The sequence below is a fragment of the Somniosus microcephalus genome, chromosome 4 (assembly GCF_052327205.1).
Source record: "Somniosus microcephalus isolate GS21.2 chromosome 4, FLI_Smic_1.0, whole genome shotgun sequence".
In the NCBI taxonomy this organism is placed as follows: domain Eukaryota; kingdom Metazoa; phylum Chordata; class Chondrichthyes; order Squaliformes; family Somniosidae; genus Somniosus; species Somniosus microcephalus.
In genome coordinates this window covers 189,301,571-189,445,749 of record NC_140990.1, presented here as the reverse complement: position 1 = coordinate 189,445,749, position 144,179 = coordinate 189,301,571, and the positions used below count along the sequence as shown (strand labels likewise).

At 45.4% G+C, this 144,179-nt stretch overlaps 1 protein-coding gene across 1 annotated transcript; it reads right to left on the bottom strand.

The window, feature by feature from the left end:
* Positions 1–63,443: 63,443 nt before the first annotated feature.
* ndufa10 (NADH:ubiquinone oxidoreductase subunit A10) lies at positions 63,444–141,995 on the bottom strand. Its single transcript, XM_085985643.1, has 10 exons — positions 141,860–141,995; positions 137,995–138,163; positions 132,104–132,319; positions 127,907–127,993; positions 125,452–125,573; positions 105,663–105,742; positions 90,882–90,936; positions 82,621–82,706; positions 71,767–71,875; positions 63,444–63,717 (listed from the first exon to the last, which is right to left on the bottom strand). Exons 3-10 carry the CDS (start codon positions 132,315–132,317, stop codon positions 63,649–63,651), a joined length of 822 nt encoding a protein of 273 aa, XP_085841769.1. The 5' UTR covers positions 132,318–132,319; positions 137,995–138,163; positions 141,860–141,995; the 3' UTR covers positions 63,444–63,648.
* Positions 141,996–144,179: the final 2,184 nt, after the last annotated feature.

Here is a 144,179-nt window from a genome sequence, read left to right as displayed (position 1 = left end):
GAATTATAGACCAGTAAGCCTTACATCGGTTGTGGGCAGAATGCTAGAGTCCATTATTAAGGATAAAATAGCGGAGCACTTGACAAATGGGGAAAGGATCGGACAGAGTCAACATGGATTTACAAAGGGTAAATCGTGTTTGACTAATCTGCTGGAATTTTTTGAGGAAGTAACTGGTAAAATAGATGGGGGAGAGCCAGTGGATGTGGTGTACCTTGACTTCCAGAAAGCCTTCGATAAGGTTCCACACAAAAGATTATCATGCAAAATTAAGGCTCATGGGATTGGGGGCAAAGTATTAACGTGGATAGAGAACTGGCTGGCGGATAGAAAACAGAGAGTTGGAATAAACGGCTCGTTTTCGGAGTGGCAGGCAGTGACCAGCGGGGTGCCGCAAGGATCTGTCCTGGGACCCCAGCTGTTCACAATATATATAAATGATCTGGATCAGGGAATTGGATGCAATATTTCCAAATTCGCTGACGACACTAAACTAGGAGGAGGGGTGGGCTCTGATGAGGATGTCAGGAGGCTACAGTGCGATTTGGACAGGTTGGGGGAATGGGCGGATACGTGGCAGATGCACTATAATGTGGATAAATGCGAGGTTATCCACTTTGGGGGTAAAAACAGGAGGGTAGATTATTATCTAAACGGCAATAGATTGGGAGATGGGGAAGTGCAGAGGGACCTGGGTGTTCTTGTGCACCAGTCACTGAAGGAGAGCATGCAGGTGCAACAGGCGATTAAGAAGGCAAATGGTATGTTGGCCTTCATATCAAGGGGGTTCGAGTATAGGAATAGGGATACCTTACTACAGCTGTACAAGGTGCTGGTGAGACCGCATCTGGAGTATTGTGTACAGTTTTGGTCGCCCCATCTGCGGAAGGATGTTCTTGCCATGGAAAGAGTGCAACGGCGATTCACCAGGCTGATACCTGGAATGGCGGGAATGACCTACGAAGAGAGATTAAATGGTTTGGGCTTGTACTCACTGGAGTTTAGAAGATTGAGAGGGGATCTCATCGAAACATATAAAATTATGGCAGGCCTGGACAGGCTGAATTCAGAGAGAATGTTTCCAATGGCCGGGGAGCACAGAACCAGGGGCCACAGTCTAAAAATAGCGGGCAAATCATTTAAAACAGAGATGAGGAAGAATTTCTTCACTCAAAGAGTGGTGAGCCTGTGGAATTCCCTGCCACAGAGGGCTGCGAAGGCTAATTCAATAAATATTTTCAAGAGAGAATTGGATATATTTCTGAAGGCTAAGGGGATTAAGGGTTACGGAGAAAAGGCGGGGACGGGGTACTGAACTGGTAAGATCAGCTATGATCTCAGACGAAGATCAGCCATGATCTCATTGAATGGCGGAGCAGGCTCGAAGGGCCGAATGGCCTACTCCTGTTCCTATCTCTATGTTTCTATGTTTCTATGAATCTTCCCCAGGTGGATTGGAATCAAAGATTGGCAGGTAAAACAGTAAATGAGCAATGGGAGGCCTTCAAAGAGGAGATGGTTTGAGTACAGACCGGACACATTCCCAAGAACGGGAAAGGAAGGGTATCCAAAGCTAGAGCACCCTGATGACTAAAGATAGAGGGGGAGAAATTTGGTATCGCCCCATTTGGGGCGCAATTATCGGCTGGGCAAAAAAGTTTAGTGCCTGGCACTAATAATCGCCTTCGATTGCAAATTTGGCTTCTATCACCCCCGGAGTTCATTGGAGCGCTAAATCAGGTGCTACACACCTCTCTTAAGGCGCAAAGGCCAAGGAGCGAGGCGCTACCTCAGAGCACTGGCGAAGCTCAGGTGATGTCAGTCAGCAAAGGAACACAGACACACTGGTGCCGACCAGTTCTTAAAGAGGAGGGTCGATCTTGCTCTCCATCCACACCCTGCTCATTGCCGCCTTGAATCTCAGCCTGGAGAGACCTGTACATCAATTCTGCTGGAAAGAACAATGGAGAGGCCCAGGGAAAGAGCTCAGAGAGCAGCCCCCATAGTCTTCTAAATCGATGCAAGGAAGGTCAAATCAAAATGAACTTGCAAAGTGCTGCTCAGTACCCAAAACTCCTCAACACAGCGTTGAATCTCTCCAGAATTATCTCTCTCTCTCAGAATGCGTGGTGCAAAAAGTCACTGACAAAAAAAGGCAGGTAGCTGCCACCTTTAAATAGCACTCCCCCAGTCCCTTCCTGACTGCAAAATGTACCCCTCAACCTGTCGTTGCTAGCGGCAGGCGGTAAGGCAGGGGGCGGCACTCAATATCCAGTCCGGGGCTTTGCACACTCAACTGACGTCACGATCTGTGGGTGCAGGAGATCGTGGCGGTAGTGTTTAGTGCCGCCGCAAAATGTCTGGTCAATTTCGCGAGCGGCGCAAACATCGTCGTGCCCGGGCGCTAGTTGCTTTGCGCCCCATTAGCGCCCTCTTAGGGTTAGGGTTAGGGCACTAACGGGAGGCGCAAAGCAACCGAATTTTTCCCCCAGAGAGATTAAAATGAAACAGAAAAGGGAGGCTGATGATAAATGTCAGGCTCATAATACAATAGAGAACCAAGCTGAATACAGGAAGTATGGGGGAGAACTGATACGGAAATAAGAGAGACAAAGAGAGTTATAAGAATAGATTCGCGAGTAATACAAAAGGGAACTCAAAGTTTTTTTATAAACATATAAATAGTAAAAGGGTAGTCAAAGGAAGGTGGGGCCGATTAGGGACCAAAAAGATCTTCTTGTGGCGGCAGAGGGCATGGCTGAGGTACTAAATGAGCACTTTGCATCTGTCTTCACTAGAGAAGAGGATGCTGCCAATGTCATAGTAAAGGAGAAGGTAGTAGAGAAATTCGATGGGATAAAAATAGATAAAGAAGAGGAACTTAAAGGGTTGGCTGCGCTCAAAGTAGAAAAGTCATCCGGTCCAGATGGGATGCATCCTAGGTTGCTGAGGGAAGTAAGTGTGGAAATAGCAGAGGCTCTGGCCACAATCTTTCAATCCTCCTTAGATATGTGAGTGGTGCCAGAGCACTGGAGGATTGCAAATATTACACCACTGTTCAAAATAGGGGAGAGGGATAAACTCGGCAACTACAGGCCAGTCATTCTAATGTCTGTGGTGGTGAAAGCTTTTAGAGACAATAATCAGAGATTTTGGGGGAGAAATTGGCCTCCTTTGCGCCTCCCATTTGCGCCTCAGGGGGGACGTTAACAGGGCGCTACCGGCTTTGCGACCGGGCATGGCGAGAGTATCGACGCCCACGAACTTCCCCTGCAGGTTAGCGGTGGCGGTAAACCCTAACGCCATGATCTCCTGCGCCCTGGAGATCGTGATGTCATCCGGTGCGCAGCACCCCGGTACAGCCCCGGATGTGAACTTGGCTTCCACCCCCTGCAGCATCACCGGGCGTCAACACTGGCAGCGTTGTCACCGCGGATAGCCGCTTAGGGAATGGTAGTTAAAGGGATTGCCGGTGAGGTAGGTGAAAAATATTACATCAAGACCCTGTGCTTTTTTTTCTCTTTTTCAGGTGCCACGCTTGATCGGCCCTGTACTCTGTTAGAGTGCTTGCGGCTGATGGGCGCCGATCAGCGGTGCCGGCGGCGATCAGAAGATTTATTTCCTTGCAGAGCCTGCAACAATGGCCCTTCCCTTTAAGGCAGGGAAGGAGCCTCTGATTCCGGCAGGGCTGCACTGGACATTGTGCAACGCTCTGCCGCTACCGCCCCTCTTGCCTGGTTTAGTACTCCAAGGAAAGTGGTAGCGCTTGATTTAGTGCTCCACTTCCCTCCTGGAGCACTGAGCCGGAAGTTCGCGTCCGTTAGAATTGGGTAGCGCCCAGTGATACTTTTGCGCTCCCACAAAAGTTATCGCCCCAAACATGGCACTACGCAATTTCTAGCCCCAAATTAATTGTCACTTGTAGAAATATGGGTCAATAACTGAAACCCAGCATGGATTTGTTAAAGGCAAATCATGTTTGACTAACTTGATTAAGTTCTTTGATGAAGTAATGGAGAGGGTTGATGAGGGTAGTGCAGTTGATGTTGTGTATATGGACTTTCAAAAGGTGTTTGATAAAATACCACATAACAATAACAACAACTGGTATTTATATAGTGCCTTTGATGTCGTAAAATGTCCCATGGCGCTTCAATGGAGCATTATAAAACAAAATTTGACACCAAGCCACATAAAGAGATATATGGGGAGACTTGGTCAAAGAGGTAGGTTTTAAGGAGCGCCTTAAAGGAAGAAAGTGAGGTAGAGAGGTGGAAAGGTTTAGGGAGGGAATTCCAGAGCTTAGGGTCTAGGCATCAGAAGGCACGGCCACTAATGGTTGAGCGATTATAATCAGGGATGCTCAAGAGGGCAGAATTAGAGGAGCGCAGATATCTCGGGGGTGGGGGTGGGGGCGGTTGTGTGGCTGGAGGAGATTACAGAGATAAGGATGGGCGAGGCCATGGAGGGATTTGAAAACAAGGATGAGAATTTTGAAATCGAGGCGTTGCTTAACCGAGAGCCAATGTAGGTCAACGAGCACAGTGGTGAAGGATGAACAGAACTTGGTGCGAGTTAGGACATGGGCAGCAGAGTTTTGGATGACCTCAAGTTTACATAGGGTAGATCGTGGAAGGGCAGCCAGGAGTGCGTTAGAATAGTCAAGTCTAGAGGTAACAGAGCAGAGGCAGGGGCAGAGACAAGCAATGTTACGGAGGTTGAAATAGGCGGACTTAATTATGGCGTGGATATGTGGTCAGAAGCTCATCTCGGGGTCAAATATGACACCAAGGTTGCGAACTGTCTGGTCCCGCCTCAGACAGATGCTCGGTAGATGGATGAAGTCGATGGCTAGGGAACAGAGTTTGTGGCAGGGACCGAAGACAATTGCCAGAATTTTCTGGGGTCCATGCAGAGGCAATTGGAGGCGAGTCAGGTGGGAAATTTGAAATACCTTGCAGCGGGTCGGGAACCCACCATCATCACCTTTCCCTTGGGCGCGTTTGTCGGTGCGGCAGCGACCCGACCAGCAGAGGCGGGTGTCCTAATTCAAATCATTAACAGGTAGTTGTCAGACCCTTAAGTGCCTTTTTCAGCCTACCTTTCAAATTTCCCTGGCTGCCCACGGGATTCACGCAGCTCAGGAACCATGTCTGTCAGCCTGAGGCGGGAGTTGAGTGGCCATTGCTCCAGCTGATTAGTTGACAGCATGAAATGTACTTTCAAAGCTCCCACCTCACAGCTGATCACTTTCCTCAGGCAGAAGCTGTTGCTGACTGCATTCCCAGCACACATTTAGCTTTCTAGAGGCTGCAAGTGTTTGCAGCAAAGTTGCCATCCAGTCTCATTGTTACAACCTATCACACCATTGACAGCTTGCTCCTCTGATCTTTATTTGACCTGCCCTCTATTACATAAGCATGGGTGCCATTTACACTGTCTCACCTTGGTCCTCAGAATCGGACCACGATGAGCTCCAACACCAGCAGCACCAGGCACACCATCAGCACCAACAACAACAACACCAACAACCTTCACCTGATGCTGCACAGGACAGAGGGTGTCAGCACAGGGCTGCACTGTGCCAGAGGTGATATCCCCAACACCTGAGTACATTGCTGCCCGGGAGGCCAGGGATGGCCTCATCATGGCCAGATTTATTTAACTTTACGCACTATACCCATATGGCTGCCACATGATACACCAGGTTCCCTACACCCCACAGCAACACCATAAAGCATCCCTACAATGACCAGGCCATTCCTTTCACACTGACCACTATTGCGGGGGGTACTGTTATATCTCACCATTCACTGCAACTCACTAAGCCACTTCCAAAAGTGCACACAAATTTGTACAAGACGGGAAAGTGGTGAAAATAAAGATTTTTATGGTTGACAATACATTAATGGAAACTTGACATTAACATTGAATAAAACACACAAGTGGCTACCCTTGTGAATCTACTTGTGTGTCATCTTTCTCTTCCACATGCTTCTATGAGGTGCTACCCCTGTGGCTTCAGCAGAGGTAGAGGCAGCCTGCTCACTTCCCTGCTGTGACACCTTAGACACTCTTGCCGGACGACCTCTGGGTTTTGGAGCCTATCATGGCCCCGCCAAAGTCTGCTCCTCCTGCGAACGTGCAGGGCAGACTCGGCCATCGCTGTCCGAGGAGCTAACTGGGGCTCTAACTGAGGGGGTGACAACAGGAAAGAAGTGTAAGCGCTTTGAGAGGAGCCCACACTTCCATGTCCCCTCTCACCATCATCCCACTCATGGGCCACCCGCACTTCCCTGCTAGCAAGGAGCTGGTGAGCACCTTGCTGCACATCAGTGGGGCCATGAGGACCCGCATCTACGCTGACATCCCTCCTAGACAGGAGCTCTATGAGCCTCTGCCATCCATGCTCCTTAGATAGCCATCTATTCTCCATAGACAGCCATCTATTCTCCATAGAGACTATGTGCTGCTGTGAGTGGTGCATTAGCTGCTCCATGCAGGTGGCCATCCTATCGATGGAAGAGCCTACAGTCGCCATCGCCTGCGACACAGTGGTGCACATGTTGGAGATGGACTCCTCCATTCTCTGAACACTTGCAGACATCACGGTCGCAAAACCTATCAGAGCCCCCTGCACTTCTTCCTGCACCTCCAGGATCGCCTTCTTTCTGGATGGCCTCCAAGGTTCAGTGTCTGCATGCAACTTAGCAGAGCTGGGAGCGTCCTGCGCCCTCCAGCGAGGAGTCTCCACTGCTGTCCCTGGCTCCACCATCTGCTCTTGCTCACTTGTGACTTGTGACACACCAGGTGACAACACGACTCTATCTCAGGTGGGACGTATTATGTCCATGTGTAATTGAGACACGGACGGCAGGAGTTGGTTATAACAGGTCTTTACTGAGTGGAGACAAACGGGAACTAACTATGCAAAGTTACTACACAGGTTTATATACAGGGGTGGTCACTACTGGTACTGCAGTATACAGGGGCTGCAGAATATAGTTCCTTCTGCAAAGTACATACACTACACTTCCTCCCCTTTTAGCTAAACAGTACATAACATTCGATTAATAATTAAATAACATAGTTACAATTACAGTTGCTAGATACATTAGCTGAAGTTAAGCAATTATAAGTTCAGTCTTTGAGGAGGCTTCCTGATTCTGTCTGGATAACGCCTCTTTGGGGTATCAGGTTCTTCTGGCAGAGTTGATTCGGAATCAACGTCGTTGTTGGGTTCGTCTGCTTCCAATATTCCCGATTCTGAGGTAGATGCAATTGGTACTTCGGTTTCATCACCAGGTGTATCGGATCGTGGTGTGGAATTGACGTTTTCCAGTGACTCTAGAATCTGGTCAGCATGGCGTCTTACAATGCTCTCTCCAACGTCCACGGTATACATTAGAGGTCCTTGCCGTGTGCAGATCGTTCCTGGCTGCCATTTCTCTGTGCGGTAGTCCCGGGCCAAAACTGGTTGACCTATCTTGAAACTCCTGGTCGGCCTTTCATTCATTTTCTGAAACTGCCTGTTCTCCACATCTCTTCTGATGTCTGGCTTAACCAAATCCAAGCGGCATCGTAGTCTTCGATTGAAGAACATCATGGCTGGAGTTTGGTTGGTAACCGCATGTGTCGCATTCCGGTAGGCAAACAAGAAGTTATCCACCTTGTGTTGTAGGGGTATATCTTCATTTGCCTTGATAGCCTTCTTGAATGTTTGAACGAACCTCTCAGCCAATCCATTGGTGGCTGGATGATATGGGGTGGATGTGTAATGCTTAACACCATTGTTCTTTAAGAACCTCCGGAACTCTTCAGACACAAACTGTGGTCCGTTGTCGGAGCAAATCTGTTCGGGCAGCCCATTTCTGGCGAATATGGTTCGTAAGACTGTGATAGTTTTTTCTGTGGTGGTTGAGGACATTTTTATTACCTCTGGCCACTTTGAATGTGCATCCACCGCAATTAAAAACATCGAGTCCATAAATGGACCAGCAAAATCAATGTGCACCCTTTGCCATGCAGATCAGGGCCACTCCCATGGATGTAGAGGGGCTTGTGGTGGGGCGTTTTGGACCTTCTGGCATCCTGTACAGCTCTTGGTCATCTCTTCGATTTCTCTATCGATTCCCGGCCACCACACAAACGCTCTGGCTAAGTTCTTCATTTTTACCCCTCCCAGATGACCCTCATGAAGCTCATTGAGCACTCTATCCTTCAATTTGGGTAGAATTACTACTCTGGATCCACACATCAAGGTTCCTCTGCACACTGACAGCTGTTCTCTTCTCGGCGAGAATGCTGGCAACAGTGGTTCGCCATGTGCTGGCCATCCCTTCACCGTTAGATCATAGACCCAGGAGAGTGTCGGGTCATTTCGTGTTTCCTTTTCTATGTTTGCATTCGTCACAGGTAGACATTCGACTATGGTCGAGTGGAATATCTCCACTGGATCCACTGCAGGTGCTTCTTCCACCGTCGGCAACGGTAGGCGCGACAATCCATCAGCATTCCCATGCTGTTTAGTTCCTTTGTACTCGATGTCATATTGGTGTGCCCCTAGGAAAAGGGACCACCTCTGTAGCCGTTGTGCTGTCATTATCGGGACGCCCTTCTGAGGGTTGAAAATGGAGACAAGAGGTTGATGATCAGTTAGTAGAGTAAATTTCTGACCGTGCAGGTAGTGATTGAACATCTTCACCCCCCACACCAGGCTGAGGGCCTCTCTGTCAATCTGGGCGTAGTTACGCTCGGCTGAAGTTAACGAGCGTGACGCAAAAGCTATCGGCCTCTCTGAACCATCAAGGAATTTATGTGACAGTACCGCTCCAATGCCGTAGGGAGATGCATCACACACCAGTCTTATCGGTAGTGATGGGTTGTAGTGAGCCAATACTTCTCTTGAAGTGATTAGGTCTTTACTCTTCTGAAAGGCCCGCTTACATTCATCGCTCCATTTCCATGCTACTCCAGTTTGTAGTAGGGCGTTCAGTGGGTGCAGAATTGTGGACAAATTCGGCAAAAACTTATGGTAGTAATTCACCAATCCGAGGAATGACCTCAGTTGCGACACATTTTCAGGCGCTGGAGCCTTAACTACCGCTTCAATTTTGTCAGGGGACTTATGTAACCCCTCTTCATCAATCACGTGGCCACAATACTGTGGTGATTATTCCTTGATTAGTAAAAGTATTGTGATTCGTTGTTTGTTAACTGCCTTGGGATATGTGTTGTAATCTCATTGGTAGTTGATGATCACATGATGTGTTGTGGCTACCTTAAATTCAGTCCTTTCCTAGCTTTAGTTGGGACTGGATGTAGAAAGATATGCTGCCAATTTTAAAGTAAATAAAGCCTAACTTTGGAAGGCAAATCTATTCTTTATTTCAATTTATTAACTTTATGTTAGAATGGAGCGATATCTTCAACCAGAACGATTCAAGGCTGACCCCAATTCTGCTGGAGTGGATGATAAATGGAAACATTGGTATTGTACATTTAAAAACTTTTTGGGCGTGTTGGATCAAGAGGCTCTAAATAAGCTGAATATGCTGATCAACTACATTGACCCGGATGTATATAAATATATTTTGCACTGTAAAACTTATGAAGAGGCTACTTCTACATTGGAAAAGATTTTTGTTAAACCAAAGAATGAGGTATTTGCACGTCATCTTCTATCTGCCCGTAGGCAGCAGGTGGGAGAATCTTTGGATACTTATTTACAAGCACTTCGGTGCCTTAGTGTTGACTGTAATTATAAGGCTGTGACGGCTGAAGAATATAAGGACGAATCGGTACAGGATGCTTTTATTAATGGATTACTGTCTAGATCAATTCGTCAGCGGTTGTTAGAAAATAAGACTCTGGATCTTAAAAATGCTTTTGAGCAAGCTTCTACATTGGATATGGCTCAGAAAAGTTCGGATTCTTATGCTCTTTTTAATCGGCCTGCGACTATGGTTTCGGCAGTTTCGGATGAAAAGGAATTATGTGGACTTAATGGGAGTGGTTTACTAGATTTTGAAACAGTTTCTACTTCGGCGGCCGTTGCCTCTAGGATTCAGAAGTGTTATTTTTGTGGGAATATCCGGCACCCTCGTCTGAAGTTTCCTGCTCGGGAGGCTGTGTGTAGTAAATGCAGCAAGAGAGGTCATTATGCACGTGTGTGCAAATCATCAGGTTCAATTACCTTCCCTTCTCCTGGTGTGGGAGGGTCTTCCTCCACTACCTCTTCTGTGACTATTCAGCCTTTAGATAGGGCGTTTATTGCATCAATTTCTGCTGCATTTGCTCATGGCCTAAACAAAGCTATAGTTACGGCTCAAGTTAATGGGTTGGAAGTGAAGGCCCTTATAGATACGGGCAGTACTGAGAGTTTTATAAGTCTTCAGTTTGCGAAGGAGAAGCATTTGAAAATTTCGCCTGTTACGTATCAGGTGTGTATGGCTCAGACGACCCTTATTTCACAAATAGCTGGTTGTTGCTTTGTGAAAATGGTTCTTCTGGGTAATACGTATACTGATATACGCCTATCTGTTTTGCCTAATCTCTGTGCGGATATTTTGATTGGACATGATGTGCTTCAGTTACACGAGTCTCTTAGTCTTTCATTTGGAGGGACTAAGCCACCTTTATCTATTTGTGGATTAACCTCTTTATCTATTCCTCCATTATCACTTTTTTCCAATTTGATGTCGGATTGTAAGCCAATTGCTACCAAGTCAAGAAGATACAGTAGTCAGGATAGAGAATTTATTAATTCTGAAGTTCAACGTCTCTTATTGGAAGGAATCATTGAACCTAGTTGTTCGCCTTGGCGAGCACAGGTAGTTGTCACGACTAATGAGAGACACAAGAAACGAATGGTGATAGACTATTCCCAAACTATTAATAGGTATACTCAATTAGATGCGTACCCTTTGCCTAAGATTGATGAGCTTATCAATAAAGTATCTCAGTATAAAGTTTTTAGCACTATTGATTTAAAGAGTGCTTATCATCAGATTCCTATTGTTAAGAAGGATCAACCATATATGGCCTTTGAGGCTGGTGGAAAGCTGTATCAGTTTTGCCGAATACCATTTGGTGTTACTAATGGTGTTGCTTGTTTTCAACAGGCAATGGATGCTTTTATAAGTGATAACTCCCTCTCTGACACCTTTTCATACTTAGATGACATCACAGTGTGTGGCAAATCAAGGGTGGAGCATGATTCTAATTTAAAAAGATTCCTTCAAGCTGCGGAAAAAGTTGGTTTAACTTTTAACAAAGAGAAATGTGTCTTTTCGACTACTGAGGTAAATCTATTGGGGTATATTATTTCGGGAAATAAGATTAAACCAGATCCAGAACGTCTGCGACCATTGATCGATTTACCTTGTCCTACTAATTCTAAGGCTTTGCAACGAGTTGTTGGACTGTTTTCTTATTATTCTAATTGGATTGCAAATTTTTCACGGAAGATCCGGCCTCTTATTCGGGTTACGACATATCCTCTATCATGGGAGGCCAGGACATGTTTTGAGAATTTTAAAAAGGATATTTTAGGAGCAGTTGTGCATTCCATTGATGAGCAGGTTCCCTTTGTGATTGAGACGGATGCTTCGGATTTTGCAATTGGGGCTACTTTGAACCAAAATGGAAGACCTGTGGCCTTTTTCTCACGTACTTTGAATAATAGTGAAAAAAGACATTCCTCAATAGAAAAAGAGGCATACGCAATAGTAGAAGCATTGCGTAAATGGAGACATTATTTATCGGGGCGACATTTCACGTTGGTAACTGACCAAAAATCTGTGTCCTTTATGTTTGATGTTAAACATTTTGGAAAGATTAAAAATGATAAAATAATGAGATGGAGGATTGAGTTGGCATGTTACCATTTTGACATAGTTTATCGTCCGGGGAAGGATAATGTTGCTGCTGATGCACTGTCGAGGGCTTATTGTTCGGTGATTCACGGAGATACGCTTATTAATCTTCACAATGCCTTATGTCATCCTGGGGTTACGAGGATGATACACTTTGTACGCAGTAAGAACTTGCCTTTTTCAGTTGAAGACGTCAAGTGGATGACTTCATCATGTTCTATCTGTGCTCGGTGTAAACCGAATTTCTTTAAGCCTCAACGAGCTCATCTTATAAAGGCTACTTCTCCTTTTGAACGTTTGAGTGTTGATTTTAAGGGACCTCTTCCTTCAACTACTCAAAACCGATATATATTTACTGTTGTGGATGAGTTTTCAAGGTTCCCTTTTGCTTTTCCTTGTGCAGATGTATCAGCTGCTACAGTTATTAAATGTTTGACTCAACTTTTTGTCATCTTTGGGATGCCTGCGTATATCCATTCGGATCAGGGAAGTTCTTTTATGTCTTCCCAGTTGAAGGAATACCTTCAGAGTCGGGGAATTTCTACAAGTCGAACTATCCCGTATAATCCCCAGGGTAATGGACAGTGCGAACGATACAATGGGGTGATCTGGAAGGCAGTTATGTTGGCTTTGACATCCCGGAACCTTAAGAATACACAGTGGGAAATGGTACTGCCTGATGCCCTGCATTCCATTAGATAATTGCTTTCAACGGCTACTAATGTGACCCCCCATGAAAGGCTCTTTAACTATCCGCGGAGATCTACTACGGGATATTCGGTACCTTCATGGCTTACTATGCAGGGACCTGTGTTGCTTCGACGCCATGTTAGATTGTCAAAATATGACCCCTTGGTGGAGGAGGTGGAGCTGTTGGAGGCAAATTCCCAATATGCTCATATTCGATTCCAAGATGGGAAAGAAAGTACTGTTTCAATTAAAGACTTGGCTCCTTGTGGGGGCCAGCCCTCTTCTGAGGATAATAATAATGGTCATGATTCGGATAATGTGGATGCTGTTACAGATACTACGAATATTTCCAATCCGATTGCAGATAATCATACTTCTATTAGTCAGCCTTTGCTGGATGTTTATGACCGTCCCAGTTCATCTTCTGATGGGATTTCTAATCCGGAAACCGTTGAGAATCGGGATATGGATAGCCTTCCTGTTGAAGATACTTCTGTGACTTCTGGCATGGGAGGGCAAGGAATTTCACCAAGGTTAAGAAGGTCGACACGGACAAGATATCCGGTCGACCGATTGAAAATGGACTTTTAAATTGATAGTAATGTTTTAAAAATTGTTGAAATATTATAGTATATTGTTTTAGTTGAGAGATACTTAATACTTATGCATAATGTTATTATTTGTTGTTGTTCATTTAGTATTGTGTTATGTAAATAGTTTTATTCTCGTGCATAGTTTAGTTGTAAATAATTAATTGTAAATTGTAAAAGTTATTAGGTTGGAGTATATTTTAAAGGAGGGGTGAATGTGGTGATTATTCCTTGATTAGTAAAAGTATTGTGATTCGTTGTTTGTTAACTGCCTTGGGATATGTGTTGTAATCTCATTGGTAGTTGATGATCACATGATGTGTTGTGGCTACCTTAAATTCAGTCCTTTCCTAGCTTTAGTTGGGACTGGATGTAAAAAGATATGCTGCCGATTTTAAAGTTAATAAAGCCTAACTTTGGAAGGCAAATCTATTCTTTATTTCAAATACGATATCTGTTTCTTAAAAAACTCGCACTTGGGGCGATTGGCTCGTAGCCCATGTTCTCTTAGTCTAGTGAGCACCTGCTCTAGGTTGGCAAGGTGTTCACTGTCATCTCCACCTGTCACTAGGATGTCGTCCAAGTAACACTGAGTCCCCGGAATCCCTTGCAGGACTTGTTCCATCGCTCTTTCTCTCTCTCCTCTTCCCGACAACGCTGCTCGGCCCCGTTGAAAAGCCACCCGATCGAGCTCTAGCCCGCCGCAGCCCAGGAAGGATCAGTGTACTACCTGCCCCCAGCCCGATTAGCTGTAACACCATCGACAGGATAACCAAGCCCCGCTCTCGACAGCCTCTCCTGCAAATCTTCAACTCCTATGAATCAGAGGCGGTTGCCCACGGTCGACGCCTGTTTCTTCTGTTTGTTTGTTTTTTCTTTCTTCCTTCTGGCCTCGATCTCTGGCAACTTCGCTTCAGGGATGGATCCCCATGAGGTGGTGTAGACTGTAGGTAAGTTCGGATCTGCTCGTCGCCAGTATAATGTCTGTGTGTAATTGAGACACGGACTGCAGGAGTTGGTTATAACAGGTCTTTACTGAATGGAGACAAACGGGAACTAACTATGCAAAGTTACTACACGGGCTTATATACAGGGGTGGTCACTACTGGTACTGCAGTATACAGGGGCTGCAGAATATAGTTCCTTCTGCAAAGTACATACACTACAGGACGCACCGAGGTGTGCGTATCTGCGCTGGTGCTGGGTGCGCTCATGTCTGGTGACGCTGCGCCCTCAGAGGCTGGAGGCTCCTCTGAGGAGTCGTCTTCCTCTTCCTCCTGGACAGTGGTCAGGGAGGGGGGGGTCGGGGCTCTTGATGGACCTGTGAGAGAGTAAAGAGATGAGTTAGATATGTCATATGCAGAATGAGTACACATACCATTATGCACATGATAAGCATTCAGTGGCTGATTGCATCAGTCCCCATATGAGTGACTGCTGTATGCCAAGTAGCTGTATGATATGTAGTTCTGTCACCAGGTTGCTGAGATGTCCCCCTCTCTCTATCTCCCACCTCCAGCTGCTCGGCCACTCCCAATGCAGCCTCCTCTGCTGTTGTGAGGGTGGTAAAGGATGGAGGCCCACCTCCAGTTCTCTCCCTCTCCCTCTTATTGTGCACTCTCTTCTCCTGCAAGGAGGGAAAGAAGAGAAGGTTGAGTGAGAGTGATGGAATGAGTGTAAGGAATGGATGGGTTACATCTTTAGAGGGAGACTATGATGGTGTGGGGTGGCAATGCCAAGTGGCCTCCTTGTGTGTTGTTAGTTGGTATGATTGCACTAGGATGAGGGTGAGTGTGAGGGGTGGTTAGTGAGATGAGGATGTGATAATGTAGAGAGAGAGGGATGGATGGATGTGCAAGGTATGTTGGTGTGAGTAAGGATATGCAGGGGTAGAGTTGGGAAAGCAGAGTGATGGGGATGTGATGAGAGGCACAGCAGGGTGAAGTTGAGTGTGGCTTTGTACTCACCTTTCCTGATCTTATGAGATAATTGAAATGTTTGCGGCACTGCACCAAGTCCTCCTGAAAATATCCCTGCTGTTGATCTCCTCTGCAATTTGGAGCCAGGCTCTCTTTGTCTCCTGCGGAGGTCTCTTCCGCCCATTTGAAGGGAAGAGGGCCTCCCTGCGTGCTGTGACTCCCTCCAGAAGCATATGGAGTCATCGGAGAAGCTGGGTGTAGCCCTCTGCCTCTGTGCAGTCATGTTTCCATGTGTTTGGAACACTCAAAAGCTCCAGCACAGTGTCTGCACATTCCTAGATGAACCTTCAAATGCAATGTGGCCATGACTCATTTAAATATCCCAGCTGAAAACTCGTCATCGATGACATCATCAGACCCGCACCATTTAATGGGGCCGGGTGACACGCAGGGCGGGCTTAATAGGCCCCATTAGCGCAAAGTCAATTTCGGAGCGGGATGGCATCAACAACGGGGTCGCGACCCGCCATGCCGACCGCCTGCACCCGACCCGCCCAGGTACAGAAAATTCCAGCCTGTGTTTTTGGATGATGTCATCGAGGGGCAACACGTAGATGAGAAGGTAATGATGCGGGAGCGGGAAGAGAAGCCGTTGCAGGTGATTCTCTGGCTACGATTAGATAGATAAGAATGGAACCAGGCGAGTGCAGTCCCACCCAGCTGGACGACAGTGGAGAGGCGTTGGAGAAGGATGGAATGGTCAACTGTGTCAAAGGCTGCAGACAGGTCGAGAAGGATGAGGAAGGATAGTTTACCTTTGTCACAGTCACATAAGATGTCAATTGTGACTTTGATGAGAGCCGTGTCTGTACTGTGGCAAGGGCGGAAACATGATTGGAGGGATTCAAATATAGAGTTCTGGAAAAGATGGGCACGGATTTGGGAAGCGACAACACATTCAAGGACTTTGGAGAGGAAAGGGAGGTTGGCGATGGGGCGGTAGTTTGCAAGGATGGAGGGGTCAAGGGTTGTTTTTTGAGGAAGCAGATTCAATAATAACTTTCAAGTAATAATTGGATAAATACTTGAAGCTGATCCCAGTTCTGTTCTCTGCTGACATCTACACATGCACACTTTGCAGCAAGGTTCACTGGACAGCAATGAGTAACATCAATTCTTTCCCCCTCCTAGACTCTGATTTGCTGAGGCTAATCAAAGCTTCCCAACAGCCACCCCTGATGATGTCAGCTACCTCAGCAGAAACTATGGATGGAATCTTGCACCTTCCTAGCCTGCGTGGTTCACCATCACTCCTGGGGATGCATTTACCCAGTTAAGCCACCAAGGGAGCTCCTCAAGACGTCTTCAGAAGTGTGGTGGTGCAGCTCATTGGTGTCACTGGCATCACTCTGACAAACTGTGCTCCTTAGATTCAGCTGTGCTGTGGGGGGCAGGCGGGCAACATGGAAGCCATGCATGTTCCCCAGAGGCTGGGAGGGACAAATTGGAGAGCGGGCCCCCTAGGGTAATCCTTTGCACCTCTTGTTGGCCAGTTTCAGAGCAACATGAAGTGAGACCTGGGACCATCCTACCCTGACAGCAGCAGGTAGGGTAGAAAGGAAAAATACCTTTAAAAGACAGAGTGAGGTAACTTATTGGAGAATTGTGGGGAAATGGCTGCTCAGAAGTGTGCAAGTGGGATGCAGGCTGACGTGCCTCCTGATTTTCTCTTTTCCATAGGAACCACCAACTTCTGACGGGACAAGAACTCATCAGCAGCAGAATTCCAGTCTTAAGCCAATGTGGCACAATGAACTGGAGCAGAGACAACAATGAGTCACCTCAGGCTCTCAAACCCCAACTCACTAACCAACCCATCACCTCTCCTTCAGGATGCTTATTAATATTCACAAATTACGGAGGCTCTCAAAAAAATGGTGATCTAACTTGTATCACCATGGTTACAGTGAATGCCCAATCTCTATGACATGATTTGCGTGCATCTATTAACTAGTTATATAGAATCTATGACCCATATTATTAATTCCAAGATTGCCAGATTAAATGTAGATGAGGGAGCCCATTCAGCTCACCTTAGCTGATCAATCCAGAATTTTTTTAAAAACTTACTATTTTCCCATCACATTATCTAAATGGAACTTGAATGAGTCAGTTGTTCGCCTTCACTGCCCCACCAATGGATCATTCCATGTGTTGATCATTCTCTGCATGAAGCAGTTGCTCCTGAATTCAATCCTAAATTATATTTTCACCAATTTTATCCTCTGCCCTTTTGTTACACTTGCAGATCATGTTGTAGTAGATTATCTTATCTATTCCTTTTAATTTGTCATATTTGACCCTGAAATGAGCTTCCGACCACATATCCGCAGCATAACAAAGACCGCCTACTTCCACCTCCGTAACACCGCCCGTCTCCACCCTTGCCTCAGTTCATCCGCTGCTGAAACCCTCATCCACCTCTAGACTTGACTATTCCAACGCACTCCTGGCCGGCCTCCCACATTCCACCCTACGTAAACTTGAGGTGATCCAAAACTCGGTTGCCCATGTCCTAACTCGCACCAAGTCCCGTTCGCCCATCTCCCCTGTGCTTGCTGACCTACATTGGTTCCTGGTTAAGCAGCGCCTTGATTTCAAAATTCTCACCCTTGTTTTCAAATCCCTCCATGGCCTCGCCCCTTCCTAGCTCTATAATCTCCTTCAGCCCCACAACCCTCCGAGATATCTGCGCTCCTCTAATTCTGCCCTCTTGAGCATCCCTGATTTTAATCGCTCAACCATTGGTGGCCGTGCCTTCTGTTGCCTAGACCCTAAGCTCTGGAATTCCCTCCTTAAACTTCTCCACCTCGCTACCTCTCTTTCCTCCTTTAAGACACTCCTTAAAACCTACCTCTTTGACCTGCCCTAATTTATCCTTATGTGGCTCGGTGTCAAATTTTTTGTCTTAAATTACTCCTGTGAAACGCCTTGGGACGTTTTACTACGTTAAAGGTGCTATAGAAATACAAGTTGTTGTTGTTGTAATAGCTCATACACATCTCTATGGACCCCTCTCAGTCATTGGTGTTTTTTGCAGCTGGATTAGGTCAATCTGCACAGAGACTTTTCAATTGTATGCTTTCTCATTTACATTCACTTCCCTGGGAGCGTTGTCTTCAGTTGCCTGTTCAGAAACTCTAAACAGGTCACAAGGTTATATATACATTCTTTAAATAGCTCAGCCCCTTTAGAATAGGAAGTAAATTGAAAAACAAAATATCAAACAAAGGCAGCTTATCCAAAACCTGTATGACAGGCAACAACTTCAAAACTTAACCTAATTGACTGCAGTTACCTTCCTTCTATTAAACAACAACTGCTTCTTTATAGTGCTTTTAACATAGTAAAATGTCCCAAGACGTTTCACAGCAATGTTATCAGAAAAAATTTGACACCGAGCCACATATGGAGAAATTAGGGCAGGTGACCAAAAGCTTGGTGAAAGAGGTAGGCTTTAAGGAGCGTCTTAAAGGAGGAGAGAGAGGTAGAGAGGTGGAGAGGTTTAGGGAGGGAATTCCAGAGCTTAGGGCCTAGGCAACAGAAGGCACGGCCACCAATGGTGGGGCGATGGAAATCGGGGATGCGCAAGAGACCAGAATTGTGCACCTAATACCAGGTACTTACATTTCTAGTAATCCAGGTACTGTAACTGATAAAACTCTATAGATGAGCGTGGAAGAACTGTATTCATATAGCTCCCTTGTCCATACCTGGAGGACATGCCCCTGCACCTGTATTAAACCACGTGTCTTGGGTGAAGAGCGAGTACTACATTACCTGGTTGTCAAGCATCAGCCAATGAGTTGGGCCAGTATTTTACAGACTGAGCTAGCAAGGGGTGCCTGAATTATTCACATCAATGAACAAAACATAGCATCCAAAGTAGAATTCGAGTATAAATGAAACAGACATTTGCATTTGATAAAGGGTGTGAGAAAATTGGGCATACACAAACTGCTCAATGGGATACATTTTTTGATCATTATGAAATAGTATTCCCCTTACCAGCTGTAAGTGAATCACCCCAGAGACGCTCAAGAAAGATGATTGTTTGCTTTTCTTTTAATATATAATTATTACTTCACATAACACAATGCAGCCAGCAGGAGCTCATGGTTTCAGCATCTTGTTTAAAATGAGTCCTGCTGTGAGAAGTTTGCTTCCCACTACCAGTGGCTCAATTTGTTTTGCGATTATGTTGCCTGCATTGAATGAGTGGGCTCTTTATGATGCTAAAGAAAGAAAAATACCTACATTTATATAGCACCTTTCATGGCCTCAGGACGTCCAAAGTGCTTTTCATCTTCGTAATCCTAGTTAATAAAAACAATGGATAGCTACAAAGTTTAAAAGGGCAACTGTATGATGCAATGGGCTCAGCAGGGGTTTTTTACTTCTAAAACCTGTACTAGTTCCAATCCAGCTCATACTAAGGTTCTACGGTCTCTGTTGTGTAGCGGGGAGTGCTAGTAAACAAGGGCCCGAGAATATCATTTAATTGTAGTGTAATTGGTGGTATTGATTTGATTTAATTTAATTTGAATTAATTAAAGGGTAAGTCATGGCAGCACAGCTCGGCCCCGTGGCATGCTCCTCCTGCACTATGTGCGAAATCAGGGACACTTCCTGTGTCCCTGATGACCATGTGTGCGGGAAGTGTATCCAGCTGCAGCTGCTGGCAGACCGCATTGCGGCGCTGGAGCTGCGAATGGATACATACTGGAGCATTCGCGATGCTGAGGACATTGTGGATGGCATGTTTAGGGAGTTGGTCACACCGTAGGTAAAGGCAGGAAGGGAATGGGTGACCACCAGGCAGAGTAGTAGGTGCAGGCAAGTAGTGCAGGGGTCCCCCGTGGCCATCCCCCTCCCAAACATATATAACGCTTTGGATATTGTTGGGAGAGATGGCTTATCGGGGGAAGGCAGCAGTAGCCAACTTCCTGGCATCATGGGTGGTTCTGCTGCACAGGACGGGAGGAAAAAGAGCAGTAGAGCTATAGTGATAGGGGATTCTATTGTAAGGGGAATAGATAGGCGTTTCTGCGGCCACAAACGAGACTCCAGGATGGTATGTTGCCTCCCTGGTGCAAGGGTCAAGGATGTCTTGGGGCGGCTGCAGGGCATTCTGGAGGGGGAGGGTGAACAGCCAGTTGTCGTGGTGCATATAGGTACCAACAATATAGGTAAAAAACGGGATGAGGTCCTAAAAGCTGAATATAGGGAGTTAGGAGGTAAATTAAAAAATAGGACCTCAAAGGTAGTAATCTCAGGATTGCTACCAGTGCCATGTGCTAGTCAGAGTAGAAATAGAAGGATATTTCAGCTGAATATGTGGCTAGAGGAATGGTGCAAGCGGGAGGGATTCAAATTCCTGGGACATTGGAACCGGTTCTGGGGGAGGTGGGACCAGTACAAACTGGACGGTTTGCACCTGGGCAGGACTGGGACCGAGGTCCTGGGGGGAGTGTTTGCTAGTGCTGTTGGGGAGGGTTTAAACTAAAATGGCAGGGGGTTGGGAACCTGTGCAGGGAAACAGAGGAAAGGGAAGCAAGGATAGAAGCAAAAGACAGGAAGGAGAAAAGCAAAAGTGGAAGGCAGAGAAAGCAAGGGTGTAAATCAAACAGGGCCACAGTAAATAATAATTCTAAAAGGACTAAGAGTGTTAAAAAAAATAAGCCTGAAGGCTTTGGGCTAGATTTTCAGTATAGGCAGTTTTGGGGCGCTAACCTTAGCGCCCGCCCGAAGTTAGCGCCCGCCCCAAAGTAGCGCCCCGTTGCCGGAAATTCAGTGGCTTCGCCCTAAGAGGTTGGTGGAGCGCTAAAAGAGGCGTTCCACTACTATCTTTAGGCACTAAGCCGGCGGTCCAGAGGGATAGCGCCCAGGCGGGGCGCAGCGCGGGTGCGGTCATTTTTGGACTGACAGCAGACCCCGTGGCGCCGACCAGCTCTTAAAGGGGGAAGGGACGAATTGGTCTGCTGCCACGCCCTGCACACTGCAGCCTTGCAAAGAGGCCTCAACACTGCTGCTCAGCCCCAGGGAGTCATGGCAACGCCAGAGAAGGCCCGTCAGCGTGCCCTGCGCTTCTCAGAGGGTGATCTGGACATAATGGTCACAGCTCTGGAGGTGAGGCGCAAGATCTTGTTCCCAGAGAGTGGGAGGAATCCAACCCACCACGACTACACCAAAGCCTGGAAGCAGATCGCCCAGAGGGTGACGTTCACCGGCGATGCCCCCAGGACCCACAAACAATGTCGTAAAAAATACAACGACCTGACCAGGATTGTCAGGGTGAGTACCCTTTCCAGTCTCCTCCTCATTCTTGCATGTACACCTGACATGATGGGCAAAGGGAGCTGAAAGTCCTATTGGCCAGCCCTCAGCCAGCAGCATTGGGACAGTCATGAGCATCAATTGGCCATTCGGCACTCTACACTCTGGCCAAGCTATTCCACCATGGGAGGCTGTGCACACTACATCAGGGCTTCACTCTGTCCAAGCTATTCCGCCATGGGAGGCAGTGCACACTACATCAGGGCTTCACTCTGGCCAAGCTATTCCACCATGGGAGGCTGTGCACACTACATCAGGGCTTCACTCTGTCCAAGCTATTCCACCATGGGAGGCAGTGCACACTACATCAGGGCTTCACTCTGGCCAAGCTATTCCACCATGGGAGGCAGTGCACACTACATCAGGGCTTCACTCTGGCCAAGCTATTCCACCATGGGAGGCTGTGCACACTACATCAGGGCTTCACTCTGGCCAAGCTATTCCACCATGGGAGGCAGTGCACACTACATCAGGGCTACACTGCGCACTTACAGCCCATCCTTTCTCTTGCAGGCTAAAGTAGCCTTTAATCGCCAGGCCCGTGCCAGGGGTGGCCGCGCCAAGCTGCAGAAGCTCACTCGGCTGGAGGAGCGCGTGTGTGTGCTCATGGGAGCCCGTGTGCTTGTCCCCACAGCGTGCGGAGTAGCTGACCCTCCACTGCCCGGCAATGGTAAGGACCTCGCCTTTTGGCCCTCTCGCGTCGCACTGGCCCATCCGAGCTACCTCCTTTGCCACTGTCCCACCAATGCGCTGAATGCCACCAGTCCTAACTCCCTCGCTGACGCCGTCTCCTCACTCTGAAGCTACTCTTGTGCATTCCTGCTTTCAGCTGGTGACGACCAGGACCCTGAAGCTGCCAGTGACAGCACCTCCGAGCAGGAGGAGGAGGAGGAGCAAGCCGGACCATCGGGGGAACAGTCACGTCCCGCAGGAGAGGAGGAAATGCTTGACACCTCCTCACTGGACGAGTGCCTGGAGGAACTGTCGCAGGGCAATGCAGCTTCTGGGACCAGTGGCGTCCAGCCACCCAGGAGCCGTGCGCGTGGCCCGCGGCCTTCCCCCCAAAGGGGGCAAGGATCAGAGGGTAGTGCTGCTGATCGGCACACTCGCCGCCACCAACGTGGCAAGGGGCCCCTAGTTCGGCCCCCTCCTCCCCAGCGGGACAGTCGCGACTCCAGTCCGGACACCTTCACCTCGGAGGAGGTGCGGAAGCTGGATAAGATGGCCGAGGATTCGGACCGGCACCACACGGAGCTCATGAGCGTGGTGGGGCGCATGCCTGAGGCCATCGAGTTGCTGGCGACCAGTGTGCGCGAGTTCGGGGCAGCAACTGCCGCGAGTGGCGGCATGCTGACTGATGCCGTCAAGACCCTGGCGGATGTGATGCGGGCGCACACCAGGACAACAGGGGCACTCACTGCTGCCACACGCGCTGTCTCAGGCAGGCATCGCCAGGGCAGCCGCCGCGCTGGACCATCCCAGCAAGCCGCCCCTCGGCTGATTGTTGCGGATCCTGCAGTGCAGGCCCGGCCGAGTGCCACCGCGCCACAGCATCAGCCAGCGCATCCCAGACGCCAGCTGGCCCACATTGCGCCATCCATCACCGCCATTCCCCCACTGGGGCGTCAAGGGCAAGCGGCTGCAGCTGATGGTGGCCAGGCTCAGGTGCGCCACTCAGCAGACGGCCCCTCGAGGCACAAATGCCGTGTAGGCCGCCCCCCAGCGGCATCTGGCGGCAGGGCATCTGAGCCTCAGGCGCCTTCCCCCAGCCTCGCAGCAGCCACTGGGCAGAGCTTGCGAAGGAGCAGCAGGCCGGGCAGGGGAGGCAAAAGGTTGGGCAAGGTCTCGCCCTCGCGGGCCACTCAGTAGAGGGTGTGGCCAGCTTTCCTTTTATATGGCGGTGGCCATCTTTATTTTGCCCATGGCTGTGTTGTTGGAGGGCTTATTTTTTGCGTTAGGCCGACGTTGAGGCCCGGTTTGAAGAAATGTGGAGTGACTCCTCCCCAGTTTGTGGGAGTGAGTCATTTGTTGGGCTTTTTGTGGGGCCCGTTTATTGTTTTTGGGGATTCATGTGGGAAGGGCTTTTCATTTTTGTGTAATAAATAATTATCTTTATTCATGCAGTCTCCATGGTTGTTCTTCTTAGTGTTTGTTGGCTTTGCCGGCTGAGGGCTTGCGGAGCGGCTGCATTCATCTTCCCTCATGGCCCCTGGCCATTCCCTGACAGGGGGCTTAGAAGTACCGTGTAATAAGGTGGCGTCGTGCGGCCCTTGGCCCTGGTCGCTCCCTCCTGGGAACGTACTCCTGCTCCTCCTCCTCCTCCTCCTCATGCTCCTCCTGCTCCTCCTCCTGAGGTGCTGGTCCAACGTCAGGTGGCAGTGCCTGAGTCCTGCGGATAGCCAGGTTGTGTAGCATGCAGCAAACCACCACAAATTGGGAGACCCGGTCCGGCGAATACTGGAGAGCTCCTCCGGAGCGATCAAGGCAGCGGAACCGCTGCTTGAGGACCCCAATAGTTTGCTCGATGATGTTGCGGGTGGTTTGATGGCTCTCGTTGTAGGCCTCTTCAGCAGCGGTCCTGGGCGCGCGGAGCGGGGTCATGAGCCAGGTGCACAAAGGATAGCCTTTGTCCCCGAGTAGCCATCCTCTTGGGGGAGGCTGTGCCTGGAACATGTCATGCACAGTACTCTGCCGCAGGATAAAGGCATCGTGGCTGCTGCCTGGGAAGCTGGCATTGACTGCCATGATGCGCTGCTTGTGGTCACACACCAGCTGCACATTCAGAGAATGGTAGCCCTTCCTGTTGCGATACTGCTCGCCATGCTCCAGAGGGGCCCGCAAAGCCACATGCGTACAGTCAATGGCGCCCTGCACCAAGGGGAATTCCCCGAGTCTGGAAAATCCCAATGCGCGCTGATGCTGGCTCTCCAGGGCCATGGGGAAGGAGATGAATTGGCTTCTCCTTCTGAACAGTGCTTCGGTCACCTGGCGGATGCAGCGATGCGCGCCGTACTGGGAGATGTTTGCTATGTCCCCAGCAGCGTATTGGAAGGAGCCGGTGGCATAGAAGTTCAATGCCACCGTCACCTTCACTTCCACCGACAGAGACGTCCTGCACCTGAGCTTTGGCCGCAGATCTCGGCGAAGCAGGTGGCAGATCTCTGCAATCCCCTCCTTTCGGAATCGGAGCCTTTTAACACATCGCGCGGCACTCATGTTTAGGTAGGAGCGCTGCTGGCGGTATAGCCTGACTGGGTAAGGCCTACGTGGCCGACGCCTGTAGCCCCCTCTGCCTCTAGCCAGGGCTGCCCCTCTCACAATGCGTCTGCGAGCCCTACGGACATGGAGCTGCAGCTCCGCGTTGGCACCCCATGCAACCCCCATCAAATCCTGGCAAACACTCAAATTTCCAAAAGGCCACTTGCAGCGCTCTGGCCTGAGTCCAAAAATACCTGAGCTCTTGCTGCTTGAAACCAGTTAGCTATCCTCCTTGTGTCTCCAGAAATGCGTTGCACAAGAGTGTTTTCTGAAAAAAGGCTGGCCTTTATACTGGAGAGCACGTCCCCTTTAATTTGCGCCCCCCAGGGCCCGCGCTGGTTGTGTTGCGTTCCTTTTTCCAAACGCTCCGGCCGCCAGCCACACAATGGGGCGGTCCGACTGAAGTTTGGAATCGGGGCGGCCAAAGGGCGTTGCACAAGGATGTGACATCATTTTCTGCGCGCGCATCCGGGCGGGCGCTAAACTTTGCGCCGGCGCTAACGGGCAACTTAATTTGGGGCGGGGCGCAAACTGCGCTGCGCACGGGCGCTACACGCATAGCGCCCGAAAATCACTTCTCTTAAGGCGCTAACTGCTGGCGCTAGCAATTGAAAATCTAGCCCTTTGTGTCTTAATGCGAGGAGCATTCGTAATAAGGTGCATGAATTAGCTGCACAAATAGATGTAAATGGATATGATAAATTGGGATTACGGAGACATGGCTCCAGGGTGACCAAGGCTGGGAATTCAACATCCAGGGGTATTCAATATTCAGGAAGGACAGGCAAAAAGGAAAAGGAGGTTAAAGAGGAGATTAACACAATAGTAAGGAAGGATATTAGCTCTGATGATGTGGAATCTGTATGGGTAGAGCTGAGAAATACCAAGGGGAAGAAATCATTAGTGGGAGTTGTATACAGACCCCCAAACAGTAATGCTGAGGTTGGGGATGGCATTAAACGGGAAATTAGAGACGCGTGCAATAAGGGCACAGCAGTTATCATGGGTGACTTTAATCTACATATAGATTGGGCTAACCAAATTATTAACAATACCGTGGAGGAGGAATTCCTAGAGTGTATACGGGATGGTTTCCTGGACCAATATGTCGAGGAACCAACTAGAGATCAGGCCATCTTAGAGTGGGTATTATGTAGTGAGAAAGGATTGATTAGCAATCTTGTTGTGCGAGGCCCCTTGGGGAGGAGCGATCATAATATGATAGAATTCTTCATTAAGATGGAGAGTGATGCAGTTTACTCAGAGACTAGGGTCCTGAATTTAAATAAAGGAAACTACGATGGTATGAAGCGCAAGTTGGCTAGGATGGATTGGGGAACGTTACTTAAAGGGTTGACAGTGGATAGGCAATGGCAAACATTTAAAGATCGCATGGATGAACTACAGAATTTCTTCATCCCTGTCTGGCATAAAAATAAAACAAAAATGGTGGCGCGACCGTGGCTAACAAGGGAAGTTAGAGATAGCATAAGATCCAAGGAGAGGACATATAAATTGGCCAGAAAAAGCAGCAAACGTGAGGATTGGGAGCAGTTTAGGATTCAGCAAAGGAGGACAAAAGGATTAATTAAGAGAGGGAAAATAGAGTATGAGATTAAGTTTGCTGGGAACATAAAAACTGACTGTAAAAGCTTCTATAGATAGGTGAAGAGAAAGAGATTGGTGAAGTCAAGCATAGGTCCCTTGCAGTCAGAATCAGGGGAATTTATAATGGGGAACAAAGAAATGGCTGACCAATTAAATACATACTTTGGTTCAGTCTTCACAATTAACCTCCCAGAGATGTCGGGGAAGATAGGGGCTAATGAAAGGGAGGAACTGAATGAAATCAGTATTTGTAGGGAAATGGTGTTAGGGAAATTGATGGGATTGAAGGCCGATAAATCCCCAGGGCCTGATAATCTACATCCTAGGGTACTTAAGGAAGTGGCCCTAGAAATAGTAGATGCATTGCTGGTCATCTTCCAAAATTCTATAGACTCTGGCACAGTTCCCATGGATTGGACGGTAGCTAATGTAACCCCACTATATCAAAAAGGTGGTGGAGAGAAAACAGGAAATTATAGACCGGTAAACCTGACACGGTAGTGGGGGAAATGCTAGAGTCCATTATAAAAGATGTAATAGCAGAGCACTTGGAAAACAGTGACAGGATTGGACAAAGTCAACATGGATTTACAAAAGGTAAATCACGCTTAACTAATCTACTGGAATTTTTTGAGGATGTAACTGGTAGAATAGATAAGGGAGAACCAGTGGATGTGGTGTATTTGGACTTTCAGAAGGCTTTTGATAAGGTCCCGCATAAGAGATTAGCATGCAAAGTTAAAGCACATGGGATTGGGGGTAAGGTACTGACTTGGATAGAGAACTGGTTGGCAGACAGGAAGCAAAGAGTTGGAATAAACAGGTCTTTTTCCGAGTGGCAGGCAATGACTAGTGGGGTACCGTAGGGATCAGTGCTAAGACCCCAGCTATTCACAATATATATTAATGATCTGGATGAGGGGACTAGATGTAATATCTCCAAATTTGCAGACGACACAAAGCTGGGTGGGCATGTGTGCTGTGAGGAGGATGCAGAGAAACTCCAGTATGATTTGGACAGGTTGGGTGATTGGGCAGATGCATGGCAGATGCAATCTAATGTGGATAAATGCGAGGTTATCCACTTTGGTGGCAAAAACAGGAAGGCAGATTATTATCTGAATGGCAATAGATTGGGAAAAGGGGAAGTGCAACGAAACCTGGGTGTCCTTGTGCACCAGTCGCTGAAGGTAAGCATGCAGGTGCAGCAGGCGGTTAAGAAGGCAAATGATATGTTGGCCTTCAAAGCAAGAGGATTCAAGTACCGGAGCAAGGATGTCTTGCTGCAGTTGTACAGGGCCTTGGTGAGACCACACCTTGAGTATTGTGTACAGTTTTGGTCGTCTTATCTGAGGAAGGATGTTCTTGCCATGGAGGGAGCGCAGCGAAGATTCACCTGGGATGGCAGGAATGACGTATGAGGAGAGATTGGGTCGATTTGGCTTATATTCGCTGGAGTTTCGAAGAATGAGAGGGGATCTCATTGAAATTTATAAAATTCTAACAGGACTAGACAGTCTAGATACAAGAAAGATGTTCCCGATGGTGGGGGAGTCCAGAACCAGGGGTCACAGTCTAAGGATAAGGGGTAAGCCATTTAGGACAGAGATGAGGAGGAATTTCTTCACCCAGAGAGTGGTGAACCTGTGGAATTCTCTACCACAGAAGGCAGTTGAGGCCAATTCATTAAATATATTCAAGAAGGAGTTAGATATATTTCTTAAGGCTAAAGGGATCAAAGGATATGGGGAGAAAGCTGGGACAGGATACTGAATTTGGATGATCAGCCATGATCTCATTAAATGGTGGAGCAGGCTCGAGGGGCCGAATGGCCTACTCCTGCTCCTATCTTCTATGTTTCTATACTGATGAGACGAAACTGTCCTTTGTCTGCTGTCTGTAAGAATCCTATACAAGACTAGATTGGGAACTACAAGCCCATTCGGAGTGGGCATGGACCACTGCACCTAATTGTTTCTTTGTCAAATCTGTTGTCTTATAATACTCCTGTGCAGCGTCTTGAGACATTTTACTACGTTAAAGGTGCTATATAAATACAATCAGTTGTTGTTGTTGTTGGTATTGCTGCGGGGGAAAGTGAGTATCATGGGGAAAAAACTTGCATTCATATAGCACTTTCTCACATCGCAAAGCACTTTATAACTATGGATTTTGTCTTATGTGCAATGAGTGTCGTTATGTAAGCAAACATGACAACCATACACAAAAAGATCCCAAAATCAATCAATGAGATGAATGACCAGTTAATGTTTTTGTTGGAATTGATTGAAGGAGGAATGTTGCCAAGTACACTATTGAACTCCACGCTCTTCTTCAAATAGTTCCATCTGAACCTGAATTTAACATCTCACCCAGTAGACGGCACCTCCAGCGGTGCAGCACTCCCTCAGTACAGCACTAGAGTGTCAGCCAAGATTATGTGCTCAGGTCTCTGGAGTGGGGCTTGGACACAACCTTCTGACTCAAGGCTGAAACTGAGTTGGAACATATATCTAGATATAACAGGCTTAGCAGTGAATCCCCATCATGTTATCAGGTTATACTGTAAACTTTAATGTAGGATTATTGTTAAAAAAAGAAAGACTTGCATTTATATAGCACCTTTCACGACCACCGGACATCCCAAAGCACTTTACAGCCAATGAAGTACTTTTGAAGTGTAGTCACTGTTGTAATGTGGGAAACGCGGCAGCCAATTTGCACACAGCAAGCTCCCACAAACAGCAATGCGATAATGACAAGATAATCTGTTTTTGTTATGTTGATTGAGGGATAAATATTGGCCAGGACACCGGGGATAACTCCCCTGCTTTTCTTCAAAAATAGTGCCTTGGGATCTTTTACGTCCACCTGAGAGAGCAGACGGGACCTCGGTTTAACATCTCATCTGAAAGACGGCACCTCCGACAGTGCAGCACTCATTCAGCACTGTACTGGAGTGTCAGCCTAGATTTTTGTGCTCAAGACTCTGGAGTGGGACTTGAACCCACAACCTTCTGACTCAGAGGCATGTGTGCTACCCACTTTTTTTTAATATATTATACTTTATTGAACATTAAGAACATTTACAACATCGTGATCATTACATTGTATGATACAAATCAATTCCACCGCTCTGCACAACCATTCCGCCACCACATTTTAACAACAAAACCTGAAGTTTAATTTGTCACCTGTAACATATATTAATCAATTGTACTTTAAAAATTGGTTGTAAAATACTAACCTTAAATTCCTTTCTGTATAAAACAACCACAGAGCCTTATAATGATCCTTCAACTTATATTTAAAATACTCTTTTAGATTGATTCTCCTCCCCTTAAAAAACAGTGCATTCCTTCTTTGCACAATCACGAATCTAGCCAAACTGAACATTAAGTTAATTGCCACTCCGCTAGACTCGGGCAGACTCTCCTGCAATCCCCATCTCAAAATTGAGTCCCACGGGATTCCCATTCTCGCTCTTCGGTCCCCACCCAGCAAAAAAGCTCCACACAACTGTCGAACATAGTACTTAAAGTCATTTAACTGCGGACGTAACACCAGTAAATGGGTCAGAGTCTCAGCCCATGTCCCACACACTGGGCAAGTTGCCGCCTCCACTCGTCCAATCTTGCACAAGACCGTCATGGTAAAAATCCAGTTATGAGCCAATTTGAAATCCAGTTCAATCCATTCAGGACATTTAAAACTCGCCTACACTCCCTTCCAAATCCTGTTGAAGTCCAGCTGTGGGTATATACTCTGCCAAAACTCCTGACCAGCAGGTGTCTTTAATCTCCATTCTCTAATACCTCATAGAAATCTCGGGTATTACAGTTGTCAAATTGGACCAACTCTCCCCCTTTCTCCAGTACAAAGCTTGGAAAAGCAGGACGCATTTTACTTCCTTTGGAGATTTCCGCATTTATTTCTCCCATCCAATCCTGTGGCATTGCCCTCACAATCTTCTCATACATGATACCTACTGCTTTTTCGTCTACCTCCTGATCCTCCTCCCACACCATGTCCCTCACTATCGCTTCCGGCAACCAACCTGGAATTACCTCGTATAATACATCTTTCACAGATATAATACCAGCTTTTATAAAAGCTTGATTAAATAAAACCTCTCCTTCAATGTTGACCCACCTGTTCAAAAATAAGGGCTGTTCTAGAAATTCCTCAGCCCCCTTGGGCATAAACTGCATACTTTTTAAAAATTGGGCCCAAGTCTCTACAACCCCCTTATAAAACCTCGGGAGAAGTTTAATCAATTTCAAAAACATATTATTGTATTCCATATACAATATCCCCTGCCCTCCTATCCCACTTCGTTTTTAAAAATGCTCAAAACAGCTCTTCCAAAAACTTGTATTTGACTTCTGAAGAAATCTCTTCACCCATTTGATTCTAAAGGATTTTTTCTTCTAATCAATATCTGGGAAATTGAGTCCTCCCTGATTTCTCCGTCCAATGATGGTATTGTAAGCCACCAAGGCTGGTTTTCCTTCCCATAAAAACCTCACACAAGCCTCTCGAATGGACTTTTCCGCCCACTCGGGAATATCCTCCACCGTCAATAAGTACCATAGTTTAGATAGCAGGAGAGCAGTGGTTGAAAGTGCAAGGCTCTTCCTTGTACTTTCAACCACCTTCTTTCCCATCTTCCCAAAATCTTTTTAATTTTCATAACCTTCGGTTCCCAGCTTAATCGATCCACTTCATCCCTGTCTTTCTTGCACCCCATATGCACCCCCATAACTTCCAAAACCTCCACCACCTTAAAGGGACATTCCCCCAACCATTCCCCCCTACCCCTCCCAGCAACCAGGCATTGGGACTTACTATAATTCACTCTGGCTCCTGAAGCTCTACAATATTCTTCCACTACATCCATAGCTTTCCTCACTGACTCCCTATTTCTCAATGTTAAGGTTGTGTCATCTGCATATTGGTGTATCACCGACACCAGCCCAGAACTGGGGACCACAATCCCCACTACACCTTGCTTCTTTTGCATCATGTAACCTAATGGTTCTGCAACCAATGTGTACAACAATGGAGACAGGGGACAACCCTGTCTCACTGATCTCTGTACCGGAAAATACTTGGATAAAAAACCATTACATTTAACACAGCTAAATATGCTTGAATAAAAAATCCTTATCCACTGAATGAAATTTTCCCTGAAACCAAATGCTTCCAAAACCTTCAATAAAAACTCATGAAAGACCCTATCAAAGGCTTTCTCTTGATCTATCTTTAATACATAATAAGCCTCCCTCCCACTCTCTTCCATGAGCTCTATCGCATCTCGGATTGAGACCACAGAGTCTGCGATGTCCCGGCCTATGACCCCATAGGACTGAGAGGGCAAAACTATCTGAGGTAACACCTCCTTCAAACGATTTGCCATAACCCTCGTCAAGATCTTATAATCCACATTTAATAATGTGATAGGCCTCCAATTCTTCAGATCCCGTCTATCCCCTTCATTTTTATATAAGCTAAGCTTATAATACCTCTCCTCATAGATGGGGCCAGGCTTCCCTCAATTTTAATTTCCTTAAAAACTCCTAAGAGCAATGGACTTAAAATCTCGAAAAATTCTTTATAAAATTCTGCACTTAGTCCATCGGACCCTGGGCTTTCCCCCCCACTTCATTCCACTTATTGCTGCTTTTATTTCCGCTAATCCTACTTCTTTGTCACACATGCTTCTCTCATCCTCCTTTAAACCTTCTTCAATAAAAGCAGTAACCTTCTCCATCACCAAATTGGAAAGTCTTCTTTTATATATAACTCTTGATAAAAGCTGCTAGCCGCCTCTAAAATCTCCCCACTTTCATGAATAATCTTCTCCCCAACCTTCAACTCTTCAATTAACGATAATCTCTGTCGCAGCTTATCTTGCTCTAGAAAATATCTAGTGCATCTTTCGCCCTCCAATGTATCTCTAGCCTTTGCATGGAGAATGGCCCCCTTGCATTTTTCAGCTTGCAATAATTCCCACTCTTCCTTTAGCACCCGGAACTTAGTCTCCGCTCCCTTATCCCCTCCGTCAACTGCTTTACAGACATCCGTAAACCTCTTGTTTATATTCTCTTCTCGACGCCGGTTAGCTGCCGCCCTCTTTATCCCATAACGTACCAAAAAAACGTTGAAATTGTCCCACCAAACTCTTCTTTCTTTCAAGAACAAAGGTTCCTTCTGCGCATTCTTTATTATATTTATAATAATCCCTTCTTTATAAGCAATTTCTTTCAGGTATTGATTGTTTAAAATCAACACCCCTGAACCAATCTTAACTCTGCTGTTCCTAATTCTCAGAACCAAAGCCGAGTGATCACTAAAAAATACTTTTTTATAATAAATCTCTATCACCTCGGAACTTAACCCTTCCCGCATTAACACAAAATCTATTTGGCTCTGTTTTAAAACATCACCCACCCAATCTGATCTGGAGAACTCCCTTTTTATGGGGTTCCAGTCCCTCCATAAGTCTCTCAAATTTAAAGTTGCCATAATTTTTACAATCATCCCTCTGGAGTTATCATCCTTAAAGGTCATCTGGGCTGAAATATCCATCCGAGATAAAAATACATTGAAATCCCCCACTATACAAGGATTTTCCACCTCTGCCGCTTCAGTGAATAACCCCCGAAAAAACTCACGACGCTTGCAATGGTCGTTCGGTGCATAGATATTAAAGAGATCACAATTAAATCCCTCCATTTTTACCCTTAGCCGTAAAAATCTCCCCTCAGTGTCCTTGTCCACCAAGGCAACGTTCTCTTCTATGGACGGACTCACCAAAACAGCCACCCCTCTACGGTTATTGTTTGCACAACTTGCAAACACCTCTCCCTTCCAAACCTTCTGAACTCTTTCTAGGATATCCTCATCCCAAAAGGTTTCTTGCAGACACAACAAGTCCGTACCTTTAAAACCCTGCAACAACTGCTGCAATTTCCTCTCACCCCTCAGTCCGTTCACATTAATCGAGACCAATGTAATCATGGCTCCAAAGAAGGGAAGTATGCCTGATAATCTCCCCATCATTTAATCTCTGGCCTTTCCCTCCTCACATGCTCCTTCCCAACTTTTCGGGCAGCTGTTGCTTTTTCCTGCAGCCTCCGACTCTTTTTCACCTCCTGTTTAGACTTTCCCTGCTGTTTCAGCCTCTTCCTTGCATTAAGTTTGGGCCCAGGAGCTGCCCTTCCTCCCTCCTTCTGCCCCTCACTAACCTTTCCCTTTCCACATGATGCCACCCCACCCCCGACTTCCATGTCTCTGTCCCCCTCTAATTCCTCACACGCAAGCTCTTCTGCAACCCCCTGTGCCTGCTCCCCGTCAGATACATAATCCTGCTCCCCGTCAGATACTTCATCTCCCATAGAGAGCCTTCCTGCTATCGCAGTTTCTCCCACTGTGCCGCTCCCTTCGACCACATCTCCACCTTTGGGCCTTTTTTTTTCCTTTCCCACCACAGTTTCTTCCCGAATTAAATTCCTCTCGGGAACACTGTCCTCTGAGGGGCCTGGCACTCCGGACCCCTCAGCAGCCATCTGACTGTTTTAGTGGGCCAAAAAGGCCCTAAAACCTGAAAACAAAATCCCAAAACCCACCACCAACTTTTTACAAAAGTCCCTCCAAGTCCCAGCTGCAATCAAGCAACCAGTAACACCTGGCTCACTCCTAGCCCCTCCCACCTAGAGAGTGCTACCCACTGAGCCACAGCTGACACTACAGTGAGCAGAGAAGAGTGAGAGGAGATTTGAAAGAGGTGTTCAAAACCATGAGGGGCCTGGACAGAGTAGATAGAGGGAAACTGTTCCCATTGGCGGAAGGGTCGAGAACCAGAGGACAGATTTAAGGTGAATGGCAAAAGAACCAAAGGCGACATAAGAAAAAACTTTTTTACTCAGCGAGTGGTTAGGATCTGGAATGCACTGCCTGAAAGGGTGGTGGAGGCAGATTCAATTGTGGCTTTCAAAAGGGAATTGGATAAGTACCTGAAGGAAAAAAATTTGCAGGGCTACGGGGAAAGGGCGGGGGAGCGGGACTAGCTGAAGTGCTCTTGCAGAGAGCTGGCATGGGCTCAACGGGCCGAATGGCCTTCTTCCGTGCTGTAACCATTCTATGATTCTATGATTAGATGCATGTACATAGCTTTGTTTTGTCCAACTGGAGAGGGATGAAGAGCTGAGAACCTCATCCATGCCTCTGTCACCTCCAGACTTGAATATTCCAACGCTCTCCTGACTGACTCCGATTCTCCACCCTCCAGAAACTTTAGCTCATCCAAAACTCTGCTGCCCGAACCTATCCCGCAGCAATTCCCACTCACCCATTGTCCCCGTCTTTGCTGACCTACTTTGGCACCGCTCCTCCACTGCCTCAAATTTAAAATTCTCCTCCTCGTGTTTAAATCCCTTCCTGGCCTGGCACCTCCCTATCTCTCGATCCTCCTCCAGCCCTACAAACGCCTCTGACTCTCCACCTCTCTCTCCTCCTTTAAGGCCCTTCTTAAAACCCACCTCTTTAACCCAGCTTTTGTTCATCCCACTTATTTCATTCTTTGTCTGCGTTCATTTTTGTCTGAATATGCCATTGTGAAATGTCTTGAGACCTTTTTTCTATGTTAAAGGCACTATGACAATGCAAGTTGTTGTTGATAGTATCACTAAATGCTCAGTAGAACAGGCCTATTAGGTTATCGGGCAAGAGGAGGAGTTCAGGTGGTTTATAGATAGAAAATAATGCATATCTAGGAGTGAGTTGCAGCCTGGAATCTAATCGGTAATTCAGCTGGTTTACATGTAGAATAATGGATACCCGGGAGTGAATTACAGGTTAGAATCTAATTGGGTGATTCAGGTTTACATGTAGAATAATGGAGACCTGGGAGCACGATCTCAGTGGGGAGCTGCATTCACAAGGAATGCAGATCTGAGCTAGAGCTACAACATTGTATTCCAAATTCTCCAGCCCACGTCCAAGTGAGTGCGCCCCCACCACCCATCCTCCCCCCCCCCCCCAGAGTGTGGGACCGCAGAATGACCCCTATTAAGAGAACTTTAAAAAACGAACCAACTGCCTCAGACATGTGATATCTTATTTTGCATCAGTTTGCTCTCTCTCTCATGCATGCACACAGAATAACAGAAGTTCAATACTGAGTTAATAATCTAATCTTTATCTTGGTGATTTACCCTTTCAAGACTATTATTTTGGTTGGCACACATTAAACTCAGCTACAGTGTTTTGTGAGTTTCACATGTGTGCCAAATTCAATGAGACAGTCTGTTTTTCTCTGCCCCAAACCCAGTTTATTTCTCCAATTGAACCTTGAACTCTATGACCAAAATGCTTCTCAAATCCCCAGCTGCTCTGCACCTCCAAGTTCCTCCTCACTCAAAGCCGTACCCATAAGTTTCTTGTCCATCTCTATGTCTGAGATTCCAACATGCCCCGTGCCTTCTTGATCCCTGCCCACCCTGGCTGCATCTTCAAGATCCCCTACCTGATCTATCTCCATTTCTCCTGTCACACTATATGATCACTCATCTCACTCAGCTCTGTACCCCATTGATTCTCCTTCATTTGCCACCTTTCCACTCAATGTCTTTGCTAAATAACCTCCTCCTCTCCCCACCCCCAACACAGTCAGTCCACAATCACCAACACTAAACAATCCTGTAGGGTCACCCATGAATGTCACAGTCACTGTGGTAGCGAAGACTGTTAATTGTCTCACCCTCCCCCACGAATCTAAAATGGCTCTGTGTTAGGACTGATTTAATCTTAATAGCACCACTGAGTTCAACAACTTCTACCTGGATTAACCCCAGTGAAGTTGCGCACTGAATGCAGATGCATCCCCAGTAAAACCAAGATCTACTGTCCCATAAATACATACAGAGATGCACAACTAAATTGATCACAATGCTCACGATGCGGTCTCCTCTACATTGGGGAGACCAAATGCAGATTGGGTGACCACTTTGCGGAACACCTCCGTTCAGTTCCGGTCGCCTGTCATTTTAATTCACCGCCCCATTCCCACTCGGACCTCACCGTCCTCGGCCTCTTGCATTGTTCCACGGAAGCTCAGCGTAAACTCGAGGAACAGCACCTCATCTTCCGATTAGGCACTTTACAGCCTTCCGGACTCAATATCGAGTTCAACAATTTCAGATCATAACCTCGGCCCCCATTACATTTTTACTTATTTTCTATCCCCACCTTTGTTTTGGCCCTTCCCCCCCCCCCCCCCCCGCCCCCCCCTTTTTCTTTTTTTTTTCTTTTTTTCTCTCTCCCACATGGCAGCTGTCTCCCATTCTGCCAGCACGTTTCACACCTAATCTAGAGCCGTCTTTTGTCTCCACTAGTCCTATCACCATCTCGTCTCGTTTTGAATACCTCTTAATGTCTCTTCTCTTTTGTTCTCTCCCAGCCTGGCCTCTCAATCTATTTCATTTCCTGTGCCTTTCCAGTCTTGACAAAGAGTTTGACTCGAAACGTTGACTCTATTTTCGCTCCACGGATGTTGCCTGGCCTGCTGAGTTTTTCCAGCATTTTCTGTTGTAATTTTAAATTGATTGCATACTTCATCAACAGTGTTGGATTAGCTAAGGATGAAGTTGAATTGTACCTATGAGTCCTAATAGACTCAATGCTCAACATGCCTAGCCAATGCAGAGCCATCAACAAAGCCAATAGCATGTTGAACTACATATCCAAACCAATAGAATACAAGTCAAATGAAGTCATGATCAAACTGTACAGGGCTCTGGTCAGACTGCACCTCGAGTATTGTGTCCAGTTCTGGTCACTGAGAAACAAGGGAGACATTCAAGCACTGGAAAGAGCGCAGAGCAGAGTCACGAGGCTGATTCTCAGTGTCATGAGTCTAAGTTATAAGGAAAGACTGAAGAAACTTGGGTATTTCAACCTGGAAAGAAGACATCCGAGAAGTGACCTTATACAGATAGTAAATTGTATGGAAAAGGTTAATCTGGAATACGACTTTAAATTAAACGGGATGCAAGACAAGGGGACTGAGACTCATACCAGTGAAAGATAATTACCTGTATTAGGACTGATACCAGGAGGTTTGACTTCACACAGAGTGATCAACACTTGGAAGGAAGAGTGGTGATGGTGGAAATCCTGGAATCATTTAAGAAACAATTGGATGCAGCAATGGGGGAGTGTAGGGTTGCTCTGCCTGGACGCATTACATGACCTTCCTCGTCCACTTACACAGTTTAGATCATGTGACATGGATAGTTCATGTTATAAACCAGAATTAAACTGGGAAGGGTGCTGACTAAAATCGAACCCATGCTCCCTTTTATTTACCCGCGTTATTCAATAATTCATGGTACTTTTTATTATGGTGTTTTAGTTGTTTTCTTCCCTACTTAAATCCTGTTCCCAATTTTAACTCCCCTCTCCCCATCCCTTTTTCTGAAGGTAGGCTGGTGACTTTTTTTTTTTTATTCGTTTATGGTTTGTGGGCATCGCTGACAAGGCCAGCATTTATTGCCAGGCCTCTATCAATGGCGCTGTTCACTAACACCTTGAGTGGGAGGAAGTTTGTCCAAGTCAATAATATATAAACATATTTTATAAACATTGTGGCCTAGAAAATTGTGGCTGCCACGAGAGTTGCCGGTGTCACTGTGGCCTCTGGTTAATGGCCGCTGAAAATGGTCGAAGTGGTAAAAGAGAAAAATTCACGCTGGGGACTAAAGAATTTTAACCCAGCACTAACTCACCATGTAACGCCCTCCTGGTGGCATTAGTGCAGGCATCGGTAGCGAAGTTGGCGTCCAAAAGCGGCGTTCCGTCTTCCAACAGCCTCTGGAAACAAGACAATGAGTTCGCTAGGCATTGTGGGACATTAAAAGGGCAATGCAGTAAAAGGGCAAGGCCTTCTGAACTGATAACAATAAAAATGAAGTAAAAAAAATGCAGTTTTCAGTCCTCACTGCCTTTTTAAAAAAATTAACATTAAAAAGTCCCAAATGGCAGTTCTTAAAGCTGGATTCCCTTCCTCACCTCAAAAAATGGGAAACGTGCTTCAGCACTAACACAAATGGCTCAGCAAGCCAGAGTCTCGCACGCAGCACTCCAGCTTTGTGCAGGGGGGTCAACATTGCAAGAGAAATCCTCTACTCACAGGGGCCAGGAGGCCCTCCAGAAAGAACAATGTGGGACCACATCACTGAGGCCCTCACTGCAGTGTCACCCCCACCACCTGGCTCCAGTGCCCAAAGAAGCTTCATGACCTCAGACCACTGGTCAAGGTCAGTGAATGCATCTTCAAAAGCTGTCTCCTACCAACGGAATCACTGGCCTTACGCACTTCTCAATGTATGACTCCAGCCCCCCACAATCACTCACCTACCAGCAATCTGCACCAATCACGAGGCACACTTCCCATTCCTAGCCTCACCTCATCCCCTTGGAGGAGATGGTGCAGGTCATTCTTGGCAGGGGCATAGCTGAGCCCTTGGCCAGCGGCAGGGCTGAAAGGATACAAGATGCTGGTATCCTCAAACATTATCCTCCTTCTCACGTGCACCTCTGGCTTTCCCGCCCTCCCATCACCACAACTCCACCCTTGTGCCTTCCTCATTTCACACACCCAGGGAAGGCAGCCTGCCCAGTCAGTGGTTGACCAAGAAGAGGGAGAGGAGAGTGAAGAAGAACAAGAAGAACCATTGTTACTCGATTTCATACTCCCAGCCACCAGTTCCTCAAGGTCGACCAGCAAGGCCATTTGCAGTGTCTCCCACTGAAAGTCAGCAGCCTTCCACCAGCCATGCTCCAGCCACTGGGGAAGCACTGCATGACATCAGTAGGATAGGCAAAGGCACACACAAGACAGACACTAAGGGAATGCATAAGGGTTATTAGTTGATTTCTTGATGTCATATTGGATCGATAGATGTATAAAGTTGGATTGGAAAGTTTGCTTTGTGCTGGCTTTTATTTCAGTGTTGTGGCCAAGAGGACACTGTGATGGTCAGTAACAGAGGGAAGGTAAGGTGTGGGGCTAATGTTGAAAGGGGAATTGGTGTTGTGGTCACTGGTACCACAGGCGGATGGTTCCATCATGGATATCCTGGCCGGAAAGTGTTTGTCTGGGTTGCACCTTCCTTCTGCATCCTCCTCTTCAGCTTTTTCCTCTTCAGCTTTTTCCTCTTCTGTGTCTTCCTCTTCCCTCTGTGAGCAGATGCTGTAAATCTGAAGTGACAGCATAAAATGCTGGAAATACTCAGCAGGTCAGGCAGCATCTCGACCTGAGACGTGAGCTCTGTTTCTCTCTCCATGGATGTTGCCTGACCTGTTGAGTATTTGCAGCATTTTCTGTCTTCTCAGAGGCCTTCCATTACCATCCGAGGCTTTGCAAGCATCCAGAAGCACTCCTTACACACTTAAAGGCCTAGAAATTCAGTTGCGTTTGCGCCCAATTAGGGGCGAAAGAGTGGGTTGCGCCGGAAGTTGCGTCGCGCCCGAAATTAGGTGGGCCCTAACATCGGCGTTAGCCGGTAGCGCTGCGCCGGCACCGATGACGTCATCGGTGTGCGCAGTGCCCCGGTACCGCCCGAAACCACGCCGATCCCCATCTTCAGTAGCGGCCGCCTCTTCCGTGGCGGGCGCTAACAACATCGGGAGACCGGGTCCTTACTGCAGCCTTAGCGGCGCAAGTTAAGGTGGAGGTGCGGGGCGGCCGCTTTTTCGGCGGCCGCCTGCCCGCACCTCCTTCCCCGGCCTCCTCCACCCCCCCCCCCCCCCGCGGCATTGCCGGCTGGTTTCCGTGGAGCCCGGCACTTCTCCGTTGTGCCGGGCTCTTTTGCCGGCACTTGCAATCGGGGCTCCGGCCGTTGCAGGCACCTCCCCCTTAAGAGAAGGGGGAGGCCTGCAGTACAGCAGCCTGCCGCACCGCATCGGGTGGCGCAGCGGGACCGGGAGCGCTGAAATTCACTTTCAGCGCCCCAAGCGGGGCGGACACACCCTGTACCAGCACCCGGTTCCGCTTTGGGGCGCTGAAAGTGAATATGGGGCGGGCACAACTGGCTCCGCGGCGGGCGCAAAATTTTCGGCGCAAACGTGCTGGCGGGGCTATACCCAATTTCTAGGCCAAAAACTTTTAACATGTATTGCAGCGAACCACTTCTTGAATGAAATCCAAAAAATCCAGTCCAAAAGCTTAAATGCAAACTTACCTGAAAGACATGTGTCCCTTTAAGAAGTGCTGACAGCACCTCTGTCAGTCTGCTGAACGCTGTGTTTTCATGGTGAGCTTAGGACCTAGCGCTGAACTCAGTGCTAAGGTCCAAGTTCGCAGAGATGATGTTAAGTCGGCGTTGCATGCCGAATGATATCACCTCTTCCTAATTTAAATTTGCAGGGCCATCGCTCATACCAGCAGCGTTGCCGGGCCTCGGAAAATGGCGGACACCACGGGACCTGCCACCAGCTGGCGAAAGAGTGGTGGCTGCCTTCTTTTCGCTACTTTTTCACTGTAACAGGTGGTGTAAGCCCCCGAATTTTTAGCCCATAAAGTGTAAGCAGTTATCGAGGGAAAAAGTTGGGCGTATTAAGGACCCAAAGGGAAATCTTCATTTAGAGGTAAAGGACATGGCTAAGGTATTAAATGAGTACTTTACATCTGTCTTCACAAAGGAAGCTGATGATGTGAAGGTTACACTAAAAGGAGAGGGAAGTTATGGACAGGATAATAATAGATGGAGGAGACGTACTAAACAGATTAGCATTACTGAAAGTTGGTAAGTCACCGGGTCCGGATGGAATGCATCCTAGGTTGCTGAAAGAAGCAAAGGTAGAAATAGCAGAGGTACTGGTCACAATCTTTCAATCCTCATTGAATACAGGAGCAGTGCCGGAGGACTGGAGGGTTGCTAATGTTATACTACTATTCAAGAAAGGGGAGAGGGATAAACCAGGAAACTGCAGGCCAGTCAGCCAAACATCGGTGGTAGAGAAGTTATTGAAAACCATTGTCCAGGAAAACATAAACTTTCATTTGGAAAGGCATGGATTAATCAAGGAGAATCAGCATCGATTTGTTAAAGGTAAATCGTCTCTGACTAACTTGATTGAATTCTTTGATGAGATAACAGAGAAGGTTGATGTTGTATATATTGACTTTCGGATGGCATTCAACAAAGTGCCCCACAGGAGGCTTATTAAGAAGATGGAAGCCCATGGAATGAAGGGGAAAGTGGCAGTATGGATACAAAATTTGCTCAGTGACAGGAAGCAGAGGGTGGTGGTGGATGGATGTTTTTCAGACTGGGAGATGGTTTGCAGTGGTGTTCTCCAAGGGTCAGTTTTGGGTCCATTACTCTACAATTTTTAAAAACCACCTAGACTTGGGTGTAGGGACAGCATTATAAAATTTGCAGATGATACAAAAATTGGCATAGTAGTAGATCATGATGAAGATAGTATTGGGCTTCAGGATGACAGACAGGATGGTGAAATGGGCAGAAGCATGGCAGATGGGGTTCAAAGCGGAGAAGTGTGAAGTGATGCACTTTGGAGGACTAATTTGGAAAGACAGTATATTATAAATGGCACAATTTTGAAAAGTGTAGATGAACAGAGAGACCTTGGTGCCCATATACACAAATCCTTAAAGATGGCAGGACAAGTTGAAAAGCATATGGGATACTTGGGTTTATAAACAGAGGAATAGAATATAAAAGCAAAGAGATCATGCTAGAACTTTACAATTCATTGGTTAGGCCTCAGCTGGAGTATTGAGGACAATTCTGGGCACCACACTTCAGGCGGAACAGGCTCGAGTGGCTGAATGGTCTACTTCTGTTCCTATAAAAATGAGTGGCCAATACTCCCATTTACTCTTTCATGTTAATAAACATTTAATGAGCAATACTAGACAGTGAATGTTGGCACGTTATCTGACTGGGAGGAAGGCGGTTATCACGGCTGAGACCAATCCTCACACATGCGCGCTGTGCATCAGTGATCACTGGATAGCAATCAGGAGCAGGAACTCCGGATGATTTTCTCCCTCTCTTGTCCAGGAGCACTGAAGCTAGTTATAGCATCAAAATTACTATTCAAGGCGAGCTCAACTTACTCAACACAGGCCTGGGAATCAAACCAGTTACCTTCCAGTCTGTATGGCTTTCACCACACGTTCCTACACAGTAATCCATTAGCAGAGCAAGCCCCATTGCTTTAATAACAAGGATTCCCCAGTACTACAAATGCTGGGACAGCCCTGCCTCCATAGTGCTCTCTTGCTTTCTCTCACTTTCCAATGCCAGTGTAATCTTTAATAGTTGACAATAGCTGTTTTTTGTTGCAGATATTAAAATATGAATGTTGTTGCAGAAGGCCAGCTGAGTTTGCTTTATCTTTAAATGCTCACCTTTTTATATGGGGATTTGCACCAGCTGCTTTTACACTACAGCCAATACTTATTCTTCCCAGTGGGAAACTCCTGGTTTGAGGAGATATCTGGTGGGCGATTGGCTGAAGGAACCTATTCTAGTAGTTACCGGGAAATATGTCTCAGTCACTCAAATGATAACTGAAGAAAATCAATGACTACTGGCGATAGGACACGGACCGCAGCGGTTCAAGAAGGCAGCTCTCCACCACTTCTCAAGGGCAATTAGGGATCGGCAATACATGCTGGCCCTGCAAGCGATGCCCACATCCCACGAACAAATAAAATAAAGGACAGTGAACATACAAAGTCAACCCAAGCAAGTTGTTCACTATGGTTTCAGCCTTGGCTCAGTGGGTAGCATTCTCACCTCTGAGTCAGAAGGTTGTGAGTTCAAATCCCATTCCAGGGTCTTGAGCACATAATCCAGGCTGGCACTCCAGTGTAGTACTGCACTGTTGGAGGTGCTGTCTTTCAGATGAGATGTTAAACCGAGGCCCCATCTTCCCTCTCAGTAAGCCCATGGCACTATTTCATGGAAAAGCAGGGGCGTTCTCTCTGGTGTCCTGGCCAATATTTATCCCTCAACCAACAGCACTCAAAAACAGATTGTCTGGTCATTATCACATTGCTGTCTGTGGGAGCTTGCTGTGCACCAATTGGCTGCTGTGTTTTCAACATTACAACAGTGACTACATTTAAAAAGTACTTCACTGGCTATAAAGCGCTATGGGACAACCTGAGGTAATGAAAGGCGCTATATAAATACAAGCTCTTTTTTTCTATGGTGATGGGTTTAAGTAGAAGGAAACACAAGGGAAAAATGAGGACGTTAGAAGGAAAGTCAGATGGAACAGTATCTGATTCAAATAGTAATAGAGTTACTAGTTACCAGGAAAGGCAAACAAATGGATGGCAGTGACAATTCGATGCGATTCTAGAATTCAGGGATATGGTGAGAGGATAAGTTAGTAAGTGAAGCTAATGGAAAAGGAACAGGATTGTTTGGTCTAATGGTCTTTTCCTGATCTGAAAAGAAATCTTATGTTCTTATTCTGGTAATGTGACTCAGAGCCTGCCTAACTGCAGTTTAATTAACTCAAGCCTTGTTTTGCTGCTTTATGTGGCGTGTAGCCTGCAATATTTCTCTGCTCACCTGTTATTGTGTCTTAATAAACTGAACCTGGTAATAAGAGGGGCTGGACCTATTCTGAGTGAGTCAAGCAGCAACACCATTCTCCTCTCGCTACCCATTCCAAATAAACTGGGGCTGGCAGCTGCCAAAAAATGGTTCAGTCTGCTGAAATGGGAGAATTTGAGAAAGCAAGATTGGCAGATAGATGCAAGCCTGATCTAAGATACTAGGCCACTGTGGGTGCTGTGCAATCAACACTACAACTTTATATCGGATTAAATCATGGAATCATAGAAATTTACGGCACAGAAGGAGGCCATTCAGCCCATTGTGTCTGTGCTGGCCGAAAAAGAGCTATCCAGCCTAATCCCACTTTCCAGCTCTTGGTCCGTAGCCCTGTAGGTTGTAGCACTTCAAGGGCATATCCAAGTACTTTTTAAATGTGATGAGGGTTTCTGTCTCTACCACTCTTTCAGGCAGTGAGTTCCAGACCTCCACCACCCTCTAGGTAAAAGAAATTCCCCTCAACTCCCCTCTAATCCCTCTACCAATTACTTTTCTGAAAATCCTGCAATGTTGAGCTGCCATTCTTTCAGCCATGTTTCAGTAATAGGTATGATATCATACTTCCACGTGTCTATCTGTGCCCTCAGCTCATCTGCCTTCTTCACTAGACCCCTTACATTGACATTTATACCATTAAGCTCTGTCAAACTCCTTTGTTGTCTATTTTCCAGCCTTTTACTTACTAATTTTCTGCCTTCCATTTCCAGCTTTGCTTCTCTCTCTTCTGAATCTACACTCAGGTTCCCATCCCCCTGCCAAGCTAGTTGAAACCCTCCCCAACAGCTCGAGCAAACCCTCCCGTGAGGATATTTGTCCCAGCCCTGTTGAGATGCAATTTTACACAATATGTTTTGTTTAGATTCAGTTGGCGCAAATGAGACAGTTGTATTTTGTTTTAAAGCAAGGTCATTCACCTGAAGGTTAAGCTGATGCCCCCCCCCACAGTCAGATAGTCTTCCAATACTCACTATGCAGGCTCACACGTAAAGAATGGCCACTTGGTGAGGTTGCTGGTGTCACTGGAACTGTACCTCAGAACATAAGAACATAAGAAGTAGGAGCAGGAGTAGGCCACACGGCCCCTCAGGCCTGCTCCGCCATTCAATAGGATCATGGCTGATCCGAATTTAGACTCACGTCCACTTCCCTGCTCTCTCCCCGTAACCCCTAATTCCCTTATCTGCTAGGAAACTGTCTATCTCCGATTTAAATTTATTTAATGTTGCAGCTTCCACAGCTCTTTGGGGTAGCAAATTCCATAGATTTACTACCCTCTGAGTGAAGAAGTGTCTCCTCATCTCAGTTTTGAAAGGGCAGCCCCTTATTCTAAGATTATGCCCCCTAGTTCTAGTCTCACCCATCAGTGGAAACATCCTCACCGCATCCACCTGATCAAGCCCCCTCACAATCTTATATGTTTCGATAAGATCACCTCTCATTCTTCTGAACTCCAATGAGTAGAGGCCCAACCTACTCAACCTTTCCTCATACGCCAACACCCTCATCTCCGGAATCAACCGAGAGAACCTTCTCTGAACTGCCTCGAGAGCAAGTATATCTTTTCTTAAATATGGAAACCAAAACTGCACGCAGTATTCCAGGTGTGGCCTCACCAATACCTTGTATAACTGCAGCAAGACTTCCCTGTTTTTATACTCCATCCCCCTCGCAATAAAAGCCAAGATTCCATTGGCCTTCCTGATCACCTGCTGCACCTGCATACTAACTTTTTGTGTTTCATGCACCAGGACCCCCAGATCCCTTTGTACTGTAGCACTTTGCAGTTTCTCTCCATTTAGATAATAACTTGCTCTTTTTTTCTGCCAAAGTGCATAACCTCACACTTTCCAATATTATATTTCATCTGCCAAATCTCTGCCCACTCACTTAGCCTGTCTATGTCCTTTTGCAGGTTTTTTATGTCCTCCTTACTCACTGCTTTCCCTCCCATCTTTGTATCGTCGGCAAACTTGGATATGTTGCACTCGGTCCCTTCCTCCAAATTGTTAATATAGATTGTAAAGAGTTGGGGTCCCAGCACTGACCCCTGTGGACCACCACTAGTTACTGATTGCCAGCCCGAGAACGAACCATTTATCCCAACTCTTTGTTTTCTGTTAGATAGCCAATCTTCCACCCATGCCAGTATATTACCCCCAATCCCGTGATTTTTTATCTTGATCAGTAATCTTTTGTGTGGAACCTTGTCAAATGCCTTTTGGAAGTCCAAATACACTACATCCACTGGTTCCCCTTTATCCACCCTGTATGTTATGTCCTCGAAGAATTCGAGCAAATTTGTCAAACATGACTTCCCCTTCATAAAACCATGCTGACTCTGTCCTATTAAATTATGTTTATCCAAATGCTCTGTTACTGTTTCCTTAATAATGGACTCCAACATTTTGCCAACCACAGATGTTAGGCTAACTGGTCTATAGTTTCCAGCTTTTTGTCTACTTCCCTTCTTAAATAAGGGTGTTACATTCGCAGTTTTCCAATCTGCCGGGACCTTTCCTGAGTCCAGGGAGTTTTGGAAAATAATCACCAATGCATCCACAATCCCTACCGCCACTTCTCTCAAGACCCTAGGATGTAGGCCATCAGGTCCCGGGGATTCATCCGCCTTAAGTCCCATTATTTTACCGAGAACCATCTCCTTAGTGATTATAATCGTGTTTAGCTCCTCCCCCCCCCATTGCCCCCTGTTTGTCCAGTGTTGGGATATTTTTAGTGTCCTCTACTGTAAAGACTGATACAAAATATTTGTTCAGCATCTTTGCCATCTCCATGTTCCCCACCACTAGTTTCCCGGTCTCATCCTCTAAGGGACCAACGTTCACTTTAGCCACCCTTTTTCTTTTTATATAGCTGTAGAAACTCTTGCTATCTGTTTTTATATTTTTTGCTAGTTTACTTTCATAATCTATCTTCCCTTTCTTAATTAATCTTTTAGTTATTGTTTGCTGGCTTTTAAATGCTTCCCAATCTTCTATCCTCCCACTAGATTTGGCTACTTTATATGCCCTTGTTTTCAGTCGGATACTATCCTTTATTACTTTACTAAGCCATGGATGGCTGTCTTTTCTTTTACTCCCCTTTTTCCTCAGTGGGATATATTTATCTTGAAAGATGTGAAATATCTCCTTGAATGTAGACCACTGCTCTTGTACTGTCTTACACGTTAATCTTTTTTCCCAGTCCACTTTAGTCAATTCTACTCTCATACCTTCATAGTCTCCTTTATGTAAGCTCAGTACGCTGGTTTGAGATGCAACTCTCTCACCCTCAAACTGAATTTGGAATTCAACCATATTATGGTCACTCGTTCCAAGGGGATCCTTTACTAGGACATTTTTTATTAATCCTGTCTCATTACACAGGACCAGATCTAAGATTGCCTGCCCCCTGGTTGGTTCAGTTACATACTGCTCAAGGAACCTGTCCCTAATACACTCTATGAACTCTTCCTCAAGGCTGCCATGCCCAATTTGATTAGTCCAGTCAATATGAAAGTTAAAATCCCCCATGATTATAGCTGTTCCCTTATTACAAGCCCCAACTATTTCCTGATTTATACTCCGACCAACAGAGTTGCAACTGTTAGGAGGCCTATAGACTACGCCCACTAGTAACTTCTTCCCCTTATTATTCCTTATCTCCACCCAAACTGTTTCACTATCCTGATCCTTTGACCCAATATCATTTCTGACTATTGCAGTGATTCCATCCTTGATTAAAATGGCAACCCCACCTCCATTTCCTTCCTGTCTGTCCTTCCTAATTGTCAAGAATGAGGCAATGGTCACTGGGCAGTGATTAAAAGCAGAAATCCTGCTGAGTTCCCCCCTCTCCCAGCTGAGGGGCACTGGCATCAGTGACAGTGCCTCAAATGAAATCATTTATCTCAGCACAGACGAACTGGCGACCAAACTAGGGGTCCTCTGCTTTGTGCAGATCAGTTTCACACAGGGGTGTATTTATCACTGAGCCATTTTCCGTTAGCTCTTTGCACGATACTGGATGTGGTATTTCTGCTGTGAGATGTAGGGTGCAACACAGTAAGGCCTACGTATCCTTGTGAACGCTAATCATGCAATGAATGCCCAATTGCAGGAGCAGCCCGTGTGCCTCACAGGGCATCATCCCATTGGTCATTTAATAATTCCTGCCCTCCACCCCATTCAATCTCCCATAAACCTCCTCTGCTCTAAGGAGAACAATCACAGCTTCTCTACTCTCTTCACATAATGGAAGTCCTTCATCCCCATCTGTGCTCTCTCACTCTCTTTTTTTCCTCTCTACTGTTCTCAACTCTGTTTCTCTCTCCACAGATGTTGCCTGACCTGCTGAGTATTTCCCGCAATTTCTGTTTTTATTTCAATTTTCAGCATCTGCAGTATTTTGCTTTTGTATTAGTGTTTAATTCACTGCCACGTCTCTTCTAGGAATGCTCACCTTGAAGAAGTTCTGCTCTTCTTCCCAACTGGTTTTCCGTTTGTCTCTTTTACCTTGTTCACCTTCCTTGCTATCTGTTTTCCTTCTCGTGTTTGATCAGCTATGTATTAAAACTCGCTTTCACTACCACATCCTTAGCAATTGTCTCTGGCTCCGACTTATTCCGCATGGATTCCAATTTAAATTCCACCCTTCATATTTCAGATCTACCCATGATTACAGATATCTTCATGATATTCAGCATTCCTCGAACCACTGCTCTCGTCGCTTCCTGAGATTCACGCCCATTGTCATTAAACCTCCTGACAAAGCTTCTCTAGTCTCTCCACATAATTAAAGTCCCTCATCCCCATCCAGTCTCTCTCGTTTTTACTCTCACACTCTTTTTCTTCCCCTCAGGTGGCTCAGTGGGTAGCACCCTCGCCTCTGAGTCAGAAGGTTGTGGGCTCAAGTCCCACTCGAGAGACTTGAGCACAAGAATCTAGGCTGACACTCCAGTGCAATGCTGAGGGAGTGCTGCACTGTCGGAGGTGCCGTCTTTCAGATGAGACGTTAAATCGAGGCCCCGTCTGCCCTCTCAGATGGTCATTAAAAATCCCATGGCACTATTTCGAATAAGAGCAGGGGGGTTCTCCCCAGTGTCCTGGCCAATATTTATCCCTCAATCAGCATCACTAAAAAACAGATTATCTGGTCATTAGGAACTTGCAAATTGGCTGCCACGTTTCCTACATTACAACAGTGATTGCACTTCAAAAGTACTTCATTGGCTGTAAAGCGCTTTGGGACAGCAGTACAATCCATAGGGCTAGACGCTCCACCATTGATTTATTTTCACAAGGGTTTTGTTTTAGACATAAAAGCTACAGATGGGGAATAATTTGAACATACATGGCGCACAGTGGATTGTTTTACTTGCAATTAAACAAAACTCAACTCATGGCTGTTGCACACTTGCCAAACAACCAGTCCCTCCCTCCCCATTGTAGACAGCTTGTTAACATCACAGCAGCTCGCACTATGGGATTCCCACTATACTCCGTTGATTTGAATTATGCGTCGGAAAACTCAAACTTCTCAACACTGAGACTGCGAGGTCTTTGTGCGAAGCTTACTTTGGGGCCAGCGCAAATGACTGCAAATTCCAGGCTACAACTTCAACTGTAAAAGGAGCACACTATAAAAAGGAGAAAATAAAACACTCACTGAAGCGCCATACCATGTTTTCAGAAATAATGCCAGTTTTTTTTTTAAAGGGTCTCAAATCTAAGTGCAAGTGCGTATTGTTCAAGGAAATAAATCAAGAACAGCAACCTCCGAATGAGCTCTGCATATAACAGGCATAAATTTAAAAGAAGCCCAAAATCCCAGAGGGTGTTGCATGATAGCATGCTGCACGCCAACATAAAATGTGCAGCGTGCATTATATGCTGAAAGTAATGGTATATGAGTTTTTTTTTAAAAGCTTAGTGGATGACGCTGTGGATTTAGAGTACAATTATATATTTCAATCAAATAATATATAATAATGTCATCCGAGGTCCACAGCAAAAACTCCTCTCAAGTGCGAGGGTGTAGTTATTCCAGTGTGAGGGGTTGGATTTGCACACCATTATAACCGGCACCGTCCAATCATGTGCTGAAATTAGATTTATGCCCGAAGGCACGACCCGTACTTCTAAGTCACGCCTTCCTTAAACAGTGTGCGCAGCATGTCTAAAAGGTGATTTTTAATAGCGGGTCATAAGCAAAAAGTTGTGACATTAACAAGCTGTGTGGGAAGTTTTCCTGAACAAGAACCTAAGGTGTTTAGTGGAAAAATATTGCATGTCTGATAGATGCTGGCAACTCCTCCAATTCCTGATTAAAGAATTGATTCACTTTGCCCGATAATTAAACTAACACTCTTAATCTGGCTCCAGCAGCAAGTCATGCTGTGGCCCTGGTTCGCTTTTAATTGCCAGGAAAATGGAGGGTTTATAGGTAAGCTATTGCCTAATTGCCTGCTCATTTTGGGAGGTTTTCTATAACACGATGCGGCCACAATGTTGGAAGGGTTGCAACACAATCAGAATAATGCTGCCACCTTTCAGAGTGCCCTGCACCTCTTCCATTTCCACTGCTGAACAGAACAAAAGCCAGCCTGCCTTAACATTCTGCTTTCTTTCAGTGGGCAAGGTGGAGATTTTGCTGTTGTTGTGGGGCTGAGCGGATTATTTTTATGGCACTTACTGCAGGTATAACGAACAGCATCTGCCAGATATTCTCCGACAGCTGTAGTCTGACTGCAGCTCTCCAGAGCAAGGGGGCACTTCACCTGCAACATTTATTAGCCATTAATCTTCGGTGCCTTCCGTTTTCCAGCGATGTGCTCACTGGGCTTGTCCTGAGGAAGTAGTAAAAAGTAAGTGGTGGTGCAACATGTAATGAGGAGTTTCCCAGCAGGAATGACGGGACTCTGGTCCCTCAGCAAGTTGCAGGAGACCCTGTGGGCGGCTCCGGCACTCTCGTCAAGTCTTCTGGACCGTGCAGTTAGGGCCATGTGTCAGTGAAACCTGAGTGGTTGCAGAGATCTGCAACTCTCACACCAAAAATACGAGGAGTCCCTCTGCAAATCTTCTTGATTGAAGTGCGCGGATATAGAGAGAATATAAATTTGGGTAGAGAGAATATAAATCCATCCTTTATCTTTTTATTTTTCTTACTACAGCTAACGCAAGATGCAAGTTAATTCTGGACGGACCACAAATTATTTAAGTGTATCCGAATTATTATGGAAAATATATGCACGCTCAACAGGGCCTCTGCTGTCTCCTTAGGCTATTTTATATGGTTTAAGATAAAAAGGCCATTGGTAACGTGGGACCCGTCGTGTTGTGTCCCGCCCCTGCTGCGACACAATGATGTGGCCTCTGGTGACCTGGGCAGGGCGCGGATGCTGCCTGTACCCCCACACTCTTTATTCAGGAGGGTGTCACACCAAGGGGAGCTCGACACATGTCTGCTCCGAGTCTGTCTGCAATTTTAAATAATCCTATAAGAGCGGACAGCTAAGGCACAGGTCACTGTTTGGGAAAGCTGATTTGTTGCAGCGGGACATTTGCTATCACTCAGACACTGCCATTTTCAAAGTTGTGTAAATTCAGGGAACTTGAGCGGCAAATCGAACTGCACAGTAAAAACAGACACGCACCGGATATGTAACAGGGTGTTATGCCAAGCTAAATCATCTGCCCCAATCATTAGAACGAGTTGTCTACCCTCTTGGCCCCCTCCAGCTCTTTTCTCCTTCCAATCCTGTGACCCAGTTATGCCACCTTTAATTTCTCTCCTATGGGGCACTCATCCTCACCCTCAATCCCTACCTCAACCCATCAGCCTTTCTACACCCCTGCTGCCATCCCAGACTTAAATTCCCCTTGGATGTGCACACAGATACCAAATTGGGGGTTATAGCTAACACTGAGGAAGACGGCTACAAAATACAAGAAAATAATAAACTTGTAGAATGGACGTGTAATTGGCAAATGAATTTCAATATAGATAAGTCTGAGGTGGTGCATTTTGCTTGGAAGAATATGGAGGCCACATACTGTTTGGAACATGTGTCTAAATGAGGTACAGGAACAGGGATCTAGGGGTACATAGAATCATAGAATGGTTACAGCACAGAACGAGGCCATTTGATCTGTTGAACCCATGCTGGCTCTCTGCAAGAGCACGTCAGCTAGTCCCATTCCCCCACCCTTTCCCCATAGTCCTACAAAATGTTTTCCTTCAGGTACTTATCCAATTCCCTTTTGAAAGCCACGATTGAATCTGCCTCCACCACCCTTTCAGGCAGCGCATTCCAGATCCTAACCACTCACTGCATGAAAAAGTTTTTCCTCATGTCGACTTTGGTTCTTCTGTAGATCACCTTAAATCTGTGTCCTCTGGTTCTAGACACTTCTGCCTATGGGAACAGTTTCTCTCCATCTGTCTAGACATCTTGTGATTTTGAATACCTCTATCACATCTCCTCTCAACCTTCTCTGCTCCAAGGAGAAAAACTCCAGCTTCTCCAGCCTATCCACGTAACTGAAGTCCCTCATCCCTGCAATCATTCTCGTAAACCTTTTCTGCACAGCCTCGAAGGTCTTCACATCCTTCCTAATGTGCAGTGCCCAGAATTGGACACAATACTCCAGTTCAGGCCGACCTAGTGTTTTATAAAGGTTCATCATAACTTCCTTGCTTTTGCACTCTATGACTCTATTTATGAAGCCCAGGATCCCGTAAGCTTTTTTGCTGCTTTCTCAACCTGCCCTGCCATTTTCAACAATCTGTGCACATATACACCCAGGTCTCTGTTCATGCATCCCCTTTAGGATTATACCCTTTAGTTTATATTGCCTCTCCTTGTTCTTCCTACCAAAATGTATCACTTCACACTTACCTGCATTAAATTTCATCGGACACGTGTCCACCCATTCCACCAGCCTGTCTATGTCCTCTTGAAGTCTATCACTATCCTCCTCACTGTTCACTATACTCCCAAGTTTTGTGTCATCTGCAAATTTTGAAATTGTGCCCTGTACACTCAAGTCCAAGTCATTAATATATATCAAGAAAAGCAGTGGTCCGAGTACCGACCCCTATGGAACACCACTGTATACCTTCCTCCAGTCTGAAAAACAACTGTTCACCACTACTCTCTGCTTCCTGTCACTTAGCCAATTTCGTATCCATGCTGCCACTGTCCCTTTTATTCCATGGGCTTCAACTTTGCTGGCAAGCCTATTATGTGGCACTTTATCAAACGCCTTTTGGAAGTCCATGTACACCACATCAATCGCATTGTCCTCATCAACCCTCTCTGTTACCCCATCAAAAAACTCAATCAAGTTAGTTAAACATGACTTGCATTTAACAAATCTATGCTGGCTTTTCTTAATTAATTCACACTTGTCCAAGTGACTGTTAATTTTGTCCCGGATTATCGTTTCTAAAAGCTTCCCCACCACCGAGGTTAAACTGACTGGCCTGTAGTTGCTGGGTTTATCTTTACACCCTTTTTTGAACAAGAGTGTAACATTTGCAATTCTCCAGTCCTCTGCCACCACCCCTGTATCTAAGGAGGATTGGAAGATTATGGCCATTACATTCGCAATTACCACCTTTACTTCCCTCAGCATCCTAGACACACAAATCACTAAAAGTAGTGATGCAGGTTAATAAGGCCATAAAAAAGCAAACAAAGTACTAGGGTTCATTTCTAGAGTTATAGAATTGAAAAGTAGAGAAGTTATGTTAAACTTATATAGAACCTTGGTTAGAGTACTGTTCACAGTTATTATCTCCATATTATAAAAAAGGATATAGAGGCACTGGAGAAGGTGCAAAAAAGATTTACAAGGTTGATATCAGAACTGAGAGATTATAATTATCAGGAAAGATTGAGCAGGCTGGGACAATTCTCTGGGGAAAAAAGGTTGAGGGATGACCTGATAGAGGTCTTTAAGATAATGAAAGGGTTTGATAGGGTAGACATAGAGAAGATGTTTCCACTTGTGGGGAGACCAAAACTAGGGCCCTAATAAATCCAATAGGAAATTCAGGAAAAACTTCTGTCCAGACAGTGGTTAGAATGTGGAACTCACCACCACAAGGAGTAGTTGAGGCGAATAGCATAAATGCATTTAAGGAGAAGCTAGATAAATGCATGAGAAAAAAATAGAACGTTATGCCGATAGGGTTAGATGAAGTAAGATGGGAGGAGGCTCGTGTGGAGCATAAACACTGCCACAGACCAGTTAGGCCGAATGGCCTGTTCCTGTGCTGTACTTTCTATGTAATGTAAGATACCCGTTGTGCCTCTCTTGGCATTCTTTGAAGAGGCCATCATGACAACTGCCGTTGCTCCTCATGAATAGCAACCCCAACTGTGCCATCCTCCTCTCTCGCTGAACTTAGCACCAGTGCACCCATTGGAAGTTAACCTCGCCAAGTTCCTTCACATCGTTCACCCCATTCACCACTGCCTGCTTGGACTCTGTCAACAGAGCAACAATCTCTGCCCTTGTAAACCACAACCTTATTGTGTATGACTGCATTAACATCCTGGCTTTGACTGAAAGTTGGCTCATGGGTGGCGACACCTTGCTCCTTACTGAAGCCTCTCAGCTTGGCTATACTTTCCACCATCAACCCCTCCCAAACCACCGCAGTGGATGTATACCCTTTCTCACCAAGTCACACTTTGGTCTCTTCCCCTACTCCTCTGGTACCTTCAAGTACCTCACTTTATTCCACTCCACTCGCCTCTCATTGTCTACTCCCACACCGCTCCCCCCCCCAAAGCTCCACCCCAAGTTTCTCAGCAAAACTTCCCCCCTCAGATTCTGCACTGAGCAACTCCTCAGTGATTTCAATCTCCACCTCATCTCTCCTTCCCCTCTCAAAACCTCTCCCTCCATAAAGCACGCCTACCCATATTCACAGCCATCCCCTTAACCTTGCCATCTCACATGGCCTCACTACTCCATGCGGTCTTAATCAGACACAAGGCGATCTCTAACCACTCCTTTATAAAGACTTGCATTTATATAGCGCCTTTCACGACCACCGGATGTCCCAAAGCACTTTACAACGAATGAAGTACTTTTTGAAGTGCAGTCACTGTTGTAATGTAGGAAACGCGGCAGTCAATTTGCGCACAGCAAGCTACCACAAACAACAATGTGATAATGACCAGATAATCTGTTTTAGGTGTTGATTGAGGGCTAAATATTGGCTCAGACACCGGGAATAACTCCCCTGCTCCTCTTCTTCTTGAGAGAGAGAGAGAGAGAGAGAGAGAGAGAGAGACATAAAAACAGACTGTAAAAGCTTCTATAGGTATGTAAAAAGGAAAAGATTAGCAAAGTAAATGTGGGTCCCTTTCAGGCTGAGACAGGAGAAATTATCATGGGGAATAAGGAAATGGCAGAGAAATTAAACAAATACTTTGTGTCCGTCTTCACGGAAGAAAACGCAAAATACCTCCCAGAAATAGTGGAGAACCAAGGGTCTAGCGAGAACGAGGAACTGAAAGAAATTAGTTAAAAAATAGTTCTGGAGAAGTTAATGGGACTGAAAGCCGATAAATCCCCATGACCTGATGGCCTACATCCTAGGTTTTAAAAGAGGTGGCTATAGAGATATTGGATGCATTGGTTATCATCTTCCAAAATTCCATAGATTCTTGAATGGTTCCTGCGGATTGGAAGATAGCAAATGTAACCCCACTCTTTAAGAAAAGAGAGAGAAAACGCGGAACTACAGACCAGTTAGCCTGACATCAGTAGTAGGGAAAATGCTAGAATCAGTTATTAAGGATGCGATAATAGGGCACTTAGAAAATAATAATAGGATTGGGCAGAGTCAACACAGATTTATGAAAGGGAAATCGTGTTTGACGAATCTGTTAAAATTTTTTGAGGTTGTAACTAGCAGAATAGGTGAGGGGGAACCAGTGGATGTGGTGTATTTGGATTTTCAGAAGGCATTCGAGAACGTGCCACACAAGAAGTTATTAAACAAAATTAGGGCTCATGGGATTGGGGATTGGTTAACAGACGTGATTGATTAGCATGGATTGAGGATTGGTTAACGGAAAGAAAACAGAGAGTAGGAATAAATGGGTCATTTTCGGGTTGGCAGGCTGTAACTAGTGGGGTACTGCAAGGATCAGTGCTTGGGCCTCAGCTATTTACAATCTATTTCAATGATTTGGATGAGGGGACCAAATGTAATACAGGTAGACTACCTTTTATCCGAACTTCCGAAAACCTCTAAAAACCGAAGGTTTTTTCGTTCAGCGTAAGTCGTGCGCACGACATGACCAGAGTGGCGCACGACTTACGCTGAGCAGAGGGTCAGCGTAAGTCATGCGCACGACCCCGACCCCCGCCGACGACCCCCCGCCGACCCCGACTCCCACCGACCCCCCCGCCGACCCCGACCCACTCCCGACAAATTTCCCAGTCTTATAAAATACCTTCCGAAATCCGAAATTTTCCGAAAACCGAAACACGGCTGGTCCCGAGGTTTTCGGATAAAGGATAGTCTACCTGTATATCCAAGTTTGCTGATGATACAAAGCTAGGTGGGAATGTAAGTTGTGAGGAGGAGGCAAAGAGGCTTCAAGGGGATATAGAGAGGTTAAGTGAGTGGGCAAGAACATGGCAAATAGAATATAATGTGGAGAAATGTGAAGTTATTCACTTTGGTAGGAAAAATAGAAAAGTAGAGTATTTTTTAAATGGAGAGAGATTGGGAAATGTTGGTGTTCAGAGGAACCTGGGTGTCCTTGTACACGAAGCACTGAAAGAAAACAATTAGGAAAGCAAATGGTATGTTGGCCTTTATTACAAGAGGATTTGAGTATCAGAGTAAAGACGCCTTACTGCAATTATATAGGGCCCTGGCGAGACCACACTTGGAGTATTGTTTACAGTTTTGGTCTCCTTACCTAAGGAAATTACTTACCATGGAGTGCAACGAAGGTTCACCAGACTGATTCCTGGGATGGGGGGGGAGATTGTCCTATGAGGAGAGATTGAGTAGACTAGGCCTATATTCTCTAGAGTTTAGAAGAATGAGGTGATCTCATTGAAACATACAAAATTCCTACAGGGCTCGACAGGGTAGATGCAGAATGTTTCCCCTGGCTAGGAAGTCTAGAACCAGGGGTCACAGTCTCAGAATAAGGGGTCGGCCATTTAGGACTGAGATGAAGAGAAATTTCTTCACTCAGAGGGTGGTGAATCTTTGGAATTCTCTACCCCAGAGGGCTGTGGAGGCTCGTCATTGAGTATATTCAAGACAGAGATCGATCGATTTTTGGCTATTAGGGGAATCAAGGAATATGGGGATAGTGCAGGAAAGTGGAGTTGAGGTAGAAGATTAGCCAACTTGGTGTGGACCCCCATCCTCGATCCCTCAAGTCCATGGAGCGTAGACTTACACATCTGGTGCACAACTGGTTTAACCATCCATCACCAGATCAGGCCTCACTTTCCACTGCCAAAACCACCTACACTACTCCAAGATCATCCTAAAAAGCAAAGATACTCCTGGGCTTCTTTTCTCCACTACCAAACCGCTTCCCTAAAACCCTCTCCTGCCCCCTCCAGTCTCAAATCCAACAAATGCAAGGACCTTGTGGACTTCTTTCTCACTTTGATTGAGACTATACGTTCAGCTGCCTCTGCTCCTTTCTTCCCTTCCCATTGCCAATTAAACACCCTTCTCCACCCCCCCCCCGCCCTAGCTCTGAAACCACATCTTTCTTTAGTTTCCCAGTTTTATCACTCCCCTCAAGAAAATAACCCTCAACCCCTCTGTCCTTGTAAACTATTACATCGCCAACATCCCTGTACTCTCCAAAAAACCCTGAATTTGTTGCTGCCTCCTAAATCTTTGCCCACCTTTCTTGCAACTTCTTGCTTCAATCTCTCCCATCAGGTTTCCATCACTGCTATTGCATCAAAATAGCCCTAACCAAAGTCACTAATGGCATCCTTTGTGACTATGACCATGGTGCATTATCTCTTTTCGGTCTTTGACACCATCGACCACATCCCCCTTCTCCAAGGCCTCTCTTCCATTGTCCAGTTGAATTGCACTGTTACTGTTTGCTTCCACTCTGACCATAGCTAGAGCATCTCTAGCAATGGCTTCTCTTCCTACCGCCTCACCATTACTTCCGGAGTCCCTCAAGGATCCATCCTTGGCCCCTTCCTCATTTCATTGCCACACTTGACAACATTGTCCACAGACATGGGGACAGCTCCCACAAATACACTGATGACATCCATCTTTACCTATCCATCATCTGCTTTGACCCCTCCCCTCCCTCTTTACTTTCATATAGATTGTCTGACATCCAGTCTTGAATAAGTCACAATTTTCTCCACTTAAACATTGGGAAGGCCAAGGCAATCATCCTAGGTCCCCACTACAAACTACTTTTGCCACCATTGCAGGCATTCGGCCCCATAGCCTGCTTCAGGCATGAGTAAAGAATGTCTCATTTGCCTTTCCCAATATGGCAGGTGGCGCATTTCCGGTCGGAAGTGTGGTTGCACTTCCTGCTGACTATTTTGGGACCTTAGGAAGCCACATGGCACCTGAAAAACCAATTAAACCCCCCCCCCCCCCACGACTTATGCAAAGGTATAGTGCGACAGGTACCAGCTATGAGAGCCTAAACCATGTCAACAGTTTATTTGATTGGTTGAGGGAGAAAGCATGGTGGCCCTTGGTCAGGTTCCGAGAATCTACTTCTAGGGCTGATGTTTCTGCCTAAATTAAGGTGAATCTTGCTTGCACAAGCAAGTCGTTGTGAAAGAAAACCAACACTGCAATTGCTTTCCTTGCAATCTCTGGATGCTCTCTTTCAATGTGAATCCTAAACTGTTCCATATCTGTTGTTTCACAAACTTGACTTTCAAAGTACTGTATACAACAGTATTAATCAATAGTGCATGGGACGTTTTGCATCCATCTCAATAGATGGACAGGGCCTCAGTTTAACAAAGGATGGCACCTTCAAGAATGCAACACTCCCTCAAGTACTGAACTGAAATGTCTCTGTCCTGCAGCAGGCTTGATCGTCACAATCGCCCACTGAACCAAGTTGATACTTGCATTCTTTTCACAAACACTCTGGCATCACATCATGTTTCAAGTTCCACCTTCTCTCTCTAAAACCTCACGATGTTATTTTCAAGGTTTATAATCTCAATTTAGTTCAAATGTTTTTATTAAAAGTGAAAATCTACATTCAGATGAAACCTTTACAAGCGAGCTTTACTCAAGATCTTAATGGATAAAACATAGGAACAGGAGTAGGCCATTTAGCCCCTCAAGCTTGTTCCACCATTCAATGAGATCATGGCTGATCTGTGACCTAACTCCATATACTTGCCTTTGCCCCATATCCCTTAATACCTTTTGTTAACAAAAATCTATCAATCTCAACTGCCGTTTGCAGAAGAGTTCCAAACTTCTACAACCTTTTGTGTAAGAGTGTTTCCTAACTTCACTCCTGAAAGGCCTGCCTCTAATTTTTAGACTATGCCCCCTAGTCTTAGACTCCTCAAACAGCAGAAATAGTTTCTCTCGATCTATCCTATGTTCCCCTTAATGTCTTGAAAACTTTGATCAAATCACCCCTTAATCTTCTAAATTCCAGGGAATATAACCCTAGTTTGTGTAATCGCTCCTCGTAATTTAACCCATGGGAGTCCAGGTATTAGTCTAGTAAATCTATGCTGTACTCCAAGGCCAGTATATCCTTCCTAAGGTGTGGTGCCCAGAACTGAACACAGCACTCCATGACATTTTAATGATCTATGTACATGGACCACTAATTCTCTTTAGACCTCTACTGCTTCCAGCTTTTCACCATTGAGAAAGTACTCTGATCTATCCTTTTTAGGTCCAAAGTGGATGACCCCACATTTGCCTATATTGAAATCCATTTGCCATAGTTTTGCCCACTTAATCTATTAATATCTTTGTAAATTTATTTTAAAAGCATTACCCAGTGTGATACTAAATTAGATTGACCAAAGTCCCAGTGTTTAATCGATCTCTGATCTGGGCTCTAGAAAAGTGAGAAAATTGGGAGAAAGAACATTAAAAAATTGAGAGAAGTGACCGTTCCTTCGAGCAACAGGTGGTCAAAGGAACAGAAGTGCCCTGGAGAGTTACCTTTTATCCATACCGTCATCACCGCAACCTACCATCGGAAGCCTACCCCCTCGAGCAAAACTCATTTCTGTATTTGCCATTCACACTTCTTCCCTTGTCTTCAATAACTGACTATAAAGAAAAATGTCCATGTCCACACTCTGTATATTTTATGGTTTGAGAAATTTGAATTTAATAGTGAAATTAATATCCTACAGAAGTGCTGGCAGGCTATAATTTCCTGTGTTTTATTGTTGCCTGAAGGGACGCATTACTATAGTGAACGTTTTTTGCAACTTCAATAAAATAAGTTTGAATCACAAAGAAAGAATCTCTCTAAGTCTTTTTTCAGGGAAGGGGGAGTTTTTGGATTTGCGAAAAACGCACAGATCAAATGTTCACATTTTGAGAGTGACTGTGACAAGCAATTCAAATATTTACATCTCAAGTTAATTTCACAGGGATTTCAATTTTATGGTGAATCCTTCTTAGACATGCAAGTGCCAGATTCGATCCTAGGACTGTGATTAGTTGGATGCTCTCGGCTGGGCAGCAGTTGGGAGACTACAGTTGACCTCCAAACCTCTTGGGCTTGGGTGGTGGGAGAAAATTAGATTTCCTTCCCTTGACAACAACTTGTATTTATATAGCACCTTTAACATACTAAAACGTCCCAAGCCGATTCACAGTAGTGTTAGCAAACAAAAATTGACACCGAGCTAAAGGAGGAGACATTAGGACAGGGCTTGGTCAAAGAGGTAGGTTTTAAGGAGCGTTTTAAAGGAGGTTGAGGCGAAGAGGCTCAAGGATGGCTGCCAATGGTGGGGTGCAGGAAGTGGGGAGATGCACAAGAGGCCAGAGTTGCAGCAACATGTAAATATGGAAAATTCCTCCGAGACCCCCTTAGGTGATCAAAACTAGTCCAGGAGACTACACTGGCCCCGATTAATGTTATACAGTACCGACCTTTTCTACAAGGTGATCTCCGCCCCAGCCAGAAAGAGGTCCAGCTCTTGCATGAAGGAATTTAGCAAATCAGCATTCACCGCACGAGCCTGCTCCAGAAGTCCACTATCCTCTGCGGAAAGAACCACCACCTGACATCTAACCTAGTTCTGGACTTACATGACTTGAGTTTGTGACCCCTGGTCCTCCCCAACCTATTTCATTGAAACAAACTGTCTACACAAACACATTCTAGTCCCAGCATTATCTTACAAACCTCGATGAAATCTCACTTCACTAAAGCGTAGTGTCCCAGCTCTTTGAGCCCATCTTAGTAACGAAGATGCTTTAAAACTAGCAAATAATTTTATGGCCCTCTTCTGCACCCTTTCCAAAGCCTGAATATCACCCACCAAAACTAATCACAGTATCCTAAAGGATGATGGTACAGGAAGGATTGATGAAGGGAATGCAATGGATGTTGTCTACATGGATTTTAGGAAGGCGTTTGACAAAGTACCATATAGAAGACTGGTTAACAAAATTGAGGCTCTTGGAATAGGTGTGTCAGTGGCAGCTTGGATAAGAAATTGGCTTAAGGACAGAAAACAGCGAGTTGTGGCAAATGGCTGTTTTTCAGATTGGAGGATGGTAGACAGTGGTGTTCCCCAATGGTCTGTGCTGGGCCCACTACTTTTTTTGATATATATATGACCTGGATATTGGAATATTGAGTAGAATTTCTAAATTTGCCGATGACACCAAACTTGGGGGTGTGGCAAAGTGAGGATGATACCAACCGACTGCAACAGGTCATAGAAAGGCTAGCAGAATGGGCAGATGGAATTTAATACAGAGAAGTGTGAGGTGATGCATTTTGGCAGAGGGAACAGGGAGAGGCAATATACACTTAATGGCACAGTTTTAAAGAGTGTGCAGCAACAGAGGGACCTAGGAATTAATGTGCATAGGTCCCTGAAGGTGGCAGGACATATTGAGAGAGTGGTTAGCAAAGCATATGGGATCTTGGGCTTCATAGATAGAGGTATTGAATACAAAAGTAGAGAAGTTATGCTGAATATTTATAAAGTGCTGGTTAGGCCACAGCTAGAGTATTGCGTCCAGTTCTGGTCACCACACTTTAGGAAGGATGTGAAGGCCCTTGAGAGGGTGCAGAGGAAATTTGCCAGAATGGTTCCAGGGATGGGGGATCTTAGGTACAAGGACAGGTTTGAGAATCTGGATTTGTTTTCATTAAGAGCAAAGGAGGTTGAGGTGTGCAAGATTATGGCGGGTTTGGATAGGCTCGACGGAGAAAGGCTGTTTCCACTAGTTGACGGTACAAGGAGTAGAGGACACAGATTTAAGGTTTTGGGCAAGAGATACAGGGGGGACGTGAGGGAAAAACTTTTTTACGCAGCGAGTGGTGAGGACCTGGAACTCGCTGCCAACGGAAGTGGTGGAAGCGGAGACACTCACTGTTTTCAAGGGGAGACAGGAGAGGCACTTGAGGGAAATAAACTTTCAGGGTTACGGGTATAGACTGGGACTGACTGGATTGCTCTACAGAGAGCCGGCAGGGACTCGATGGGCCGAACGGCCTCCTCCTGTGTCGTTATGACTCTAGGAGGCCTAACCAATGTCAAGTCTGGAAGTAAACACATAGCTGAGGCTTTCAGCAGCAGATGAGCTGAAACGGGTGAAGATGGACGATATTACGGAGGTGGAAGTAGGTGTTCTTGATGACAGAGAGGATATGGAGTCGGAAGCTCAGCTCAGGGTCAAATATGACGGTGAGGTTGTGAACAGTCTGATTCAGCCTGAGACCAGGGAGGGGTATGGAATTGGTGGCTCGGGAACTGAGTTTGTGGTGGGAACCGAAGACAATGGCTTTAGTCTTTCCGGTTCAATTAGAGGAAATTTTGGCTGAACTAGATGTCGGACAAGCAGTCTGACAACAGAGGCATTGGAGGGATCAAGGGAGATGGTGGTGGTGAGGCAGAGCTGGGTGTCGTCAACATACATGTGTGTTTTTGGATAATGACACCTGCTAGATAGTATGAGCACGTGAATGTCTGGTGAGGACTGGATCAGGCAGCAGAGGTATGTCCCTCTGGGGAAAGGGATGACTGCAAGGAGTCAGTCATTGCTGGACTACCACTGGGTTATGGAATAATTCTGTGTAATACATTTCACTCTTAAACTCAGCATTCAGTAAAGCGATGGTGTAACAACCACCCCACATTTGGAATGTTTGCCCAAGTCTACTATATGTCGTCACACTTTGTTTCATTTAAATCAACAGGACACAGTGAGTTCAATGTCAAGTTTTATTAGATACCTACTGTCAATTAATAAGGTGCTTAAAATTCTGCACAGGCCGAGAGTAACTGCAGACAGATTTGCCGTGCTGAGCTCAGCGGGATGCCAGCCATTTCATATCAGAGCAGAGAGTTCCCTCTCCTCATCATGTTCTTTTCCTCTCAAATCAATTTTAGTTGTTCTTCTGGAAGCCACAGAGTTATTTTAACCAGATCCACTTATCCCCAACGTCAGCATTGAAACCTTTCTCATACTTTCGACCTGGGAGCTGGAACAAGAGAGAACACAGAGCGACAATGAGAGCGTTTTGTACAGGTTGCAAGAAAACCAGTCTGAAATTCTTTAATGTCGCTTGGCATCAGCACACAGTAAAGTTCCAGTTAACGAGCACAGATAATTGATATTCATTAACTACTGTACACACCATATGGTTCTGGTTAGTACAGTTGTATTTTTTTAATTGAATTCTGTAACGATCTTCCACTAAGATATAATACATTCAATCATAACTTTGAAAGCGGATCACCAATTACAATTACATTTACATCGTGTCTTTCACAGAACAAAGTCCGAAGGAATTTTATAGGGTAGGACTATGGAAACTGAGCAGAAAATAGGGAGAAAAGATCAGGAAAGGTGACTGGAAGCATGACCACACAGGTAAGTTTTAAGGATGCTTCTTAAGGCAGGGAGCAGTAGTAAGGCGAAGAGGTTTAGGAAGGGAGTGGAGCAGGGTGCGGCAAAAGAGGCTGATGTCTACTTCATCATAGCCAATACATCCCCCAAAGCGTTACCCTCCTCAATGGAAAACCTTGTTCTGTTGTCCCACTTAGTCTTTGCAAGTTGTCAAGTTTTGTCCCTTAGCACACCACTAAACCAGGCCCATTAGACAATCCAGACAGCTCTCCCCCTCCATCTTTTTGCGAAGGATGCCAGTGCTAGGGAAAGGTTTATTTTCCATTTTGGAAATGGAAAATAGTATTGGCACCCAGGTCAGGTATCACATGCTTATCTGTAAAGCAAAGCTCCCTCTACTATTCTCCCAATAAGGAGTCTCAGCTCAAACCTCAAAAGTACAACTACTCCCCCCATTACCCACGCCAGCCATCAAATAGCCTATAAACAAAATCACGTATTTAGATAGCTTTGTGCAAAATGCCCTATGCCCACTAGGAACTGGTTTGAGACTGCGCAAACACATTTCATATAGCACCTTTACAGTCATCAGAGACAGAAAAACTTCTTTAGTTTTATAATGACGGAGTCCTGATAATAATGCTACGGGAGGTGGGAGGGAGAAAGGGAGAGTGAGAAGAAAGTGAGCTTATCAACCATGTGTTAAAAGCAGTGAGATCAGAGCACCCTCCATTAATGTGCCAAGTTTTTGGTAGAACAAGTAAGTTAACTGATTTTGCCAGACGAAGAGCCTTGTGCACATCTGAGGAATGTCTCATTATTATTTAATGGGAGAGTTGAGAGGTAAGCCCTATTCGATCTCATGACACATCAGATGACAGAAGCTTACAAAGTGCAACAAGCCCCATTGCCCTTTTACTTTACAACAGCCGCCTTCTGTTAATCCCACTTCCGTCTCCCAATGTATAGGCTTTAGTCAAGTTGGGTCACAAGCTGGACAAACCAAATCCATAAGAAAGTTCAGGCCCAGAGCCAGGCATGGCTGGATTTAAACTGCAACAAGGTCTGAATAATCAGACGTCCTTTACACAGCCTCTCTGATCTTTAATGAAAAGCACCCATGACCCAAACATCTTACTTCAATATTAAGGGCAGGACACAGATAAATAAATATAGTGGCAAAAGTAGGAGTAAAACCCCATCTCAAAATGTAAGTAAAGGAAGCATGACGAGACTTCCTGATGAAGTGCATGTTGTGGCTTTTTGCTTCATCTTTATGTTTGATGCTCAGTCCTGCATTGCTTTCCAGACTCATTAACCCCGACAGATCTCTTGGGATCACATTTTCCCTCTTTCTTCCACTGCAACTACTCAGCTTGTGGCCAGACTAAAAATAGCAGGCTTTGAACCGTGCTGCCAAAATGCCTTGCTTGAACATGAGAGGCTGCGTGAAACAGTTGTGGTTTGTGGCCAGAACTGAAAGGTGCAGATTGTGCACTGGACACTGCGACCGGCTCAAAGCATTTTTTCCACAGCAGGTTTTTCATTACAGCCATCCTGAAAACTCAGTTTTGACCAAACCTGCTGGGTCACCACTCATTATGCTGACCCAATGTATTTTTGACAGTGAATCTTTCGCAGGTTCAGGATATATTTTTACTCAATTTATATCTGTAATGTGAACAATTTCTTTTTTCAATGAAAATTTTGCATGTGGCAAAGGGCAGAGGGACCTAGGTGATGCATCAAGCAATGTCCTTTTAGCTCTGGGACCTGCTGTTGAACCCAGCCCAGACTGTTAATCAGAAAGAGAGGAAACCTGTCATTCTGCCATTATCCTCAGGAGGACAGTCTCAATCCAGTTTGCTGGTAGCCACAGGCCCACAGAACAAGAGTGTCGAGGGCCGAGCACTAACTTGGCAGTTTTACTCGAAATTAACTGTTTGGATTGGGAAATGGAAGAGCCACACTAACGTCGGTGGTCTGCACAGAATGGTGTCTTAAACAGAGTGCTTCTAAACAGGGTGGGAATTTGGAGAGAGTGGAATTCGGAGTAAAGGGGGAAGGAGGTGCTGCTTTTTGCCTCCAATACTTGTAGTGGTTTGTGTTACAGGTAAAATTTAATTTAATCTACCTATTACTTAAACTAGATCAAGTAATTAGTTAAAAAACAAAACTATAAGCCAAGTTAATTATTTAATTAATTAGAGTTTATGTATTTAAATAAAAAACAAGGTTATTTAGGGATGGCAGTGAAGGTGGTGTACCACAACTGCAGCATGTGGGAGTTTGTGGAGAGCATCGTAATCCCAGTCGACCACGTCTGCAGTACATGTCTGCATCTCAAGGAACTTCAGCTCTGGAGTCTGAGGTGCAGACATTGCCAGGCATCAGGAGTGTTACCTGGACACTTTGATCTACAAGGCAGTCACACCTTAGGTTAGGTAGTGGTACAGGTCTGGTTAGTGGTCAGAACAGGAGGGTGTGACCGACTTAAGCAGGTAGGGGGACCCCAGGTGCAGTACTGAAGGAGCGTCGGCCTTTGCCCTTATCCAACAGGTATGAAGTTCTTGCTGCCTGTTTGGATGAGGGCAGAGTCTGCAGGGTGGATGAGCAAACTGACCACGACACCGTCGTACAGAAGGTCATTCAAGGGGTTTTGGGGGGGGGGGGGGGGGGGGGGTAAAGAGTGAAAAGGAATGTTGTAATGGTAGAGGACAGTATAGTCAGGGGGATAAATACTGTTCTCTGCAGCCACGACAGAGTTCAGAAGGCTGTGTTGCTTGCCCGGTGCCAGGGTTAAGGATATCTCCTTGTGGCTGGAGAAGAATTTGGAATGGGAAACACAGAGTTAGCATGCAGGTACAGCAAGCAATTAGGAAGGAAATGGCATATGTTGGCCTTTAGTGCTAGAGGGTTGGAGTACAAGAGTAAGGAAGACTTGCTACAATTGTACAGGGCTTTGGTGAGACCACAGCTGCAGTACTGAGCACAGTATTGGTCTCCTTATTTAAGGAAGGATATACTTGCCTTAGAGGCACTGCAACGAAGGCTCGCTAGATTGATTCCTGGGATGAGAGGGTTGACCTATGAGGAGAGATTGAGTAGCTTGGGCCTAAGTGAGTGGGCAAGAACCTGGCAAATGGAATATAATGTAGGAAAAATAGAAAAGCAGAGTATTTTTTAAATGGTGAGAGATTGGGAAATGTTGGTGTTCAGAGGGACCTGGGTGTCCTTGTACACGAATCACTGAAAGTTAACATGCAGATACAGCAAGCAATTAGGAAAGCAAATGGTATGTTGGCCTTTATTACATGAGGATTTGCGTATTAGATTAAAGACGTCTTACTGCAATTATATAGGGCCCTGGTGAGACCACCCCTGGAGTATTGTGTACAGTTTTGGTCTCCTTACCCAAGAAAGGATATACTTGCCATAGAGGGAGTACAACGAAGGTTTACCAGACTGATTCCTGGGATATGGGGATTGCCCCATGAGGAGAGATTGAGTAGACTAGGCCTATATTCTCTAGAGTTTAGAAGAATGAGAGGTGATCTCATTGAAACATACAAAATTCTTACAGGGCTCGACAGGGTAGATGCAGGGAGGATGTTTCCCCTGGCTGGAGAGTCTAGAACCAGGGGTCACAGTCTCAGGATAAGGAGTCGACCATTTAAGATTGAAATGATGAGAAATTTCTTCACTCAGTGGGTGGTGAATCTTTGGAATTCTCTACCCTAAACGGCTGTGGAGGCTCAATAGTTGAGTATATTCAAGGCAGAGTGTGATAAATTTTTGGACTCTAGGGGAAATCAAGGGATAGGGAGATCAGGCAGGAAAGTGGAGTTGAGGTCGAAGAACAGCCATGATCTTATTGAATGGCGGAGCAGGCTCGAGGGGCCGTATGGCCTACTCCTGCTCCTACTTCTTCTATTCTTATATTGGGAGGTCAGGCACACTGGCATGAAAGTGATTTACTCTCCTTCGAAACCAATGCTTGTTGTAGCCACTGGGCATCCCAATTTAAAGAAATATATAAATTACAGTAAATCTCCAAGGGAAACAAAAATCCCTCACTTTTAAGGTTCAAAATCCACCCCAAAATCTTAAATGCTCAAAACTTTGAATTGTCGTTCATGAAAAGTTATCAAGCCATGTTTCTAAAGTGCAGAAAGATGCTGCGATGGCACAGTGTGCAGCAGCAACCACACCTCCACTCCCCCCCATCCCACCTCCCGCATACCCAACACCTGGTATCGGCAGCATCGCTGCGGAGAGTAACTAAGCGGAAGCTTCACACTGTCCTGAACTGACTTTACCATTTGTGAAAAGCAGTGATTTAGCTATATAGTGGAGGGGTAGCTCAGGCAACGTAAAAGAGGCTCCCAAGCAGAGAACAGCAGTTTAAAGGTCATTCACAAGCAGGATCCAAATTACAATAGAATGAAAAAGTAATCCATGTGGACATTATTAGGAAATAAAATAAGGCAACGGTAGGGAGTGAGAACCCACATAGCCTTCCTTTTTCTCTCTGCAGTACCTATAGGCTTAAAACTTCCAATACTGAAACTCTGAGGAGTGCAGCTGGTGCCATTAGTTACTGGCAAGGCCGAAATCCTGCAGAAATGGCATGAGCACTGAGAGGATCCACTGAACAGACCATCCACCATTATGGGCGAAGCCTCGATAGCAGCCACATCATAATAGCATGGATGAGATCCTCAAGTGTGAAGCTTGATAAAGCTATCAAACCAATGAAGATCTGTAAATCTAATACCAGATGGGATCCCTGCAGAGCCTTACACGTATAACTGCAAGACTATCGCGTAATGGCTAACTTTATAAGATGGAAAAATGTGGAATAACAACAGAAAATGCTGGAAAAACTCAGCAGGTCAGGCAACATCCGTGGAGAGAAATTTGAGTTGACGTTTCGGGTTGGACCCTTCTTCAAAACTGGAAAGAAAAGAAACTAGATCGGAGGCAGGGCTGCGATCGGACAAAAGAATAAAAGAAACAAAAGAAGTAAAAGAGATTAGAAGCTAGACGAGATGGTAATAGGCTGGGATTAGGTGTAAAGTGTACTGGCAGGGCAAAAGATAGCTGCCAGGTGTGAGAGAGAAACAAAAGGAAAGGGGGGGGGGGGGGGGAAAGGAGTGGAACAATTACAAGAGAAAATGAAATGGGGGCCGAGCTTATGATCTGAAATTGTTGAACTCGATATTGAGTCCGGAAGGCTGCAGACTGCCTAATCGGAAGATGAGGTGCTGTTCCTCGAGTTTACGTTGAGCTTCCGTGGAACAATACAAGAGGCCAAGGACGGTGAGGTCCGAGTGGGAATGGAGCGGTGAATTGAAATGACAGGCGACCGGAAGCTCGGGGTCACCCTTACAGACTGAACGGAGGTGTTCCGCAAAGCGGTCACCCAATCTGCGTTTGGTCTCCCCAATGTAGAGGAGACCGCATCGTGAGCAGCGAATACAGTATACTAGATTGCGAGAAGTACAAGTAAATCGCTGTTTCACCTGGAAGGGGTGTTTGGGGCCCTGGACAGTGGGAAGGGGGGAGGTATAGGGGCAGGTGTTACATCTCCTCCGCTTGCACGGGAAGGTGCCAGGCGAAGGGGAAGGGCTGTTTGGGGTGATAGAGGAGTGGACTAGGGTGTCTCGGAGGGAGCGGTCCCTGCGGAATGCTGAAAGGGGAGGGGAAGATACGTTTGGTGGTGGGATCACTTTGGAGGTAGCGGAAATGCCGGAGGATGATCCGTTGAATGTGGAGGCTGGTGGGGTGAAAGGTGAGGACAAGGGGAACCCTATCGTGGTTCCGGGAGGGAGGGGCAGGGGTGAGGGCAGAAGTGCGGGAGATAGAACTGACACGGTCGAGGGCAGTGTCAACCACAGTAGAGGGGAATCCTCGGTTGCGGAAAAAGGAAGACATGTCTGAAGCACTGGTGTGGAAGGTGGCGTCATCTCTCTCGCTCACTTCTCTCTCACACCTGGCAGCTATCTTTTGCCCTGCCAGTACACTTTACACCTAATCCCAGCCTATTACCATCTCGTCTAGCTTCTAATTTCTTTTACTTCTTTTGTTTCTTTTATTCTTTTGTCCGATCGCAGCCCTGCCTCCGATCTAGTTTCTTTTCTTTCCAGTTTTGAAGAAGGGTCCAACCCGAAACGTCAACTCAAATTTCTCTCCACGGATGTTGCCTGACCTGCTGAGTTTTTCCAGCATTTTCTGTTGTTATTTCGGATTTCCAACATCTGCAGTATTTTGCTATCGTGGAAAAATGTGGCACCCGTTAACATTTCCAAGGGGCACGAAAGAGCAACTGTGGCAATTATCATGAAATTTTGTTTCTTTCAGTAACCTGGAAAATACAAAAGCACTTCTCAATTGACTGCTTAAAAGTGTCGTCGTCTTATTTCTCAGAGAAACATAATGTAGCTTCAGAACAAACCGCAGCATTACTGACGTGGTTTTCATGGTAGATGCAGGAGAACTGAATGAGAAATGCAAGGTGCAACTTAAGGACCTTTTACACAGATTTTGCTGATCTGACCAAGGAGCTTGACACAGCCAACCAATCAGGTCTGTGGAAAATGCTGTTCAAGGCTGGGTATGCAGAGAGATTAGTCTAGATGGTGAGTCAACTCCATGGCAGAAAGCTTGATAAAGTGGGCGTTGTTGGAGTACGGTCTGAGCCATTTACCATCACCAATGGAGTTAAACAAGGGCGCGTGCTTCCACCGAGCCGCTTTGGATTTCTGAGCATCCCAAGACCACAGCCATTAAAAGCCATGCTGATAAGAGCATAGGCTGCACTGGTCAGGACGATCAGAATGTCAAAAATAGTCCTAGACGGTAAGATGGAGCGGTGAGCAGAAGTCGGGGTGGGGAAGAGGAGCAAGAGAAGTACAAGGACGTGCTGAAGAACAGCTTCAAGCTATGCAATATCAATAGCTGAAAAAATCTTGCACTGGATTGTGCGAACTGATGAGCAACAATAACCAGTGTAAGCACCATGCCATAAATATCCTGAAGAGGAAATGGCAGCAGTGGAGGTGTCAAAAGTAGCAGCCCAGCAACCCCAAAGGAACTGTTAGGATCTGTAAAACATGTAGGAGAGCTGCCTCTCTAATACTGGCCACCCATACACTCACAGACCAACTCACTTTGTAACAAGAGTTGTCATCTTTGGATATGAAGGGCTACCACCACCAACTCTGCATTTGACTAGATTGTAGCTAACCTGGGAGCACTTGATAAGATAGCGTTGTGCTGCTCGCCAACTCTGTTGAGGGACACTGTCTCTCTCAAGATGGCAGGATACGAATTGACGTCCAACAACATGGAGCAGCAGGTCTTGAGGGCCTCAAGTGAAGGGGCAACAAGTGGTCTCAGGGCCATGTTATAACAACAGTGCGAGAGAAGATTTACTCTGCATCATACAATACTGACCCTGACCTGCGGGGGCTTGATTCAGCAGTATAGAAAATAACTTTACTCTGCATATGACCTCTGCTGACCCTGATCTGCGACACTGCCTGTATACCAATTCACAGAAAAAAACAGCTGTCCGTACTGGCCAGACACAAATTACACTTCTATTTCAGCCTGCAAACGATTTCCAAATCCATAAATATTTAAAAACACAAATGCAGGTTTGTGTCGAGTTGCTTACCTGTTTGTAGGCATGATACATTTCATCAAACTCGTGAGCTCCAACTGTGATTTCTGGAAGGAACCTGGGGATCGATGTCAGGTCAGCTACACTCTGTTTGTCCTCAACCCTACTCAAGGAGAAAAGTTAACGTTAGTTGGTTTTTGTTTCCATGACAGATCAATAGATGCACCTTGATAAAATGCACTGAACCTGTGTCACTTTCACAGCTGCCAACTTAGTGCTAGTCAGAGGAACTGTTGGATCAGAAAACATCGCAGGACATTTCACATTTTGCCAAAATACAACAGCAGCGTTTCTTTGCATTACTTATAACGGCACACACAGCAATCTGGTACATGAGTGACTGTAGGACAACTTTGCTTGCACAAAAGAACTTATTCAATGTAACAATAGCACCCCCTACTGGTTTTCTGTGGTGCAGCCTACAACGCAACATCTCACTATAGCATATATTGATTTTTTACAATTCATTATGGTGAATGACGTTTCAAATAATTTATTCTGACAGCTGGAGCCTTCTCAATCAAAGCCTACAGTTGAAAATTTCAATTTCTTTAATACAGTTCTCACATTTTGCTGCCAAATTCATGCATCTGTCCCACTTTCAAATTAAGCTGTTCCACTGGGCCCTGCCCTGCGATAAAGAGACAATTCAAGATTGACAGCACTAATGTTAATAGAAGATCAAGAGAAATGGCCAGGATTACAAGGGCATTTTTCATCGTCAGGTGAAATTCAAGTGTAGAGCAAAACTTCAAGCTGTCTTGACTTGTTCTCTACTCCAAGGCTCGCTCGAAACAAATTCCGCAGCAGACAGAAGGAAACTAAAAACCGATAACGTGCCAAGTTTTTGCCGCAACCCAGAGCCTGTGATTACAAATTTTATGATACAATATATTCAGAATTAGCTGCTCACATCAAATTCCCCTCTCTATTTTAACAGTGGCATTAAGCCATTTAATGTGTCCGCTAAAATAAAGAGAAATACGCGTTAAGAATTTGTACAATAGTATCGCCAACATAAATTTCTAACCTTATAGTTTATATAGTTCAATAATGGATCCATTAGCTTTTTAAGCTCTGCATTACTAATAGATTTCGGCTGATTTGAGTTTAAACCCTGGTTTCTGTAGGGGGTTTCTCTTGCTTGCTCTGGTCTCCTGCCAGGCTTCTTGCAATAATTACCCGTGAGTGGTTCGACCCACTCGCCCCTACGGTCCTAGACCTTGGACTTAGGTGCAGGGAGCTGTAGTGCAGAAAAACTCAATAGACCAGGTCGAATAGCACGAAATGGATGCCTTTATTGAACAGTTTGCAGCATTATAAAATACATGTCATATGCACAGATTAAAGCAACTACAAGCATGCACACATCTATAAACTTAACTCTATAGAAATGGGGAACACACAGCACATCGCAAAAGGGGTAACACATTACAATTACCCTTAACCCCCTCCCCTATAACCTAACTAAGTTTCGATTTGAGGGACTCGGGATCATGCTCACCACTTTAAGAATTGCGAAAAAGGCTTTGCAGCCTTTCGACACAGCTTTCCGCCGTCACGTGGGTTTGGAAGCTTCTGGCGCAGCTTGTTTTCCTCTTGGTTCTCCTGCGATGAGCGCTCGCCGATGTGATGTTGACGAACTGGAGTACCGGGCCCTGGGTGTCTTCCTGGGTCGTCGATGATCTCCCGATGACTCTTTATACAGTCATCATTGTCCTTCTGAGAACTGGGGTACCTGGGCCCTGAGTGTCTTCTTCTCCGGCCTGGGTCGTCGATGATCTCTCGACAAAAGTACCCGGGCCTCCCTCGTCGTCTTCCCGTCGTGGCCGGGCCTTGCCTGGCCGAGCTGGCTTCCAAGCCGAAATCTTCTCGTCGTCTTCTCGTCGTGGCCGGGCCTTGCCTGGCCGAGCTGGCTTCCAAGCCGAAATCTTCTCGTCATCCTCTCGTCGTGGCCGGGCCTTGCCTGGCCGAACACCGAACACAGTCCAAACCGAAATGCTGCTTGGTTCTGATGGAGTCTGTCCCAAAGCATACCGATGGAGAACTCACTGATGGACTTTACTTAATCCACAGTTATACCCTTTTGGAACATTCTTATCTCCCGCCAAATCATAGTCCTGTCTTTGTAATAATTTTGGCGGGGCAGAACTCTCTGCAGGGGTGTTTGGTCTTCATAACGGGAGTCGGTGATAGCTGAACTGGCCTTCCTGGGCCGATAATGTCTTTGCTTTGTCACCGTAACTCGGTTTGTATATTGATCGGTCTGGAGATTGCCCTGGATGGCCGTTAAACGGCTTCTCTTTGTACAGTGTAATGGGCTTAAGCGTTCGTTCAATTGTCCGCCCATTTCTTGATGGGTCTCATCCTGCCACCCAAATCTGTCCTGTACTCATAATCTAATCAATATGTATGCTCAGTTCCATGAGTTTTGGCTTCCCGAAACTGGTTTTCGCGGGCTTTTAATGTCCTCAATCCACAAGCCTGTCTGGCTTGCAGTAACAGAAATTCAAATGGTCCCAGAAGCTGGTCACGAGGTCTGGTGGCCATTTTGTGTGCCCTTTTATCAAAGGTTTCTCTGTAAAAGCTTCTTTTGGTCAATAAAGCTGTTTTATTAACCCTATTTTCCTACGTGATTATTTAATGAAAATTTCGCGAATCTTACATTCTGTAAATCAGCTCGGTAACGGCACTGCTTCAATTCAACCACTTCTCAAGGTACATGGAGGCTCCTGAAGTTAGCCATCCCGATGCAGTCCTATAATCAGACTATCAATTGCAAATGGTTTTGTGGGAAATGTCTAAAAGACTCGCTTAAAGATATTTGTTTTGAAGTTAGGAAAAGCAGTGATAGATGATGTAAACCCCTGCACTGTCCCCTCCAAAATGAGCAATACTATTGTATTTTATTACAAGTGCCCTGTTGTATTTCAGGCTGCAAAGCCTTTCATGCTTTCAGCCATTAAAGCTGCATCCAATCTTTCAAATCAGAAAGATCACATGGAACAATGGCAACATTTAGTACGGAGCAGACAGTGACTCAAGCCAAGGAAATATTGGTGCCATTTAGAATGAGACCATATGACATTATTACTAACAACAGATTACCCCAGTACAAGGCAAAAAAGTCTGATGAAGAAAGAACACATACACAGGAGTGTGATCCATTTTATAATCAAATGGCCCAGAATTTGCTGGCAAAATACCAGCAAGTTCACAGTACACGCCATTATTGTGTAAAAAAATCCATCGCTAGCCTCACAAAAACGAGGTCTCGCCATCAACCTCCCCATGCATTTCAAAAATTTGCTGGATTTGCACCATAAATACAAATTAAACTCACCACAAAAGTTTAGGACTGGTATTTAACGACGCAAGGACCTTTTTAATGACGAGATTTATGTTCCTGCAATGCCACCGAGTCTTAGAGGCCCAGAAAGGGAACAATTAAAACTGGCGTCTCATTCCTGCAGGCAGTAAATTGTTCTTAAATGTTTTTTAAATTTAATTTTTTTTCTTATTTCTCCTTTCTGTCTCTTTTTACTCTCTCTTAATCCAATCGTTCTTTCCCTCTCTTTATTTCTCTCTATCTAATTTGACTCTAATGCACCCGATTTACTTCTCCGTCATTCCTCTTTCTTTCTCTATCCTTAAATCTCATTGGTTAAGGAGATAGGCTGTTATAGTTCGTCCACTGAGGTCCCGTTATCAGCTCGCGCTTCCAGGAATTTGAGGTGCTAAAAATTTGGAGCCGAAGGGTGCAGAAAAAAAATCCAACTCTCAGTGCATGCTGTGAGATTGCATAGAGCTTACGGAACAGAAACAGGCCATTCGGCCCAACAGGTCAATGCCGGTGTTTATGCTCCATGTGGTAGCAAGTTGCACATTCTAACCACCCTCCGAGTAAAGAGAGATCCCATGGTCCTATTTCAAAGACGACCAGGGGAGTTCTCCATGGCATCCTGGCCAATATTTATACTTCAACCGACATCACTAAAACAAAGATTATCTGGTCATTATCACATTGCTGTTAGTGGGATCTTGCTGTGCACAAATTAGCTGCTGCGTTTACTAAGCTACAACAGTCTCTGCTTCAGCAAATTCTGGTCCAATCAGTTCAGACAACCAAAAAACCTACAGGCAAGATGTCACTCTTTAGACCACTCCACAATATTGGTTAATTTAACATATAGTGTAAATATTATAGGCTGGTTTTACTTTTTCTGCCCTGCCACTAATGGATGATGTCAGCACACAAAGATTAAATGACCATGATGGCATTACTGCAATTTTATTAACTGGATTTCTATTAAATTTTAATTGAAGGCTAATGCAAATTAAAATTATAACTGGTGTTGGGCAGCAAGCAAGGGTCCCACAGTTGCAAAGGACAGCACAATGTTTATTCCCATACACAACGGGCAAAGTCAGATCTCTCTCAACTTCAAAAATTCAGGACACAGCAGACATCAGAAATCCACATTACAAGCCCACTGCGACCAAATCTCTTTGCAAATTGAGCAGGACTATAAAATAGGGAACAGTGAACCTCTGAACTCAGATTGCCAACAAATCATGGGGAATGGAGAAAGGAAATGGACAAAGGAAATGGACACTAATTTTTTTTTGAAACTTCAGAAATATTCAGCTCATCCTTTCTTTAAAACGGAGTACACTGTGAAAGTGCAGCTCGAGACAGACTCTCGCTCTAATATTCCCCCTTTGTAGGTAAGCACCAAAACCAAGAGTGATCACGCAACACCTGCAGGGAAATCACAGACACAAACTCTCAACTGCATAGCTTTCTACGCTGACCTGTTTCTTTGGGTAATACTGGAAATACAGTGCAGCCATTCCTATTGAATGCAGTTTTAAACCCAAGGCAAATTTGGCAGGTTGCAGTTATCGTGTTTAAGCGGCAAGCATTTTATGCAAGGACTTTGGCACATATGCTGACCCAACTATGGGACATTTAGTTTACTTGTAAAGTATGCAACATATCATGGATCAGTGCCAAAGCGTGAATCGTACAACCACAGGCTATCTGGGGAGCAGTCTCTTGTGTCAAGTGTAAAATTCCATAGCTCCTTGAATTCTAATTCATGTTTTTTACCGGCCTCATTTGCTCTCTATACATTCAGCTAGAGAGCACAGGATTGGTCACTGCCATTGCTGTATTACCTACAGCATAGCTTGCTGTTTGTACACTTGGGCAACCTACAGGAAACTCTCGATTTACCGGCACCTAAATAACCGGAAATCTCGGTTAACCGACAAAATTCAGGAGTAGGTTCAGGTAAGTTTTACTTCATATTACTTGCCTTTCTCGATCTGTTGCTGTGCAATCGGGTGTGGCTGCAGCTGTTGCTAAGCTACAGAGACGCTTGGAACTTGTGGCCATTGTTCTGCACCTGTTGCTAAGCAACAGGGTTTGTTGCTTTATACGGAGCTCTCAGCTCTCCGTATCTTTTACTATAGCTTTCGGTTATCCGGAATTTTTTATAAACCGGCACCACGTCGGTGCCGGATAAAAAAGACGTTTCCTGTACTATGATAATATTCTGGAAGTTTGTCATCCAGTGCCACTATCTTAATCTCCTCAGAAACCTGAAAAAGACACAGAAGCCCAGACAAGTTCACAGTATGAGCAATCTAACCCATTGCTACAGAGGCGATCCTTGGCAGCAAGAGTTTAATGCAAGCAGCAGAGCATCGACTGTGTGGGGGGGGGGGGGGGGGGGGGGGTGGTGGTGGGAGATAAAGAACTCTCACTGTGGTGCAAATCCTGACACTTCATATGATGTGGGAGTGAGAGATTACATGCGCTACTGTCCATCTGCAATGTGATAAAATTTTCACCTGCCCACAACCTGCCAAACTAATGCTCCAGTGTGTGGATGGTGCAGAATGAATAATATTTCCCCAGGTGGAACTGGTTAGTGGTCATAAATAGCAATTCATATGGTGCTTACACCCCACTCCAAATCTCGCCTGGTCTGCGGATACTGTAAACTAGATTTCATCTTTAGAGGGCCCCATTGCACAGCAGTTGACCTTATCCCTTGAAAAACTTACTCCTTTAGTACATTACGAATATGGAATTCAAAAAAGGAGTCATGGTTTTTGTTGGAATGATAAAATGCTGCAAAAGCCAACAACAAATTCCAGACAGACATTTGTGTTATTGTGGATTTACTATTTTCTAAGCTGCACTTTGTTTATTTTCTTTGGTATCTACAGTTTTTGTAGAACCATGGACCATTTCCAAGCCAAAAGGGCAAAGCAACCTGGTGCTGGGCCTTTAGACAATGGCAGCCTGCACGCTGACAGAAAGAGGAACAGCACTCCTCTTAACCACACAGCCAAAATCAATTTCCTTAGTACAGAACGGAGAGGGACAGTAAATAGTGGAATATACAAATATATGAAAAGACTGACAGGAAAAGACCAGCTGGTCGAACAAGCCTGCCTCAGTCACAATGCATCGAAGCATCATGATCTTCAGTATGCAAAACGTGCCAAGATGCCTTACAATGCAGTAATAAGAGGGTACGCACAATGAACCATGAGAGTTTATAAGGGATAATTGAAAGCTTGGATGAAGAGATGGGTTTTGATAGGCTGCTTTTAAAAGGAGCAAAGAGAAAGAGTAACCAGAATGGGTTTAGGGATGGAGTTCTGGAACAGGGACGAAGCACCTGGAAACTCTGCCACCAGTGGTGGGGCAGAGAGAGGGGAAAGCACAGGAGACCAAAGTCGGCAGACCAAAATGTATGGGAGGTAAAGCAAGTTTGGAGGAGGTTTGTGTTTGATGGTGTGTATTTTCTAAGACCTGGTTTCACAGCCACATTCCTTTGCTCAGCACCTGTCTCCAGCTGCAACTCATTCCACATGGATTCCAGCTTAAATTTCACCCTGCCAGTTACCACTATCTCAGTGATATTATAAATTCCTCTAACCACGACTCTCGCCACTTCATAAAATCCACCTTCTCCACCACATGCCGCTGTATACATGCTCTTGACCTTTGTCTTCAGCAGTACTGATTTTATTTCAGAGTTGTCTTGGTTCAGTTCCATTTCATCCTTTGTCTCACCTGCCGTTTAAACAAAGTTTTTTTCTTCTTTACGGGTGGGAAGGACCAGAACCTTTAACAGTTCTTGGATGCCAGCCTATCTCCTGACCCCTCCACTTTCTTCCCACCCTATCTCGTCTTTCAATCTGATCCCTTGCAGTATTTTCACTATTCCCTCTGACCTACCCCTCTCTGAACGATCTGTCCCAAGCAAGGGTCTTCGCTTCACTCCTCTACCTCACTGAATTCCAAGCTAGACATGATGCCAAGCCCCTCCTCTTCTGCCTTCGCTGATTTTTTAGCCAGGAAGCTTCCCCCCACACAACCTATCATTTCTCCTGTCTTCAGCTTGGACTCCTCTCTCTAACCTTCTACCCTCTCGATGGTTTGATTAAGAACTGCCGGTGTGATATCAGCTGCGTCAGTTTCTTCACTCCCCTTACTCACTCTAATCCATCTCCCTCTGGACTTGTAGCACCAACCCAGTCATAATCAAACCCAAGGACAAAGGGCGCATTGTTGTCATATGGCAGAAGGACCTCTACCTCGCTGAGGCTGAGCACCAACTCTGACAAGTCCTCCTACCTCCCCAGAAATGCAACTCCACTACTGTTCTTTGCAAGCCCCTTCGGATCTGTAACATCTCTGAGATTATTCCCTTGGAGTGGAAGGATGCTCATGTAGTTCTGATTTTCCAATAAAGTAATGTCCAGGAAACTATACACCCATTAGTCAGACATCAAGTTATAGGTAAGATGCTGGATGGGTTCATAAGAGATGCTCTTTATGATCTCCTGGAACAGAAGGAGTCATCAGTGACACTCAACACGAGTGTGGGAAAGAATGTCATGTCTTACTGCAGGTTGAGCATCCCAAATCCAGAATTTCCGAATCCGGACTCCGGGACGATTGGTGGCAGGGGTCTGGAATCCGTAAAATGTTCTGGAATCCGGACACCCTGAGGAAGGCTTACCAAAAACCGGAAATAGCGCAACCTGGGCCCAGGCATTTCCAGACTTGGCATGTATTTCTGATGTCCGAAGTCCGGAAATATCGCAACCTGGGCTCGGGCGTTTCCAGACATCAGAAACACATTCCAAAGTCCGGAAAAACCCGAAAACCGGCTCGGCCTCGGTCCCGAGGTTGCCGGATTTGGGACGCTCAACCTGTAATTCGCTAGAAATGTTTTGAAGTTACTTAGATTAGTGAACGAGGGTATCCCAGTAGAAATTATCTACTTGGCTGTCAGAAAGCCTTTGATATGATACCGCACAATAGGGTACTCTACAAGATGGGCTCCTGTGGAATCAGTGGGAAGTTGCTGCATTGGATTAAGAATTGGCAACATTCACGTTGGCAGAAAGTTTGTAGTTAATGGCCATGGATCTGTTTGGAGGCCGGTAACCTGCGGTGTCCTGCATGGATTGGTGTTGGGGCCACTGCTTTTACTATTTTCATCAATTACCTGCATATAGGTTTGGGGGAATGCTCCGCAAGTTCGTGGATAATTCGAAAATGAGTGAGTGTTAGGACCGTGGAGAACGTATCTCCGTAAGCAGATTTGGATTCGCTGGGGGAATGGGCCAAAACCTGGAAAATAATATTTAACCAAGATAAGTGGCGTGTTATGTATTTAAAGTAAAAGAAAAAGACTTAATTTACATAGCAGCTTTCACGACCTCAGGATGTCCCAAAGCGCTTTACAGCCAATGAAGTACTTCTGAAGTGTAGTCACTGTTGTAATGTAAGAAACGCGGCAGCCAATTTGCACACAGCAAGCTCCCAAAAACAGCAATGTGATAATGACCAGGGTAATCTGTTTTAGTGATGTTGATTGAAGGATAATTTTTGGCCAGGGCACCAGGGATAGCACCCCTGCTCTTCTTCAAAATAGTGCCAGAAGATCTTTTATGTTCACCTGAGAGCAGATGAGACCTCGCTTTAACATCTCATCTGAAAGACAGCACCTCCAACTGTACAGCACTCCCTCAGTACTGCACTGAAGTGTCAGCCTAGATATTTGCACTCAAGTCTTTGGAATTGGACTTGAACCCACAACCTTCTGAATCAGAGGCTGAGCCACGGCGGACAGGAACAACGCTAAGTACACATCCACTTTACATGGAGCAAAACTGAAACTGGTTGAAGAGTAACGGTCTGCCAGATCTGTATTCCCCTAATTAGCCGTACCTTTATTTTTGCCTCTTCCAAGAGGTTGCATGGCTTCTGGTGGGTAGGGCATGTCTAATCCTAATGCTTTACATATCACGAGTGTGTGGGGGCAAGTTTGATGGACCAGATGGTCTTTCCCTGCTAGTCATTCTCGCATCAATGCTAAGCCATCATTTCCCTGACCATTACTGACCCGATCGCCTATGGAGATCTTCAACCACCACCACACCCCCGCCCCAACAGCCCACTTCTACCTCCTCCCCAAGATCCACAAATGGATGTTATAGTCCATAATTCACTAAAAGCTCATGATCAATGCAGAGAAGCATTAGCCAAAGAAATAGGGTATTAGATAGTAGTAAAAGGACTATTCATTCAATATAAAACAAAGCACACCACCTTATCCTTGTACAAGACCTTGGTTAGATCACATTTTAGAATACTGTGTCCAGTTTTGGTCCCCTCATATGGTTTGTGATATGGAGACAATGAAAAAGGTTCTGAAGAGGACCACGAAAAAACCCTTACGTGCTCAGAGGTTTAAAAAACCTGGTTTATTCAACTTGAGATGTGTAGATTTAGAGGTGATTTGGTAGAGGTATATAAAATAGTTAATTGATTTGAATATTTCTTTTTAAAATCTCAATTTAATAGATCGGGGAAGATCAGGGGTCATGCATACAAGTTAAGTAAGGGTAAAGCTAGGTTAGGTGTTAGGCTGTTCTTTTCCCAGAGAATAGACGACCTTTGGAACATGTTGCCAGCTTGTGAGGCGCGTGCTGACTCTCAAACCTTCAAGATCATATTTTATAAAAAGGTAGGTGAAAGACCAGGCAATACAAGTATGGTCAATGTGATCGCCAGGACTTGTTTTCAATCACCTAAGGGGAGCAGAGAGAAATTTTCCAGATCTTTATTCCCCTAATTAGCCGTAACTTTTTTTTGCCTCTTCCAAGAAGTTACATGGCTACTGGTGGGTAGGGCATGTCTATTCCTCGTGCTTTACACATCATGACTGTGTGGGGCAAGTTTGATGGACCAGATGGTCTTTTCCTGCTAGTCATTTTCGCATCAATGCTCAGCTCCAACATGGCAGTAGCGTCAAGCACAGAGTTCAAGCATTCCCAGTATGCTGAACACGAGCTGTGCAGCAATCCCACAGCAGCGTTGAGTGTCAAGAGGTTATTGGAAAAGTATACGGTCCTCCCAGCAGGTAGCTTTCCATAAATGCATAAGCTTCTTTTAATATTTCACCATGTGACCGGAACCTCAGAGTTGGGATAAAAGCAAAAAATGCTGTAAGTACACAGCAGGTAAATCAACATACGCGAAGAGAAAAGACAGGGTTAACGTTTCAGGTGTAGACACTTTGCCAGAACCTCGACTTAAAACATTAGCCTGTCTTTCTCTTTACTGACAGACCTGCTGTATGTACATTTCCTGCATTTTTTCTTTTTCTTTCAGACTTCCAATTTTATCTACATCTTTGTACTGGATTTCAGGTCATCTTCACAGTACTGTGAACTCCTCAGAGGACAATTATTGTGAATGGTATTAATCGCCCCCATCCTACCCCAATTAGGTGTGACCCATGTACTCACAGCAGTCTGAGTTTGTGGAAGGAAACGTTACTTTGCTCCAGCCACGGTCCTTTATTCCATTTCAAGAGCTCGATGTCTTCAGCAACCTGCAATTACAGTAGTAGTAGTTTGGTCAGAGTCTGCACATCAACATTTATTATCCTAATGGGATATGGGGAAAGGACAGGGAGGTTTGATCAGAGTAGATTGCTCCAGTAGAAAAGCTAGCATTGGCACAAACACATGAACTGAATGGCTTCCTTCAAGGTGTCAGCCTTGACTCAACAAGAACTTGCATTGATATAGCGCCTGTAATGTAGTAAAGCATCCCAAGGTGCTTGGCAGGAGCATTATCAAAAACTTGACTCCAAGCCATATAAGGAGCTACTAGGACAGGTGACCAAAAACTTGGTCAGAGGTAGAATTTAAGGAGCATCTTAAAAAGGAGAGGCAGAGAGGTGTAGGGAGGGAATTCCAGAGCCTAGGGCCCAGGCAGCTGAAAGCACGGCCGCCAATAGCGGAGCGATTAAAAATTTCAGTGGTACCATTCTCACCCAAGTCAGAAGTTCATGGGTTCAAGAACTCCCAATGTTCTGGCCAATATTTATTCCTCAGCCAACATCACTAAAACAGATTACCTTGCTATTTATCACATTGATGTTTGTGGGATCTTGCTGTGCATAAATTTTCTGCCATGTTTGTTTACACAACAGTGACTACACCTCAAAAGTAAGCCATTGGCTGTAAAGGGCTTTGGGGTGTCCAGAGGATGTAAAAGGTGCTATATAAGTGCAAGTTTTTTTTCTTCTGTACTACAACTTCTAGGATTGTGTGTGAACTTTTTGTCTCAATGTCACAGTTACACAAAATATTAAGAGAGAGCAATGTAACAGTAAGACACACTTAGGGCACCTACTGCCCTCGCTTCACATCATTTTCCTCAATGTTACTGGACAGAGGAGAAGCTGTCAAAGTATGTCATCAAAAGACACAGTTGAACTCAAGGCCCATGACCCTTTTTAGGCCGTGTTTCAACTCAGATGAAATTTCTCACTTGTACACCTCTCAATAATGAAAAGGTTAATGCTCAAAATCTGAGCAAAACAAACAAACCATGTTAAAAAAAGTCAATCTCTTGGATCTAACCCACCCTATTAAGGCTGGAATGATGCTCTGGCTCAGATCTTTTACTCGCCATTATAAGAAGATTTCTGTACTTTATCCATCCAATAACAGCAAGATAGCTAATATATACAGAGCGCTGCTGGAACCACAAAAGTTTACTTGCAAATGCCATTTAACATCCAAAATATAAACCATGCTGGTTGGGCATTACAAGTTCTGCTTTGAGAAGAACAGGCTGATTTCAGTGATTAGCACTGCAGAGACTGACCATACATCCTGAACAAAGAGGTGCCCTTCAGTACTACTGCAATTTTAGGTTTGCAAAACAAAGTTTAATATCCAAGTATCAATCACAAGTTAAAATATTTATGAAAGATTAAAGCAGTTCAACATTCTTGGTGATACCCCTGCATTATAGGGTCAAAGTCTTGCTTATTATATATTTAAACTGGACAGGAAATTACTATTTTATAGCACAATGTGTGCAATTATTGAATTGCTACGGTGGTCCACAGATCATTCTTGTATTAAATGCTGGGGTTGAAGGGAGGAGAAAAAAAAGTGTTCACTAACAGCTTGCAGATGATATCCGAGTTGGCTGCTACTGCAAACACTGAAGTAAAGCATTAGAGATCACGCAATTCACAGCTTGGCTCTGCTTAAAAGTGGATCTGTCAACACTCTAGATTCAGAATGGAAACTATGATATCCACATCACGCTTAACACGCAAACCTGGATTCGGACAGGGGATTCGCACACTGTGGGGAAACTAAATGAAGAGTTGAGAGCACATTTGTTATACAGTAGGATGTCAACAAAGTATACCTATGAAAGCTTAAAGGGCAACTCCATTCAATCTAAATTCATACCTATTATTAGAAAAATGGTATAGCTACAACTGCAACTATATACAACCTGGCTGTAGTGTCTGGAACTAGGGGGCATAGTCTCAGGATAAAGGGTCGGCCATTTAAGACTGAGATGAGGAGGAATTTCTTCACTCAGAGGGTTGTGAATCTTTGGAATTCTCTGCCCCAGAGGGCTGCAGATGCTGAGTCATTGAATATATTCAAGGCAGAGATAGATAGATTTTTGGACCCATGGGGAATCAAGGGATATGGGGATAGAGCAGGAAAGTGGAGTTGAGGTCGAAGATCTGCCATGATCTTATTGAATGGCGGAGCAGGCACGAGGGGTAGTATGGCCTACTCCTGCTCCGAGTTCTTATGTTCTTATACAAAACATTTTTTAACAGTAGAATAACAGACTATTGTGGCCACGGTATTTCCAGAGTCCTGCTTTTAATAGTTGAACTCTAGCAAATTTCAGCAGAGAGTGCTTGTGAAATCAACAGAATGATTTTTTTGGGGGGTGGTGGGGGTGCATTGATTTGCATCATTGATGAACTTAGCACATCACTGAGAAATCTGCAGAGGCACTGCCTTTTCAACCCTGGATCCTGGATTCAAATCCAGCCCAGGTTGACAGAATGAAAATTTCCTCTCCATCAACTGTAAAGGTTATACACAAAATGAGTTTGGACAATCTTGGCCTAGTTCTTAGCACAGGCCACCCAACCCAAAATTAACCAAAACTCAGGAAAAACTGGCAGCTTTATTTGCAGGGCTTAAGCTTGGCTGCTGAGAGAAATGGCAGCATCATACTGATGTAATAAAGGACCACTTGAGACACTGGGATTAAGCTGAGGGACCTTTAGTCTGCATCTGGCCTGTGCAAGTGGGATCCAGAGGCTTGATGCCAGACAGCATTGACGTCATTTAAATAACGCAATATTGACAAAAAACTTAAATGCAAATGTATTTATTTTTTAAACTCATTGGCAAGGATACAATGCATCATAGTCAGTCTCCCTCCCATTCCAGCTTCAAAATACAAGCTCTTACACAAATGTAATTGCACAATCCATTTACGATTGCTCAAGCAATATATCCTTAATACTTTGGTAAAGGAGATTAAAAAGTACAAAGAGGGAGGAACATTTCCGCTGCATTGTAATAATAAAGTTAATACTCTTACTTTTCTGGTGGAGGTTTTAACAACGTCAAATTCACTTAAAATTAAATAAACCAGGCTCAAGCAGGCTCTATCAGCTTATTTATTCTGGCGAGGAGTGGTTTCAGCAGTGTAACGTATACCGCTGAAGTAGTTTCCTGAGTAAATGCAATATCCAGAACAACAAAGTTGAAAGGCTTTGCTCGGTGTGGTTTGTTTTATTTTAACTGAAATAACCAAGACAAAATGTCGAACTTAATGCCTTTGATACTGGGATCAAAAAAAATATTCGGTCAATCTGGATTGGTTGAGGGTCAGTAACAAACTTTGCACAAACAGTCTCAACACTGAGGCCTGGCTTACAGTACTTCTTTCAAGTTTTAACAATTCAAAATGAATTATAAAAACCACAATCATGTTTTGATTTTTTTTTAAATAATTAAAGTATTAAAAGTATTTTGTAGCCTCAAAAGGAAACACAGGTTCCAATAGTGGTTATTGCAGTTACTGAAAACAATTCCTTTTCAAGAGCTGAGTGTTTCATTCAAAGTAAAATTTGAACCTGCCACAGCACTAAAACAGCCCTTATTACATAGAATTACTAAGAGCTGTTTCAGTGCTGTGGCAGGTGCATCCCCAATTTCCTTCACCCCACCATTGGCAGCCGTGCCTTCAGTTGTCTAGGACCTAAGCTATGGAATTCCCTCCAAAATGCAGTTGTTGTTGCTGACAAATGCTGATGACACTATCAACAACACACCATTAGATTGATCCTATCAAGAAAAATTGCTTGCCAAATTAGAGTTTGGGATTTATCCCAATGCCTTGATCATGGCTAGGTGTCAGTTTTCATTAACAGATTGAGTCTGTTTTGAACTGAAACCTGCTGCCATGAATGGATTTATATGACTAGGTTCAATCATTTGCGCATAACTGTGATAAATTGTTTACTGGAGAATATGTAGGATGTCCATCCATCAACCCGGAAGTCAAAAACATCAATCCAATACGTACAAGAAAGAATTGGCCAGATTTATTTATAGATGGAACAATGTACAGAAGCAAAAGGACACAAAAGATACAATACAATGACCAACTTTGCACAAGTGCCAGGCAATGACCATCTGAAACAAGATTGTCTAACCACCACCTCCCCTTGACGGTCAACAGTATTACCATCAACATCCTGGGGTCACCATTGACCAGAAACTTAACTGGACCAGCCACATACTGTGGCTACAAGAGCAGGTCAAAGGCTGGGTATTCTGCAGCAAGTGACTCACCACCTTTCCACCATCTACAAGGCACAAGTCAGGAGTGTGATGGAATACTCTCCACTTGCTTGGATAAGTGCAGCTCCAACAACACTCAAGTAGCTCAGCACTGTCCAGGACAAAGCAGCCCACTTGAGTGGCACCTCATTCACCACCTTAAACATTCACTCCCTCCACCCCTGGCACACCGTGGCTGCAGTGTGTACCATCTACAAGATGCACTGCAGCAACGCGCCAAGGCTTCTTCGACAGCACCTCCCAAACCCACGACCTCTACCACCTAGAAGGACAAGGGAAGCAAGCTCTTGGGAACACAACCACCTCCAAGTCACACACCATCCTGACTTAGAAATATATCGCTGTGCCTTCATCATTGCTGGGCCAAAATCCTTGAACTCCCTCCCTAACAGCACTATGGGAGTACCTTCAGCAAACGAACTGCAGCGGTTCAAGGCGGCGGCTCACCACCAGCTTCACGATGACAATTGGGGATGGGCAATAAATGCTGGTCTTGACAGCTATGCCCAGATCCCAATAATGAATAGAAAAAATAAACTGTTCTGTCCATTTAGTCAAAGAGTCTGAAATCCTTACAGCTTTCCTTAGCAAACACAGTGCCAAAGAAGGAACAGTCTTTTGGTGGTAAGTTATGTGGGAACAATTGCTCATGAGGTCTCAACTGATACGTCATAGTGGCGAGGCAAATAAAGAACTAAAATTCACAATAGTGCTGTCTTTTCTTTTGAAGATCAAACAAATTTCTTCTCAATAGTCAGAAACAAAACATTAACATTTTAAACACTTGGGTGGACAAGATAGAAATGGCATGCTCTGAAGCTCCAAAGCAGTCTGATGGCCTGCTTTTGACAGGATTCTATTCCACGTACTATCTGTCAAACCATGTACATATTTTGTTCATGGGATGTGGGCATCACTGGCAAGGCCAGCATTTATTGCCCATCCCTAATTGCTCTCGAGAAGGTGGTGGTGAGCTACCTTCTTGAACCGCTGCTGTCCATGTAGTGAAGGGAGGGAGATCCAGGATTTTGACCCAGTGACAATGAAGGAACGGCGATATACTTCTAAGTCAGGATAGTGTGAGACTTGGAGGGGAACTTGCAGGTGATGGTGTTCCCATGCACCTGCTGCCCTTGTCCTTCTAAGTGGAAGAGGTCGCGGGTTTGGGAGGTACTGCCGAAGAAGCCTTGGCGAATTGCTGCAGTGCATCTTGTAGATGGTACACACTCCAGCCACGGTATGCCAGTGGTGGAGGGAGTGAATGTTTAAAGTGGTGGATGGGTTGCCAATCAAGTGGGCTGCTTTGTCCTTGATGGTGTCGAGCTTCTTGTGTGTTGTCGGAGCTGCACTCATCCAGGCAAGTGGAGAGTATTCCATCACACTCCTTACTTGTGCCTTGTAGATGGTGGAAAGGCTTTGGGGAGTCAGGAGGTGAGTCACTCACCACAGAATACCCAGCCTCTGACCTGCTCTTGTTGTCACAGGATTTATGTGGCTGGTCCAGTTAAGTTTCTGGTCAATGTGACCCCCAGGATGTTGATAGTGGGGAATTCGGCAATGGTAATGCCTTTGAATGTCATGGGGCAGTGGTTAGACTCTCCCTTGTTGGAGAGAGTCATTGCCTGGCACAAGTGTGGTGCGAATGTTACCTGCCACTTATCAGCCCAAGCCTGAATGTCGTCTAGGTTTTGTTGCATGCGGGTATGGACTGCTTCATTATCTGAGGAGTTGCGAATGGCACTGAACACTCTGCAGTCATAAGCGAATATCCCCATTTCCGACCTTATGTTGGAAGGTCATTGATGAAGCAGTTGAAGGTGGTTGGGCCTAGGACACTGCCCTGAGGAACTCCTGCAGCGATGTCCTGGGGCTGTGATGACTGACCTCCAACCACCACAACCATCTTCCTTTGTGCTAGATATGACTCCAGCCAGTGGAGCGTTTCCCCCCCTCACCCCCGATTCCCATTAACTTCAGTATTACTAGGGCTCCTTCATGCCACACTCGGTCAAATGCTGCCCTGATGTCAAGGGCAGTCACTCTCACCTCACCTCTGGAATTCAGCTCCTTTGTCCATATTTGGACCAAGGCTGTAATGAGGTCTGGAGCCAAATGGTCCTGGCGGAACCCAAACTGGGCATCAGTGAGCAGGTTATTGGTGAGTAAGTGCGGCTTGATAGCACTGTTGACGATTTGCTGATTGAGAGTAGACTGATGGGACGGTAATTGGCCGGATTGGATTTGTCCTGCTTTTTGTGGACAGGACATACCTGGGCAGTTTTCCACATTGCCGGATAGATGCCAGTGTTGTAGCTGTACTGGAACAGCTTGGCTAGAGGTGCAGCTAGTTCTGGAGCACAAGTCTTCAGCACGACAGCTGGGATGTTGTTGGGGCCCACAGCCTTTGCTGTATCCAGTGTGCTCAGCCGTTTCATGATATTACATAACTAACGTAATTGTTCAGCCAACACAAGGCATTGGCCCCTTTTCCAGAGAATGACCATTTTCTATTTTCCATTTAGAATCATTGAAGGATTTAGACTTTATTTTAACTCTAGCTTTTTTTTAAAAAAACATGCAAAATGTTTATTTCTTGGTATATTAAGACTTATTATTAAATTTGAAAATATTAACAATTTCAGATGTTTCAATTCATTACAGGTGCAAAATAGAAACAAAAATATTACATTGATATAAGTAAATAATTTTTGGTCTCCTGTTGTTGGTGCTGTGGGATCGTGAGCAGTTTCAGTTTTGGATTACTACAAGCTGGCCTAAATATTGATTAAATGGATGTGGTAAAGGGGCTGTGCCATATACCTTTGCATGACAAACAGAAATTTGCGTCTTTTTTTTTAAAGCAAGGGTTAAAATGGAGGCTGCGGCTTTCGCCGAGATAGAAAAAAAACAGAAGACAGTAGACTTTGAAGGGAGAACCTGATGCAGAGACTTCCCTTTAAGCAGCCAATTAATTTTATATTATTTCAAGCACAGTGGTTCCTCTCAGCCAGTTAACAACCACCACTGCTGACATGAATCAAACTAATATGCACTGTCAGACCCAGTAACTCCTCCCTGCCAATATCGATGCCTTGGGAACCTACGGCAACTAAATAAATGACCAGAGGTTCTAACCAATAGTTGAAAAGCATTTATAGTGTACAAAATGGACAGTAATGTAAAATGGACAGAAAGAATTCCTTGACCGAAGGGGGGTGGAGTTTACTTCTGCCTTTAAAATAAACACAGCCTTGTATAACACCAGGGAAACCAAAGTAGATTAGGATGATACAAGTGCCGTGGACAGTGCGCTGTACTACAAAGTTGCAATGTGTTGTGCCTACAATCCAACATTCTGGACTGAAGACTTCACACCTGCTGTCAGGGGAAGGATAGAGCAGAGGCCAAGCGATTGCCCTAGGAGAGGTGAGTTGGTAGCACAAATAAAGCACACCAAATCAGTGAAGCGGTCACATTCCCCATGGCTGCTCTTGTTCAAATCCTCATGCCCAATTTCAGAGGAGACCTGAAAGGAGGGAATGGTTCCAGGAGACACAAGAAAGGGGAGGGATGGGGAGGTTGGTGGGGGAGGGAGAATTTAAGGAGCAGACTTGTCCATAATAAGCTGGTGGGAAGGCAGGAAGAGCAGTGAATATCTGCCTAGAACTTGGGTCACAATTGTAAATGTTGTTGCAGCTGTAACCTCTTCTTGTGCTTCTTTGCACAGAAGCATATTCCACCAACTAGAGGAGCAGGATGGGGATGTTTTGCTGAAAACACACCGAGCAGATGACCAATATAGGACAAAGCAGTTTGCAGGAAAGTTTAACAATTCTTCTAACTATTCTTACCCGTTCTACATCAGGAACCTGGGTTGCGCTGTACTGCAACACTTCAGTCGTCTCACTACAATAAAAAGCAAAAACGATTACTATCACATCTGGAGTATCCGTGGTGCAGACCATCCAGTGTTTTAGAGATGGATATTTTCAAAAGACATAACTCTGCATGCAACAGATTAGCAGCTTCTAGAGAATAGCATGTTACTCGGGGAGAGAAAAGGCTATCAGACCATATACACCCATTTCACTTCTTACTGTGTCCTGCGCCCCCACCCTTCCTTCCTGCCCCCACCAGCTCCTGAGAGAAGCAAAAATCAGAGACTGGTAACCAATTCAGGAATCGTCCAATACGTGTGAAGAGGAAAACTAGTAGCAAAAGAATAATTCAGAAAACATTAAATTGGACTGCCAGTATTTTAGTATTTAGTACAATGTGATAATTGTTACACTTATACACAGGACTACTATAATAGAGAAACTAAAACCCTCTCCCTAGAAAGTCCTCTAACCTCTGGAACCCATGTTCCAATCAAGGCCTGAGTAATGAAAAAAATGTTTTCTCTCTGCTGGCTACCCAAAGTAGCTTTGGCCAACCTTAACCCCCCAGCTCCTAGTGAGTGAAGACCTCTTGCATAAAACAGCACACGAATTGGTACAGACTTCTGCAGTTTGTTGGCAGTTCATCCACACTGGTCTGGGTAATAGAAGTGACAGGATTGGACAAAGTCAACATGGATTTACAAAAGGTAAATCGTGCTTGACTAATCTACTGGAATTTTTTGAGGATATAACTGGTAGAATAGATAAGGGAGAACCAGTGGATATGGTGTATTTGGACTTTCAGAAGGCTTTCAATAAGGCCCTGTGTAAGAGATTAGCGTGTAAAGTTAAGGCACATGGGATCGGGGGTAAGGTACTGACTTGGATAGAGAACTGGTTGGCAGACAGGAAGCAAAGAGTTGGAATATATGGGTCTTTTTCCGAGTGGCAGGCAGTGACTAGTGGGGTACCGCAGGGATCGGTCCTAGGACCCCAGCTATTCACAATATATATTAATGATCTAGACGAGGGAACTAGATGTAATATCTCCAAGTTTGCAGACGACACAAAGCTGGGTGGGCGTGTGCGCTGTGAGGAGGATGCCGAGAAACTCCAGTATGATTTGGACAGGCTGGGTGATTGGGCAGATGCAGTATAATGTGGATAAATGCGAGGTTATCCACTTTGGTGGCAAAAACAGGAAGGCAGATTATCTGAACGGCAATAGATTGGGAGAAGGGGAAGTGCAACGAGACCTGGGTGTCCTTGTGCACCAGTCGCTGAAGGTAAGCATGCAGATGCAGCAGGCGGTTAAGGCGGCAAATGTATGTTGGCCTTCGTAGCGAGAGGGTTCGAGTACAGGAACAAGGATGTCTTGCTGCAGTTGTACAGGGCCTTGATGAGACCCCACCTTGAGTATTGTGTGCAGTTTTGGTCGCCTTATCTGAGGAAGGATGTTCTTGCCATGGAGGGAGTGCAGCGAAGATTCACCAGACTGATACCTGGGATGGCAGGAATGACGTATGAGGAGAGATTGGGTCGATTGGGCTTATACTCGCTGGAGTTTAGAAGAATGAGAGGGGATCTCATTGAAACTTATGAAATTCTAACAGGACTAGACGGACTAGATGCAAGAAGGATGTTCCCGATGGCGGGGGAGTCCAGAACCAGGGGTCACAGTCTAAGGATAAAGGGTATGCCATTTAGGACAGAGATGAGGAGGAATTTCTTTACCCAGAGAGTGGTGAACCTGTGGAATTCTCTACCATAGAAGGCAGTTGAGGCCAATTCATTAAATATATTCAAGAAGGAGTTAGATATATTTCTTAAGGCTAAAGGGATCAAGGGATATGGGGAGAAGGCAGGGACAGGGTACTGAGTTTGGATGATCAGCCATGATCTCATTGAATGGTGGAACAGGCTCGAGGGGCCGAATGGCCTACTCCTGACCCTATCTTCTATGTTTCTATGTAAATATAAAAGTGATGGGGTAGAAGGTGATTTTCTATGGTACAACTGTCAGGGCAGAGTAGAGGACGCTTTATTCTGCATTTGGTCTAAATGGCAACTTATCCATTCTCTAGTACTGCTATTCTCTCGAGTCCAAAAAGTAAATTTAAAAAACCAATTCTGTTCTATCTAACCCCATCATAATCCGTTTTCACCTGTTGACCTTTCAAAATATACCTCCACATCCCATCATGCTAGAAGACAAAAACTTTCAGCAGAAACAAGAGATATAAATTCTAACAGCAATCAGGACGAGTTTGCAAATCACAGAAAAATAAAGCAACTGTTTTTATATAGGACCTCGTCACATCCTTTGAGTCATGCCATGGAATCTTTTATGTTCACCTTTACGTTCACCTTAACAGGCAGATGAAGCCTCGGTACAACCTCATCCGATAATGCAGCCCTGCCTCAGTACCGAACTGAAGTGTTGGCTTAGACGATGTCGTCAACTCCTGGAATGGATTTTGAACCCACAGCCGTCAAAGCCATGGCTCAGTGGGTAGCGCTCTCGCCTCTGAGTCAAAAGGTTGTGGGTTCAAGTCCCACTCCAGGGACTTGAGCACAAAAGTCTAGGCTGACGCTCCAGTGCAGTATAGAGGGAGCACTGCACCGTCGGAGGTGCTATCTTTCAGATGAGACGTTAAACCGAGGCCCCGTCTGCTCTCTCAGGTGGACGTAAACGATCCCATGCACTATTTCGAAGAAGAGCAGGGGAGTTATCCCCAGTGTCCTGTCCAATATTTATCCCTCAATCAACATAACAAAAACAGATTATCTGGTCATTATCACATTGCTGTTTGCGAGAGCTTGCTGCACACCAATTGGCTGCCGCGTTTCCCACATTACAACAGTGGCTACATTCCAAAATCACTTCATTGGCTGTAAAGCACTTTGAGACATTCGGTGGTCCTGAAAGGTGCTATATAAATGCAAGCCTTTCTTTCTTTTACAGCCTTCACACTCAAGTGGCGAGAGTGCTGGCCAGTTTTGGGCTGCTAGATCAGTCCTTCGTCCCACTTAATATGGTGGTAGTGCCACACTACACGATGGAGGATGTCTTCACAGCGGAGAGGAGAGTTTGTCTTCACAAAGGTTGTGCGGTGACCACTTCTACCAATGCTACTGTTGATTACGAGGTCAAGTAGGTCACTTCCTCGTGTTGGTTCCGTCACCATCTTATATAACCCCAGTCTGGCAAGTATGACCTTCAGGTCTTGGCCAGCTCGGTTGGTGGTGGTAATGGTAATACCAAGACACTCTTGGTGTTAGTCATTGAAGTACCTCACCCAGAGCACATTCTGTACCCATGCTTCCCTCAGAGCTTCCTCAGAGTGATGTTCAACATGCAGGGGTACTGATTCATCAAGTTGAAGGGAGGGAATGGGGAATAGGTGATGATTGATAGCAGATTTCCTTGACCTTGTTTGACCTGAAGCTACGAGACTTTATGGGGTTCGGAGTCAATGTTGAAAACTCCTCGAGCCACTCTTACCTGATCTGTATATCGCTATGCCCCACCTCTGGTGGGTCTATCCTGCCGGTGGGACAGGCCTAGGAATGACGAGTCTGGGATGTTGGCTAATAGATATGATTCTGAGTGTGACTGTCAGACTGTTGCTTGACTAGTTCTTGGGACAGTTCTACCAACTTGGGTACCACCCCCAGCTGTTTTGAGGAAGATGTGGAGCACAAAGTTGTGTATAAGAACTGATATGAATGCGTGGAGAGAGAAAAACATTTATAAAATATCTGAAGTTGTAACAACGGCCCTTAGGAATCAACCTCATGATATGAGCCTTCATGCCTCCAGAGGCACCTGGACTGTTGCCTTTATGTTACAGCACTGCCTCAGGAGGCACTATTGAGTATAAACAGGATCCTCCCCACCCAAAAAAAATCTAATTGTTATAAATAGGAAAGATTTCACAACACATTAATTTGGAAATGCAGCATACTATATTTACCAGAAACTCTCGGTAAGTGCAGAATCAGTTTGCAGATGTCAATCACAGAAGTTCACCGTAGCTTAGTCAGGTGAAAACTGAGTTCAGCATTGCAAGATTTTAAACAGTACCTACACAGGTGCAAACTTTCGCAGCAAATACAACAATGTATCAACATCTGACTACTTCTGGAGTCATCAACTTCATTTTAAGATAATTACTGGAGGCTTTTTCCCTTAAGCCGGGACTCAAGATCATACACTGTAACTTGTTTACACTGGCACCATAAAGGAGAACATAAGAAATAGGAGGAGTAAGCCATTTGGCCCCTCGAGCCTGCTCCGCCATCTAAGACGATCATGGCTGATCATCTACCTCAACTCCACTTTCCTGCACTATCCCCATACCCCTTGATTCCCTTAATATCCAAAAATTTATCGATCTCTGTCTTGAATATACTCAATGACTGAGCCTCCACAGTCCTCTGGGGTAGAGAATTCCAAAGATTCACCACCCACTGAATGAAGAAATTTCTCCTCATCTCAGTCCTAAATGGCCGACCACTTATTCTGAGACTGTGACCCCTGGTTCTAGACTCCCCAGCCAGGGGAAACATCCTCCCTGCATCTACCTTGTCAAGCCCTGTAAGAATTTTGTATGTTTCAATGAGATCACCTTCCATTCTTCTAAACTCTAGAGAATATAGGCCCATTCTACTCAATCTCTCCTCATAGGACAATCCCCCCATCCCAGGAATCAGTCTGGTGAACCTTTGTTGCACTCCCTCTATGGCAAGTATATCCTTCCTTAGGTAAGGAGACCAAAACTGTACACAATACTCCAGGTGTGGTCTCACCAAGGCCCTATATAATTGCAGTAAGATGTCTTTACTCTTATACTCAAATCCTCTTATAATAAAGGCCACCATACTATTTGCTTTCCTAATTGCTTGCTGTACCTGCATGTTAACTTTCAATGATTCGTGTACAAGGACACTCAGGTCCCTCTGAACACCAACATTTCCCAATCTCTCACCATTTAAAAATGACTCTGCTTTTCTATTTTTCCTACCAAAGTGGATAACTCCACATTATATTCCATTTGCCATGTTCTTGCCCACTCACTTAGCCTGTCTATATCCCCTTGAAGCCTCTTTGCATCCTCCTCACAATTTACATTCCCACCCAGCTTTGTATCATCAGCAAACTTGAATATATTACATTTTGTCCCCTCATCCAAATCATTGAAATAGATTGTAAATAGCGGAGGCCCAAGCACTGATCCTTGCGGTACCCCACTTAGCGGCCTGGGGTTTCCGCCAGATTGCAGAATTTTCAGCATAAGTGAGTTGCGCCCATAACTATTTTAGGCTGGAGTATCCATGATTTTTTACACTAGTAAGCCCGAAGCTGTCCCTGCCCACAAAGCTGGCCACGCCCACAGGTCGGAAAGGCGAGTTTGACGATTGCGCTCGTTTAGGGGTGTCCATCACCTTGCGCCCAGATTCTCAGGCGCACAGGCACCCGTGGTCACATGAATCCAGCGTTAATCACCTGACCCAGCAGTCAACTGAAGCTACTGACCAGGTCTGTACTGCTGCTGCAGCAATTAGTTAAAAAAGACCAAGAACATTAAATCAGTCAATTGATCTGCCCTTCTGCTACATAAATATCAATTAGTTAATTACAGATCAGCGACCAGCAGTCAATTGAAGCCACAGGCTGCAGCAATAATCAGCAACTCATTAAAAACGTTTAAGAATGGCTCATTTTCCGAGCAATCGCAGTCCTCATTACTCTACTACTCCTTACGTTGCTTAATTGCGCTGATTCATGGGAGAGTTTACATTTCAGCTTATGCCAAGGAGTTTGCACGGAAACTTGGGTGTAACTTCACCTCGGCAAAACCAGCGCAGTGTCCAGCACATTCTGGGCATAATTTGCCGATTGCGCCCCAGTGGAAACTCCAGGCCAGAGTCTCCTCCCTTCATACTCCTGGGCAGCTCGGCTGAGCACGAGTCATAGGTAGTTGCATAGGCTCCTGACACTGAATTGTATGGACTTGCACACTGCACTTGTATGTGCTAAAATTGTGATTATTTTTTCATCCTAGCAAACAGGTTTAAATTGGGAGAAACAACAGCATGAACTGTAGCAGCATACAGTCAACTAAGGGGGGGGGGGGGGGGGGGGTGGTGGAAGAAATAGAGAGAGAAGTTAAAAGTCCCAGGTCGACAGCCAGTTTGTACCATTAATGCACATGACCTGTCAAGGGAAGTCTGGATTATGCCAGTGCCAATCTGAAAATCCAATTTCCAATGCCACTAAATTCAAAATAAAAACTTCTCATTGAAGTATTTAACTTGCTTCCAATCAAAACAGCCAAGCAGCAATGACTGACCCCACTTGCTCAGAGTTTGTCTGTTTTCAGGACTTTGGCTTGAAAGTTCCAATGGTACAACAGCACTTACCCTTCTAGGCTCATCGTTAAACTGTCTAGGACTTGCTACCTTCCCTGATGCTCGACACACCTGCAGTATGTAAGGCCCTTCGTAACACAGCGCAGGTGAATTCTATCGCCCATAAATACGTATGTGACTACAGTAACTATGGTGCTTCAAGTCAAAAGAATGTAACATCTAGCCTAGAAATCACAGGTGTTAAATTGTTCTCCTTTCAATGTCGAATGTTTTTAATGAGGGTTTAATTCAAACAGAATCAGAGGAATTGGCACAGGAGCACAGTGCTTTTAAAGCACGAACATTTGACCTAACAGGATGGTGGTACAGTACATGGATTCATGCCCTAATTCTTCCCTGTGTGCGTTTGGCAAAATCAACTACCTGGGCATGGAGAAAGACCAAGTGTAGACATGACACAGGTCGAGTTCCTAACATCTTGGCTGTACATGGTGCATCCAGACCAGGAAAACAAGAAAGGAAGAAAAATTAAAATGTCCAATATTAAGTTGAGGGAAAAAGCAAAATTATCCTTTCCTCTTCCTCCCATCCCACCCCATGGAAGGCCTCACTTCTTCCACTAGCCTAGAGGAACACTGACAGATGACAGTGAATGCAACAGCAGTCCTGGCAGTTAAATTCATGACCTTATATAGGAGTCAAGAGCTCCATCACTGGAGCTACTAATCCTTTTTGCAGCAGGTTACACATTGTATTCACTTGGGTTTGAGCAGTGTGCTACAGAAAGCAATAGTCAGTATTACTGGCTAGCGTCTGGGATAATCCAGTAGTCAACTACTCACATTAATTAGATCAGTAACTTTCTTTCAAGTTAAGTAACTTAACCCATTCTTCAATTCAACTGTACTTTCACGCACCTATGGGGGGGCAGCAGGCATCCTGCTCCCAAACCTCTGCTGACATTTTCTTGATGTGGAGATGCCGGTGTTGGACTGGGGTGGACAAATGTGAGAAGTCTCACAACACCAGGTTATAGTCCAACAGCTTTATTTGAAATCACAAGCTTTCGGAGCGCTGCTCCTTCGTCAGGTGAAGTGAAGAGATGCATATAGACACAGCATATATCGTCACAGAACACTGCCAGACATCATCTTTGCATGACCACTTGGAAGTGGGTTGCCATTCAGGTTGAACTAACCCATCCAATTATTACCCCCTTTTGTTGGAAATGCTGCGCCAGCTTAGCTCGACTCAGACTGGAACTGAGCAGAGAGTGGGGAACATCACATTGTCATCCCCCTGCTTGTCTGAGGTGGTGGGACTAATGCACATTGTTGGGACAGAGCACTAGAAGCTTTGCACTGTCCTGCCCTCTACCTTGCTTGGGAGCAATGGACACTGAAACTGGACAGTCAAGGTGGAAACTTCGACTCCCCAGTCCGGATACCTTTCACCTTGACAATCTCACACACAGACACACAAAATAGTTATGAAGCAAGTGCTAAAATTATTCATCACTTTTGTGGCAAAAATCACAATCTCACTCAAAACCTCTGCTTACCCATTATTCTAACAGGATGCCATTTATGGAAAAAGGGAAGAAAAAATTCTTCTTTCAAACACGAAAGGGATAGTACATAGTTAGATGTGTATTACACAGTAGCAACACTCCAAAGGGTTCAAATAATATCTGAACTACAAGAACCCCAGGGTCACTTAAGAAACACCCCTGCCTGATTCTTTATATACTCACGTATGTTTGTTTTATAAAACAAATGAAACGGGAGTTTAATTTCACCTGGCTATGCTCTCTTTCATATTCGCCTTCTCCAGCACCATGCTCCACACCCCTACTTTAGCAATCGCACAGCCCCTCTCATTATTCGCTGTGCCCGCCTTCTGGCTCTCCTTGACCAGCAACCCCAACTTGCCCCATCCTCAGCTCCTGGTGGCCGTTTTGCTCACCACACTCAATAACAACTTGCATTTATATAGCACCTATAACACAGAAAAATGTCTCAAGGTGCTTCACAGAAGTGTAACCAAACAATAATTAATACCTAGCCAAATAAGGAGTCATTTGAAGTGACCAAAAGCTTGGTCAAAGAAGTAGGTTTTAAGGAAGGTCAAGAAAGACAGACAGACTTGCATTTCTATAGCGCCTTTCACGACCACCGGACGTCTCAAAGCACTTTACAGCCAATGAAGTACTTTTTGAAGTGGAGTCAGTGTTTTAATGTTGGAGAGACAGAGACAGAGACGACAAGAGGTTTAGGGAAAGAATTCTAGAGCTTGGGACCTATACGGCTGAAGGCACGACCGCCAATGGTGGGGCAGAGAGGGGTGGGCAGGAATGCACAAGAGGTCAGAGTTGCTGGAACATAGAATTCTTGGAGGGTTGTAGAGCTGGAAGAGGTTAGAGATAGGGAGGGACAAGACAGTGAAGGGATTTGGACACAGGTTGAATATTTTACATTGGAGGCGTTGGCGAAGCAGGAGTAAAGGAGTAAAGTAAGCACTGGGATGACGTGAGCAGGCTTGTTGAAGGTTCGGATACCTGCAGCAGAGTTTTAGATAAGCTGAGGTTTATGGAAGGCGGAGGATGGGAGGCTGTCAGGAGAGCATTGCTGACCACACCCCCGCCCCCCAACTTCCTTTCCTGTCCCTATGCTAGCTGGTATTGTAAATAGTTCCATCTACTTGGGTAATGTCGCCCTTTTCCTTTCAAAGATGTAGTCATCCCCCCGCCCCCTCCTCAAAAACACTCCATAAAACGCCAACTTGTCCAAAATTCTGCACTCATATCCTGTCAACACTAAATTTCAGTTGCTCATTACTCCCAGCCTCACCGATCTACACTGGCACCCCATCCACCAACACATTATATTTAAACTCCATCTCCCCACGCTACCTCTGCAATATCCTGCACCTCTATTTTCCCCATCTCCCTTCCCCCAATTCCAGTTTTTTGTTCATCCCTGCGCTCCACCATTGGTGGCAGGCCTTTCAGCTGCGTTGGTTCAACTCTCTAGAACTCTCTATCCCTAAACCTTTCCTCTTCTCTCTCCACCTTCAAAAATCTTCTCAAAAACCATCTCTGACCAAGCCTGCATTTACTCCTCCAAATCTCCCCTTTCTGGCTGCGTGTCTGTTTTCTTATGCATATTTGTGAAGCGCCTTGGATCGCTCTTTTACATTGAAAGTGCAAGCTATTGCTGTAAAGTTCGGCGAGAAGTTCTGTAATGTACCAAGTGCTTTTATTTCACTGAATGCTACAGGACAGAAGGGTATTATAAGAATATGATTTTCGACAATTTCATCCAACAGAAGAGGTTAATTATAGGCTGACAACAGGAAAAAAAAGAGCATTGGGAAAACTAGTTCAACGCAAAACCCAGCTCATAATGAAACTGCTTTGGCAAAATGGGCACATAAACATTGCTTAAAAAGCAACTTACAAGCACAGTCATTCAATATGTTAAGAATTATGTACAGTATAGAGGAGCCAAACATTTTTTTTTTATAAAAAGGTCAGTAGTGGGATTTTATTTAAAACAGCCCTTTCTCTGCATTTCTACGCAGACTCTCAGCAGTGCATATTGCGTACAGAATTATCGCTGTTGCCATTTTTGAAATCGTCATTTTTTCCCCCAGAACAAAAGCACCAATGTCTGGGCTTTTTGGCTTTGTTACAGGAGTAAATTTCTGCAAAGTATCCTGCTTGACATTTTACTTAAATGTCACAAAAACAAACATAACTGATATTATCTTAATGGGTTTCTATATCTGGAAAGACCAGCTTTCACACTGATTAATCAAAACCTGAACAATTTTAGAAACATCATGCTTCAAAACTGATAAATTAGTAATACATTTGAAAGGGTTCAGAATAGTAAATTAATTCAAAAAAACAGATTTGAAAACAGATTTGAAAACATTTTCTTTTGTGTTTTGGATGGTGAGTCACATCTATTAGTCAGTTGAAAGGCAAGGAATGTCAACTGTTCTCAGATCTGTACCTTAATTAAATTAAAAAATCTGGCATAAAAAGCTAGTATCAGTAATGGTAATCATGCAACTATCGGATTGTCATAAAAACTAATGTCCGTTAGGGAAGGAAATCTGCCGTCCTTACCTCGTCTGACTCCAGACCCACAGCAATGTGGTTGACTCTTAACTGCCCTCTGAAATGGCCTAGCAAGTCACTCAGTTGTAACAAACCGCAACAAAATAAAAGAACAAACAAACCGGACACGACCTCTGCACCGGCTACGGAAATAGCAACGGCACACCCAGCCCAGTCAGCCCTGCAAAGTCCTCCTTACCAACATCTGGGGACTTCTGCCAAAATTGGGAGAGCTGTCCCAGACTAGTCAAGCAACAACCTCTGCCCCTGTTTTTTTTTCCTCTCACATGGCAGCTGTCTTTCATCCTGCCATCGCCATTTACACTTCATCTAGAGCCATCTTTTGCTTCATAACTTGTCCCATTACCATCTCCTTTTGCCTTGCACCATCATCCCTTTTGTTCTTTCCTCTCCTCCCCCCCTTTCCCTGCCCCTGCACTTGCTTAAAAACCTGTTCCATCTCCAGCTTTTTCCAGTTCTGACGAAGGGTCATCGACCTGAAACGTTAACTGTTTCTCTCTCCACCTTTGCTGCCTGACCTGCTGAGTATTTCCAGCATTTTCTGTTTTTATTTCAGATTTCCAGCATCCGCAGTATTTTGCTCCTGAAAGACATGGCTGCCAGTCTGGACCTGCGGCAGGTGGCGAGAGAATCAACACAAGGGAAAAACCTATTTGACCTCATCCTCACCAATCTACCTGTCGCAGATGCATCTGTCCATGACAGTATTGGTAGCAGTGAGAACCGCACAGTCATTGTGGAGACTAAGTCCCCTCTTCACACTGAGGACACCCTCCATCGTGTTGTGTGGCACTATCACCGTGCTAAATGGGATAGATTCAGAACAGATCCAGCAGCTCAAAACTGGGCATCAATTAGGTGCTGTGGGCCATCAGCAGCAGCAGAATTGTATTCCACCACAATCTGTAACCTCATGGCCCGGCATATCCCTCACTCTACCATTACCATCAAGCCAGGGGACCAACCCTGGTTCAAAAAGGAGTGTAGAAGAGCATGCCAGGAGCAGCACCAGGCGTACCTAAAAATGAGGTGCCAACCTGGGGAGGCTGCAACACAGGACTACATGCATGCTAAAAAGCAGAAGCAGCATGCTATAGACAGGGCTAAGCGATCCCACATTCAACGGATCAGATCAAAGTTCTGCAGTCTTGCCACATCCAGTTGTGAATGGTGGTGGACCATTAAACTAACGGGAAGAGAAGGCTCCATGAATATCTCCATCCTCAATGATGGTGGAGCCCAGCACGTGAGTGCAAAAGGCAAGGCTGAAGCATTTGCAACCACCTTCAGCCAGAAGTGCCGAGTGGATGATCCATATCGGCCTCTTCCTGAGGTCCCCACCATCACAGAAACCAGTCTTCAGCTAATTCGATTCACTTCACGTGATATCAAGAAATGGCTCAGCGCACTGGAGACAGCAAAGGCTACAGGCCCTGACAACATCCCGGCTATCGCGCTGAAGACTTGTGCTCCAGAACTAACTGCGCCTCTAGCCAAGCTGTTTCAGTACAGCTACAACACTGGCATCTATCCAACAATGTGGAAAACTGCCCAGGTATGTCTTGTCCACAAAAAGCAGGACAAATCCAATCCGGCCAATTACCGCCCCATCAGTCTACTCGCAACCATCAGCTAAGTGATGGAAGGTGTCATCGACAGTGCTATCAAGCCGCACTTACTCACCAATAACCTGCTCACTGATGCCCAAGTTTGGGTTCCGCCAAGACCACTCGGCTCCCGACCTCATTACAGCCTTGATCCAAACATGGACAAAAGAGCTGAATTCCATAGGTGAGGTGAGAGTGACTGCCCTTGACATCAAGGCAGCATTTGACCAAGTGTGGCATCAAGGAGCCCTAGTAAAACTGAAGTCAATGGGAATCGGGGGGAAAACTCTCCACTGGCTGGAGTCATACCTAGCACAAAGGAAGATCGTTGTGGTGATTGAAGGTCCAGGACATCGCTGCAGGAGTTCCTCAGGGCAGTGTCCTAGGCCCAATCATCTTCAGCTGCTTCATTAATGACCGTCCCTCCAACATAAGGTCAGAAATAGGGATGTTCGCTGATGACTGCAGTGTTCAGTGCCATTCACAACTCCTCAGAAAATGAAGCAGTCCATGCCCGCATGCAACAAGACCTGGACGATGTTCAGGCTTGGGCTGATAAGTGGCAGGTTAACATTCACGCCACAGAAATGCCAGGCAATGACTATCTACAAGCGAGAGTCTAACCACCACCCTGGACATTCAACAGCATTACCATTGCCGAATTCCCCACCATCAACATGCTGGGGGTCACCATTGACCAGAAACTTAACTGGACCAACCACATAAATACTGTGGGAACAAGAGGTCAGGGGCTAGGTATTCTGCGGCGAGTGTCTCACCTCCTGACTCCCCAAAGCCTTTCCACCATCTACAAGGCACAAGTAAGGAGTGTGATGGAATACTCTCCACTTGCCTCGATGAGTGTAGCTCCAACAACACTCAAGAAGCTCGACACCATCCAGGACAAAGCAGTCCTCTTGATTGGCACCCCCATCCTCCACCTTAAACATTCACTCCCTCCACCACCGGCACACCGTGGCTGCAGAGTGTACCATCTACAAGATACACTGCAGCAACTTGCCAAGGCTTCTTCCGCAGCACCTCTTAAACCCGTGACCTCTTCTACCTAGAAGAACAAGGGCAGCAGGCGCACGGGAACACCACCACCTCCAAGTTCCCCTCCAAGTCACACACTATCCTGACTTGGAAGTATATCGCCGATCCTTCATCGTCGCTGGGTCAAAATCCTGGAACTCCCTACCTAACAGCACTGTGGGAGTACCATTACCTCACGGACTGTTGCGGTTCAAGACGGCGGCTCACCACCACCTTCTCAAGGGCAATTAGGAATAGGCAATAAATGCTGGCCTTGCCAGCCACGCCCACATCCCATAAACGAATTTAAAAAAACATGTGGAGTCAGGGGACAAGTAGCAGAATGGATAGCAAGCTGGCTACAAAACAGAAAACAGAGAGTAGGGGTTAAAGATAGTTACTCAGATTGTCAAGTGGTGTTCCACAAGGATCGGTGCTGGGAACACTGTTGCGCACCATTTACATAAACGATTTGGATTCAGGAATTGGAAGTACAATTTCAAAATTTGCGGATGACACCAAATTGGGGGGTTAATAGAGGAGGACTGCGACAAAATACAGGAAGACGTTAATAAATTGCAAAAAGAGCGTGTAATTGGCAAATGAACTTCAATATAGATTAGTGTGAGGTGGTACATTTTGATAGGAAGAAAAAGGCGGCCACATACTCCTTGGAAAATAAGTGTCTAAATGGGGCAGAGGAACAGGGGGATACAGATACACAACTCACTAAAAGTAGCGATGCAGGCTAATAATGCCATGAAAAAGCAAACAAAGCACTGCGATTCATTTCTCGAGGGATAGGATTGAAAAGCAGAAAAGTTATGTTAAACTTGTATAGAATCTTGGTTAGACCACACTTGGATTACTGTGAAAATTTCTGGTCTCTGTTATAAACATAGAAACATAGAAGATAGGAGTAGGCCATTCGGTCCCTCGAGCCTGCTCCGCCATTCAGTGAGATCATGGCTGAATATAAAAAGGATATTAAGGCAATGGTGAAGGTGGAAAAAAGATTTACGAGAATAATACCAGAACTGAGAGGGGATACCTATCAGGAAAGAATAGGCTGGACACCTGAACAGGCTGGAGTTCTTTTCTCGAGAAAAGGGAAGACTGAGGGGTGACCTGATAGAGGTTTTCTTGATTATGAAAAGGTTCGATAGGGTAGACGTAGAGAAAATGTTTCCACATGCGAGCCAGACCAGAACTAGGATCCATAATTATAAGGTAAGTCACTAATAAATCAAATAGGGAATTCAAGATTAAACTTCTTTACCCAGAGAGTAGTTCGAATGTGCAATTCGCTACCACAGGGAGTAGTTGAGGCGAATAGCATAGATGCATTCAAGGGTAAACACATGAGGGAGAAAAGAATAGGGTATGTTGACGGGATTAGATGAAGAGAGGTGGGAGGAAGCTCGTGTGGAGCAGAGACACCAGCATGGACCTGTTGCGTTGAATGGCCTGTTTCTGTGCTGCAAATACTTTGTGAAGACTATTGCGCTGTGACACCAAATTTGTTGAAAACTCATTATTGTTTGTATCACACAACAAAAATTAATAAGGGATAATCAGTACACCTACCGGATCTCCGGAAGGAAAGACTTCTTATATGCCTCCTCAACACTTTGCAGATAAGCTGTGGAAACTTTCTGCTCATAGGCCTAGAAAGCAACGGACAGTTCATTTAGCTGATACAAATGAAAAATACTGCTATATAGACCATTTTTCTTTTTAAAAGTAGATTTTGTTTGGGGGGGGGGGGGGGGGGGAGGGGGGAGGGGGAGATAATTAAAGGAGGTCGCAATCAATAGGATATCAAGTAAGGGACAAGTTTGATCCCAAAGTAATTTCAATTATCCTTCATGAAACCAGAGATCAGTGAAAAAAAGAAAAAAGAAAACCTGCATTTATAGAACAGCTCATCATCTTTCAAAAATATTACATTAAATGAATTTCTTTGAAATACAGTAGGAGACACAACAGCCATTTTGCACAGACCAAGATTCCATAGCCAAGAGTGAAATTAAGTAGCTTTAATCTGTTTTTGGTGATGTTGACCGAGGAATGAATATTGGCCAGGACACCAGGAGAATGTCTTGTTCTTCAAACAGTGCCACATTTAACATCCACCCAAACTGGTAGGCAGCCCGTTTAATACCACATCTGAAGGATGGCACATCCGCTACTGCAGCACTCTTTAAATACTGCACTGGAGTGTCAGCCTAGATACGTACTCAAGTCCTGGAGTGGAGCTTCAACCTACACCAAGTCCCGTTCACCCATCACTCCTGTGCTCACTGACCTTCACTGGCTCCTGGTCCGGCAATGCCTCGACTTTAAAATTCTCATCCTTGTTTTCAAATACCCCCAAGACCTTGCCCCTCCCTATCCTTGTAACCTCCTCCAACTCAAGATCTCTGCGTTCCTCCAATTCTGGCCTCTGGTGCATCCCCAATTTTCATCGCTCCACCATTGGCAGCCAACCATGAGTGAGTGGGGGGGGGGGGGGGGGAAAAAGGGGAGAAGAGGGAGCTGCCTAGGCCCGAAGCTCTGGAATTCCCCCCTAATCCTCTCTGCCTCTCTACCCTCTCTCCTCCTTTAAGATGCTCCTTAAATCCTGCCCTAATATCTCCTTAAATAAAAACAGAAAATGTTGGAAATACTTATATCTCATGTGGCTCGGTGTCAAATTTTGTTTGATAACGCTCCTGTGAAACGTTCTTGGGATGTTTTACTATGTTAAAGGCACTATATAAAGAAAGTTGTTGTTGTAGCTGCTTTTACATTGCGATTCCTGTACTAGTGGGATATGCCCCAACATCGTGCATGCTACCTAAAAGTAAACTTGCCAGGATTCAACAGCAATCTTAGGCAATTCAGCAAGTTGACTTTTTGATGCGCTATCAATTACTCATAAAAGACAGAGTTAAGAGAGTAACTAAAGGTTTTTATTAACAAAAGAATGAAGGTCTGCCTCGAGTGGTCGACCGGTCCAGAAATACAAAGGGCTGGGGAGCAGTCACCTTTATACTAGGACTTGTGGGAGGAGTCAGCCGAGGCATGTCCAGGCATGTACACAGTGGAATACAAACAGTGGTTTACCACATTCACCCCTTGTTTAAAATTGAGTTCGGCGGGGTGAAGTGTATTAAAAGTTAGCGTATTGGAGTCTCTCCGGAGGTCTTGTCTGCCGCTGTGATCGGCGTGGCGACGGCAGGGGTAGTGGAGCTTCCGGCGTAGAGTCCTGCGTAGGCTGTGGCACAGGCGTGTCGTCCTCGTAGATGTCGAGCGGGTCGCGGGGCCCAGGCCTGCCGTCTGCTGGGGCTGGATATCGGATCGTGGGGGGGGGGGGGGGGGTGGTAGTGAGCAGTGGGTTACTGCAGCCCCCGAGGGTGCAAGGTCTCTTATGGAGACTGTGTCCTCCCGCCCGTCCGGGTATGCAATGTAAGCATACTGGGGGTTGGCGTGGAGGAGGTCGACCCTCTCGACCAGGGGGTCCGTTTTATGGGTCCTCACGTGTCTTCTCAGTAGGACCGGCCCTGGGGACGTCAGCCATGGCGGTAGCGATGTCCCCGATGTGGACTTCCTTGGGAAGACAAACATTTTCTCATGAGCGGTGGCGTTAGTGGCAGTGCAGAGCAGTGACCGAATAGAGTGGAGCGCATCGGGGAGCACATCCTGCCAGCGGGAGGTTGGAAGGCCCCTAGACTTTAAGGCTAGCAGGGCGGCCTTCCAAACTGTCGCATTTTCTCTTTCCACCTGTCCGTTCCCCCGGGGGTTGTAACTGGTGGTCCTGCTTGTGGCAATACCCCTAGTTAGCAGGTACTGACGGAGTTCGTCGCTCATAAACGATGAGCCCCGGTCGCTATGGATATAGCTGGGGAAACCGAACAGGGTGAAGAGGTCGTTCAGACATTTAATGACCGTGGCACTGGTCATGTCCAGGCAGGGGATGGCGAACGGGAAACGGGAGTACTCATCAATAATATTGAGGAAGTACACATTGCGGTCGGAGGAGGGGAGAGGCCCTTTAAAATCAACGCTCAGGCGCTCGAAGGGGCGAGTGGCTTTTATCAGGTGGGCCCTGTCTGGTCTATAAAAGTGCGGTTTGCACTCAGCGCAGACTTGGCAGTTCCTGGTCATGGTCCTGACCTCCTCAATAGAGTAAGGCAGGTTGCGGGCCTTGATGAAGTGGAAGAACCTGGTGACCCCCGGGTGGCAGAGGTCATTGTGGAGGGCACTGTGGAGGGCACACAGTCTATCGATCTGCGCGCTGGCGCAGGTGCCACGCGATAGCGCATCCGGGGGTTCATTGAGCTTCCCGGGCCGGTACAAGATCTCGTAATTGCAGGTGGAAAGTTCGATTCTCCACCTCAAGATCTTGTCATTTTTGATTTTGCCCCTCTGCTTGTTGTTAAACATGAAAGCAACTGAACGCTGGTCAGTGAGCAGGGTAAATCGTTTTCCGGCCAGGTAGTGCCTCCAATGACGCACAGCCTCCACAATCGCCTGGGCCTCCTTCTCAACAGCGGAGTGTCTGGTCTCCGGGCCTTGGAGGGTTCGTGAAAAGAAGGCCACGGGTCTCCCCGCCTGATTGAGGGTAGCAGCCAGGGCAAAGTCGGACGCGTCGCTTTCCACCTGGAAGGGGATGGATTCGTCCACTGCGTGCATGGTGGCTTTGGCAATGTCCTCCTTGATGCGGTGGAAGGCTAAGCGGGCCTCTGCCGTCAAGGGAAAAGAGGTGGACTTGATCAGCGGCTGGGCCTTGTCCGCATAGTAGGGGACCCACTGGGCGTAATAGAAGAAAAACCCTAGGCACCTCTTCAGGGCCTTGAGGCAGTGGGGCAGTGGGAGTTCCATAAGGGGACGCATCCGGTCGGGGTCGGGGCCGATGACTCCGTGTTCCACAACACAGCCAAGGATGGCGAGGCGGTTTGTGCGGAATATGCACTTCTCCTTGTTATATGTCAGGTTCAGGAGTTGGGCGGTGCGGAGGAATTTTTCGAGGTTTGCGTCATGGTCCTGCAAGTCACGGCCGCAAATGGTCACATTGTCCAGATATGGGAAAGTGGCCTGCAACGCATTTTGATCTACCATCCGGTCCATCTCCCTTTGGAAGACGGAGACCCCGTTGGTGACGCCAAAGGGAACCCTAAGGAAGTGATAGAGGCGGCCGTTTGCCTCAAAGGCAGTATACTGGCGGTCCTCAGGGCGGATAGGGAGCTGGTGGTACGCTGATTTCAGGTCAATGGTCGAGAAGACGTGGTACTGCGCGATCTGGTTGACCATACCAGCTATGCGGGGGAGTGGGTAGGCATCCAGCAGGGTGTAGCGATTTATTGTCTGGCTGTAGTCAATGACCAGGCGCTGCTTCTCGCCGGTCTTAACGACCACAACCTGGGCTCGCCAGGGGCTGGTGCTGCCCTCAATAATCCCTTCCTTCAGGAACCGCTCCACTTCGGTTTTAATGAAAACCCTGTCCCCGGCACTGTATCGCCTGCTCTTTGTGGCGATGGGCTTACAGTCGGGGGTGAGGTTAGCAAACAGTGGGGGGGGGGGGGGGGGTGTGACTCTGAGTGTGGAGAGGTTGCACCTGATGCGCGGCGGGCAATTTGGAAGCTGCTGGCTGCGGACTGTGAGTGGGGGTAGGGGTCCACCGTACGCCATCGTAACACTTTTAAGGTGGCACTGAAAATCTAACCCCAGCAGGACGGCAGCGCAGAGGTCGGGCAGGACCAGAAGTTTAAAATGATCGTACACAGTCCCGTCTACTACGAGTGTCACCACGCAGTAGCCGCCGATGTCCGCCGACTGGGACTCGGAGGCCATAGAAATCCGCTGGTGCGCAGGCAGGACTGGGAGAGAGCAACGCCGCACCGTGTCGGGGTGGATGAAGCTCTCCGTGCTCCTAGAGTCAAAAAGGCAGATTGTATCGTGACCATTTACCTTAATGTCCATTGTGGAACTGGCCAGCTGGTGCGGTCTCGCTTGGTCCAGTGTAACGGATGCCAGCGTAGGGGTCGGTGTGTCGCTGCGGGTATCAGATGAGGCGGTGTTGGGGGCCTGCTGCGTTCCGGCTGTCGTCCAAGATGGCGGCGTCCATGATCCCCATGTGGCTGGAGGCGTCCAAAATGGCTGCTGTACCGGTGGTTCGCACATGGCCGGGGAGGCCCAAGATGGCGGCCCGCATGGCCCACACACGGCGCTGCTGGGGTTCGGGGTGGCTTTGGCCCTGCAGACGCTAGCGTAGTGTCCCTTCTTCCCGCAGCCCGAGCAGATCGCGTTTTTCGCCGGGCAGCGCGCTCTGGGGTGTTTTGCCTGGCCACAGAAGTAGCATTTCTGGCCTTGGGGCACTGCTGTCTGGCCTTGGGACACTGCTGCGGTAGTTGGGCCGTTGCTGGGGTGTGACGGCGCTATGAGGCGGTCCTACCGTGTCCCAGGCTGTCATTCCCCGCGGCGTCCACGGTGCAGAGGAGTAGGCATCCATGCCCCGGTAGGCTGCATCCAGTGATAGTGCGAGTTCAGAGGCCTTGTTGAGGTCGAGGTCACTCTGCTCCAACAGTCGCTGTCGGGTGTAATTGGATCTGTGGCCCACTACAAAAGCGTCCCGGATAAGTTCCTCTGTGTACACGGCGGCCTTTACATCCTTACAACCACAGGCCCGGCCAAGCACAGACAGTGCCTGAAGGTATTCCACGGTCGATTCCCCAGGTTGTTGTTTACGACTCCCCAGAAGGTGCCTGGCGTACACTTCGTTCACTGGGCGCGTGTACTGGTCCTTGAGGAGCTTGATAGCGTCCGCGTATGAGGTCGCGTCTTGGATGACCGAGTACACTCGGTGGTTCACTTTGGAGGTCAGGACATCCAGTTTGTCCTCGTCCGATTTGATTGCTGCGGAGGCGGTCAGGAATTTTTCGAAACACTTAAGCCAGTGAGTAAACTTGGTGGATGAGTCCGCCTCCCGATGATCTAAGTCCAGGCATGCTGGTGTGAGGATCTTCTCCATTATAAAAATTTTGTTAATAAAATTGATTCGCTATCAATTACTCATAAAAGACAGAGTTAAGAGAGTAACTAAAGGCTTTTATTAACAAAAGAATGAAGGTCTGCCTCGAGTGGTCGACCGGTCCAGAAATACAAAGGGCTGGGGAGCAGTCACCTTTATACTAGGACTTGTGGGAGGAGTCAGCCGAGGCATGTCCAGGCATGTACACAGTGGAATACAAACAGTGGTTTACCACACTTTTGGGTTGCTGCTGGCTGCACAAGACCTTGGCATCAGAGCCAGCACCACTAGTGCGGGTCTCAGTGAAATATTAAAGCAGCTCCTGACTCAGGTGGGAGCGCTACCAAGTGAGTCAATCCAATGGGGCTGAAGGGTATCCAACCTCCAGTGAAGGGCAAGAAGCAACCAATCTTCCACAAACCTACCACCACTTCATAAATCACTCCAGGCCGCTGGCACTAGCAGGATTAGCAAATAACCTGCTCCTAGATCATTAATGTCACTCTTTGATGTCTGCCTGCACAGGGCAACTCAGATCAAAAATGATGCAGAGGGTGGGGGTGAATTGAACAAGAACACAAGTGTCAACCCTGCATGGTCCTGCACCATTACAGTATATACTGGTGCCACTGAATTGTGTTGTTTACCTCCTATTGACGTTAGTGAGCCAATATTCAGCTCTTGCAAGTTATGATGGGCGTTTCCCAAAGATAGGCGACACTCAACATTGATGTTTCAAAGATGGGGAGCTACCTAGATAGTGACGTTGCAATCTGGGTTTATGAAATAAAAATACCTTAAACTGTAGTAATTATCAGATAACTGCCATTGGGGCTTGAAATCAGTGTGTGATATTAATAATCAGCGCATGAACATGCTATGAAGTTCATGTTGGCCGTTTTAAAAATAACCGACTGGTTTACTTAATAATGGGTAAATGACATTAAGATAGTGGACAGAAGAATTTCATACAAAAGTGTTCGTTACGAAGACCGCACAGTGCAGTTCATACCAGTGAGCAGTTTTTAAAAGGAAAAATTAATTCCTGAAACAAAAAGCACTGTACATTTAATTCCTACACATTGCGTCCGCTTGCTGCTGAAAATCCCATCTTGAACTGTTCCCTTAGTAACTACATCCCCAACACAAGATCTAAACCATGTAGCTAAAAACATGGCAGGACAAGTCATTTTTTCTTCCTACATTGAGAAGTTATTATTTCTACTTCACCTTAATACAAAGCTAATCCATCTTATTTTAGAGTTTGTTTTCTGAAACAATGAAATATTCAAATAAATACTTGTCTCGTTTATGGTATAAACAGAGAACATGCCAAGGACCCATTCACTACAGTATTTTCCAATGGACGCACCAGACAACATGCTCTGTTTACAATAAAGGCATTGCTTATGGAAAAAACTGGCATACACAATGCAGCCACACAATCACTAAAATTAAGTAAAGGATCACTACAGGAACACTGACAAGTGCTTGGCACGAGTCAGACTAATCAAAATTGTTGCGTGGCAGCTCTCCACTAACATAATCCAGAATGTCGAGTTTGATTCTGTCCTGGGGCTGATTGTATGTCAGTTCTTCGCCAGATTGCCATAACGGAATGCACAACAAGGAGTGCCATCTTCTGCAAAGTAGGTGGGTGGGAGGGAAGGAAGAAGAAAAAACCAGCTCATCAGGTGATTCCAGATTCCTTTTGTCTTCTCTATGTTCAATCAGCGGCTGATTCAAAAGAATACTTGAGCTAATTTCAGTTTCTTACTTTTAAAAAGTTCTCAAGCCTTCTGACAAGGCTGTACTGCAATCAGTCTTTAAGAAATGTCCAAGAGGGGGATATTACATAGAATCACAGAAACAGGCCATTCGGCCCAACCAGCCCATACTGGTGTTTACGCTCCACTCGAGCCTCCTCCCATCCTTCCTCATCTGACGATAAGCATAACCCTCTATTCCCTTCTCCCTCATGTGCTTATCTAGCTTCCCCTTAAATGCATCTATTCTATTTGCCTCAACTACTCCCTGTGGTAGCGAGTTCCATATTCTCTGGATAAAGATGTCTCTTCTGAATTCCCTATTTGATTTCTTGGTGACTATTTGTCTATTGTATTTCCTCTCTATTGTTCATTTCCTGAGGAACTTGAACTCTCTCACTCTGTGGTACCAATATCCCGCACCTTCCTGACTGGGAACATTTAATGCTGGTATCCGGTGCCTATTCTTCCATTAGTTCTGCTGATGAAAGCAATAAGGATGAATAGGAAATTGTGCCCCGATCAAGGCAAAAGTTAAGTTCAACCATTGAAAAGGACTCATACCAAACAATAACATTTATCTTTCCATCGGATGGCGGGTATTTAAAACTTTTTATATATAGAAAGCAATGGTCAATAATACCCTCTCTGTGTGAACAGACTAGCCACTCTTCAGGAATTGTACACTCCAATCCCTGACCAATGAAACAATGGGCACTCCACTATGGTCAGTCGCTCATTAAGGGTCGTCGGTGCACAACTTCGACCGTTGTTTATATAAGTGGGTCTGGGTACATAGGCACATACATACCACATCAGAAAACCTTGTCTTTTGGTATTATTGAGCTAGGCTACAGAGCATTTTTGCAATTAAAAATAAAGCTCCCAGCTTACCAGGGCTCTTTGAACTTCTTCAGAAAACCAGCAAATACTCAATTTCTGAGGAAATCACTGATAAAATGGGTCTGAGTTGCCATCCAAGCTATCAAAATTCTCCGTTTTTTTAATGAGACTAAAAAACTAAATTTGACTGATCACCTCCGAGCACCTTGCCAATACAGTCAGAATTGAAACCTAGATGTGTTATGACTTTTACAACTTTCTTTTTTTATATAAAGCAAACTGGTACTGAAATCCATCGAGTTTCCTGAACTTTTATTTATCCTCAAGTTTTCCAAATGCTCCTCACTCAGCCAGCTACAAAGGAAAAATAAGAGTTCCATTCTTAAGTGTCTTCCTGCAAGTTCCAGGAAACCAGATTTGCTCAACATAACTGCTCATAACCTGCTGCAATGTGTCACTACTTGGCCAACACACATCAGCTAAAAACAATCCAAGCCATGCCAGGCAAACCACATTCAAATCCTATAATCTGCCCGTCAATCGTCAACAGACCAAACTGGTTCAAGTATGTGGTTAAACTCTGTTGTTAAAGCAGAATGGTCTGTTTATTTGACCTGCACGCGTCACATTTTGATTCACTCAATAACTATCATTGCTGAGCCATTTACAACATTCTACGCACAGCGGTTTAGATTGCACAATACCAAATCTTGAAGACAAACCTGTGGTCTGCAATTAGCCAAACATAAAGCGCCTACAGCAATATTGTGCCTCTAACATGGTAAAACATTCCAAGGGACTTCAAAGAGGCTAAAACAGACACCGAGCAGGGCAAGAGCAGGGTTAGGGGAGTCCATCAAAGGCATGATCAAAGAGGTAGACTTTGAGAATGGAGAGAGGTAGCATGATAGAGAGCGGTAACATGGTGGAGAGCACTCCAGAGTGCAGGGTCGAGACACCGGAAGGCTCTGCCACCCAATGTGGAGCAGGGAAGAATGATATGGAGGTAGAAAGGGGGCAATCGACTGATTGGTAATCAACTGATTTTGAATTCAATGCATTGAGAACGGGGAGCTAATTGAGGTTGGCAAGGACAAAGGTGATGGGGTCAAATTTTGTTTGATAACGCTCCCGTGAAGCTCCTTGGGACATTTTTCTACGTTCAAGGCGCTATATAAACACAAGTTGTTGAAGCAGGACTTTGTGCAGAATTGAAAGCAGGCAGCAGAGCATTAAGTGAGCTGAAGTTTATGTAGAATGGAAATCAGGAGGCCAGTGAGGAACGTTGGAGAAAGCAAGCGTGATCAAAAGGTGTGAATGGGGTTTCAGCAGTGATGGCGGTGACTTGATGGCAGAGACGAAAGTATGTTGCAGAGATAAAAGTAGCTGGTGCTGGTATGAACAACATATGGAGTTTGAAGGTCAACTTAAGCTTAAAGGGAACACATAGGTTGGGTTCTGGCTAAACGAGCAGCCAAGGAGGGTGAGGGAATCGGGAGGGAGGGGGGAGGCGAGCTAGATTGCAATGATTTTGGTGGGAGCTGAATATGATCAAAATGTGATGCCGGGGAGATAGAGCTGGGTAGTGTCAGCATACATAAGCTAACCAGATGTGTGTGAACATTGTCACTGAGGGGTATCATGTAGTTGAGGAAGAGGGGAAGGAGCCCAAAGGTGCCTTACCGCATTCCCAAAGTGCCGAAGTGGAGGTAGGAGGAAAAGCCATTGCCAGCTATATTGGGAAAGGTAGGCGTGCAACCAAACGAGGAATGTCATGAAGGTAGACCACAGAGCAGAGGGAAGAGGGAAGGACTGATCATGTCGAATGCCAGAGAGGTTGAGGTGAGCAATGAGGGATGGCGTGTCAAGGTACAATTAAAAGGATGTCATTGTTGACAGCGACTGGGCAGCAGAGACCAGACTGAAGGAACTGAAAAATGGAGTGATGAGAAAAGTAGCAACAGTACATTCAAGAACTATAGAGAGGAAAGGGAGCTGGTTGGGAGGGGCCAGAAGGATTGAGGGTGGCTCTTTTGGAGGAGGGATTAAGTAGTTGGCTTTTTAAAAAAGTATTGTTCAAACTGGATTATGGACTTAATCCCTCCTGGATCAGTAATGTGTCTAATGAATACAAGCAATTGCATCACTGCAGGCAAGTGGCTAGACAGATATCCGTCCTAGAAACATGGTTATCTCTAGACAGTTTTGCATTTAATGTTCCTCCCCCAGCATTATGACAAGAACTATGGACCAGAAATTTCTGGGTGCGAGAGGTCAATAAGATGCAAGTTGGATGGGGAGGATCAGAATTTAGTGCAAGAACTGTTTCCATGTCCTTTTTTGGCCCATGCTCAAAAATTCCAACATGGGGTGGGGGAGATGAGCACTTCTTGCATCGGTCTCTTCCGTCCCAACATCACTAGAAAAGGTGGGACTCTCTGGATGATGCTCCTTGCTAGAAATCCTGCCAGTTCCATCTTTTCTGCAGTCAAGGGAAAGTACACCTGCATGATGCTTTTTTTTGTATTAGTTAAGTTTGAATCGATGTCTGTTTGTCCGCGAGTTTGTGTTAATAATGAGCATCTTTCTGGGATCCCATTTATTTATTTCTCTCAAGATCTTAAATGCCTCAATAAGATCATCTTCTACCCACCCACCCGTCAATACATGACAGTAATGATGTCAGACACAAGTGATTAAAGTGTAACTTTAGGGGCTTGGGTAATAAACACAGGTAGAGGTATCCATTAGCTATATTATAGAAAGATGACAGTTGACAAAGGTATTGGGAACAGTTACATCAGGGAGTCTTGCTTAACGGATGTAGCTTTGGAGTAAACAGCTACAAATGTTCACATGAATAGTCTGTCTTCAAAGGATTTGAGAATAGATTTTTTTAAATTTATTAATGGGACATGGGCGTTGCTGGCAAGGCCAGCATTTATTGCCCATTCCTAATTGCCCCCGAGAAGGTGGTGAGCCGCCTTCTTGAACCGCTGCAGTCCATGTGGTGACGGTACTCCCACAGTGCCGTTATACTTCTTTGTAGCGGTTTGGTACAACTGAGTGGCCTGCTGGGCCATTTCAGAGGGCAATTAATAGTCAACCACATTACTGTGGCTCTGGAGTCACATATAGGCCAGACCAGGTAAGGACAGATTTCCTTTCCTAAAGGACATTAGTGAACCAGATGGGTTTTTACAACAATCCGGTAGTTTCATGGTCACCATTATGGACACTAGCTTTTTTTTCTTTAAATTTCAGATTTATTTAATTAACTGAATTAAAATTCCCCAGCTGCCATGGTGGGATTTGAACTCAAGTCTCCGGATCATTAGTCCAGGCCTCTGGATTACTAATACAAAAAGAAAATAATGCAGATGCTGGAAATCTGAAATAAAAACAGAAAATGCTAGAGATACTCAGCAGGTCAGGCAGCAACTGTTAAGAGAGAAACGGAGTTAACGTTTCAGGTCGATGGCCTTTCGTCAGAACTGGTGAAAGGTCATCGACCTGAAACGTTAACTCGGCTTCTCTCTTCACAGATGCTGCCTGACCTGCTGAGTATCTCCAGCATTTTCTGTTTTTACCTCTGGATTACTAGTCCAGTAACATAACCACAATGCTACTGTACCCCAAATACGTCGAGGTCTTCTCTGTGATGTGTACCTTTGATGTAGGCAAAATATATGGTGTATAAAGGAGCATGGTTTTCAACAGGCTTTCAGAGAGCTCGAAAGATACAGGAACCGAAAACCCACTTTCTGATCTGGGTTTAGTTGATCCCTCAACCTAGGTATCAATAAAATCTGTTCCGTATACTACACTACAAAGAGTCTCGTGCTTACTAAAAACGTGTTGTTGTGAACCATAGAAGGAAGGAGGTTGAATGCTAACATTAAGCACCTCGAGGTGTTTGCAACATTAAACGCACTGTATAAATCAAATTGTTTTGGGGGATACTTAGGAATGCTGATGCAAAGAAAGGCTGCTGCTTCCCCTGTCCAAGCACTGGGAGACACAGCACCTTATCTAACAATAAAAACTCAGAAAAACCAGAACGTGCAGTCACAGTATCAGCGTTAAAGTGATGGAAATGTTTTTAACTACAGCAGTGTGCTTCATTGTTGCTGTACTAGTCACACTGCGTCCCTATGTTAAATCTGCCGCACGGCAAGACACGCCACATTTTAAAGCCTTCAGGCAAAAAGTAAACAAAACCCAATTGTTTCTTCCTCCTCTCCCCCCACCACACTGTTCAGCTAATTTAACCATTTAAGGCTAGATCACCTCGGTCACCTTCCACATGGTTGGAAGCGAGCAGCCTGATATAACCGATTACTGAGTATTAGCCACAGATCTTCCTACATGTTAAACTGCAGGTTACTTCAATAAAAGTGGGGCGATGTTGCAATCATTCATCTTTTCAATTTCAGCATTAGGAATGTACGTGCTGTCAACCTTAGTGTTTGCATTCCATTAAATGGAGTTCCAATTCATTTGATTTGCAATTTTCAGCAAAAACAAACCTACGCAATGTTGTCTCCTGCATTTCAGTAAATATTAATAGTGGGTTTGCGAAAATGTTGTTCTATTTTCACCTTGTCTATGAAAAACTTTCAGCAGTACAATTGCATATTTTGTACTGAGGATTTTGAATTGTGTAACACTCGGGTGAAGTATTGGTGGTGGGAACAATTTGTTGTAATTAGCTGTAAGCATCACCCAAGCAGCACTTGGCTCAAATTGATCTTTTTCCCTCCAATGGTACAATTACATTTTGGCTCTCCCCCAACACTTCTAACTTGACTGACAGCTAAAAAGAAGATTCTATAAGCAGACCTACATCTCTTCTCACTTGAAACTTGCAACCTTATGCCCAAGTTGAATAACAATTCCCCTTTTATCACAGTATTTTGTAGCAGAGACTATGTGGGCTGCTCACCGTGTTCTCCCGTCGACTTCAAAAGGCTGCAAATATTGCAGACAGACAGACCATAGTGATCAGACTAAACGACGAGTCAAATTTACTGACAAGTGAGATAATTACACAGAAGCAAAAGACACATAGCAAGGTTCTAGTAGTACAGTACTTGACTCAATATTTAAACTGTTCCAAAAACAATAAAAGTAGGAGAGAATCTTAGTCGTTCGCTCCTGATTCTTTTAACTTAGTCGCCCATGTTATGAGTGTTGACTCCCACTGTGCCACTCATTGCCACTTCACGAGAAAATGGGCAGTCAAAACATGTAACTGAAGTACCCAGAAAACCTCAACTCTTCTACAATTTGAGGATTACAAGAGCAGGTTCCCCAAGACAATCAAATAGAGTCCTCAAATAGTCAGGCAATTAAAAAGCAAAATATTGCGGATGCTGGAAATCTGAAATTAAAACAGAAAATGCTGGAAATACTCAGGTGGTCAGGCGGCATCTGTGGAGAGAGAAAGCGTTAACTGTTCCTCTCTCCACAGATGCTGCCTGACCTGCAGAGTGTTTACAGCATTTTCTGTTTTTAATTCAGGCAATTAAGATTGTTACAGGTGTTTAACTTGAGACAACTATCTTCCTTTGAAATATTCTCCAGTGGAAATTCTACATAGATCGGCATTTCAGACATGAGATCATTCCTAATCTAATTAATATGAAAGTAAGCAGTGACATCATGCAGGGAACTGGCTAGACAGATGTCCGCCCTGGAGACATGACTATCACGACAGTGTTCGATTTAATTTTCCTCCCCCAACATCATTCCTGGATGTGGGAGGGCAGTAAGAAGATGCAAGTTGGGTGGGGAGGACCAGAATTTAGGGCAGGAACATACGTTTTTCATGCCCATGTTCAAAAATTCCAATGGTGAAGGTGAGTGAGCACTCCTTGCACCCGCCCCTTCCATCCTGACATCACAAAGAGGCGGGACTGGCTGGATATTGTTCCCTGCCACTTCCACCTTTCCTGCTGTCTGGAGAAAGTACGACTGCATGATGCCTTTTTTTAAATTGAAGGTTGACTTCGTCCCAGAGCTTGTGTTAATTTCAAGCATTTATTTTAATATCTTAAATACCTCAATAAGATCACCTGCAAGTCACCTTTTTTCCCCAATGCAAACATGCCTAGTCTTTTCCCATAGCACAGGTACCCAGAAAATCACTAAAATATGACTTTGGGTCAAATTTTAGGTAGCAAATTTAGAGCTCGTTCGGAACTGGCGTAAATTTGTGTGAGCTGCACTTTTGCATGAGGGGGGCAGAGCTATGTTAATGAGCATCAGTGGAGGTTTTGCAGAATCTACATAAGAGATCAAGGATATTCAGGCGTAGCGTAAAAATGAGCGCAAGTGATTTACGGCCAAAATTGGCATTAGGCCGTACTTACGCCTTTGTTTCAGCGCAAATTTTCAGGAAATTCCAGGCTAATCACTGAATCTAGCCCCACTCTAAGAACTTCAGCACATAATCCAGGCTGACAGTGCAGTACTGAGGGACCACTATACCGTGGGCAATGTTCCTTGTAATTATTTTTGGGGCTGTGCGGCCCCTTCAAAATACCGTGCATGTACGGTTTTTCAATTTAAAAGCCGGCTGCGTGGGGCTCCTAAAGCGCTGCGCGGCTTACAGGGAACACTGGCCGTGGGAAGTGTCGTCTTTCAGATGAGACATTAGACTGAGGCCCCATCTGCCCTCTTGGGTAGATGTAAAAATCTCATGGCACTATGTGAAGAAGAGGAGCAGGGGAATTCTAACTCAACCAACACCATTAAAAAAAAGGATTAATCTGGTTATTATCCCATTACTGTTTGTGGGACCTTGCTGTGCTCAAATTGGCTGCCACATTTTCTACATTACAACAGTATCATTTAAAAGTACTTCATTGGCTCGGAAGAGCTTTGCGATGTCCTGAGATCGTGAAAGCATCTATATAAACGTCAGTTATTTCTTTCTTTGCCTTGTACTGATGCAGTAGTGGTCTTTTGAAGTTCATCATAAGGCAAAGCAGATGCAGTTAGAGGGAGCTAATCTCTGCATCCAATCGAAGTAATAATGTATATGAGCAGGAAGTGCTCAGTGCTGCACAGGGTGAAAATGCAGAAACGTTTCATTACTCAGCACTGATTCCCCTCACTTAATAGACATGAAAATTATTTTCCCCCCCCTCCAGCCCTCCAAAAAGGTAACCACTGAGATTGTTTCCCCAGAAATCTATCTGCTATATCAGTTTGTGAATAAGGTGCAATCTGGGGTTGGTAAACGTACCAGAGGGGACAGAAATTGAAATTAATTTCCTGACCAGGTATTACACAGAATCTACAGCACAGAAACAGGACATTCGGCCCAACTGGTCTCTGCCAGTGATTATGCTCCACACAAGCCTCCTCCCATCCTACTACATCTAACCCTATCAGCATGTCCTTCTATTCCTTTCTCCCTCATGCACTTATCTGCTTCCCCTTCAATGCATTAACAAACACATAATTCTACCTTGGACACCAAGGTAAATCCACAACAAATGAGCCGCACAGATGGAGCTTCCCCAATGGTTAGGCAAGTTTATCCACTTAATTATCTGAGCCACAGACAGGAAAAATACCAAGTTCAATCCGTGGGATGGCTACAATGGGCCTCAGCCTAGGTTACAAAACAGGGCTTTTCCTTCTAATTGCTATCTAGTGACCCCTGTTGTGGAAACACGTGTATGGTCAAGCTTGGGTTTGACAATGATGCCCTTATAACTGAATACCTCACAGCAGCCAGAACAAGGAACCACAGCGCCATCGAGGACCTACACTTTTGAGTAGAGGGGAGAAGATTAGGGAAAAAAATGCAAACACAGAACTTTGATTCTGGGTTATTAGTTCGTAATGGAGCTCTCCAATAAAGACACAAGAACATAAGAAATAGGAGGAGTAGGCCGCCATACGGCCCCTCGAGCCTGCTCTGCCATTCAATGAGATCATGGCTGATCTTCTACCACAACTTCACTTTCCTGCCCTATCCCCGTATCCCTTGATTCCCTTAGTGTCTAAAAACCTATCAATCTCAGTCTTGAATATACTCGACGACGGAGTATCCACAGCCCTCTGGGGTAGAGAATTCCAAAGATTCACAACCCTTTGAGAGAAGAAATTTCTCCTCATCTCAGTCCTAAATGGCCGACCCCTTATTCTGAGACTGTGACCCCTAGTGCTAGACTCCCCAGCCAGGGGAAAACATCCTCTCAGCATCTACCCTGTCAAGCCCCTTAAAATTTTATATGTTTCAGTGAGATCACTTCTCATTCTTCTAAACTCTAGGGAATATAGACCTAGTCTACTCAATCTCTCCTCATAGGACAATCCCCTCATCCCAGGAATCAGCCTAGTGAACCTTCATTGCACTCCCTCCTCTAAGGCAAGTATATCCTCCCTTAAGTAAGGAGACCATAACTGCACACAGTACTCCAGGTGTGGTCTCACCAAGGCCCTATATAATTTCAGTAAGACTTCCTTACTCTTAAACTCCAATCATTTTGTAATAAAGGCCAACATGTGTTCACTTTAGTTCTGTGTCTCTGCTCTGAATAAAGTAGTTGCAGCATTGAAGTCAGCTAGACATTGTTTTGCACAAGCAGTTTGGAGATCAATTATTAAAATGTAAAAATATGCCAAGTGCTAACAGGTCTCGAATCTGTAATGGAACAACCCTTGAGATCTGGTTAATCCTGGCCCAGATGGCCACATATGACCAGTAACTTCAATACATAACCTCTCTAACTGTACACATAAAAGAATATGGTAGAAAAGGTGCAGGCTCGAACGTCAGACTGGTTTTGTTTTCCAGAGAGGCCAACACTCTCTTTTCCCCCCCTCCATTCCGCGTCAGCTGCAGAATATATGGCTAATTGCATGGGGAACTTGCTCTTAGCTTTCTTCCTGCTGCTCTGAAAGCTCCTCTACATTTTGTTGTCAAAGGTGACTGGCCAAGCCTGCAGTGCATGACACCACCAAAATTGAAAAAGCAGAAGGCAAGGCAAATCAGGAAGTCGATATTAACTGACACCAAGCTTGTGTTTTAAAAGGCTGCAGGTTGTATGAAGAAGCAAAGACCAAGGGGAGGCAAGACGTTTGAGAGAACATAAAAACACAAGAAATAAGAGCAGGAGTAGGCCATACGACCCCTCGAGCCTGCTCAGTCATTCAGTAAGATCATGGCTGAACTTCTATCTCAACTCCACTTTCCCGCCCGATCTCCATATCCCTCGATTCCCTTAGTGCTCAAAAATCTATCGCTCTCAGTCTTGAACGTACTCATCGACTGAGCATCCACAGCCCTCTGGGGTAGAGAATTCCAAAGATTCACAAGCCTCTGGGTGAAGAAATTTCTCATCTCAGTCCTAAATGACCGACCCCTTATCCTGAGATTATGACCCCAAAGTATAAGTGGAGTGTAGATGTGCACAAAAGGGCTCAGGAATGATGACTGTATTGGTTTTTTTCCACTCTCCCCCTCCCAGCCTGTTGAAAGCAGCCGACTTCAGTTGGTCTCTTTCCACAGTACTGCAGCTTAAATGAGAAACTCTGTGCATAAGGAATGGGGAAGGAGATCATGCAGACAAACCCACATTCCATTGCACCATGAAGTCACACTGCACCAATGTCAGCAAGCGTTAAACAATTAAATTCATAGATTTTGCTTTTGCCTTCAATCGACAGTAAGTGAGGTGAGATGAAGCTGCATTTGTAAAGGGCTGCCCAGGCACAGGTGATTCTGGGAATTACTCAACAGCCCCGCACTGCTGAGCAAAGCATCTCAAATCTTCTCCACTGCTGTACACAAGTTTAATTCTACATTAAAATGCCAGCCTCCAAACCAATGTCTTCTGCATTAAACACAAAGCATAAAATGAAAGAACTGAGATTTGTTCACCCGATTGCAGTGTACCCAAATACAAATTATAATGGGGAATAAAGAAATGGCAGTCTGTCTGTCTTCATGGAAGACGACGCAAAAAACCTCCCGGAAATAGTGGAGAACCAAGGGTCTAGTGAGAATGAGGAACTGAAAGAAATTAGTATTAGTAAAAAAAATAGTACTGAGGGGAATTAATGAGACTGAAAGCCGATAAATCCCCTAGACCTGATGGCCTACGTCCTAGGGTTTTGAAAGAGGTGCTATAGAGATAGTGGATGCATTGGTTGTCATCTTCCAAAATTCCATAGATGCTAGAACGGTTCCCGCAGATTGGAAGGTAGCAAATGTAACCCCACTATTTAAGAAAGGAGGGAGAGAAAACGCAGAGCTACAGACCAGTTAGCCTGACATTGGTAGCAGGGAAAATGCTAGAATCTATTATGAAGGACGTGGTAACAGGGCACTTAGAAAATAATAATAGGATTGGGCAGAGTCAACACTGATTTATGAAAGGAAAATCGTGTTTGACGAATCTGTTAGAGTTTTTTGAGGTTGTAACTAGCAGAATAGATAAGGTGGAAACCAGTGGACGTGGTGTATTTGGAATTTCAGTAGGCTTTCGATAAGGTACCACACAAGAGGTTAATAAATAAAATTAGAGCTCATGGGGTTGGAGGTAATATACTAGAATGGATTAAGGATTTGTTAATGGACAGAAAGCAGAGTAGGAATAAATGGGTCATTTTCGGGTTGGCAGGCTGTAACTAGTGGGGTACAGCAAGGATCAGTGCTTGAGTCTCAGCTATTCACAATCTACATCAATGATTTGGATGTGGGGACCAAATGTATATATCCAAGTTTGCTGATGATACAAAGCTGGGTGGGAATGTAAGTTGTGAGGAGGATGCAAGGAGGCTTCATGGGGATATAGACAAGCTAAGTGAGTGGGCAAGAACATGGCAAATGGAATATAATGTGGAGAAATGTGAATTAATCCACTTTGGTAGGAAAAATAGAAAAGCAGAGTATTTTTTAAATGGTGAGAGATTGAGAAATGTTGGTGTTCAGAGGGACTTGGGTGTCCTTGTACACGAATCACTGGAAGTTAACATGCAGGTACAGCAAGCAATTAGGAAAGCAAATGGTATGTTGGCCTTTATTACAAGAGGATTTGAGTATAAGGGTAAAGACGTCTTACTGCAATTATATAGGGCCTTGGTGAGACCACACCGGAGTATTATGCAGAGTTTTGGTCTCCTTACCTAAGGAAGGATATATTTGCCATAGAGGGAGTGCAACGAAGGTTCACCAGACTGATTCCTGGGATGAGGGGATTGTCCCATGAGGAGAGATTAAGTAAACTAGGCCTATATTCCCTAGAGTTTAGAAGAATGAGAGGTGATCTCATTGAAACATACAAAATTCTTACAGGGCTTGACAGGGTAGATGCAGGGAGGATGTTTCCCCTGGCTGGGGAATCTAGGACCAGGGGTCACAGTCTCAGAAAAAGGGGTCGGCCATTTCGGACTGAGATGAGAAGAAATTTCCTCACAGAGCGTGGTGAATCTTTGGAATTCTCTACCCCAGAGGGCTGTGGAGGCTCAGTCGTTGAGTATATTCAAGACAGAGATCAATAGATTTTTGGTTATTAAGGGAATCAAGGGATATGGGGATAGTGCAGGAAAGTGGAGTTGAGGTAGATGATCAGCCATGATCTTATTGAATGGTGGAGCAGGCTCATGGGGGTCAAATGGCCTACTCCTGCTATTTCTTATGTTCTTAAACCTATTATTAGTTCATCAAAGTATGGCAAACTGTGAGGTACCGATAAAAGACTTCCACAATGAAAGGAGTTTGATAAAGCTTTACCTTGCCATGCTGCTTCAATCGCTTCTGTATTTCCCCAACAGGTACATCCAGGTAGATAACCAGGTGAGGAGGCAGGAATTCACAAATGCTGATCCCCTTTATTTCATTGTAATGGTCGACACCTGAAAATTGAGCAGGGTGAGTGAGCACAATAACTGGGAAAAGGTCAGACAAAGCCTGGACCTGAAGGAAACTGGCAGTTAGTGAACAGTAAACTTTAGATCAAAACCGAGTCAAGTGTTGCACACTATCATTGCCAATTTAAAATAAAAATCATTACCCAAAAATACACATCAAATCACTGACAGAAATGTGATGCACTAATCTGTTATTCTAATACAATTGACTGGCTTCTTGATGTTAAAGTTTTAAAATTTACAAATATACCCAGGTAAAATGAGTAACTTTTAGCTGCAGATAGTGAAAATGACATTACAGTCCTTGTTGATTTCACGTTCACTGGATTGTACCAAACGTTAATAACAGTGATGAGGGAGACAGCTACAGAAGCTAAGAGACCCAAGATGGCAATAGTGAGGTCTTGAGGAGCCCACAATCAGTTTGGTTCTGACAAAATATTAAATGGGATTGGCCAAGACACAGAAGGGCGATGATCCAACATTTTAGTAAATAAAAAGGAATATACATCGCCACAGTAGATCTGTCCTGGTGTGACATGCAAGATCTGAATAGATCCACCAGAGTATTTGATTATAAGCTGAGGAGCAGCACCTCTAGAGACAGTCTAAGAGACTTTGCTATCCGGAAATTGTCCGAGATTATACAGCCAGAGCCCCAGTTTGTGGGTATGGAAACCAGGTCGGATTCCACACTGGGTGCGAGTGTAAATAGTTGTTGTTGTACCTGTTTGGTTATTTGTTTGTTATCGTTGATGTGATGTTTGTTATGATAACGCTCGTCTATTGTAATAAAGCTACACATCAGATGATGAATAAAGGGCGATTAACCTTAACCTCATGACAATGACTCAGTTTCGCCACTACCTTGGTGGTGGCTTCCATGCTTGGTGAGACCTGTGCTGGCTGCCCGTATTCACACAAGATCTACCGGTCCTCCCCAAAACCCGAGTACCCGCAGCCCTCCTTGGCCCGTGATGATTCGCTGGACTTGACTCCGTGGACGAGCCACGTAAATACTCGAAATAGGCACTCATTTAATGGAACATCATCCAACGTGACCACGAGTGTACTCAAATAGACACTAATAAATCCAATAGGGAATTCAGGAGATACTTCTCCACCCAGAGAGTGGTTAGAATATGGAACTCGCTACCACAAGGAGTAGTTGAGACGAATAGCATTTAAGGGGAAGCTAGATAAGCACGAAGGAGAAAGAAACAGAAGGATATGTTGATGGGATTAGATGAACAAGAATGGAAGGACACTAGAGTGGGGCATAAACACCGGCATGGATCTATTGGGTTGAATGGCCTGTTTCTGTCCTGTAAATACTTTATAATACTTTACAGAATCATAGAATAGTGCAGCACAGAAGGAGGCCATTCAGCCCATTGAGTCTGCGCTAGCACTTTCGAAGAGCAATCCAGTTAGTTCCACTCCCCCGCAACTTTTTCGCCAAGCATTTATCCACTTCCTTTTGAAGGCTGCTATTGAATATACAAATTTACAATTACAAGTACTTTGATACACAAGCCAGAAAGAATAATCAGCCATGGTTCTTGTGTCTGATCATTATTCAATGACCCTCATCTTCAACCCTCCCATCCACCACTGTAAAATACAGGCTTGAGGAAATACTCGGTCCCAGCATTGAGGAGTGGTTGAGTTACCTGCTGATGCTTATTGTCTAGACTCTCATATGAAGAATGGCCACTTGGGTAATGTTGCAGGTGCTTGTAGAATCATAGCCCAACAGTGATCATTACCTTCAGGAAGAAGAGGGCAATAAAAAGAGCCAAGCCACATCTAATTTCAAGACATTGTGTTAGCTGTGGCTCAGTTGGTAGCACCCTCGCCTTGGAGTCAGAAGGTTGTGGGTTTAAATTCTACTCCAGACACTTCAGCACAAAAAAAAAGGCTGACACTCCCAGTGCAGTACTGAGGGAGTGTTGCACTGTCGGAGGCACCGTCTTTTGGATGAGATGTGAAACCGAGGCCCCGTCTGCTCTCTCAGGTGGACGTATTTCGAAGAAGAGCAGGAGAGTTATCGCCGGTGTCCTGGGAATATTTATCCTTCAATCACCAAAATAGATTGTCTGGTCATTATTGTAACTGCTGTTTGTAGGAGGTTTCTATGCACAGCTTTTCTTACATTACAACAGTGACTACACTTCAAAAAGTACTTCATTGGCTGTAAAGCGCTTTGGGGCGTCCGGTGGCCATGAAAGGCACTATATAAATGAAAGACTGTTTTTTAAAAATAATCCTATGTCAAAGCTTACAGTATGACCTTCCTGCTATAAGGTGCTACTTACATTGCTTCCGGATATAGCCTTGTTTGTACATCGCTTCGAGGAAAACGTAGTCACTGTAGGGCGACCGTTCCAGCACTACACCTTGCCCTACAGGTGCACAAACACAAATAGATCAAAATACAGTTCTGTTGATAATTTCTATCCTATTAATTGGCTACACCATGTTATAGCTGACGGAACCCTTTTGAATTATGCTACTGTAGCTTCTACTTGAATAAACTATTTACATGTATATCCCTTTTAATTGCCTTGACTCCAATCCTTGCATCTGCCAGCAAAATTTCATCTATCACCTACCTATTATTTTTTCACAAAGTATGTACATCAACTTTAATACTTGGAAGCTCAATTTAAGGTCCTGAGTTAAGCGAGTTTATCCAGCGAGTTTCTGAGTCACACACGAGTGTGTTGGTCTGCCCTCAACAGCAAGAGATCCTCAGAATCTAACCCTTGGAGTCCTGGTTAGGGCGGGGCAAAAATGGCCAGGTTTCCTGCTGCTGATTGCCATCTCGCCATCACTGAAAATTCAGATCTGCGGATCTCAGTGGATGACAGGAACAAGGTCGGCTGTTGTGCCCTCTATTGTTGAATTGTGGTAGACATGCACTGTCTAGGCTCACACATGAAGAACGACCACTTCAGCGAGCTACCTGAAGACCAGCAGCAACCTTGGAACCGCACCCCAGCAAGAGTCAGTAATTTGTGCTAAAATAGTGAAAATGTTCCAATTTAGAGTGTCAGGCAATGTTCGCTTTAAGCCTTGCGGCCGCGCGATGCTCTGCAGCCCTCGCGCAGCCGGCTCACCAGCTTTTAAATAGGAAAAAACGCGCGCGCACAGTATTAGGAAGGGACCGCGCACCCAAAAAGAAAATTAAAGGGAACATTGGTCAGGCTGTCACATATCCTTCTCTATATGTGTGCTTGCAAGCATGATTTTAAAGTTGCTACACTTACCATAAATGTTTCAGCAAAATTAATTGTGTGTGGAAGCACTGGCAGCCTTGGGTTGCGTGAAATATTCTTGACACCAAGACCTCCCAATTTACAGTAGCAACAGTGGAACATGGGAACAGGAATAGGCTATTCAGCCCCTCGAGCCTGTTCCACCATTCAATGAGATCGTGGCTGATCTGTATCATAACTCCATCCACCTGCCTTGGCTCCATATCCTTTTATATCCTTGGCTGTCAAAAATCTATTGATCTCAGATTTTAAATTTTTAATTGCTTCTACTGCTTTTTGTAGGAGAGTTTCACACTTCTACTGCCCTTTGTGTGAAGTGTTTCCTAATTTCTCCCCTGGCTCTGATTTTAAGGTTATGACCCCTTATCCTACCCTCACACACCAGCAAAAAAAGTTTCTCCCCATCAATTTCTTTCAAAATCCGAAATACCTCAATCAAATCACATCTTAACCTCCTGTATTCCAGGGAATACAAGCCTAGTTTATGTAATTTCTCCTCAGAATCTAACCCTTAGAGTCCTGGTAACATTCTGGTGAATCTGTACTGCACTCCTTCCAAGGCCAATATATCCTCTGAGGTGTTGTGCCCAGAACTGTACACAGTACTCCAGATGTGGTCCAGAACTGTACACAGTACTCCAGATGTGGCCTAACCGGGCTTTGTATAGCTGCAGTAAAACTTCCTCCCTTTGTATTCTAGCCCTCTAGTTATAAAGGTTAACATTCCATTAGCCTTTTTGATTATTTTTTGTACCTGACTACTACATTAGTGATCTGTATACATGGACCCCTAAATCTGAGTCTCCGCTGTTCCTAGCTTTTCACCATTTAAATACACAGATTTATCCTTTTTTTAAAGTCCAAAATGGATGACCTCACATTTATCTGCGTTGAAATCCATCTGCCACAGTTTTGCCCACTCACTTAATCTATCAATGTCTCTGTGTCATTGGCAAATTTGGATATATGGCTCGCTGTTGTGTTATCTAAGTCATTAATAAATATAGTGAATAGTGGAGGCCCTTGTACAGATCCCTGGGGGACACCACTGGTCATATCCTACCAATTTGCGTACATACCTATTATCCCTACTCACCATCTTCTACCGCCTAACCAATCTCCTAACCATGTCACTAATTTGCCTTCAATTCCATGAGCTTTAATTTTAGCTAACAGTCTCTTATGTAGAACCTTATCAAATGCCTTCTGGAAGTCCATATAAACTACATCCATAGACATTCCCCTGTCTACTACTTTAGTTACTTCTTCAGAAAATTCAATTAGGTTCGTTAGACATGTCTTACCCTTTACAAATCCATGTTGGCTCTCTCTAATCAGTTCAAATTTCTCCAAGTGCTCAGTCACTCTGTCCTTAATTAATTAGAGATTCCAAAAACTTCCCCACAACAGATGTTAGACTGACAGGTCTATAATTTCCTGGTTTCTCTCTCTCTCACCTTTCTTAAATGATGGAGTTACATTTGCAATTTTCCAATCTAAAGGGACAATTCCTGAATCGAGAACGCTTTGGAAGATTACGGCAAAGCATCCGTAATTTAGTCACCTACTTCCTTTAAAACCCTGGGGTGGAAACCATCAATCCTGGGAAGGTCAGTCCTGAGCACCATTATTTTTTCTAATACAGTTTTCTGGCTTATGTTAAATTTAGTGAGTGCCAGTGCTTGACTCATTATTAATTTCCCTAGAATGTCAGGTATATTATCCTCTTCGTCTATTATGAAGACTGACACAAAGTGATTATTCAACAAGTCTGCCATTTCCTTATTTTCATTTGCAATTTTTTTTATTCGTTCATGGAATATGGGCGTTGCTGGCAAGGCCAGCATTTATTGCCCATCCCTAGTTGCCCTTGAGGTGGTGGTGATGAGCCACCTTCGTGAAACGCTGCAGTCCGTGTGGTGAAGGTACTCCCACAGTGCTGAAGGTACTCCCACAGTGCTGAAGGTACTCCCACAGTGCTGAAGGTACTCCCACAGTGCTGTTAAGTAGGGAGTTCCAGGATTTTGACCCAGCGATGATGAAGGAACGGCGGTATACTCCCAAATCAGGATGGTGTGTGACTTGGAGGGGAACTTGTCGGTGGTGGTGTTCCCATGCCCCCATCTGTTTTTAAAGGGCCACATTACCTCTGACTACCCTGCATCTTCTAATATAATTGTAAAACTGTGTGTTAATCTTCATATCCATCGCAAGTTCTTTTCGTATTCCCTTTTGCCAGCTCTTACTATCTTTTTGGTCTTCCTTTGCTGTTCTTTCTAACTCTCCCAGTCCCCTGGATCTACACTACTCTTTGCACTTTTGTATGCTCTTACCTTTAGTTTTCCGTTCTCTCGCCTCTTGTCCACCATGGCTGTTTTATTTGGTAAGTAGAACCCTTGCTCCTTAGGGGTATATACTGGTCCTGTATTAAGCTAAATTCTTTTTTGAAAAGCTCTACTGTCCATCTGTAGTTTTATCCGATAACAGTTTTGACCAGTTTGGTGTCGTCAGTCTCGTCCCATTAAAGTTAGCTTTACCAAAATCTAGAATCTTAGTAACGGTGTGTAGTTTCTCCTTTTCAAACTAACATTAAATTTGATCATATTAAGATCACTGTTACATAAATGTCCCCTTACTGTTAGATTTAGTAATAAGACAAATTTAGTTAATCTAATATGGCCTGCCCACTTGTTGGTTCTAGAACATATGGCTTCAGAAAACGATCTTGAATACACAAGAAATTCACTACCTTTCTGACGAGCTATTTTGCTCTTCCCAATCTCTTGGAAAACTAAAATGCCCCATTAAAACAACTCTGCTTTTGCTGCAAGCCTCTTTAATCTCTGAAAGAATACATTCTGCCACATCATTGCTGCCATCAGGTGTGCCAATCCATTCCACCAACCCGTGTGGAGATTGAAGACTCAGCCACATGATCCACAGCACACGAACAACACTTTTACAAATAACCTGGCTTTACTCAACCAAGACAACCAGAAGTCACATTTCCAGTGAAATACATTCCATTTCCGAATTACAAGATCAATCAATAAATAGAGTACAAGTCTCGAGAGATAAAACTCCGAATATTTTAGGGAAAGGTGAATTCATAACTGTTTTTAAGTATTTTCCTCAGCTAATTAGGCTCACCTCTAATGGAATCTAATCTGGAATATTTAGGTTTACACTGCTAGTTTTTGCAAGAAAAGTAAGCAATATTTTTCAAATTCATACCTGTTTGGAGAAGGTGCTCCAGCGCGTCAGAGTACTGCAGTGTGCGAAGATGGTACATCCAAGCCTGCAGCCGGTAGGAATTGCCATCCGGGCATCTGGGATCAGTATAGAACTTTTCCACACTGCAGTTACCATTGAATTGGGCACTTAACTGCTGGCCATCACCGGTCTTCCAGTCCCAGTAATGGGTATCAACCTCAGGGATGTATAACATGCCTAAAGAAAGCAAAGTGTTGATTAAATACTGAGTTCTCAATGCAATTTAAGAAAGAAGGAAAGAATTTGCATTTATCTGGCATATTTCACATCTTTGTGACATGACATACAAAGTACTTCAGAGCCAAGTAATTACTTTCAAAGCGCAGTCATTTACATTTACAGCTATAGGAAGTGGCATGGCATAAACCAACATTATCTGTATGCTAATAATTCAATGTAGTAAAAACAGAAAGAGACCAAACTAACCAGACAGCTTAGTGCAGAAATGTACCCCAAAGTAAGACATACAGACCAGGAACATCTCGCGTTCAATCCCAGATCTGTGCATAGCTGTCCAAACAAGGGTTCATTATAATGTGCCTCAGCATCCATGCATTAGAGAGCGGGGTAGAATGAGGAGAACTTTAAACAGAACTACCACTAGTTACGTGTCAATGGAAGAGAGAGTGTCAAGCGAGAGCAGGGTCAGTCTACCCTACCCAGTAGTCAAATAGACCGCCAACTCTCAATGTTCAAACTTCTATACAAAGAATGACCATTTGTGTAAGGTACTGAAGGGCTGCCAACACTCTTTGGCACCACATGCAACAGCACAAGTTGTCACCTCAGAGAATCACCAAAATAAGAAATTAGACAAAGAAAATGGCAAAGTAATCAATTCTGAGTATAAGCCTTGGCTCAGTGGTAGCAAACTTGTGGGTTCAAATCCCACTCCATCAGAACATAATCTAGGCTAACATCTCAGTGCAGCACAGAGGGAGTGCTACACTTTGAGATGCCACCTTTTGGATGAGACGTTAAACAGTCTGCCCTTTCAGGTGGACGGAAAATATTCCATGGCACTAGCCAAAGAAGAGCAGGGGGGTTCTCCCCAGTGTCCTGGCCAATATTTATCCCTTAACTATCATCACTAAAACAGATTATCTGCTCATTATCTCATTGCTGTTTGTGGGACCTTGCTGTGCGTAAGATGACTGCTGCCATTCCCTACGTTACAATTGACTATACTTCAAAAGTACTTAAGCGCCTTGTGTCATCCTAAAATCGTGAAAGGCGTTATATAAATGTTCTATCTGTCTGCTCATCAATTAGGATGCTGCAGCAATGTATTTATTATACAGCCCCTTCTTGTTTACAGAGAGGGTTACAGAGTCATACAAAATACTTCACAGAAGGCAGCTAGTCTACTCAACTGGAGCCATCTGCTCCAAATCTCATTTCCCTGTATTTTATATTCTCCCTTTTAAATGCTTATCTAATTCCCTGTTCGATGGTTATATTTTTTCCTTTATAGCTAATTGTGATAAAACATGCTATGATCTAATAGTCCTCTGTGTGAAAAAAACTTTTAACTTCTTCTAAAGGTAATCTAGATTCTATACCCCTTGCCACTGATTCACCAACCTGTAGAAACTACTTACCCCCTCTCAAAACCTTTCATAATTTTGAAAACCTATCAAATCTTGCCTTAACTTTCTCTGTTCCAGTGTAAAAATGCCGCAATATTTTGGGCGCTCATTCCTGGTGCCCTTTCTATGGCTCTAAAAACATAAGAACTAGGAGCAGTAGGAGGCCACTAGGCCCCTCGATCAACAAGATCATGGCTGATCTAATCTTGGCCTCAACTCCACTTTCCCGCCCAATCCCCATAACCCTCAACTCCCCTGTAGCTCAAATAACTGTCTATATCTCCGCCTTGAATATATTCAATGACTCCGACTCCACAGCTCTCTGGGGTAGAGAATTCCTAAGATTCACGACCCTCAGAGAAGAAATTCCTCCTCATCTCCGTTTTAAATGGGCAACCCCTTGTTCTGAAACTATGCCCCCTAGTTCTAGATTCCCCCACGAGGGGAAACATCCTCCCTGCATCTACCGTCAAGCCCCCTCAGAATCTTATATGTTTCAATAAGATCACCTCTCATTCTTCTAAACTCCAATGAGTATAGGCCCAACCTGCTCAACCTTTCCTCATAAGACAACACCTCATCCCAGGAATCAACCTAGTGAACCTTCTCTGAACTGCCTCCAATGCAAGTATATTCCTCCTTAAATAAGGAGATCAAAGCTGTACGCAGTACTCCAGATGCGGTCTCACCAGCACCCTGTACAGTTGTAGCAAGACTTCCCTACTTTTATACTCCAGCCCCCTTGCAATAAGGGCCAACATTCCATTTGCCTTCCTAATTATTTGCTGTACCTGCATGCTAACTTTTTGTGTTTCATGTACAAGGACCCCCAGATCCCTCTGTACCACAGCATTTTGTAGTCTCTCCATTTAAATAATAATTTGTTTTTTTATTTTTCCTACCGAAGTGGATAACCTCACATTTTCCCACATTATACTCCATCTGCCAAATCTTTGCCCACTCACTTAACCTATTGTAAGAAATCGTGAATTGGAAGAAATAATAGTCTGTTACAGGTTCCCGAGATCAGCAGTTTGCCTAAGTTGATGACACAGAAAATGAGAGAAAAGGAGTTGTACAGAGAGCTGAATTACGGGGTCAGAACACAAAAACAGACCTTCGAGTGGGCGTAGCTAGGCCTGATAAGGGATGTAGCAAGGAGCTGTAGGATAAACAAGCTGTCTACAAGAGGGCAACAAGACCTTTAGAACAGAGATAAGGAGGAAAATGACCTCATGAGGCTGATAGGGACTGTCATAGGTAGCCTCTCCCTTGTAATTGGACAATGGGATGGGTAAAAATGATTGACACCAGGTATCCACCAGCCCATCAAAATAAAGTAGAAAAACAGACGACCAAGAGAGGAAAACAGACAGCTACGGGCAAAGGCTTTCTCGAGGTGGAAATCAATTCTGGCTTATGCCTAATACCTTGATCAAGTTTAGCCTCTAAGGTGGATCCGTGCTGGTTCATAACCTAACACCTCCAACAACTCGAGGGACGACCCAACGGAAGTGACCGCTGCCACAGACTGCAGGAATCCACCCAATCCGGGACCACCGTGCTGCCTCACCATCCGTCCATCCGGTCGTTTCGTTCCGTTCCGGGGCCGTAGATCACCCTCATCTGTCACGGGTTATATGTCTACTGTATCTATTTCAATCGCATGCAGTAGTATCTGATTACGCTTAAACTGTAGCTCTTTAATAAAGAGCCTTACAACTCCTAAGATGCTTTGGGTAATGTGTTTGTGACCTGTGATCCAAATCTTACACTATCAAAATCCCTTTGCAGACTCTGTGTCCTCCTCACAACTTGCTTTCCCACCCATCTTTGTATCAGCAGCAAATTTGGCTCTAATAGTCTTCTTATAATGGGGCATCCAGAACTACAAGCAATACTCCAACTGTGGCCCAACCACGGTTTTTCACAACCTCATTAATTCTTTGTTTTTCTATTCAATGCTCATATGCACAAAACCAAAAATTCCATGTGTCTTTTTATGTCCTTTACTACCTGCACTTTCGCCTCTAAAGCTCTTGGTAGTTGCACTCAGTTTATTCCGCCACTCAAGAATCTGGTCAGAAGGGTACAGCAATAATCATGGGGGATTTTAATCTACATATAGACTGGAAAAATCAGATGGGCAAAGGTAGCATAGATGTGGAGTTCATGGAATGTTTTCGGGATAGTTTCTTACAACAGCACGTTCTGGAGCCAACCAGAGAGCAGGCTATACTAGACCTGGTATTGTGCAACAAGATAGGATTAATTAATGACCCCATAGTGAAGGCGCCCCTAGGTAGCAGCGATCATAATATGATTGAATTTTACATTCAGTTTGACAGAGAGAGTGTAGAAGAGCATGCCAGGAGGAGCACTAGGCATACTTGAAAATGAGGTGCCAACCTGGAGCTGTAACACAGTACTACGTACATGCTAAACAGCGGAAGCGGCACACTATAGCCAGAGCCAAGCACTCCCACAACCAACAGATCAGATCAAAGCTCTGCAGTCCTGCCACATCCAGTCATGAATGGTGGCGGACAATTAAACAACTGACGGGAGGAGGAAGTTCCATGAACATCCCCATCCATCTTCAGCCAGAAGTGCCAAGTGGATGATCCATCTCGGCCTCCTCCCGAGGTCCCCACCATCATAGATGCCAGTCTTCAGCCAATTCAATTCACTCCACGTGATATCAAGAAATGGCTGAGTGTACTGGATACCGAAATGGCTATGGGTCCCAACAACATCCCGGCTGTCGTGCTGAAGACCTGTGCTCCAGAACTAGCCACGCCGCTAGCCAAGTTGTTCCAGTACAGCTACAACACTGGCATCTACTGAGAGGAAAATTGCCCAGGTATGCCCTGTCCACAAAGAGGACAAATCCAATCCAGAAAATTCTCGTCCCATCAACCTACTGTCAATCATCAGCAAAGTGATGGAAGGTGTCGTCGATAGTGCTATCAAGTGGCACTTACTCACCAATAACCTGCTCACCAATGTTCAGTTTGGGTTCCGCCAGGGCCACTCGGCCCCAGACATCATTACTGCCTTGGTCCAAACATGGACAAAGAGGCTGAATTCCAGAGGTGAGGTGAGAGTGACTGCCCTTGACATCAAGGCAGCATTTGACCAAGTGTAGAACCAAGGAGCCCTAGCAAAACTGAAGTCAATGGGAATCAGGGGAAAACTCTCCACTGGCTGGAATCATACTTAGCACAAAGAAAGATTGTTGTGGTTGTTGGAGGCCAATCATCTCAGCCCCAGGACATCGCTGCAGGAGTTCTTCAGGGCACTGTCCTAGGCCCAACCATCTTCAGCTGCTTCAATGACCATCGCTTCATCACAAGGTCAGAAGTGGGGATGTTCGCTGATGATTGCACAGTGTTTAATTCCATTCGCAACTCCTCAGATAATAAGTCTGTGCCCGCATGCAGCAAGGCCTGGACAATATTCAGGCTTGGGCTGATAAGTGGCAAGTAACATTTGCGCCACACAAGTGCCAGGCAATGACCATCTCCAACAAGAGCGAGTCCAGCCACTTCCCCATGACATTCAACAGGATTACCATCACCAAATCCCTGACCAACAACATCCTGGGGGGTCACCATTGACAAGAAAATTAACTGGACCAGCCACATAAATACTGTGGTTACAAGAGGTCAGAGGCTGGGTATTCTGCGGCGAGTGTCTCACCTTTGACTCCCCAAAGCCTCTCCATCATCTACAAGGCACAAGTCAGGAGGAAATTGTGGCTGGCTATTGCACTACATTCCAACCCAACACGCCTTACTATCCTCCTACTGCACAATACAGGGACACAGTCTCAGGATAAGGTGTCAGCCATTTAGGACTGAGATGAGGAGAAATTTCTTCACTCAAAGGGTAGTGAATCTTTGGAATTCTCTATCCCAGAGGGCTGTGGATACTCAGTCGCTGAGTATATTCAAGACTGAGAGCGATAAGATTTTTGGACTCTAAGGGAATCAAGGGATATGGGGATAGTACGAGATAGTCGAAGATCAGCCATAATCTTATTGAATGGTGGAGTAGGTTCAAGGGGCCATATGGCCTACTCCTGCTCCTATTTCTTATATTCTTATGAATAACAGCCACCATCAATTGCGCTACATCTGTAACTTGAACCACCCAAAAGAGGGCTACACAGAGCAAAACAGAAAATACAAGCACAAATACTGGAGGAACATTCAACGTAAACTTTGCTGTGTGAAGCATAAAACAGTCCCAGCACTTTACCTAGTTTATCAGCTAGATTTTTAGCGACGACACCTTTTCCAGAAGCCAGGTTTCCTTCGACAGTAATGATTTTACTGTTGTCCTTGAACTTTGCCAAAGTTCTTTCTCCCAGAATATAGGCCCACCAGCCATAGAGCAGCTTTCTGTGGCAACTCACATGGATCTGAGCCTGGAGCACAGAAGAAACACAGGTCATGTGACATGCAGGAAAACATCCCCTCTCCTCTCTACACACCACTCTTTTAGCAGCTGGCCATGAGACTTGTTCAGTGGTGCACAGCAAATCATAAAACATTCCTTACTACTCCACCACAATTGATGGGATTCACATTGGTATATTGGTGCATTCACCAAGATTGGGTCAAACAAGGGCATTCCTGCCCAAACACATCCTGAGCAAGAGGATGGGTGGGCTCTTTGCACCCAAGCAGTCACCAATGCTGTTCTGAAACCAACCATTAGGGGGGTATGTGAAACATGGCCAAGTTAATCACTCAGCCTTGGTATCAGCTGTGGCTCAGTGAGCAGTACTTTCGCCTGAGTCAGAAGGTTGTGGGTTCAAGTCCCGCTCTAAAGACTTGAGCACACACTCAAGCTGGGACCCAGAGCAAGAACTGAGGGAGTGCCGCCCTGTCAGAGGTGCTGTCTTTCGGACGAGACATTAAACCGAGGCCCCGTCTGCCCTCTTAAGTGGATATAAAAATCCCATGGCACTATTTCGAAGAGCAGGGGAGCAAGAGGCCAGAATTGGAGGAGCACAGATATCTCTGAGGGTTGTAGAGATGGCGGAGGCTACAGAGATAGGGAGGGGCAAGTCCATGGAGAGATTTGATAACAAGGATGAGAATTTTAAAAATCAAGGCGCGGCTTAACCAGGAGCCAATGCAGGTCAGCTAGCACAGGGGTGATGGGTGAACGGGACTTGGTGCGAGTTAGGCTCGGGGCAGCAGAATTTTGGATGAGCTTAAGTTTACGGAGGGTGGAAGCCCAGCGTTGGAGCAGTCAAGTCTAGAGGTAACAAAGACATGGATGAGGTACTTAGTTTTATATACTCTAGTGTGGGGACATTCCAGTATTCAGTTGCAAATAGCTAACTATCACATGCATCCAATTACACACTCATAGCAGGGTGCAGGGAAAAAACATCGTAATTAAATTTTTAGTCTTTAATCACAAGGAAAAATTGAACCCAGGGCTCTTAGATCATACAACAGAAGCAAACATCGAACCAATACTTCGCAGAACAGCTGGAAGAACGGCTGCCTGGTTTACTGGGCTGGGACCAGCACACAGGAATCTACTGATGCCAAAACCTCGATTATGAAAGGACATGGTTTCATTCTGGTAACAGAGGTTCTTGATTTTCAGTTTTTAACAAGTTTCCAGTTATTATTGGCTTAGGACGACCCCTGCAATCTCAGGAGATTCTATCTGGGGTGCCTCAAAGGTACATGCAGACCGCTCTCTCACCGCCCCTCCGCAACATAATAAAGACAAAACTTTTTTTTTTAATGAACAATAAATTCTCTTCCAAAACCATTTATTTTTGCATTCGGACTAATTCCCAAGAAATATGCAAACAATGAACACCTAAAATCACACACAACCTGACCTCGAGGTGGATGGGAAATTCAGTAATGGTTTAATATACAGTGGCACTCGGCTAAACCTGACTTTTTCCATTCAGTACGGGAGCCCCAGAAAGAGAGATCTTCACAAGAGGCGAGGAGAAAAAAATCAAGACTTTAGTCTCCCCATGGTGAATTTCTAAACACTGTTTTGGTAGAGTACCCTGGTGTGCTCAGGTGGGCCATTATGCTGAATGCAACAGTGTAACAAGGTGTTGAAATAAAAATGCCAAGGCCCCAAGCTCGGGAATTCCCTCCTTAGACCTCGCTGCCTCTCTCTTCTCCTTTAAGACTCTCCTTAAAACCTACCGCTCATCTACCCTAATTTCTCCTTATGCGAATTGGTGTCAAATTTTGTTTGATAACGCTCTTATGAAGCACCTTGGAGCGTTTTACTACGTTAAAGGCGCTATATAAATATAATTTGTTGTTGTTGAAAGGCAAGGTTTTGGTGTCATATGGTCGGACACTGAAAATATCTGGGTTTGTATAACTGAGCAATGGGGGGGGGGGGGGGGAAAGGAGAGCATCCCTGGATTGCTGTGTGCGTCATTTCCCCTTATCCAATGTGAATTTTATCCAAATTTTTTAAATAAAGATTTCCCAGCTTGCGTGCACTCTGTACATCCACTGCTGCTTCAGACCACTGGAAAATAGTTTCTGCATTATCAGGATCTGAACGGGTCCACCGCAGAAAACTGTGACTGAGAAAACGGCACACTGGATTATATATAAATTTTCAACTGAGGTTGGTAGAACAGCAAATTTCAGTCTTTCTGGTGCCAAAATACTAATTTCCACAAGCAAATTGTCTGAACAATTATCTATTATTTTCTGATTTGGATACTTAGTAGCACTTTGTTTTGCTTGCTACATCTGCATCAATATAAAACATTGTTTGCAACGATAGCACTTTATGTAGCTAACACTGTCTTTCAGAAGTTAAGACTGGGTTTTGGGGGGGAGCAGGCGGGGGTGGAGGTAGTGATTCCCAGGAGGAGTCAGTTAATATTTGCATGGGGTCTCCCACACAGAAAGATTTATCAATGAGACAGTGTAATGAGGTGTCAGTTTGTGTGTGAAAATTGAGAACTGTTCGCTCAACACAAATCCTGTATCACTGCTGCAATTAAACAACTAATTAAATCCAAACTGGAGAAGTGAATCAGTCTACAGGATGGAGTTTGTAAAAGCAGTAAGCTGCTGTATACAACAATTGTTTTCAACCACAATCATTCCATTTTTCCTTTATTTTTGGGACAGGAGTCAGCCATTTCTGCCATTCAATCAGAGCATGGATGATCCATAACTCCGCTCCATTTACCCGCCTTAATTATCGGATATTGGATTACAACAATACAAGACAGATAATTTTCAACGTCCGAGCAGGTAAATGTACTAGGTGGTGTGATACACGGATAAGCTGCACAGACAAGGGCCAGGTTCCATCCCTGGTCTGTGCTGATTTAGCCAATATCGACTGGGGTGCTATAATTGGCTTCACCTCCCGTGTTTGTGGGAAGTGAGCAGGAAAGACAGGGCACCCACTCTGCAGTGACCCTGCTGTAAGCGCACATGCGGGCACCAACAAAGAGCAGCATCAGGCCCAGCTAAGATAGCCCCAATCCTCAGAATCAAACAACAACTTGCTTTACAGAATACAAAACATCTGTCTCTTTCAATCAGGAAGAGAAGGATACTGAGCATGGGGGGAAAGGAGAGGGGACTAGAGAGGGCAGGATGGGGGAAAACAGAAGGCACTCAAAGGGCGGTGAGGTTTCTGAAAGCAGGCAAAGCTGAGCAAGCTGGGTATGGAATTACAGCGGACAACGTACTGGCTGAATGAGCAACGATGGTGAAACAGTGGATGCCAGAAGTCCAGCAGTCGGAAAGCTGGAAAGAGGATGCATGCTGAAGTCTTAAGGCAGGAGAACATCAATTTGGTGGCTGGGGAGGGGTAAGAGAGAAACTTGAGAATGGCAAGAATTTTTTAAGTTTTATACACTGCCAAGGAAGCCAGTGGAGCTTGGGGAGGACGCGATGCAGGTGGTGACAGAGGAGCTTGTAGAGGGCTGCGCGGCCCATTAAAAAGTCCACGCATGCACATGCACATGTTTTTCTATTTAAAGGCTGGCTTCACTGGCTGCGCGGGATCCCTGGAGCGCTGCGCGGCCGTGCAGCTTAAAGGGAACGTTGCTGGGAAGACAGCCTGGCCTACTTAGAGAATACTCACTCACCTTAAGATAAGAACCAGAAGGGTGACCAGCAAAACTTAAGTTAGCCCATTAACATGGGATTGTGTTGCATGGTATTTTTTTTGATTCACAAGGGCTTGAAGTTAAGTGAAGTGAGTTTTAACTGTCACTCTATGTTCACATGCTGTCTGTAAAATAAAGTGGATTAACAATTCATATCCGGCTTCATCTCATTAAAATGTATTTGGTTTGCTTACTGAAAGATTTGAGAAGCACGTATGGGCACGGGGATGCTATTGTTACACAACTGGATTAGATAATGGGCAATACAGGCACACTCATGAACATAAAATCCTCAAGCCACTTATGGGAGTGACCAGCACTGTTCAGCCTAAGGGAATATCAAAGGCAAACCCAAAATTTGCAAAAGGAAGATATTGGGGCAGAGGCAGGCAATTCTGCAGAGGTGGAAGAAAGCGCTTTTAGTACCGGAGCTAATGAAGGATATAGGATGTTGTGCTCGGGGTCTAAAAGGACACCAAGATTCCAGAATCAGCTTGAGATGGTAGCCAGGGACTAGGGAGGTTAATGGAAATGATGCTAGGGCGTGTGGCACTGACAGGAGTCAAAGACAGCAACCTCCATTTAGCAATTTCTGCTGTACCAAATGTTGCCTCTTGATATAGAGGAGCAAAGGTATCCTGGAACACTTAGCTCGAGCTAAAACACAGTCATTGAGATCGTGATGCCTGCTGCTCTATTATGATATTTTATTTATACATTATCTGATATCAGGAAACATTTCCAAGGATAAATGTACATCCTTAACGGGAAGGGCCCCTCTCCCCTTCCTGCAGTGACCCCCACCCTCCGCCCATTCACTCTCTTCCCCCACACCTCCCAGTGGACCTCCTCTCTCCCCTTCCCCATGACCCCCCTCTCTCCCCTTCCCCCAGTGACCCCCCTCTCTTCCCCCTTCCACCAGTGACACCCTCTCTACCCTTCCCCCATGACCCCTCTCTCGCCCCTTCCCCAGTACCCCTCCTCTCCCCTCCCCATACCTCTCTCCTCCCCTTCCCCAGGACCCCCTCTCACCCATCCCCCAGGACCCCTCTATCTCCCTTCCCCCATTGACCCCTCTCTCTCCCCTTCCCACCAGTGACCCCCCCTCTCCCCATCCCCCATGACCCCTCTCTCACCCCTTCCCCATGACCCTCTCCCCCCAGTGACCTCCCTCTCCCCCCCCCTTGACCAACCCCCTCTCCCCCTCCCCCCGTGACCTCCCTCTCCCTCCACCCTAAACTCCCTCTCCCACCTGACCTCCCCTCTCCCCTCCCCCGTGACCTCCCTCTCCCCTGACCTCCCTCTCCTCCACCCCGTGACCTCCCTCTCACCGTGACCCCCTCTCCCACCCCGTACCTCCCCCAGTGACCTCTCTCTCCCTCCCCCCCAGGACCTCTCTCCCTCCCCCCCAGTGACCCTCTCCCTCCCCCCAGTGACCTCTCTCCCTCCCCCCATGACCTCTCTCCTCCCCCCCAGTGACCACTCTCTCCCTCCCCCCCATGACCTCACCCTCCCCCCCCAGTGACCTCTCTCTCCCTCCCCCCAGTGACCTCTCTCTCCCTCCCCCCCAGTGACCTCTCTCTCCCTCCCCCCCCAGTGACCTCTCTCACCCTCCCCCCCCAGTGACCGACCTCTCCCTCCCCCCCAGTGACCGACCTCTCCTCCCCCCCAGTACCGACCTCTCCCTCCCCCCCCCCCCATGACCGACCTCTCCCTCCCCCCAGTGACCGACCTCTCCCTCCCCCCCCCCAGTGACCGACCTCTCCCTCCCCCCCAGTGACCGACCTCTCTCACCCCCTCCCCCCCCAGTGACCCCTCTCACTCCCTCCCCCCAGTGACCCCTCTCTCTCCCTCCCCCCCAGTGACCCCTCTCTCTCCCTCCCCCCCCGTGACCCCACTCACTCCCTCCCCCCGTGACCCCTCTCTCTCACTACCCCCCAGTGACCCCCTCTCTCCCTCCCCCAGTGACCCCTCTCCCTCCCCCCCAAGTGACCTCTCTCCCTCCCCCCCAAGTGACCTCTCTCTCCCTACCCCCCCGCGACCTCTCTCCCTCCTCCGTGACCTCTCTCTCCCCCCCCGTGACCCCTCTCCCCCCCAGTGACCCCTCTCTCTCCCTCCCCCCCAGTGACCCCACTCACTCCCTCCCCCCGTGACCCCTCTCTCTCCCTCCCCCCATGACCCCTCTCTCTCCCTCCCCCCGTGACCCTCTCTCCCTCCCCCCAGTGACCCCTCTCTCTCCCTCCCCCCCAAGTGACCTCTCCCTCCCAAGTGACCTCTCTCTCTCCTACCCCCCCGTGAC

Bases quoted from the DNA above. Each gene is read 5' to 3' on its own strand.
- ndufa10 (XM_085985643.1), bottom strand. From the start codon at position 132,317: ATGTTATACATCCCTGAGGTTGATACCCATTACTGGGACTGGAAGACC. The intron at 90,937-105,662 runs GTAGGTGTACTG...TTTTTATTGTAG, and splicing joins TCTTTCCTTCCGGAGATCCG to TGAGACGACTGAAGTGTTGC. The intron at 82,707-90,881 runs GTAAGAATAGTT...CTGTAATTGCAG, and splicing joins AGGTTCCTGATGTAGAACGG to GTTGCTGAAGACATCGAGCT.